Consider the following 121,313-nt stretch of genomic DNA (forward strand, 5'->3'; position numbering starts at 1 on the left):
TCCATTGTCTTCCAACACAGATGGATGCCAGCACAGTTTAGAGATGCAGAACTAGATAATTCCAACATTTCCCAAACTTAGGTGCCCAGCTGTTTCTGGACTACAACTATCAGGACCAGTGATCGGGGTGATGGGAATTGTAGTCCAAAAAGCAGCCAGAAACCCAACTGATTTACACACACACAAAAAGTTTCAATAAAGTTTGTAATTCAAAACCAAAAAAGAACTACAGCACCCACAATTCTTTGCGGGAAAGAACGCGCATCGAACCTCTGCTCCGCCGCGCCCCTTGCCAGGAACAAGAGAGCGAGAAAACGCCGCCGGCGTTCTAAGTCTCCTCTTATTGGCCCAGCCGCGGCATCGGGCCGGCCACTGAGAGGCGAGCTCCGGCGCGTGCGCACTGTCGCCGGCTTCTCCCTGGCTTTCGGGGGAATCGAAATCGAACCTCAACACAGCTCCGCTCTCATTGGCCCGCCCCTTTGCTCCGCCCCTTTCACCGGCGTTTTTTGTCGCGGGAAGCCAATCGGCTTGCGCCTTAGTGCGAAGTGAGTGCGGGGTCGGAGGTCGCGCTTTGCCGGGCGACTGTGGTGTCATGGCGGCCGCCAGCGCAGTCTGCCTTTCGTGGCTGAGGCGGAGGGCGAGCGCTTGCCGGGGTAGCGGCGCCATGGGGTCCTGGCTGAGGGGTCCGGGCTGCCTCCGCCTGGCGCGGCTGGCTCGGGCTCGAGGCCTGTGGAGCTCTGCTGGAGGCCCCAAAGCGGTGTCTGTGGACGTGGGGGGCAGGTAAGGGGTAGAGAGGCAGCGGTGACTGGTTCCCCTGCACATAAAAAGCGGTGTGTGATCCTCTTCCTTTCCTCCAGGGCTTGAAACCTACCAGGTTTCAGCCTTGGAATCCGTTCCCAAAGCCTCGCCTGACTCCTGGGGGTGTTTGATGTTGCCTCTGGCCACGTGCAGAGTGTCTTTGCCCTCACCGCCTTGCATAGTGAAGAATCACAGAATAGCAGGGTTGGAAGAGGCCTCCTTTGAAGATAGGATAGGTTGTAACAGTCTGCCTGCAGTTGGGAATTTATTTATTTTTGTGATCGTTTTTATTAATTTTCCATTCTTCCAGTTTTGTATCATAACAAATAATTCACTACTTCAAGAGTTTCCCTTCCTCCCTCGGACTTCCCTCAACCTCCTTCTCTGGTTTATTTTAACATAGTATTATTTCCTGCATATTTTCATTCCATTTGTTTTTAGCATTTGCTCTTATGTTGTTGTTTAGTTGTTTAGTCGTTTAGTCGTGTCCGACTCTTCGTGACTCCATGGACCAGAGCACGCCAGGCACTCCTGTCTTCCACTGCCTCCCGCAGTTTGGTCAAACTCATGCTGGTAGCTTCGAGAACACTATCCAACCATCTCATCCTCTGTCGTCCCATTCTCCTTGTGCCCTCCATCTTTCCCAGCATCAGGGTCTTTTCCAGGGAGTCTTCTCTTCTCATGAGGTGGCCAAAGTATTGGAGCCTCAGCTTCAGGATCTGTCCTTCCAGTGAGCACTCAGGGCTGATTTCCTTCAGAATGGAGAGGTTTGATCTTCTTGCAGTCCATGGGACTCTCAAGAGTCTCCTCCAGAACCATAATTCAAAAGTATCAATTCTTCGGCGATCAGCCTTCTTGATGGTCCAGCTCTCACTTCCATACATCACTACTGGGAAAACCATAGCTTTAACTATACAGACCTTTGTTGGCAAGAGGGTGACCTAGTCCAAACGAATCTCAACGTGCAGTCAGTTCCCCCCCCCCCCCATCCAATTTGAAACCATACCGGACACCACTTAGCTTTGCAAACGTGCTTGTGGTTTTCTTACTGCTGCACCACACCACTATACTTTTCCATTTCTTTTCCAGAGAAGGAGCAGCCTTGAGTTTGATGCAGTTTAACGTTTGTCCGCATAGCTCTTTTGCCACGTTTCATGTTATCCGCTCCCAGTGATCACTTTCGATGTGGGGAGGGGAAAGATGAAATTTTTAAAAAAGCAAGGTGGAAGCAGGAACATGTTCCCACGTTGCTGTCACTTCTGAGCAGGTGCGGTAAAAATCATCAGTCCTGACTTAAAACGTATAAATAGGCATCCAAACAAGGTTGATGATAAGACGTGTTCAAAGGTCGAAAGCGCTTTTCTTAATTGTTAACGTGAGCTGGTAATGTTTATTTCATTTTTGTTGTTACATGTTCAAGATATATGTATATAAATATGAGCAAAACTTGTGCAGACTCTTCCCTCACAGCTGACCAGCTTCAGTTTTATAGTAAAATGAAAGTTTCTCTAAACATGTGTGGGGTACCTTTTTCCATACCTGCTAACTATAGCATTGTGAAATGCCTACAGGCATTTGCAGGATCTGTTTGCCTGTCAGCTGAATAATGCAGCCCCTTGCCACACAGATTTCAGAGAAATATGAATTTTCACATAATGAAGCTTTTCTTTAATTTCCTTTCTTCAGAAAATTAGAAATCTCTTCTGGAAAATTAGCCCGATTCGCTGATGGATGTGCTGTAGTACAGGTAGAAAATTATTCAGTAACCATATACCATTGAAATATGTTTCAGTTGTTTGATACATTTTGCCCATCTTTCCAGAAATATAACAAATATAAAAAGAGATTGATATCTCATTACTCTGTACTGAAGAAATGTGCCTAATATCTTTCTCCCCCGCTTAAAAAAAAAATTAAGCTAGGTGATACATCAGTGATGGTGACAGCGGTCAGTAAAACGAAGCCTTCTCCATCTCAATTCATGCCTTTGGTGGTGAGTAGCACTGAAGTATTTAACATAATGCATAAAGTTATACTAGTTTGTTATAATGCAAATATCTTGCAAAGAACCAAGTTAAAACATTTCTAGACAAAAGTCTATAAAATTATTTCATTGTTCTGGGTGAATCAGATAAACTGGATTGGTATCTTGTGATTTTCTAAAGTGTCCTGTGCTTAATAAAATAAAAGGGAACAATAATATTGTCACTTCTGTAAGGTTGACTATCGACAAAAAGCTGCTGCAGCAGGAAGAATTCCTACCAATTATCTGAGAAGAGAACTGAGCTCTACTGATAAAGAAATTCTTACAAGCAGAGTAATAGGTATGCACTATAAGTCTGAGCTGTGTTCTATTATAACTATTCCAGTAATTTCTTGGAAATTTGAAAAGGGGGACTTTGTTTTTAAAGGCTTTCCCCATGATGCAGTAGTTCCTTAATATATTTAGGGGAAATTGTGCCTTAAGTGCTACTTACCTTGGGATGACATAAACCTGATCCTAAACATTCTAACCTGGATGCAAATCTCATTGATTTCAGTGGACTGGCTTCCAAGGTAATTGAGCCTTGCATGCATTTCTTCCATGGAAACCAATGATACTGATTTCTTGCCTGGATACGATCTTCATGTTTGCCTGGATCCCAGGAGATGGTCTTTGGAAGGCAGTCCTGCTTTGCATCAGGGGATTGTCTTAACTGGTTTTATGTCCCTATCCACTGCAATATGAATAGCTTGTGAAAACAATTAGACATAGAGAGAGAGAGAGAGAGGACCTTAAATATTTAATACTGTTTTACAGATCGGTCCATTAGACCACTCTTTCCAGCAGGCTACTATTATGATACACAGGTAAGTTACTTTGATCACTTTTTACTTCTAGCCTAGTTCCTAGTGTGGTGTTAGTGCGATACCAATATTAAATAGCTGCTTTGTACAGTGGTGCCTCGCAAGACGAAAAGAATCCGTTCCGTGAGTCTCTTCGTCTTGCGGTTTTTTCATCTTGCGAAGCAACCCTATTAGCGGATTAGCGCTATTAGCGGCAAAGTGGCTAAGCGGCTATTAGCGGCTTACCGGCTTAGAAAACGGGCGGGGGGGAGCGAAAAAAATCGCAAGACTCGCAAGACGTTTTCGTCTTGCGAAGCAAGCCCATAGGGAAATTCGTCTTGCGAAGCGCCTCGAAAAACGGAAAACCCTTTCGTATAGCGGGTTTTTCATCTTGCAAGGCATTCGTCTTGTGGGGCACCACTGTATGTTTCTACTAAAGAAATGTGGGAAATATCACTCTGGGTTGGACCCAGCGTTCTTTCATTCATGAGATCCTCCTGCTGGAGGAAGAGAGGAAGGCAATCTTTGCCAATTCCTCTGGCCCCGTGGAAAACTCCGTAACTCTCAAGCAGTGGGGGAGGGGTGTTAGGGACTGCATGAGGTAGGAAATGTCACTCGCCTTACCTTGCTTCCTCCAACAGAAGACTTTGCTGGGTCTCATTGTTTTCCATGAATGGAAGGAGCCCTTCTGTACGTGGAAGGGATGCTGTGGATCCAGTTAGCCTCCCTGTGAGAGGCGGCAGTGTTGAAATAGTCAGTTGTGTTCTCTTTCTACAGTATATTAGAAAATAATTAATGAGAAACATAGGGGACCCAAAAGGTATTTATTAAATGAAATATCTTAAAACTTTGGCTCTGGAAAAATCCCTCTCCTAAATTTTTAAACAAGGCAAAAATGAATAACATCACTATTGGACAACATAACATTAACAATCCAAAAAGCAAGCAGCAATAATAATAAATAATCAGTAGGGCATTAAGGGAAATCAATCCCACAGTACATTGGGTAAACCTGACAGATAAGAACCTCTGTTTTTTAAATGAACAGTTTTTCATGGGGGAATTAAAAGAACATAAAGATGGTCTTCCTGACACATCTTTGTTGGGAGGGCAAATCCAAAACAGGAACCCCAATGTCATTCAGAGTGTGTGTGGAAGCACACATGTAAGGCGATAGTCCTTACCTAAATGTTACTGATGGCCTTTATATTTGTAGAGAAATTCATTTATTCAACTTCCATAGGTGCACAGTCTATAACGGGTAATACCCAGCTAGGTTGTACTCTATGAGTAGACCACATTTAAGTATTTTAACTCCATTGATTTAATTTGTTCTGCTCTGAATATGACTAACTTTGATTGTCACCCAACACCTTGAATAATATTAGCCTTCTTTGCATGCTGCTTCGATATAGGGTGTTACCATGTCTGTTTGGAGTGTGGCTGAGCTTCCCTGCCCCTGAGGTTTTGTCTCCTTCCTTAAGCAGCTGTACTTTGCCTTGAGCTTTCTGAAAAGAAATCTAAACGTGCAACTTCTGGGCAACCGCGTGCCCAGTTGCGGGTAGAAGCTTACCTGTTGGACTTTGTTGTTGTTTAGTCGTTTAGTCGTGTCTGACTCTTCGTGACCCCATGGACCAGAGCATGTCAGGCACTTCTGTCTTCCACTGCCTCCCACAGTTTGGTGAAACTCATGCTAGTAGCTTTGAGAAGACTGTCCAACCATCTCGTCCTCTGTCATCCCCTTCTCCTTGTGCCCTCCCTCTTTCCCAACATCAGGGTCTTTTCCAGGGAGTCTTCTCTTCTCACGAGGGGGCCAAAGTATTGGAGCCTCAGCTTCAGGATCTGTCCTTCCAGTGAGCACTCAGGGCTGATTTCCTTAAGAATGGATAGGTTTGATCTTCTTGCAGTCCATGGGACTCTCAAGAGTCTCCTCCAGCACCATAATTCAAAAGCATCAGTTCTTCGATGGTCAGCCTTCTTGATGGTCCAGCTCTCACTTCCATACATCACTACTGGGAAAACCATAGCTTTAACTATACGGACCTGGTGCCTCCATATACATGAACAGGGCTTCTACATGAAATCATGCATCAACTTTTCTTTTGATTTCCCCAGATCCTTTGTAATCTTTTGGCTGTAGATGGTGTCAACGATCCTGCGGTGCTGGCCATCAATGGAGGTAAATGTTGTTTTTTGTAAACAAGAATAGTTAGTCTTAGCAAAACGGTGTAAAGAGTTTTCAAGTAATGCATCTCAATTACTTTTAGCTTCCGCAGCCCTTGCTTTGTCGGATATTCCATGGAACGGTCCCATTGGTGAGTAAAGATACATTAACTTAAATTTAGCATCTGTTTGAAAACGCATGGCACAAGTTTATGAGAAATGAAAGCAAACCTCACCAGTTTGAAGCTGTAAAGTTTTTTTTTTTTAGTTTTTTTTTAAAAAGCTTTAAAAATCCAGGCACCATGAAGGCTAGAAATCTTTAGAGGCTAGATTACATTGTGTCCCCCGTCCCTCACCTAGGATAGATATTAAGTAGTCATTGATACATTTGAAGTCATTGATACATTGAATGTATCAGAGCATATACTGTACAATCATGCCTCATGTTGCGTCCGCTTTAGGTTGCGTTTTTTTGGACTGCCGAAACCTGGAAGTACCGGAATGGGTTACTTCCGGGTTTCGGCAGTCGTGCATGCGCCGAAGTGCTAAATCGCACTTTGCGCATGCGCAGAAGCGCCGAATCGCAACCCGCGCGTGTGCAGACACAGGTTGCAAATGTGATCCCGCACGGATCACGTTCACAACCCGAGCGTCCACTGTATAGAAGAATGGGGAAATAAAACTTGTAATGAATCATAAGAGCCAGTTCCTAGGGGCCAAGGTCCCTTCACACACAGACACACTCAGTAAAATATTTGAGGGGGCCAGCCGCCGCCCCCCCCCCTCCCGGTTGATGAGCATTGCCATTCAAATGGTGTGCTTGTATGTGTCTTGTGATCGATTATGTAGGGTGGGCTTACCTCCCCCCCCCCCATATTATCAAAGTTTGCACCCAGTAATGAATATTTGAAACTTCTGTTGCGTTTGCAAAGTAAAGGAAGGATTGGACCCTGATTAAAAATAAGACACGAGGCTTTGACCAGCAAGGCTCTCGGAGAAAAGTGCATAAACCCCTCACCAGGCCATTTTATTAGCAAAAGAATCTTTTACACAGTGCTCGTAAGAACCAATCATATTTCCTCTGAGCATATCAAACCCCACGTGGGGGAAAAGTTACACTACAACACTAATTAGCATGCATATATATTGGGGTAAATATGCTGAGAACTACAAAGGGGTAGTAAATAACTTGAGAACTACAAAGGGGCGGTAAATAAGTTGAGAACTACGAAAGGGTGCATCTGGCAACCCCAAGGTAATAAACAAGCAATACATATGATAAGAAGGATGGCCAGGAGGACAACAATCACTATCACCTTCATGTGAGATCTGTTTCATGGCCCTAAGACTAACATTTTAAGATTATATATAAGAAAACTACATCAAAGTAACTTGCCCTCTTATCTATATGGCACAGTTTGCCTGCCTGGCGAAGCAACTGCTGTGTACTGCTGTGTACGTGACGTGAGGAGAGAGAAATGGGCAGTAGAGTCAAAAGGGCCAGAGATGCAGAGGTGTGGATTGATCAAAAATCATATCAAAATAGTTTAAACCCAGACAACACAATGCTTTCATTGCTGACACAGATGGCTTACTCTAGATCTGTTATAATTCCTCATAGCAATCCCACCTGATCACTACATCTCTGGATATTTGCACTCCTACAACTTCTCAAGAGATGTTCTTCCTCTGAGCTGGTTTATTAACGTTATACAGTGGTGCCTCGCAAGACGAAAATAATCCGTTCCGCGAGTCTCTTCGTCTAGCGGTTTTTTCGTCTTGCGAAGCATCCCTATTAGCGGATTAGCGCTATTAGCGGCTCTTAGCGGCTTAGAAAAAGGGGGGGGAGGGGAAAGACTCGCAAGACGTTTTCGTCTTGCGAAGCAAGCCCATAGGGAAATTAGTTTTGCGAAGCGCCTCGAAAAATGGAAAACCCTTTCGTCTAGCGTGTTTTTCGTCTTGCGAGGCATTCGTCTTGCGGGGCACCACTGTATCTAGATTAGTCTTGCTTCAGTCTTGTAAGAGCATCCTTGTAGCTGCAAGATTGGCCAGTTCCAAAGTAGTCAGTCTTTATTGCTGCATAAAAAGGTAAAGGTAAAGGTACCCCTGCCCGTACGGGCCAGTCTTGACAGACTCTGGGGTTGTGCGCCCATCTCACTTAAGAGGCCAAGGGCCAGCGCTGTCCGGAGACACTTCCGGGTCACGTGGCCAGCGTGACATCGCTGCTCTGGCGAGCCAGAGCCGCACACGGAAACGCCGTTTACCTTCCCGCTGGTAAGCGGTCCCTATTCATCTACTTGCACCCGGAGGTGCTTTCGAACTGCTAGGTTGGCAGGCGCTGGGACCGAGCAGCGGGAGCGCACCCCGCCGCAGGGATTCGAACCGCCGACCTTTTGATCGGCAAGCCCTAGGCGCTGAGGCTTTAACCCACAGCGCCACCTGCGTCCCTCTATTGCTGCATAGCTATTGGCAATTATAGCTTCATTTAAAAACAAGTAACAGACAGACATTAGCTACAAATAATATAAACCTGATTCACTTGTACAGCAAAACGTCCTTTCATATAAATAGACAGATCACATATGAGCAGGGTCCCTTAAGGACTTGAATAGGACTTGAATACCTCCCATAATCCTGTCTTTCCTTTTTTCTCCAGTCACTCTGGACTCAGATCCAGTTCAGTACTTACTAAGGAGCATAATAAAGTGTAATATTGTGGTCAGATTTTTCAGGGCCCACTTCATTCTGTCTTGCACACCTCTCATGGCTATCTGATTGGTTCCTTTGGGCTCTTGTCCTTTTGGGGTTTTTTGGCAGATCTGGCCCGCAGTGAATTAACATTCAGTCTGTGCAACCTGTGCAGTGATTTGCTCCTGTCCTTCAGCACAGTGGAGTTCTGCTTCTTCTTTCTTAATATAATTTTTTATTAGTTTTTTTTTAACATTTCATTTTCAACAGTAATTAAACATACTTTGACATCTTATTCAATTTTTTGACTTCCATCAATCCTGTCTGAAAATTTTCCAATCTAATCTCTCAGTATGCATTTCTTATCTTCCCTATTACATTTCAAACTCATAACCAATATCTCTATCTTTTTCTACTTTGTAACACTTCGTATATTTCTCCTTACAAAACTTCTTGTAGTCCTTCTAGCGTAATTTGTTGATTACAGTTGCTCTTCAATTAATTCATATACTTCTTCCAATCTTCTGTAAATCTCTGGTCCCGCAGGTTTCGAATCCTTCCTGTCATTTTGTCCAATTCTGCATAGTCCATTAATTTTGTCTGCCCAGTGGAGTTCTGCTTCGTCTTTACTTGAACAGCTGTCCAACCTCTCCTTGCTGTATCAAAAATTGCTTTAGGAACTCATTGCAGTTAGCTGTGCAGCAAGGGAGGTTGCCCCCTGGGAACTAGTTCCTCAGTTCACCATGAGCTATGTACTACGTAGAGCAGAGTTTGCCTTCTGTCAAAGCACAGATAGGCCAAGTTGTATTGTACTTGTTTGAACAGGGCTAAATCCTCATCAGTTGTGTCCAGTACAGGCAAACTAAGGGTAGGCAGCTCTCTTAGCAGTGCAGCTGCTGAAATACTTGTGTGTCACAGCAAAATCGCTTGAATTAATCAATCGTCAAGCCCTAAGCAGTTCTCCCAAACCGCATTAGCTTTTCCGTGTTAAAAGCACATCTGAAAAGTAACCTCACAAGCTAGTGTTGCCTTAGTTGCAAAAAGCTAACTGACGGAATATCTTAATTTATGGAGTATCTTCTCAGGTGCTGTGAGGGTAGGACTGATTGACGGCGAAGTTGTTGTGAATCCCACACGGAAAGAAATGTCTTCTAGCACGTTGGATTTAGTGGTCTCTGGAGCCCCTCGTAGCCAAATTGGTAAGTGATTCAAATGGATTATTTACTAGTAAAATGGTCAGAGTATAGTATGAAGCCATTTTATGCTATTTTAAAGCCAAGCAGGTGTCAGCCTTGTGATTATTGTTATTACTGGTATCCCATTTATTTATATTCCACCTTTTTCCCTAAAAGGGACTTAAGGCAGCTTACAGCTAAAAAAATTAAGGACTGGTTTTTTCCCGCCTGTAATTAGATGTTAGTAAGGACAGGAAAAAAATCAGTACAGTGGTACCTCGAGTTACAAATGCCTCAGGTTACAAACTCCGCTAGCCTGGAAGAGTTACCTCGAGTTGAGAACTTTGCCCCAGGATGAGAACGGAAATTGTGTGCCGGCGGTGCAGCGGCAGCAAGAGGCCCCATTAGCGAAAGCACGCCTCTAGTTCAGAGCAGTTTCAGGTTAAGAATGGACCTCCGGAATGAGTTAAGTTCGTAACTAGAGGTACCACTGTACTTAAAAATAACAAAACATTAATAGAATATCACAGCACCAGCCCTTTCCTTAAGAACAGTCGGTTCCCAAAAGGCTGCTGGAACGAGAAAGTCTTCACCTGCCATCAGAAGGACAACAAGGAGGGAGCCAGCCTAACCTCTCTAGGAAGGGAGGTCCAAAGTCTGGGAGCAGCCATCGAGAAGGCCCTCTCCTGCATCTTTGCCAAACCTGCCTGTGAGAGTGGCAGCACCGAGAGAAGGCTTAGATGGAAGGCTCATTTGAAAACCAGTGTGCGCCACTCTCCAAGGGCTGGTTCACATACGCATATTCATCACTCGATGACTAGCATGTGTGTGTGAGTCAGCAACCACAGATCAAAACACTGCAGTTAGACTTCATGTATCACTTTAGATAACTTCAGGTGCAATAATTCCTGGTTCTTGCATTGAACATTGAGGGACTGAGAGATGTGTTGAAGGACTTTGCTGTGTATGAACCAGTTCTAAACTTAAGTGGTTTCCTGATTCCTCGGTTTTGAGGTCATTCACTAAATTTATTAATGGGACTGAAACTTTGTAGGTAAGATGTCTTTCTTTGAATCAATGGTGCAACCACACTTGGAAAACCGTGTGCATTTCTGGTTGCCTCACCTCAAAAAGGACATTGTAGCGTTGGAAAAAGGTAACAAAAATGATCAACGGAATGGAGTAACTCCCCTATGACGAAAGGTTACAAGATTTGAGGCTTCTTAGTTCAGAAAAAGGATGAGTAAGAGGAAGCATGATAGAAGTATAAATTTACACATGGTATGGAGAAAATGAATAGAGAAATGTTTTTCTCCCTCACAGAGCTAGAACTTGGCAACACCTAATGAAGCTGAGTGTTGGAAGACAAAAGAAAATACTTCTTCACACAGCACATGGTTAAACTATAACGTTTGCTCCTGGGAGAAGCAGTGTTTAGGGCTTGACAATATCTGGTTTTCAACATCGTGATATATCACCAGCAAAGCATCGTGATATACTGATATATCATGATGGTTGAAATAAGGATGGAAGTATGTAGAGGCTTCACGTTTTTCCCTGCATCGTGATTTTTGCCAGTGATTCGCTGCCCTCTGCAGGAGTCGGGAGAGCTGAGCTGGCAGAATTAACAGGGAATGCTGGAATCGAGAGAAGCATTGCCTGGCTTCAAAGTTTCCCCCACATTGTGGGTTTTTCACACAGCACATACACACACGATTCAAGATGCATTGCGAGATCAAGAATTATGAAACCGGATTTGGTATCACAATATGGACGTCAAACCGGTTTTGGACAATATATTAATATATTGCCCAGCCCTAGCAGTGATTGCTACCAACCTGGATGACATTATTATTATTATTATTATTATTATTATTATTATTATTATTTATGCCCCACCCTCCCCAGCCAGAGCCTGGCTCAGGGCAGCTAACACCAATAAACCACAGCAAAAACATTATGGGGGGGGGGAGAAAAAAACCCAATTTAAAATACAGGCTAAAATTTAAAATACAGCCTCATTTTAAAAGTAGCCAATAAATCAAGACCATAAGGGGAGGGAAACATAAGGGTCAGTGAGTCCAAACCAAAGGCCAGGCGGAACAGCTCTGTCTTGCAGGCCCTGCAGAAAGATGTCAAGTCCCACAGGGCCCTTGTCTCTTGGGACAGAGCGTTCCACCAGATCGGGGCTAGTACTGAAAAGGCCCTGGCCCTAGTTGAGACCAATCTAACCACCTTGCGACCTGGGACCTCCAAAATGTTGTCATTTGTGGACCTTAAGGTCCTCCGCAGGGCATACCAGGATTAGACATGGAAGATAAGGTTACAATGGCTATGATCTGTCTCCACTGTGGTTGCCAGTTGCTGGAAAGCTCAGGAGGGGAGACTGCTGTTGGGCTGAGTTCCTGCTTTCAGGTTGGCCCCTGTGAGAACAGGACGCTGGACTAGATGGGCCACTGGTCTGATCCAACAGGCTGTTGCATTCAAACGACTGTATGTGATGTCTCATGGCTTACTGGTTCTACTTCGTCAGGATCAATGTCATAATGAAATGACCTGCGTTTTGAGAGTGCAGGTTAAGTTGTTAGCTTCTGTTTTCAAAATCCACACTGGCCATTTGGGTTTCTCTGTGATATTGGTTGATAGTATAAGTCAAAGAAGACAGCTGTGACTGACTTTCCCATCTCTGAATTTGAATAAATAGTGATGTTGGAAGCTGCTGCCGAGAACGTATTGCAGCAGGACTTTTGCCATGCTATCAAAGTGGGCGTGAAGCACACCCAGCAAATAATTCAAGGCATACAACAGCTGGCAAAGGAACAGGGCGTTGCCAAGAGAACCGTGCAAAAGCTATTCACTGCTCCTGAGCAGATCGTGGAATGTGCAAAGCAGTAAGTACACAAAAGGTTTTCTGGGCTACGTGGGCTGCAACTGCAGATATAGTAGCTGAATTTAGGGTTTCCTTATTTTAAAAATCTAAAATACAGCTACGTAAATTTTCATCCACCTTCAAAACACAACAAAAGCTGCTATGATATGGAAAGAAAAGGATATATTAAAACTGTTCCACTCATATGCTAAATAAGAGCCCAGCTCTTGATCACTTTCTCTTCCGTTTGGTACCCTTTACTTAATTATATTTGTGTTAGTAATTGCCTTTCTTTATTGACCCTCCTTTGTATGTAGGAGCCTGAATTGTGCTGGTAAAAATAGGCTTGCTTAATCCTTGGTGAATGTGAAATTCCCTGAAATTCTGAAGCTGTGGAAGAAAAAACAGTTTGGTGGGGGATATGGAGGGATATGCAATATTTCATTTTTAGGACTGCCCCTCCTCTGCAAGGACCCAGAGATGGACAACCTGTGACCCTCTGGGTGATGCTTTTTTCCAACCCCATCATTCCTGATCACTGGGCTTGTAGGCTACCCGTCTCTGCTTTTGGGAACGTAACAGGCAGAGCAGAGCAAGGGATCTGAACAGAACGTTAAAACCTTTTCACTGTGTCCTTCCCACCATCCTTGTCCTTAGCTAGCACTGCTGATGAAACAGTGTCTCACAAAATACTGCTCAGAGACGACAGTGGTGCTTTTCATCTTGGGAAATTTTCAGTTTTGTAGCTGGCAGAATCTTTTGACCCATTTGGCCCCTGTCCGCCCAGCTGCTGATGTTGCCTTTTGTCTCTGGAGAAGAAAACGGGACAGAGCTGGCCACCAGGATAACAAAGCACACAAATTTCCTTTTTTTAAAAAAAGTGTTCTCCCAGCCACCCCCCAACTCTCACTGGGGCTTAAAGTGGGTTGTATTAAAAAATATCAGCATTAAGGGAAAGCAGCTTCTTAGTTCACCGTCTCTGTAAAGGCAGTTGGACTGTCTTTTATGAATTATGAATAATTCTTAACCCATGGTTTATTTTAATTAAAGAAGAAGCCCTTTTTTTCTTTTTAAGGGAAAAAAATTATTTGTGTCAAGCTGCGTACAGTCATACTTCGGGTTGAGCGTTTTTGGATTTCGCTCTGCGGCGACCCAGAAGTAACGGAACGCATTACTTCCGGGTTTCGCCGCTCGCGCATGTGCAGACGCTCAAAATGACATCATGCGCAGATGCGGCAAATCGCAGCACGTGCAAACGCAGGTTGCGTTCGCTTCAGGATGCGAACGGGGCTCCGGAACGGATCCTGTTCGCATGCTAAGGTACCGCTGTATTTCACTTGGCACATGTGGTCCAATAACTGAAGAGAGCAAGAGGGATGTTTTCATATGCGTGCAGTCTGGAGCAGTGAGGTTCTCCCTGTGAACTGTAGGAAACCTGCTACTGAATCAGCTTGAACTTCCACCATCTTCTTCACAACCACCCTGAGCAATATTTTGGGAATCTGCCTTGAACAGAGAGGCTGCGAAGTGCTGGAGTCTGTCCAACATCTTTGCATTAAAGTGAGGATTGAAGATAAATTGAGTAATGAATCGGAACACCCAAATACATGGCAGGGGTTGAAGAGGCATAAGGAGTAGAAACAAAAATCTGACCTACACTGAATGAGGCTTTTTCTTCTTTAAAGCAATTGTACTTTTTAGACGTATAAAGTGAAACATAGTCTCAGCCATGAGACACCTTATAGCCTGGCTTCCTCAACCTTGGCCCTCCAGATGTTTTGAGACTACAGTTCCCATCATCCCTGACCCCTGGTCCTGCTAGCTAGGGGTCATGGGGAGTTGTAGGCCAAAAACATCTGGAGGGCTGAGGTTGAGGAAGCCTGCCTTATAGCAGTCTTATCTTATGTTTTCTGGCGGGGTGTTCTTTCTTCTGTTGCTTCATGACAAATAGGCTTTATTTCATACCTGTCTGCAACAGCATTCAATCGTTCTTTCCACTGCAGATTGGAAAGCTAGTGCCCCAGTAAAAAGAATAAGCTGGAAATTCTCCTTGTAAATTTCACCTGTGCTGTAGAAAACCAGGTGCTGGCTTTAGACAAGTAATTCCCTCTCGGCCTCAACCTTCCCATCTTCAGTATGGGCACAACACCTTTTGCCGAAATAATTACAGCACTGTTGCAATTTGGCTGCAGTTCCATTGTGTTCCGAGTGCCTAAGGCGACATGTTGGTAGCCTTCAGGGTCGCATCGCATGCTGACTTTGTGTATTGCGTTAGGACTGTGTATTGTTCTAGATCTAATTGCCACCCAGTCCTTGTGAGTGTTGTTGCTTATGCAGCCAAAACAGCAACAGCCATGTGTGAGAGGGGGAGGGACTGAGGTTTGCAGAAGTACAATAAAATATTTAGGGTGGAAAGAGACACCCCCCAAAAAAACAGCCTAATGACAGCTAAACACCTTCATTGAGTGATTGACTGTTGGAATGGGGAGGGGATTTTACTGCCGCTTCTACCCTCTGAAGAGGTGCCAGCCTTTGACTTCCATTGTTCTATAAAATACCTTATGCCCTGACAGCATTACAGTGGTACCTCGGGTTACATACGCTTCAGGTTACAGACTCTGCTAACCCAGAAATAGTGCTTCAGGTTAAGAACTTTGCTTCAGGATAAGAACAGAAATCGCGCTCCAGCAGTGCGGCGGCAGCAGGAGGCCCCATTAGCTAAAGTGGTGCTTCAGGTTAAGAACAGTTTCAGGTTCCAGCAGATGTCAAAGCGATAAACAACTACCTGACATTCAGAAGACATCTTAAGGCAGCCCTGTTCAGGGAAGTTTTTAACGTGTGATTTTACTGTATTTTTGGTTTTTATGGAAGCCGCCCAGAGTGGCTGGGAAGGCCCAGCCAGATGGGCGGGATATAAATAATAAATTATTATTATTATTATTATTATTATTATTATTATTATTATTAAGGTCGGACCTCTGGAACGAATTAAGTACTTAACCTGAGGTACCACTGTATTTAAATAAAATGCGGTGTTGCAGTGGTCTGGTGCCCACTGTTCTGCTCTAGTTTTCTCTGTAGTGGTTCATAAGATGAAGCAGAAAGGGTAAACTTCCTCACTATTTAACTGATGGAAATGGCAAGGCTTCTCTTTGCTTGAGAGACCCCTAACATGTGGGACTCAGGTGGGCAAAATGTGTTGCAGTTATGCTTCTTTTCATCTTCTTGGCACAGCTGTTTGATTTTTGTGGTCTGCTTCAAGGCAGATTGGGATCCTTCTGGAGACAGAATAAATGAGGTACCAGAGAAGAACTGTCACCCGGGCCTTGGCCTGTCTGGCTAGGATTTATGTGTAGCACCTGTTACTTTCTCTGCTTGTCCTGTGTTGCTGCTTTAAATGTCATGGGGATCAACTAGGTTGGCATTCAGATACAGTGGTACCTCAGGTTAAGCTCTTACTTAGTTCTGGAGGTCCGTTCTTAACCTGAAACTGTACTTAACCTGAGGTACCACTTTAGCTAATGGGGCCTCCCGCTGCTGCCGCACAATTTCTGTTCGCATCCTGAAGCAAAGTTCTTAACCCGAGGTACTATTTCTGGGTTAGCAGAGTCTGTAACCTGAAGCGTATGTAACCTGAAGCACCACTGTATGATTTGGCTATAATTTTTCGTCTTTCTCTTTTCTCCCCCACCTTCCCATGCTTGAAGCCTTGCATCTGGAAAGATCACGGCTGTGTTTTCCGACTTCACGCATGATAAAGTGAGTACTTAAATGCATTTTGGTAAATTGCGCCTGAACCACTTCTCGGGTTTTCGTTGTTTGGCTTCAGCCGGTTTAAAGAGATGCACACACAACTCCTGTCTAGGTATTCTGCTCTGAATTTGTTCCTCTTGTTAGATGAAATGTAAACGACAATGCAAAGCACCCTTCTGCCCACTCGCTTACTGTAGCCTCAATCGGCCTGCTCCCTTCTGCACCACAGCGCTCTCCCATCCCGATCTAAAGAACAAGAAGTGTATCTCCAGAAGCCTTCTGCTGCTTTATTCCTCCCTAAGTTTGAGGGCCAGCATAAAATGGTAACCGCCTGCATACGGTGGGAATTAAAAGTGTTCCCCATCGGTGGTGCTGAAGCACGTGAACGTAAGCGGGTACTCGCTTGGTGTCAAATAAGGATCAGGCAGACTCAGCAGTGGAGAATAAGAAGGTGAAGTTTATTTCCAGGCAATAAGGACCCAGTTTGGAATCTCTTCCAAAAGGAACTGGGACCCCGATTGACAGAAATCCAGAGGTCTTTATACCTGAGCAGATCACAGCAAATCATAAATCATGAAACAACCATGAGACAGTCACGATATTGCCAGCGAAAATTAGCCAATCAGCAAGCTTCTTGCCATGCTACCAGCTCCTGGTCAAGCACTGGGTTCTAGTTCTGCTTTCCGATGCTTGCAGTGACGTTCTGCCTAACCTCTCCCCTAGTTATGACAGGACAGGGGGTTTGGAGATTTTGTGGTTTTGCTCTTCCTGTTCTGTGGATTAATTTAGCCTGTATCTGAGGGGATTTTGTACCACTGTCTCTGATTCACGTCTTCCCCTTGTCCAGGGTACACGGATGTTTGTAGGGGAAAGGTCAGCTCCTAATTTTGCTGTTTCAAGCAGTATGCAGTTAGCTAAGGCACAGCTTCCCTTTGATTCAAAATGGATTATAAAATACCGTAAGCCTTGATTATGTGTGAGCCTTGATTATGTGTTGATTATATGAATATATTGATTTCTGATAACTGATTATATGAATAGCATAGGGGTAGCCCTTCTTCCTTGCCTCAGTGCCAGCATGGAGAAATTGCAAGCATTGGGAGAATGCACTGGGTAAAAGCTTTTTCAGGTTCCCAGCTAGACCATACATAAGCAGAGTTTGGATGGTCATTGTCATGTATGATTGAGTTGAGGTTCCTGCATTACCTGGAGTTGGGCCAGGTAACCCTCAGGGTCCCTTCCAGTGTTACAATTCTATGATTACATCTACTGAGTGGCGTGACTCTCTAGGGAAGTGTGTTTCTATGGCCTCTGCGTGCTGATGTACATTAGCTCCCAAGCGTAGGATGTGCAAGAGATTCTATAGCTCATCTTAATAAAATTCAGAATGTGTCAATGGATATCTTACATCCTAGATCTCAAGAGATGAAGCAATTAACAAAATCAGACTTGAAACAGAAGAGCAGCTGAAAGGTCAGACACACTCATAATTGACTATACTATGTTCTAAAATGTTTTACTTTGCTAGAGTTTGTCTTAACAGTTCTGCATTCGGCAGTTTTTCATGGACTTGGGGATACAGATATTTGCAGTAGCCTGGTTCTTACTCAATGGTGAACCTGTGTTGGGGCTGTACCACTTCTGATTGTGTGTGTGTGTGTGTGTGTGTGTGTGTCTCACATGATCTAATCCTTCTTACCTCATTTCTTAACATTCTCTGCAAATTGAAAATCAGATTGACATCCAGTGGGGTGGGGGGCTGGATTGTATTTTTAATGAGGAGCAATCTGTCATATGTACCCCTGCTTTGCAATCCGAAGAGATAAATGTGTCTGGGCTGAATTGCACCCATGAGAACTAAGCCTATGCTATAGTCCTCCCTGTTGTGGGTGTTGAAGATGAAGATGCTGTAGACAGAAGCATGTACCCCCACCCCAAACCAGACTTCTATTCTGACCTCCAAAGGCACAGAGAATACTCTTGGCTAGTGTTGGGCTGCGTACTGTGTACCTGCTTAATGAAAAGAGACAGAAACCAGCCAGACACTGTAATCCAAACCCCCTTTGTGCCAAGGGGTGTGTGTGTGTATTATGCGGACCTGTCCCTGCCCATGGGCTCATGCCAGCTTCACTCCACTGGTGCAGAGCTAACCATTCTGCCCACCTAACATGCAGGTGGACAGTGGTGTCACCAGCAGGATCCCTGTAGGTGAGGGGCGGCATTTCAGGAGAGGGGCTGAGCCCCACTACTGTCTCATGACAGCACTGAGGATAATCCGTGTGTCGGCTCCAGACTGGTGCAGCTCTTTGTCTTCATCTTATGGCCCAGCCATTCTCTTAGGTGCTTTGAGCATCAAACCTGCCAACGCCAGCGTGGTGTAGTGGTTAAGAGTGGTAGACTTGTAATCAGGTGAACCGGGTTCGATTCCCCACTCCTCCACATGCAGCTGCTGGGTGACCTTGGGCCAGTCACACTTCTCTGAAGTCTCTCGGCCTCACTCACCTCACAGAGTGTTTGTTGTGGGGGAGGAAGGGAAAGGAGATTGTGAGCCGCTTTGAGACTCCTTAGGGTAGTGATAAAGCGGGATATCAAATACAAACTCTTCTTCTTAACTGAAAATTTAAAGCAAGTTGTGACGCCTACTGTTACAAATTCCTTTTACTTCTGTTCTAGTCATATAGTTGGGGGAAATAAGCATTGTGTTTTAGGTTTCGTTTCAATTTTCTTCTTTCTCTCTAGAAAAGTTCCCGGAAGCGGAGTGTTACGAAATCATGGAATCTTTTAACATTGTCTTGAAGGAAGTTTTCAGAAATCTTGTTCTGAATGAATACAGGAGGTAAACATGGTGTTTTCGCATCGCTGTGTTTAAAACAGGTTCTTCTGCGGAATAAGGACACAGAAAGGCCGAAAGCAGCAGCATCTTTGCACCAGTTTGCAGTGGCCTTGCGTCCCAAGCAGCTTCCACATGGTTCCTTTAAGGAATGGATGCTCACACACATAGAACTATCAGTATGCTCCTACTTTGTGGTACACAGCCTTGTTTTCTGCAATTCTGGTTCTAAACGCAGCATAAGGGGTCTCTATAGTGTAGTGTATTTTAAAATGGGGTTTCAGAGTTTTTAGGGGTTTTGAATTTTTATGTAGTTTTGTAGTAGTTTTATGTAGTTTTTCAATTTCATTGTTCTGCATGGGACAATGACAATAAAGATATTGTATATCATCGCTTTAAGCCCATAAAGGTAAAGGTAAAGGTACCCCTGCCCGTACGGGCCAGTCTTGACAGACTCTGGGGTTGTGCGCCCATCTCACTTAAGAGGCCAGGGGCCAGCGCTGTCCAGAGACACTTCCGGGTCACGTGGCCAGCGTGACATCGCTGCTCTGGCGAGCCAGAGCCGCACACGGAAACGCCGTTTACCTTCCCGCCGGTAAGTGGTCCCTATTTATCTACTTGCACCCGGAGGTGCTTTCGAACTGCTAGGTTGGCAGGCGCTGGGACCGAGCAGCGGGAGCGCACCCCGCCACAGGGATTCGAACCGCCGACCTTTCGATCGGCAAGTCCTAGGCGCTGAGGCTTTAACCCACAGCGCCACCTGCGTCCCTTTAAGCCCATAGTTAAGCTTAACTATGGTTTAAAGGTGAGCACACAACATGCTGGGAGCACAAGGCTAAAAATTGCAGGTCTAGGTAGGCAATTCCAGGAGCTAAGGCTCAGTGCTAAGCCCCCATACTTGCCCACTGAATTTAATATATCTGACTTCAGAGTAGGCCTGGTTAAGAATGTGCTGCAAACGAACCAAAAGTAAGAGTAAGCCAGGAACAAAGCTTAGTTACAGCTTGTGGTTTGTTTGGAGGGAGACAAGCTACAAGCCCAAGTTTGGATGTAACGCTAGGCCTTGTCACGGTTTCATTCCCAGCAATGCAGTAGGAGCAGGGGAGGAACAAATCGCCTGTGGTTTTAGTGCTGTGCACCAGTCTGCTTTACATTGTGGTTTAAATCGAAAGGCCTTAAATCATGGTTTTGTTTGAGTATGTTTAAAAGCAGTGTGTGATCGAGGCCAAAACCTGCTCTCTTTGGGGCCTTATTTGACTGTGGCTTCAAATGTGTGCACATCAGGTTGGACTAGAGGCAAGGTGGGTAGCCACAATCATCCTTTTCCCCCAGTTATATCCATAATAACACTTGCACTGGACTCCAAATATTCATGAATGTAGGCCAAATCTAGAGCCGAGGTGGGAGGAACCTATGGAAACTGTCCTCTCTGCTGCTTTATTCCCGTAGATGTGATGGTCGAGACTTGACTTCACTTAGAAACATCACTTGCGAGGTGGACATGTTCAAAACCCTTCATGGATCAGCATTATTTCAGAGAGGCCAAACCCAGGTATTCACTGATCTTCCTTTACCCCCCCCCCTTTTTCCCGTTTTTTATTTTACTCAAAAATAAAAATACTGTGGTTCAGTGGTTGTGGCTCAGCAACTAAAATGAAATTTACAAAATGGACTTAGATGGTGGTGTGGATAAGCTCCTCAAGACCATCCTGAAATAAACTTGATTCTTTATTTGAATAAGTGCAAAATCATTCCTAACTTTCTCCGAGCGTACTTATAAAATTAGAGTACACGTATGTTCTGCATCACTATTAAAAACCGCACTGTGTGGGGGATGTGTGAGTCAGTGAATGAAAAGGTTCCCCGTGGGCGAATTGCTTAAAATAACAGCATCTATGAATCAGACCTGCTGCTCTGCTTAAATTGAAGGCTGATAAATTCTTATATATATATATATATATGAGAGAATCTAAGTTTGGCCTCATTGAAGGGCAGTATTTCAATATGAGTAGGAAAATGAGAGTACCCCTAATCAATTTTTTAGAAAAAAGCGCTGCACGCATGCATATATATATATATATATATATACACACACACACACACACACACACACACACACACTCTGCCCCTCAATGAGACCAAACTTAGATTCACAAAATGTTTAGGGCTATGCGTCCCCCAAGAAAACAGCACTGTATATGTGAGAGGTGTGTAGTGTGTGTGTGTGTGTGTGTGTGTGTGTGATAGTCCTCCCCCCCCCCCCGCGTGTCAAAAAGATAATCTGTTCAGAAGAACTGTGTGTATATTTTACTGCAAGTTCTTCTAACAAATATCAATTTAAAAGTTGTCGCACCTCTGAACTGCATTAGTGACTTGCCCAGCTGTAATCAGTATCCGGTGGGAGGGCTAGAGTAGCAAATGTGCCCTCTAGATTGGTTCATAATTAGCAGAACTTGTAACCAAGAAGGCTGAAACTTGAAGTTGTTCTCTGTAAATCCAAAACAGCGCAGTGCAAACCGTGCATGTCAATTATTCCCCTTCTGATATCATTGTGAGTTTGTGCCCAGAGCAATACTTACCTTATCTGGGTTTTTATGTGTCTTGCTTTTGAATCATTGCACTTCCTTATTTGTTGAGAATTTAATTCCTCTCCCCTAAACCACAGTATTTTCAGTAGACCTTTGTTTTCTAGGTCCTCTGCACAGTTACATTTGACTCACTGGAATCGAGTGTAAAATCTGACGTTATCACAACAGCTTTAAGGTATATATACCACCATCCCTTCTCCTTTCAAACCCCAACTTGACTTTGGCGTGTTAATTGCAGCATGTGACTCTTTAGGACCTTGTGTTCATAATCTTCAAGTAAATCAGGAGGGGCCATAGCTCAGTGGTTAGAGCTTCATGCTTTGCATGAAGGAGATCCCTGGTTCAATCCTGGCATCTCCATTTAAAAAGGATCAGGTGGCAGACAGTGTTGAAGACCTCTCCCTGCCTGAGAGCTTGGGGCAGACTGCTGCCAGAGTCAATAAACTGGACTGTACAGTGGTGCCCCGCAAGACGAAAAACTCGCTAGACGAAAGGGTTTTCCGTTTTTCGAGGTGCTTCGCAAGATGAATTTCCCTATGGGCTTGCTTTGCAAGACGAAAACGTCTTGCGGATTTGCTTCCTTTTTCTTAAAGCCGTTAATACCCGGGGAATCCGCGCTCCGCAAGACGAAAAAACCGCAAGACGAAGCAACTTGCGGAACGAATTAATTTCGTCTTGCGAGGCACCACTGTATGGGCAAATCTGATGGGAGGTAATGCAGCTTCATATGAAATCACCTTTTCTTTGAAGGCAATCTCTCTAAGCGTTATTGAAAATGGGTATATACAGCCCCTTCAGCGAAATCAAGACTGGCCACATGCAAAAAAGAATATCAAAATAACGTAGCTAAGTTGTAATCCTGATAATAATAATAATAATAATTTATTATTTATATCCCGCCCATCTGGCTGGGCCTTCCCAGCCACTCTGGGCGGCTTCCATAAAAACCAAAAATACAGTAAAATCACACGTTAAAAACTTCCCTGAACAGGGCTGCCTTAAGATGTCTTCTGAATGTCAGGTAGTTGTTTATCGCTTTGACATCTGCTGGAAGGGCGTTCCACAGGGTGGGCGCCACTACCGAGAAGGCCCTCTGCCTGGTTCCCTGTAGCTTTGCTTCTCGCAATGAGGGAACCGCCAGAAGGCCCTCGGCGCTGGACCTCAGCGTCCGGGCAGAATGATGGGGGTGGAGACGCTCCTTCAGGTATACTGGACCGAGGCCGTTTAGGGCTTTAAAGGTCAGCACCAACACTTTGAATTGTGCTTGGAAACATACTGGGAGCCAATGTAGACAGTACAGTGCAAAAGTAGTTATTAAAAGCTTTCCTAAGAAGAAAGTTGCTGTGTTTTTGCTTTTTTTTTTGTTTCTGTAGGGACAAAAATTTTATTGGATCAGGCAACTCGAATGTGAGTTGGTTATTTCATAGGGGATAGTTCTAAATGGTTAAGGACAAATGCTAATCAGTGGAGCAGATGTATTGAGAAATGGCAGGATATATTAAAACACGGACTTTGCTTTAACAATAAGCAGGAATCTAACAAAGGCTGCCTCATCTGTTATTTACAGTGGTAGCTCGGGTTAAGTACTTAATTTGTTCCGGAGGTCTGTTCTTAACCTGAAACTGTTCTTAACCTGAAGCACCACTTTAGCTAATGGGGCCTCCTGCTGCCGCCGCGCTGCTGGAGCACGGTTTCTGTTCTCATCCTGAAGCAAAGTTCTTAACCTGAAGCACTATTTCTGGGTTAGCGGAGTCTGTAACCTGAAGCGTATGTAACCCGAGGTACCACTGTATTCAGTATCAGAAAAACACTTCTAGCATGGTTTTGCTCATATAGACGGCAACCATCTTAGCCGTGTCCAACTGACACGTGATCAAAGACAGAACAGGATCGGAACACCCTCGAGAAATGGTCGCTGCCTGTATGCAAACGATTACTCAGATAAAAATTATTTAAACTGTTGTTGGTCTGCTGCTCACCCAACTTTGCATTGAAGCATAAGCCGGGCTCAGATGCACTTTGTTTTAACGATAGAGTAGCTTACTGTACCCTAATATTGTTCTCTGAGCTCTGGTAGAGGCAGGCACGGCCTTCCTGGGAAAAGAATTTCCCCTAGTATTTAAGGTATTACAGAAACCTACCCTCGTTTGTACCCATCCCCTTCCGGAGAGGGACAAATTACTTGCAGCTCATTTCGTTCTTTGTAACACTTGTTTCTGTTTTTAGTGGAATAAAGGAGAAGAACTTCATGCTCCACTATGAGGTATGAGAACTCACTTCAGCTTCATAAAAAGCCTTGCGAGTTGAACGTTTTGGCTCCTGAATGCTGCAAACCCGGAAGTGAATGTTCCGGTTTGTGAATGTTCCTTGGAACCTGAACATCTGACGTGGCTTCCGATTGGCTGCAGGAGCTTCCTGCAGCCAATTGGAAGCTGTGCCTTGGTTTCCGAATGTTTTGGAAGTCAAATGGACTCCAGTAACGGATTCCGTTCAACTTCTGAGGTAACAATATAATAACAGTAGCAGTGGGATCAGTCTGATCCAGGAATACAGAGCCAGATATGTGATTGCTGAAAATGCTCTGCATCCATAGCTGCTTGCACAAAGGAACCTGATATACTGGAATTTTCGATTTCCCACCCTCTCTTATTAAGAGGACAATTTGTAAATCATCCCTTAGGTTATCCAGATTATATTGACAGCGAAACTTTTGAGTACTGAAGCTACAGAGATTATTGTGAAAGATGGCTGAACTTAAGCATTAAGACCTTTCTGCAGTTTTAAGACATGTTGGAGAGTTTCAATTAGGTTTTGAAAGTAACCTCTTTCATACTTAGAAGATCCTGAAAAGTGTCTAAACCTTAAAGTTAGGCACTAATTCAAACTTCCATTTGTACAGCATAGTATAGCAACTGTAAGTAAAACTACTTTAACTGATAAAATGTCTGGAGGTATCACTTCAAATTATAGTGCAAGTATTCACTCTGATCTACTTAAGATTGTTGCTTTCATTAAAAGGTAAAGGTACCCTTGCCCATACGGGCCAGTCGTGTCTGACTCTAGGGTTGTGCGCCCATCTCACTTAAGAGGCCGGGGGCCAGCGCTGTCCAAAGACACTTCCGGGTCACGTGGCCAGCGTGACGAAGCTCCTCTAGCGAGCCAGCACCAGCGCAGCACACGGAAACACCGTTTACCTTCCCGCTATAAAGCAGTACCTATTTATCTACTTGCACTTAGGGGTGCTTTCGAACTGCTAGGTGGGCAGGAGCTGGGACCGAAAGACGGGAGCTCACCCCGCCGCGGGGATTCAAACCGCCGACCATACGATCGGCAAGTCCTAGGCACTGAGGTTTTACCCACAGCGCCACCCGCATCCCTGTTGCTTTCATTAGGAGTGCCTAACTCCGCATAGGATAAGCCAGATAGTTTATTTTTTAAAGGTCATATTGTTTTCGTGACAACTGTGAAAGTGTACAACTTAAAATATGTGGCTGAAGATTATTCCAAAGGGCAGCATATTAATAACTCTGCAAATGACTCATTGCATGAGCATATTTTTATCCTTTTGGGTGAATTCCATGGATGTTTGCCTTGAAATGAATGCTGACAATCAGAAAAGCATTATACTGACTTTCTCCCCCTCTTGATATATTAAAATTTTGCAGTTTCCTCCATACGCAACTAACGAGATTGGCAAAATTACTGGCATGAATAGAAGAGAGCTTGGCCATGGTGAGTAAGAACAGAAGAAGCTGAATATTTAGACTGAAACTGAATTACTCCTTGTAATTCACAACATAATTTTTTACTTGTAGGTGCACTTGCAGAGAAGGCTTTGAAGCCTGTGATTCCCAGTGAATTCCCTTTCACAATAAGGGTTACTTCAGAAGTACTGGAGTCAAATGGTATTTGATTTTTATTATTTAACTATTGCTCAGAGTGTGTGGGTGGAATTCAACTTAGCGCTAAGCAGATCGTTCCATCGCGCAAGCAGAAATGCTTGTGCTGATATAACTATCTCCACTAGCCCCACACCTATGATTTGAAATCTGGCAGGGCCCTTATCAGAAGGCTAATGGGAAGGGCAAAGGATGAGGTCCAACCCTGTTACTTTTTGAGATTTCCCCCCTTTTTAGAAGGCGCAAGGGGTCATGAATTGGCTAATGGGCTTTGGCCTAATATTTGTGGATTTCATTAGGGAAACCCCTACTCTTTCCCCCAAGGACGCGGGTGGCGCTGTGGGTTAAACCACAGAGCCTAGGACTTGCCGATCAGAAGGTCAGCGGTTCGAATCCCCGCGATGGGGTGAGCTCCCGTTGCTCAGTCCCTGCTCCTGCCAACCTAGCATTTCGAAAGCACATCAAAGTGCAAGGAGATTAAATAGGGACCGCTCCGGCAGGAAAGTAAACGGCATTTCCATGCGCTGCTCTGGTTTGCCAGAAGCGGCTTAGTCATGCTGGCCACATGACCCGGAAGCTGTACGTGGGCTCCCTCGGCCAATAAAGCGAGATGAGTGCCGCAACCCCAGAGTCGGTCATGACTGGACCTGATGGTCAGGGGTGCCTTTACCTTTACCTTACTCTTTCCCCCATAATTTGAGCACATGTCTTTAGACTATTTACTGTTGCAGATGTTAGCTGAAATTTCTGAACCGCAACAAAGCAGTGCAAAAACCGAGTGCTTCTTGTATCTGGAAAGAAAACCCCCTATCCCAGGGAGAAATATAAATCATATGGTGGCAAACGGTTCTCCATTTCTTTTGTGTTGCTAAGAAACTTATTTATATGCAGATCATTTATTTTAGTGGCTACTCAAAAATGGTTGATAGCATAACCTTGTGGTTTTTGTTTCCAGGATCATCGTCAATGGCTTCTGCTTGTGGTGGGAGTTTGGCACTGATGGATGCAGGTATTCCACAAAGAAGAATTCATATTTTGGGACATGTTTATGCATAGGTCAATGGAAGTGGCACCAAAACTCTGAAATGCTATATTCTCTTTTATTGTTAGGAGTCCCAATATCGTCTCCTGTCGCAGGTGTTGCTGTTGGTTTGGTTTCCAGGGCTAATTCTGAAAAAAATGGAGACATTGAGGATTATCGCTTGCTAACAGACATTCTGGTAAGAGTTCCTAATTGAGTCTGTTTCTCAGTATTCAAAAGATCTGGACTCTAGCTTAAAACTCAGATCTGTGACATGTGTAAATTATAGGTAATTGTGCACAAATTGGCAATAACACGTGGCTTGGAGGCTTGGCTATGAATCTGGAAGTCCTCATTTTGAACCTCTCCTCTGTTATGAATTCAGACAAACTACTATCTCTTCTCCTTAATCCCTTCCATCTGCAATATGAGATAATAATACAGGATTGCTTTACAGGATTACAGGATTCCCTATATCAGGCATCAGCAATCTCAACCCTCCAGATGTTTTGGGACTACAATTCCCATCATCCGTGACCACGGGTCCTGTTAGCTAGGAATGATGGGAGTTGTAGTCCCAAAACATCTGGAGGGCCAAGTTTGGGGGTGCCTGCTTTGGATAGTACAAAATGATTATAAAAGTTCCCTTCGTTTACTATTAGTTCACGTTGGAGAATGCATAGCGTTTACATGCAGAACAGCCACCTTAACACTTCATTAGTAGCCACAGTGCTAAAATGGGGAATAATTTGACGACCTATTGTAACCACAGTACCTGATTTGACATTAATGTTTTTATCACATTGACTGCCAGATGTTCAAAATCTGCTGTCCGTGCAAAAATCTTCCACATCTGCAACAGAACTCACATTCATCACAGCATCGCATTAGATCAGTAGTTTTCAACCAGTGTGCTGTGGCACCCTGGGGTGCCTTGAATTATGGTCAGGGGTGCCATGGGCAACACTGGCCTCTGTCCTTCCCTCCCTCCTCTGATGCCCTCTCACGTCTCTGCCTCCAAAAGGCTTGCACAGCTGTTTGTTGCAGGAACCCTGGATACAAGCTCCCCAGGCGATTGGTGCCTCTGTGGCTGGACAGGGGTGCTGGTTGCCAGGAGCTGAGGCAGCTCAGAGGCCAGTGGTGGATGCAGTGGCTGCCCAGAGGACTCCCAAGGAGAGTGGGGACGAGAGGAGGCTGAGGGAACACTCCACAAGGGAGCGTGTTTGAAAAAGGGTGAGAGGCTGCCAGCTCGGCAGGCAAGGGGGTGACACAACTGGGTTCCTGAGCCCCACAGGGCTGCGGCAGAACGAATGTAGTTGGTCAAGGGACCCATGGACCCAAAAAGGTTGAAGACCTCTGCATTAGATGTATACATGAATTGGTATACAGTAATTGTGTTTGCTTACCTGAAATCTGGGAGAAAGGCGATGACAAACCTAGACAGCATCCTAAAAAGCAGAGACATCACCTTGCCAACAAAGGTCCATATAGTTAAAGCCATGGTTTTCCCAGTATTGATGTATGGAAGTGAGAGCTGGACCATAAAGAAGGCTTATCGCTGAAGAATTGATGCTTTTGAATTATGGTGCTGGAGGAGACTCTTGAGAGTCCCATGGACTGCAAGAAGATCAAACGTATCCATTCTGAAGGAAATCAGCCCTGAGTGCTCACTGGAAGGACAGATCGTGAAGCTGAGGCTCCAATACTTTGGCCACCACATGAGAAGAGAAGACTCCCTGGAAAAGACCCTGATGTTGGGAAAGATGGAGGGCACAAGGAGAAGGGGACGACAGAGGACGAGATGGTTGGACAGTGTTCTTGAAGCTACAAACATGAGTCTGACCAAACTGCGGGAAACAGTAGAAGACAGGAGTGCCGGGCGTGCTCTGGTCCAGGGGGTCACGAAGAGTCGGACACGACTAAACAACAACACCTGAAATCTTGGAAATCATAGTTCTTTTGATGGAGCTAGTGTTCTCTTATAGAATTCTTACCACTTCCATTGGCTTAAAATAAGCTTAAGCTTGTAGTGTAGTTGTATTCAAACTCTTATACAAAATACCCCTACTTTGCTATGTGACTTTTTCCAAGGAAACCATGAAACTGTAATTAGGAGACTTCCGCTAAAGGTTCCTCAGACATGCACCCACTGTGAAAATACGTTGCAAGTATAGGTTTTGTGGTTGCAGCCGAAATGTAGGAATTGTTTTAACCTATAGTGGTAGAATTTGAATCTATTATGTTCAGGGCTGGAATGTCGGTTTTTTCAGTCTGTGAGTAGAAACTCTGTGGTCTTGGAAAGACATTTGAAATATATTTATTTTCTGCAGGGAATAGAGGATTATAATGGTGATATGGACTTCAAAATGGCTGGAACGAATAAAGGAATCACTGCCTTACAGGTATCCTCCTCCAATCTTCTTAATTTGAAATAAACCTCTGTTCCAGAAAAAAATGAAGCTGTTGATAGTGATTTTAACTTTTTCACTTGTGTATCATTAGGCTGATATCAAACTACCAGGGATACCCCTAAAAATTGTGATGGAAGCGATTCAGCAAGCCACAGGTGAGTGTAGAGCACATGGCGTTTGATTTTCACTGCTGTTTTGATAATTTCCCATGAAACGGACAATCAGCCCTATTAGAACAGTACAGTGGTACCTCAGGTTACAAACTTAATTCGTTCCGGAGGTCCGTTGTTAACCCAAAACTGTTCTTAACCTGAGGCGCGCTTTCGCTAATGGGGCCTCCCGCTGCAGCACTATTTCTGTTCTCATCCTGCAGCAAAGTTCTCAACCCGAAGCAACTACTTCCGGGTTAGCGGAGCTCGTAACCTGAAGCGTTTGTAACCTGAGGTACCACTGTAAATCCTTATCAGTGCCCACCTTAATATCTCTGACTTGACCATTGTATTTAGGTGGTGCTCTTTGAGGTTAAGCCTTCTAAATAAAAGCCTCTTGAAAGCTTCTGTATCGACATGCATTCTGTCCCTACATAATGGGCAGAACCTCAGGTCCACAAACATGCTTTTGCCTGATTTGAAAGTCCTTGGACGTCAGGTACATCTTGCTTGCCTGGGTGAAGGATAAGCACATACCTACTGCACAGAGGTAACAGTCACATTCGTTGCTCTGTCTGCTTTTGCCTCTGGATGGCACGCGGTCTAAGGAGCTGCCCATTATGCCATTTGCTGTGTCGCTATGTAGTATCCTCGCTATGTACGGCCTCGGTCCAGTATATCTGAAGGAGCGTCTCCTCCCCCATCGTTCTGCCCGGACACTGAGGTCCAGCTCCGAGGGCCTTCTGGCGGTTCCCTCACTGCGAGAGGCCAAGTTACAGGGAACCAGGCAGAGGGCCTTCTCGGTAGTGGCGCCCGCCCTGTGGAATGCCCTCCCATCAGATATCAAAGCGATAAACAACTACCTGACATTCAGAAGACATCTGAAGGCAGCCCTGTTCAGGGAAGTTTTTAATGTGTGACATTTTAGTGTACTTTTCATCTTTGTTGGAAGCCGCCCAGAGTGGCTGGGGAATCCCAGCCAGATGGGCAGGGTACAAATAATAAATTATTATTATTATTATTATTATTATTATTATTATTATTATTATCCCATGGACAGTCCTTATTTTTTGTGTTCCCTACAATTCGTAGCCTTACTGGTAGTGCTGTCATCCTCTGTGTTGCCATGGTGTTTCTCAAACCTTGAGCACCCAGCTATTGTTGGACTACAACTCCCATCGTCCCTAGCTAGCAGGACCAGTGGTCCAAGCGTGAGAAGCACTGCATAGTATGTGAGAAGGGCTTCTGTGATGGCCCTTCTCCTCCGAGGTGACCTCCCCTCTGAGTGTACCATGAACCATTACTGTAATGCAGACTTCCTCAAACTCGGCCCTCCAGATGTTTTGAGACTACAATACCCATCATCCCTGACAACTGGTCTTGCTAGGTAGGGATCATGGGAGTTGTAGGCCAAAAACATCCAGAGGGCTGAGTTTGAGGGAACCTGTTTGTAATGCTTTTCAGCAATTCATCAAGATGGGCCTCTTCACCTAGGTCTATGGTTGTGTGGACGTATTGCCACCTTTGCTTTGATACTGGTCATTTTTGTGTTTTTCTTCAGCGATTTTCATATTTTTGCAACCTGCCCTAGGCCCATTTGGTGAAGTACACATTGCACTATGAGCACAAATAATAAATGAACAAATCACTATTCTGGTTTTGGCCCTGATTTCGCCTTTTGAGGATGCCTGGTTAAAATTGTTGGTGTAACACGCAATCATTGTTAGACATAGCAAGTTCAGTGGTGTGATAAGAATAATTCTGATGTGTGATTTTTTTAAAAAAAATCATTTCATTGGTAAAATGTATGGCTTCTTATGTGCCAGGTAAATTGGTTGTCTCTTTTTCCAGTGTTTAAAAGTTAGGAGTCTGGTTCATGATATGCGGGGGAAATTATTTCATATTAAAGGGACTCAGCATATTTGAGAGGTTATTAACCTAATATGCATTATTCAGAATGCTTCTATATGAAATAATATGTGGCATTAATGGTTATTGAACCAAAGACTTGAAGACAAAAGATATGCACTGGGCATATATTTGTTTGGAGCCAAGGTACACAATCTAAAAAATAAGAATATGATAATACTGAGATCCTCATCCTTCATGTTAAGTTTTGTAAAAGAGCTTTTAGCTAATGGGTCACTTCATTTTAAACTGGGGTGGGGAATCTGCGGCCCTCCAGATGGTTCTGGACTTTGTCCATTGTCCCTCACCATGCCCATGCTGTCTGGGGCTGATGAGAGCTAGAGTCCAAGAATATGTGGAGGGCCACATGTAACTATCCCTGTTCTAAGCAAAATGACTGATTAGTTTTTTAATGTGCAAGCTGCGAGACCTCAGTTTGGTGTCCTAATGAAGAGTTAGGTAAAGGGACCCCTGACCATTAGGTCCAGTCGTGACCAACTCTGGGGTTGCGGCGCTCATCTCGCTTTATTGGCCAAGGGAGCCGGCGTACAGCTTCCGGGTCATGTGGCCAGCAGAACTAAGCCGCTTCTGGTGAACCAGAGCAGCGCACGGAAGCGCCGTTTACCTTCCCGCTGGAGCGCTGCCTATTTATCTACTTGCACTTTGACGTGCTTTCAAACTGCTAGGCTGGCAGGAGAATGAAGAGTTATCTTGCATCTAATAAACAAAACCTACCATTGACTGTTAGACAGTGAGCCCAGCTTTAATATTTTCCTTTTCATGTTATCGTTCTCATTTCTTAAAGGAATGCATCTGAAGGCAGCCCTGTTTAGGGAAGTTTTTAATGTCTGGTGTTTTATTGTATTTTTAATATTCTGTTAGAAGGCACCCAGAGTGGCTGAGGAAACTCAGCCAGATGGGTGGGGTATAAATAATATTATTATTTTATTATTATTCAGCAGAATAGCCTTAAAAAAATAACCAAGAATGTCTTTAAGTTGCAGCCACCATGACTAATTAGCATATAAAGGAGCCTTTCTAAACTTTGGGTTCTGAGATGTACAACTCCCATCTTCCATAGTCAGCAGGGGCAGCAGTCAGGACTGATGGGAGTGGTAGACCAACAACATCTGGGAATCCAAATTTGAGAAAGGCTGGCATAAAGGTTTAGATAGTTGATTTACCAATTAGAAATAATTAAAAGTTGCAAACTTAACTCCATATGGGGCAGCTTTCGCTAGCCTGTTGCCTCCAGAGGTTCTGGATTGCTTTGATACTCTTTGGCTTACAGCTTAGCCATATTTCTTCCCAGTCAAACTGTTGTTTATAGGCTGTGAACTCTGCCCACCCAGTGTGATTTCTGTTTCTGAAGAAGAAAGCTGGCTGGCTCTCATTTTTCTCAGGAAAGCAATTTTGATTTCTTTGCATCTGCTAGCTTGCTTGCAGAAAAGCCATGCGTTAGAGAAAGCGTTCCATGTGACATAAGCAAATGTGACCAATTCCAAGCAAGGCGTTCATTGAAATAAATTTGAGGGTGGGGGGGCGGTTTCTAACCTAAGTAACATATGGTGGCCCATTATTTAGATGAACTTGTGATTGCACTGGGTGATGTGTTTTTGTATTCCAAGAATCCGCTTCAGAAGTCACACACGCACGGTCAACACGATACAGTGGTACCTCGGGTTAAGTACTTAATTCGTTCCGGAGGTCCATTCTTAACCTGAAGCACCACTTTAGCTAATGGGGCCTCCAGCTGCCACTGCGCCACCAGAGCACGATTTCTGTTCTCATCCTGAAGCAAAGTTCTTAACCCGAGGTACTATTTCTGGGTTAGCGGAGTCTGTAACCTGAAGCGTATGTAACCCGAGGTACCACTGTACCAGCAAAAGCTTACTCCAATGGAATAAGGATTCATTATTGCACAGTGATTTAAGTGCTCTGTAGTGTAATGTACTTCACCTGGGGGAGGGAGATGTAGGGCTTTTTAAAACGCGCTGGAAATAATGCATAGAGATGGACAGAAGATCTGCCCTAAGTGCCTTTATGAAGCATAAAACTGGAAACAATTCTGCTCTTTTATTGAACAATGCATCTCCCCAAAAGTGCCTCAAACCCTCGCTGTGCTGCTGTGTGCAAAAGTTTTGCTTGATTAGTCATGTTAGAAGCGTTAGGGAAGAAAGGAAGGTTTCCTTGCAACAAAATAGAGGTTTTTTAAAAAATGAAAGCATTTAACATGTGTGTTCTATATTTAAACTAGAAGGGGTTTTTGTGTGTGTTTTTCTCCCTTAGTGGCAAAGAGAGAAATATTGCAAATTATGAACAAAACGATTGCAAAACCTAGAGCAAGCAGAAAAGAGAACGGACCACTTGTAGGTAATAGCATTTGTAATTAACTGTACATGTTCTGAGAGGTGGGTTGGGGAGTGCAGTTGAACGACCAAAGTTCTCGCAGGTGTGCAAACCATGCTTTATAAGAACAGTGGTTGGTGGTCAAGGATACAGCCCATAGTTGTCAGCCTATGCATGCATTACTTTATAGATTAGAACCTTTCTTTCAAGTTAATTCCTAATTCAGTATAGGCTTAAAGGTAAAGGGGACCCCTGACCATTAGGTCCAGTCACGGACAACTCTGGGGTTGTGGCGCTCATCTCGCTTTATTGGCCGAGGGAGCCGGCGTACAGCTTCGGGTCATGTGGCCAGCATGACTAAGCCGCTTCTGGCGAACAACAGCAGCGCAAGGAAACACCGGTTACCTTCCCGCCGGAGCGGTACCTATTTATCCACTTGCACTTTGACGTGCTTTTGAACTGCTAGGTTGGCAGGAGCAGGGACCGAGCAACGGGAGCGCACCCCATCATGGGGATTCGAACCGCCAACCTTCTGATTGGCAAGTCCTAGGCTCTGTGGTTTAACCCACAGCGCCACCCGCGTCCCGCTCAGTATAGGCTTGGGTTTCTTAAATATCTATTTCACTTCCCACTACAAAAGTCCTGAAAGGAGCTACAACGAAAGGAGAAATTCCATAACAAAAGTCACATAAGCATGTTAAAAATTTGTTCAGGATACAGTACTATTAAAGGCTTCATTCCTATCATAACCACACCAAAAACTGGACAAAACTTCCAATCATGTAATTCCATTTGAAACAACTTTTGCTGGGATTAAATTTCATTGTTTTTAGGGGGGGGGGAATCTGCCTTGATTTTTTATAGTTGATAAGTATGGCACTTCTTCCTTGTGTGTTTTGTTATGCCACTTCTAAAATAGGCTAAATAATGCTGGTTTGTAAACATCAACTTGGCTGGTTATATCTGGCAAGTAAGAATCACCTCCAGGTGATCAGACAGGGAGTCAACATTTGTAAATTTGGGGTAAATTTTGTTTATACTTCATTTCAGACTGCTAGTATGGCAAAGCCCCCGCCCCTCCCATTTTTTGTGAACTAATGAATTTTAACTTACAAGGCTACCATAAAGCGATGGCATCTTTTGAGCTGAAAAGTTATGTCTTTAAGATAATAGTTTAGGTCCTGAATTCCCTCCTATTCATGCAAGGGCTTTTGATCTAACAGAGGATCCTGCTGGCAGAAAGAAAAAAGGTAGCTTTTCCTGATTCCTCCTGAATTCTCATATACACTCCAATTTTTTTGTGGGGCAGAAGGAAGTTGCATGGGAAATCAGAGGAGGTCAGTTCCCCTCATCTAATGGTAGGAGTGTCCCATGGATGGAACTTTTATTCCCATTGGAGAAAATGAGTTCCAGAACGATGCCACGATATTTTAAGTCTCTAAAAATATTAACGTTTACGTACAGCCAGGAAAAAAAGGTAGCGTGGGTGTGGAAAGACCTTGATCCTAGTATTGCAACAAATTTCTCACTTAAACTCTTTGCATTTCAGAAAATGTTCAGGTGCCATTATCAAAAAGGGCAAGATTTGTTGGCCCTGGAGGTTATAATTTAAAAAAACTTCAAGCTGAAACTGGTGAGTCTTCGTTGCTTTTTGATGTGTACTTTTGCCAGTTTATTAAATTATCCTGTCCTCCTTCCCCAAAGACTAAAAGCAGGGATACAAATAAAGTTTTTCATTTTCTGGTGGCCGTGTGCTTTCTCTTAGTGCAAATGGAATGTAGATGAGAATCGTAGAATTGTAGAGTTGGAAGGGACCACGAGGGTCTTCTAATCCAACCCCCTGTGATGGCAGGAATCTCAGCTAAAGCATCCCTGACAGATGACCATCCAGCCTTTGCTTAAATCCCCCAAAGAAGGAGAGTCCACAATCTCTCAAGGGAGTCCGTTCTGCTGTCAAAAAGCTCTTGTTGTTGTTGTTGTTTAGTCGTGTCCGACTCTTCGTGACCCCATGGACCAGAACACACCAGGCACTCCTGTCTTCCACTGCCTCCCACAGTTTGGTCAGACTCATGTAGCTTCAAGAACACTGTCCAACCATCTCTTCCTCTGTCGTCCCCTTCTCCTTGTGCCCTCCATCTTTCCCAACATCAGGGTCTTTTCCAGGGAGTCTTCTCTTCTCATGAGGTGGCCAAAGTATTGGAGCCTCAGCTTCACGATCTGTCCTTCCAGTGAGCACTCAGGGCTGATTTCCTTCAGAATGGATAGGTTTGACCTCTTGCAGTCCATGGGACTCTCAAGAGTCTCCTCCAGCACCATAATTCAAAAGCATCAATTCTTCGGCGATCAGCCTTCTTTATGGTCCAGCTCTCACTTCCATACATCACTACTGGGAAAACCATAGCTTTAACTATACGGACTTTTGTTGGCAAGGTGATGTCTCTGCTTTTTAAGATGCTGTCTAGGTTTGCCATCGCCTTTCTCCCAAGGAGCAGGCATCTTTTAATTTCGTGACTGCTCTTACCAATATTAAAATTTGTATTACTGCTTAGCTAGAATCACCTTTCTTGAAACTTGAAGCCATTGGTTTAGGTCCTACCCTCCGGTGCAGGAGAAAACAAGCTTGCTCCATCTTCAACGTGACAGCCCTTTAGGTGGCTTTCGTATCTCCTCTCAGTCTCCTCTTTCCAGGCTAAACATACCTGTAGACCAGGGGTCAGCAATTTTTTTCAGCAGGGGGCCGGTCCACTGTCCCTCAGACCTTGGGGGGGGGGACAGACTATATTTTGAAAAAGAAAAATAAAGAACAAATTCCTATGCCCCACAAATAACTCAGAGATGCATTTTGAATAAAAGGACACATTCTGCTCATGTAAAAACATGCTGATTCCTGGACCATCCGCGGGCTGGATTTAGAAGGCAATTGGGCCGGATCCGGCCCCCGGGCCTTAGTTTGCCTACCCATGCTGTAGACTCTTTCCCTGTCTCATGAAAACTTTCCTTACTTTGCACTTCCTGCCGTTAACCTTAACAACAGCCAATACCTTCCAGAGTTTCCTTAAGCTAGTTGGCTTCAGTTTCCTGCAGGAGATCTGGATGGCATTGGCATCCTTCAGTAAAGTGAACAACGTGGAGAAGAATTCATTCATGGCAGAGATGAGCAAGAAGGTGCGTTGGGACCTACTGGCAGATCTCTTTGCAGTAGATTAGCACGGAGATTTCTGTCACTCAGCAGCAGCAAGATTACTTTCCCACTGACATGTAGGCAGTGAGCAAGAGTGGAAATTTCTGTCCATAAGGATTGTGAGTTCAGCTCCGTTGTGGAACGGAGAACAAATTCCTAGGCTCAGAATCTGCTCACCTGTCTCAGGAATCTGCAGAGTAGATCCAGCAAGTCTGAAATCTGCCTTCGCCTTCCTCTTGATCCTACGTTGACGATTTGGGTGTTACATTTTCGCCCCTTGATTCCTACACATCTATAGCACCTGTGTGTTGAGTCACTTAACAATTCCTGTACAAAACCACCCAAGCTTTTTTTCTTTGTTTTACAGCAGTGTTGATTTTATGCACATTTTTATCCTGCAGGGGTAACCGTTAGCCAAATAGACGAAGAGACCTTTTCTATATTTGCTCCAACGCCGTCTGCTATGCATGAAGCACGAGAATTTATTACTGAAATCTGCAAAGATGATGTAAGTGCATATTTTAAGGACTTTGATATATTGTTCATGTATCAAGATCCGTCTCTTAATATAGGTACGGCTGCTTTTCCTGTTGCCTTAAGCCAATTAGATAGGGTGTGCTAAAACATATATCTAAGATATGATGGCCAGTGTGCATAGTTATTAGAAATGGCTTGTTGGTGCCCAGTACGAACTTTGCATTTTTCATCGAGCAGCAGGTCCTGTGCTGAATCACACACACATCCTTTAAATTCCAGATTCCTTGGTTTTGCCGAACTAGTTATTCATCTCTTTCTGGTTTGTTTCTTGTAGCAGGACTATCAGTTGGAATTCGGAGCTATTTATACAGCCACAATAACAGAACTGAGGTAAGAGAAACTAATCAGGTTATAATGACTAATGATAGTAGGCTAGTCATTGCCTCTTAGTCCAGCCTACCTCACAGGGTTGTTTTGAGGATTAAACATAGAGGAAGGAGAACAATGTACATTACCTTGAGCTTGTGTTTTTTATATAAGCAACTATTCAGTTGCTTAGCTTGAGTATATTTTATACATGCCTACAAACATCAAGAACACAAATCTGAAAATGGTGGTGAATACTAATATTTTTCTTCATTTGAAGGATTACCATATTTTCTTGTGTATAAGACACCTCCTATTTTGGGGGACTCCAAATTAAGAAAACACCCCTCAGCACTACCCATGTATAAGACGAGACCCAATTTTAAACCTAATTTTTGGGTAAAAAAACCTAGTCTTATACACGGAAAAATACGGTATGTTTTAAGATAGGACAGTTTAAAGTTAAATACAAGTGCAGTGATTTGTAAACGTCTCGATGCAGCTTCTGTTTAGTTTGATACCTCCCTCATCTCATAACTGACCTGATTCTGCACCCTATCCAGCCGTTTAATTATATTTTTATAATTAAATATAATTCCAGTGAATCTGGAATTGCACAACGGCTGTTACCCATATATAAAAGCAGTTGTGTGCAACAGACATGAGGGAGTGCATTGTTCCACGACTCCCTCCCAGACCCTTAAATCAGTATACAGATGACACCCAGCTCCACCTCTCATTTAAATCAGAACCAGTGAAGGTGGTGAATGTCCTGTGTGAGTGTCTGGAGACGGTTGGAGGATGGATAGCAGCTAACAGATTGAGGTTGAATCCTGACAAGACAGAAGTACTGTTTTGGGGGGACAGGGGCAGGCAGGTGTGGGGGACTCCCTGGTCCTGAATGGGGTAACTGAAGGACCAGGTGCGCAGTCTGGGAGTCATTTTGGACTCACAGCTGTCCATGGAAGCGCAGGTTAAGTCTTTGTCCAGTGCAGCTGTCTACCAGCTCCATCTGGTATGCAGGCTGGGACCCTACCTGCCTGCAGACTGTCTCGCCAGAGTGGTGCATGCTCTAGTTATCTCCTGCTTGGACTATTGCAATGCGCTCTATGTGGGGCTACCTTTGAAGGTGACCCGGAAACTGCAATTAATCCAGAATGCGGCAGCTAGACTGGTGACTGGGAGTGGCCGCCGGGACCATATAACACCAGTCTTGAGAGATCTGCATTGGCTCCCAGTGTGTTTCCAAGCACAATTCAAAGTGTTGGTGCTGACCTTTAATACCCCTAAACAGCCTCGGTCCTGTATACCTGAAGGAGCGTCTCCACCTCCATCATTCTGCCCGGACACTTGAGATCCAGTGCCAAGGGCCTTCTTGTGGTTCCCTCAATGAGAGAAGCCAAGTTACAGGGAACCAGACAAAGGGCCTTCTCGGTAGTGGCACCCGCCCTGTGGAACACCCTCCCATCAGATGCGAAGGAAATAAGCAGCTATCTTATCTTTAAAAGACATCTGAAGGCAGCCCTGTTTAGGGAAGTTTTTAATATTTAATGCTGTATTGTTTTAATACTTCATTGGGAGCCGCCCAGAGTGGCTGGGGAAACTCAGCCATATGCGGAGTATAAATAATAATAATTATTATTATTAAATGTGATTTAATGCTGACCCCCTACCCACATTCTCACCAGCCTTATTGCATAAGAATGGATATTAAAATATCCACAAAACTATTGAGATAAGGACTGCAAAGCATTTTTTGTACACTTCAGAAAATGTTAGAGAATAAGTAAAGAAAACAAGCCTGCAAAAAATAAGGCGGTTCTTTTATCCTGCCAATAATAGAGGAATGTGTGGAACAGGCTTAGCTTCATCTAAGTAAGGATATATTGTGCAACACAAGCCCTCTCATCACATTCTGTTGATGTAAAGCAAGTTCTACTCTTCTTTTTTTAATGCAGAGATATTGGGGTGATGGTAAAATTGTACCCAAACATGACTCCCGTTCTACTTCACAACTCTCAGCTGGATCAAAGAAAGGTATTTATTTTTTCCTTCAGTAGTGGTTGAGTTGTGCTTTGGTGCTTTTGCTATTCCCTGTGCCATTACTGTGGAGATGTGGTGCTCAGGAAGCTATGCTAGTAGGTCCAGAAGTCTGCCTTTTGGCCATATTTATCAGAAGAGTCATTTGAGGCAGGAGCAACCTAACTAGTAAGTGTACAGCCAATATCTAGCCATGACCACCTGATGATGCAGTGGAACTTTTCAGTTCTTTTCTTTCCACCACCATCCCAGACCACCACCCCCCTGCCCCAAATCTGCTCCAAATGGTCCTCTAGAGTGCGTGGGGGACTGCAGAGGGGAGGAGATGATGGAGAAGCCCAATTGTGTGAATGGACACCTCCATGTGCTATCTTCCATCTCACCCATTATCTTTAAGGTTTGGCCCCATTGATCTGTGCTATTACTGTCACATGAATGGGTCATTCTGACCATGGTGGCCACTTCGAGAATTTTGCAGTTACAGTGGTACCTCGGGTTACATACGCTTCAGGTTACAGATGCTTCAGGTTACAGACTCCGCCATCCCAGAAATAGTACCTCGGGTTAAGAACTTTGCTTCAGGATGAGAACAAAAAATCATTCTCCGGCGGCGCAGCAGCAGCCAGATGCCCCATTAGCTAAAGTGGTGCTTCAGGTTAAGAACGGACCTCCGGAACTAATTAAGTACATAACCAGAGGTACTACTGTACATGTTAACACCAAGCAAATGGAAGATGGAAAGGTAAAAGAATAATAATTCATGCCCCAGGAGAGTAGGATTTTCTGGCAAATAATTGGATAAAAATAATGATATTGACTCTCTGTTCTAGATTAAACATCCTAGTGCTCTTGGATTAGAAGTTGGCCAAGAAATCCAGGTAAACTTTAAACCAATATATGAACACCCTCTAGGTGTTTTTCAATTGTCTAAGAAGGTTAATGTGTATGTAAACTCAATGGACACCATCCGTAAACTGTTCCTTTTGCGCAACTAGCATTTCATTAGGTTGTACTTAATAGATCGCTGCTATGCTATATGATTTCTGCTGTAAATGTACTGTCCTTATAATGCACGTGTGGGGGCAAAGTGGGGTTGCTTGGGATGAGAATGCGTGCCTGTTCAGGTGTCCACAAATCCTCTTACCAGGGGTAAATTCTCCTGGCTCTCTGGCATGTAAAGCACTGAAGCACAGATTCCCCTCCCCAGAGCTCCCATTCGCACTCTGCTTCAGATAAGGTGAGAAAACAGCAGGGATCTCTTCCCAGAAGTGGGACAAATGTTCTTGTTCTCCATACATTAGTGCAAATTAGAGAAGACCCCTCCCTTCCTTTCTCCTAACTCTTCTGTGCTTGCCAGAGGATTCAGAGGAGGGAAGTGGGTCACTGGTAACTATAAATAGTAGCTGGCTAGTAAACTGACTCAATATTGGGGGGAATCCTGTGGCGAGTTTTCTCTTTTCATTTTTCATACCCCTCTGGCTTGTCAGTAGGTTTGTCCTTCTGCATTTCCACTTGGGACAGGGTCTGCCTGAGTGGAAGGCCTGTTTCTGAGATGCACCATTTCCAACTGCGAGAGGGCCTTGTTCTTATTAAATGATCCTCTGCACATAGAAAACTGGTCTGTTGGGGGAGAATCAAAGAATTCTAGAGTTGGAAGGGCACCATGAGGATTATCTGGTCCAACCCCCTAAGCTAGAACTGTTGTCTGTGCACAGTGTGTTTGTATGTAGGAACATCCTGTTAGGTGAAGCCCCACTTGAAAGCAGGACTATGGGAGAAGGGGGGTTGATAGGTATATATTCTTGTCTCATACAATCCCACAGGTCCATGTACATACCGTATGTACAAGACAACTTTTTATCCCTGGAAAATCACCCCAAAAGTCAGAGGTCGTCTTATACGCCGGGTATACGTGTTGGGAAAGGATGCGGGTGGCGCTGTGGGTTAAACCACAAAGCCTAGGACTTGCCAATCAGAAGGTCGGCGGTTCGAATCCCTGCGATGGGGTGAGCTCCCGTTGCTCGGTCCCTGCTCCTGCCAACCTAGCAGTTCAAAAGCACGTCAAAGTGCAAGTAGATAAATAGGTACCGCTCTGGCGGGGAGGTAAACGACTTTTCTGTGCACTGTTCTGGTTTGCCAGAAGCGGCTTAGTCATGCTGGCCACATGACCCGGAAGCTGTACGCTGGCTCCCTCGGCCAATAAAGCAAGATGAGCGCCACAACCCCAGAGTCGTCCGTGACTGGACCTAATGGTCAGGGGTCTCTTTACCTTTACCTTATACACGTTGGGAAGGAGGAGAGGGAGCCAGTGAGCAGAGGCGCCCCTTCTGCTGTCACTCCTCCTCCCTCCCACAGAAGGGGACACAGAAAGTCCTTCCGAGCACGACACTTACTCACCAGCCCTCCAAACACATCGCCTCGGGCTGCTGCTGCTGAGGCAGCGGAGGGGTGTGCGCTCTGCTCCTGGCAGCGCTCAAACTCTGTAACTCTGAAACTCTAAAATTGAGCAGCAAAAGTTGGGGGTTGTCTTATACTCCCAGTCACCTAATACACCGGAATCTACGGTACTTCGCAAAGGCTCGGTTTGGACATCATGCTAAACCAAAGTGTGGCATAGTGTGAATGGGCAAAGGTGTAGGCTCTTGGATTGGAGATTCTAGCTGCTTAGCTCCTCCTGGTTGTTTTTCTGCAAGCCATGGTTTGGCTTAATGTGTTGTCTGAACCCAGGCTGTTTCCACACAAACCAAAGGTTGTAACCAAGGTTCATAATGTGGTTCAAAGTTCAGGGTGAACGAGGCCAAAGTCAACACTCTCCATGGTCCAAAACAGAAATTAAAAAAAATGGGACCAGGCCACAAGGCCTTTATTCACTTGCGATGGTACACCCACAAAAGTCTTCCTGCACAAGTTATTCCCTGTTTTCTGAAATTGCTTAGTGTAGTAGTAGGGAATCCTCAAATGTTATTAGTAGAAAAGAAAGGGAAGCTTTTTCACTATTGAGGGTTTCAGTCATACCCAAGATGTCCCATTTCTAAAATCACTTGAGTACCTCTTATGGGTTATTATTAATACTGTCTGCCTATATTGTAAAAGCAAATAGTTAAAAATAGGGTTTTAAAAAAACAATTAAGGTGTTTTAACTTTTATACTGAAGTGTCAAATCCCCTTACAGACTATCAATCCCATTTCTTCCCAATGAACAGGTGAAATATTTTGGGCGTGATCCTACTGACGGCAGAATGAGGCTTTCGAGGAAAGTGCTTCAGTCTCCAGCTACAACAGTGGTTAAAACACTCGGTGACAAGAGCAATATAGTCGTGGGAGGTGCCATTCCAGAGCCTGCTAGTTCAACATCGTAGCAACTTTTATTCAGAAGTGTAGAAATCTTTCTGGACTTATCAATGCTGTGACCCTCTGACAAGAGACTAAATTGTTGTGAAATGACAGGTTCTTATCATGCAGGTTTGTATACCACACAGAGAAATATTTTAAATTTTGTATAAAGATCAGTGGATATCAGTTCATTTTCTGTCGTTTGATTCTTTTTCTTTTCCCCTCGTAGACTTTTTTCCTTTTGAAAAACATGCCCATAGCAACACCTCTATAAATTATGTAAAACTTCAAACAACACTTCCAAGTAGCTGGACTGTTTCCAGACAATAAGAAAAGAAAACTGCCTATTACTTAACACCTTTTGTTGCTCAAGAGGTGTGTTGAAGATACATATGTATGTGCACACACTCAGCTGTCTTCTGTATATTGTTCAGCTTGCAAGAATGTCTTTAAAAAAGCCAAACAGCTCATTCTCTTGCATAACAGAAAATGACCTCCGTGATCTATTTTAACTCTGCGGTAGGCTTTGCTTTGAAACCCTTTCAATACAATTTTATGTGCATCTTTCCCATTAGAAACTAGTGACGATGGGACTGACTGCTATAAAATGGAGCAAACTGCGCGAAACAACTTTGCAGGCGAACATTTTAGCAAATGCGTATTTATAACTGAACAAGAGCAGTCTGGCAAATTTAGTGCGACTTTGAAAAATGGCAGGCTGATCCCATTATGAACATTTTTTAAAAGACATTTTCAGGAGAGCTCATCAAAGACAGTGTGGCATTTTTGTCTTTTGGTCATGCTGAATGTGTAACATTCATATATTTCACACTGGAATCAGGTCCTCAAACTACCAGTTGAAAGATACAGGTGGTTAGGCAGGAACAACCTTTGGGATGTGTAAAGACTAGTGGAGAGAGGATGGCCTGTGGGCTGCCAATGTCTGTTCAGGAAAAACAAGAGGAAAACTGAAATGGATGCCTTAAAATGCAAATCTGATACATTTATTGAAGCTCTGGAAGCATTGCTGCAAATCTCTTGTGGTATTATATTAGAAAAAGTGAGCCTGCCGTTGTGTACAATAGCACAAGGGGGAAAGTAGGCAGAACATCCTTCTCCTCTTGGCCTCAGAATAAAAAAGACACACTAATTGTACGTACAGGGATGCACATTGTTAAATGTGACAGTCTACCTTCCTGGGGGGAGATGTAAGTGTGAAGAACAACATAGGGTGAGCAAAACAAAACTCTCTTTAACCAGAAAGAAACCTTGCAATATGTATGGATTTACCATGCTATTTTCATAAAATGCTAAGCTCCCAAGTGTGTTGTACTTTGAAATTATTGTTGCATATTGGGAGCTGCACTTCCCAGTAGAAGCGATAACCTAAATGTCAAAATGAACCAACAGCTAGAAGAAATATTGGGTGCTCTCCAGTGTTAAAACCATACTGAGAGTGCAGCTGTTGGCATCCGTCTGTCTTGAGAGACAATGGAGTGTGCCTCTGGGGGTGAAATAAAGCTATTGCATTAACAGCAGTGTTGTGACCTCCCTGGGGCACAAGGCTGCCCGGATGACAAGACCCCCTCTCAGCCTCATGGATAATAGTTCAAAGGAAAGGAGAGCAATCAATTTGGCACCAGCTTGGCTGCAGGAGCTGCTGGAAGGAGGTGTACAAGGCGCCTTCCAACTGTTTCAGATCTCCACTCCGGATTTGTGTAGGGTTTAGTCCTCAGCCTTTTTTTCTCCTGAGGATATCCTGCAAGGCAGCGGAGGTTTAGGATCTGAGTTTTCCTTCTCCTAGGTGGGCTGCCTTCCCAGGTTGGTGAGCCCCATCTACCCCTCACTCCCCACTACGGCAAGCGTGCGGAAACTGCCTTCTTGACCATTGGACCCACTCTTGGTCTCATCCACTCAATCCACAAGAGCATGTCTTCACATGCTGTTGTTGTTGTTCAGTCGTTTAGTCGTGTCCGACTCTTCGTGACCCCATGGACCAGAGCACGCCAGGCACTCCTGTCTTCCACTGCCTCCCGCAGTTTGGTCAAACTCATGCTGGTAGCTTCGAGAACACTGTCCAACCATCTCGTCCTCTGTCGTCCCCTTCTCCTTGTGCCCTCCATCTTTCCCAACATCAGGGTCTTTTCCAGGGAGTCTTCTCTCCTCATGAGGTGGCCAAAGTATTGGAGCCTCAGCTACACGATTTGTCCTTCCAGTGAGCACTCAGGGCTGATTTCCTTCAGAATGGAGAGGTTTGATCTTCTTGCAGTCCATGGGACTCTCAAGAGTCTCCTCCAACACCCTAATTCAAAAGCATTAATTCTTCAGCGATCAGCCTTCTTTATGGTCCAGCTCTCACTTCCATACATCACTACTGGGAAAACCATAGCTTTAACTATACTGACCTTTGTTGGCAAGGTGATGTCTCTGCTTTTTAAGATGCTGTCTAGGTGAGCCCCTATCTCACTGAGGTTTTGAGACACATCAACTACTCTCCCCTGGTTTAGCCGGCTAGTCAAAACCATTCCCAGGGTGTGGCCTCTTGTCACATGCTGACTGCTTCTAGGAGCCACAAGTGAGAGCTGAATGCAGAGTGGGGACCAAAGGTGGACGTTTTTCCTATCAAATACATCCAGGCACAGACTGAGAACAAATTCTAGAGGGAATCACTGTGAAGCACCTTTTGTTTGCTGCTGCCAGAGAAGTCTATTTAGCCTCTTCAACAGCCCAGTGTTGACTGTTAAGAAGAGCCTGGCTTGATCAGACCAAAGCCTCATCAAATCCTGTACTCAGGAGCCATGGGGAAGCCTGCAAGCAGCAGCAGTGGGGCCCAGAGCAAAGGTGTGTGATGGGAGGGTGCCCCAAAGAGTAGGTGCCATCAAACTAAATGGTGCCATTCCTACGTCACATGGAACGGGCCTCTTGATGAGATTTGTAATGGTATTGTGACCAAACCTGAGCTCTTGCGATAGAGAAGGGGCTAAAAATATGTTTAATGATGAATAAAACAAATATGGATGGAATATTGCTTTTCTGCTATTTGATCAAGGCTGTTATTCACCCCCTCTGTGTTTGTGTGTACACTAGGAAGTAAATCCCACTGTGTTCTGTGGGACTTACTCGGAGTGCAGCCTGTACGAGTTTATTGTGCCATCAAGACTATGATTCCCTAGCGCTATAAACCCTTGACTGCCCTGAGAAGCACCTCTTGGTTGTTGCATCTGTGCATTACGTTTAGCTGGCAAGGTCATGCAGAGGGTATTCTCAGCAGCCAGAGGCTTGCCCCAATGAGTTTGTCTTTCATAAGTGTTGTACGACAACTCTCCCTGTTGCAGCTTGTTCTTGAAGCCTAAGGTTAAGGTGATCTCACATTTTATTTGCATAATTAGATATGCAAATATGTGTCACAACAAGCCCCGAGTCTAAACAACAGTGACTGGTTTGTTGGTCTCTGCATAACCATTAGCCGCTCCAGTTTTAACCATTGAGACACGTCCTTCGTCCTGGAACTTAGTTGTAAGCACCTTGGGGAACAATAAAGGTGCTGAGGTGGAATTAACTTCTGAATTGTTTAGTATATAATTAGTCTAACACCCGGCATAGTATGAAGAGTTATGGACTATCCTTTAATGAAGGTGACATCATTTTGTGCATTAATCGTTCCAGGGGAAAAGGAAAAAAACTCCAATACTGCTATCCAAGTAGTGTTTTCTTATTTACAGTGTTCTTAGTGGTCTGTAACTTCACAGTTTTAGGCTTTTGTAAAATAGATATTGTGAGGACTGGGTTAGAGTTCCCACAACTGTTAATGTTTTGTTTGAAGTTCAGTAGTAATTGTAGTTTCAATGAGAGAAAGTGGGACTGACTTTTGTGAAATTATTCTCAATTGATTTGGAAATATTGTTATAACTCTGAGTCTCTAGCCAACTCAGTAATTTTAACTTACAGAGTTTTTTGGGGGGAATAAGTGTTCTGTTACGGTCAAGACTGCTCCAATCACAGAAGCGAACTAGGCCACCGCTTGGTGTGCAAAACATATTGGAGAGTCTTCAGCTTATATACTCTTTGGAAAAGGCACACAGGAGCTCAGCAGTTCTTACACAGATTGAAATCTCCTGCATTCCATCATTTATTGAGCTTCATTTTCAGCCCAGGATTTAGACCCAGTCTTAAAGGGAAATAAGCAACTAGCATGAATTAGAAAATAGTACCCTAATCGATTATACTGCTTAGCATATCATAAAACACAACTGTATACAGCAGATCGGAATAGCTTTATGAATAAAAGCGAGAAAAGGAAGGTTCCATAAGTGTTACAAGGTTATGGATTGTACAGTTAGATGATGTCTTTTCCAAATGTTTAATTCATCCAAAAAATAAAAAAGAGGTCCCAGGGCAGGTATTAGTCACTGCCAGGGGGCTGGAGTTTGTAGGTGCCAGTCATGTAAAGCCTGAATAACTAGAACTCATGTCCTCACAGGGACACAATAGATATTGACAACAGCCAGATGTTTGTTATTTTAAAGAGATTGTTCATGTTTTTGTGAATGTTGTATCAGAACAGAGGTATCGTGAGCTTCATGGCTGAGTGGGGGGGGGGGAGGATTTGAACCCTTGGCCTCCCAGGTTGTAGCCTGACACTCTAACCCAAGGATCTTCAATCTTTTCAGACCCAGTTTTAACCCAAACATGCATTTGGGGAATCTACTTCCCCATCATTTATCGTACGTTTGCATGGTGGTAGTGCTCCTGTTGCAGCCCATCTTGGATCAGGCTGTGACCCGCCCATCAAAGGCCATGCTCTAACCACTACACCGTATTAGCCAGACCCTTTTCCTGCCGCACCCCCCCCCCCCAATACTGGAGCCCCTTGGTATGTCCAACTCCCCATGCAAACTCCTCACCCTCACTATGTAACCAGCACCACAAATGTCAAATGGATAAATGCCTTTATGGCTTTGCAGTTCCAGTCTACGCACTATGTCGTAGTTGTTGATGTTGTTGTTGTTGTTGTATGTGTGTCCCCATTATGCCATAGTTCTCTGGAACTAGTGCTGGTGTCCTAGGCAAGGCTAGCGACTTACAACCCCCAAACCTGACCGCTAACTTCGAATTTCAAAAGCGGGTGTCTTGTAGGAAAACGAAAAGCGAAAAACTTGAAACCGCTGAATTTAACTTAAATTGCAATAAGTAGTAATGCAGCAACCCTTGATTACCTTCCTCAAATGCAAAATAAAATGTTTTGGCGCACAACCTTGCGAAATGTGATGTTAAAATTTAAGTCTTGCTTTGTGTGCCTTTTCCTTTGCAAATTTTGTCACCAATTCCTTCAGGTCAAAAGCGCTGGTGCTTGGGCATGTTCAATTGATATAGTTGAAAAGCCAGCTACTCTCTTTTGCAACGTTGTTGCGTTTAGGGAGGTTTTTTTTTTATAATCTTGAGCTTTGAGAAAACGGCACATGAAGTGAGTGTTTGCCCATTTGGAGGCAATAGACCTGAAGCCTTACGCACTACTTACTGGTTTGCGCAATTTAGGAAGATTTAACAACAGCCGCGTTCAGAGATTTAAACATTCCAGTTGATAGATTGATTGAGCATCTGATTTAACTTTTTATTAGGGGACAGCGTCCCCCACACCTCTGGAAAAAGTGGCCTGTTTTGGCCTTTGGAGCAGCAATTTTAAGGAGAAAAGTTTGTGGGGGGTTTAAAGTTAAATTATTCAGGGGAGCAAACACATCTGACAGAATGCCTGGTTTTAATTTAAAATTATTTTTTTTTACCTTGTGGTGTATTTTATTGTTTAATGTATTTGCTGTTATTGGTTTTGGCTAAAAAAATAAATGATATTCATATATCTGTGATAACTGAGGGAAGTGCTTTCACCTCGGAGGCGATACCCGCCCATGCCTGCATCCCTTCTTTAATACATTTCATTTTTTTTTTTCCCCAAATACATTTTTATTGAGGTTATACACATAACAAACATACAAACAGATACAAAAGAAAAAATTATAACAAAAAAAAAAACACAAAAAAAGCGTCAGGATATACAAGCCAACTTTTTCCTCTCTCTAACTATACAAAGATAGATTAATCTGGCTGTTTCACAAAACAGTAAACGATTTAAAAAAAAAAAAAAAACACACGCAAAAACCACCTCCTGGACTTCCTTCCATCCTTTTGGTAAGTATCAAATATCTGCTTCCATTACGTATTTGATTTTTAATCTATAGGCCTAAATTCACACGCTGGTAGTATTGTTCTGACCCCGCCAATCACATTAAGCATTTATTCCAATATAGTTCCAGTATTTACTCCAATTATTCAGAGATTTCTGTTCATCGTGGTCTCTTAATTTACCTGTTAATTTATCAAGCTCAGCATAATTTATCATTTTAATTTGCCAATCATTTATATTGGGGATAGTTTCCACTTTCCAATATTGTGCCAATAAAATTCTCGCTGCTGTGGTGGCATAGAGGAATATCGTTCTATCTTCTTTCTTAATATCTTTACCCGTCATTCCCAGCAAAAAGGCTTCGGGTCTTTTGGGAAAAGTGTATTTAAATATTCTTTTAAGCTCATTGTAAACCGATTCCCAAAAGCCTTTCACCTTTTTGCATGTCCACCATAGATGATATAGGTCACCCTCCACCTCCCCACATTTCCAGCATTTCTTATCTTTTAGTCTATACATTTTGGCCAACTTCACAGGGGTGTGGTACCACCTATATAGCATCTTCCAAACATTTTCTCTCAGAGACATACATGCTGTAAACTTTATATTACAATTCCACACTTCCAGCCACCTTTCAAAATCGATATTATAACCAAAGTCAATTGCCCATTTAATCATTGCCTCCTTCACCTCCTCGTCCTTTGTATACCACTCTAAAAGTATGTCATAGATTCTAGATAGGGTTTTGTTTTTGCCTTCTATTACTTCTACATTGAATTTTGATTTTTTGTCATCAAAACCCAACTTCTTCTTGTCCTCTTTTAGCAAGTCATTCACCTGGTGGTATTGCAACCACCCAGTGAATAAATTTTTTATCTCTTCATAAGGTCTAAGTCTTGGCCCTTGGTCTGTTTTTCTTAACATTTCCTCATAGGTGGCGTTTTTTTCCTCCATGTTTGTTTTCTTCACCGTTAAAGCCTCAATTGGTGAGATCCACCATGGGGTCTTTCTTTCAAGGAGATTTTTATTCCTTTCCCATGATTGGTATAAAGGTCCTCTAAAAATATGATTTAGAAAGCTCTTGTGGACCTTCACTTTCCCATACCAAAGGTACGAATGCCATCCGTACCAATTATTAAAGCCTTCTAAATCCAGTAGATCTCTATTCTCCAGTTTTATCCAATCTTTTAACCAAAGTATACAGGCCGCTTCGTAGTATAGACTTAGATCCGGGAGAGAAAAGCCCCCTCTTTCTTTTTTATCTATCAAAATTTTCATTTTTATCCGTGGCCTTTTCCCCTGCCAGATATACTTTGCCAAGACTCTCTGCCACTCTTTACATTGTTTTAGGTCTTTAAGTATGGGGATGGTCTGGAATAGAAATAGCATTCTAGGCAGAATATTCATTTTGACAACAGCTATCCTCCCCAAAAAGGAGAGTTTCATCCTCCCCCAAAATTCCATGTCTTTCTTTATACTCCTCCAGGTGACATCATAGTTATCCTTATATAAATTTATGTTCTTAGCTGTGACCCATATCCCAAGATACTTCACTTTCTTAACTACTGCAATTTCCGTCCTTCTCTCTAAATCTATTATTTCTTCCTTTGTTAAATTTTTAACCAACATTTTGGTTTTATTTTTATTTATCTTAAGTCCTGCCACGGCTCCAAATTCGTCAATCTTTAGTAAAGCTTCTTTTACACTCTTTTTTGGGTCTTCTAAAGTTAGTACGATGTCATCTGCGAAGGCCTTGATTTTATATTCCCTCTTTCCTACCTGCACTCCTTTTATTTCTGTTGCCCCCCTCAGTCTCTCATTCAGTATTTCTAGTACCGTTATAAACAGTAAAGGGGACAGGGGGCAACCCTGTCTAGTTCCTTTATATATACCAAAATATTCTGTTGTGGTGTTGTTTATTACCAATTTTGCCTTCTGTTCCTTGTATATTGCTTCTATCCCTCTTCTAAATTTCTCTCCCATTCCCATCGTTTCCAGACTTTTCTTCAAGAACTCCCATGAGATGTTATCAAACGCCTTTTCAGCGTCTATAAATACCAAGGCCGCTTGTCTGTCTATACTCATATCCAAATATTCAATAATGTCTATCAGATTCCTTACATTTTCCCTTAATTGCCTCCCTGGAAGGAAACCCGTTTGATCTTTATGTATTTTGTTGTTCAAAACCTTTTTTAGTCTTTCTGCCATTATATCTGTGAATAGTTTATAATCATTATTTAATAATGAAATTGGCCTATAGTTTTTCACTTCCAGAGTATCTACATCTTTTTTAGGAATCAAAGTAATATATGCTTCCTTCCAGGTGTTCGGGATCCTTCCTTCCTTTAATATATTATTCATCACTTCTCCTAGCACTGGGGATATTTGGTTACTTAATGTTTTATAATATTTGGCTGAAAGGCCATCTGGCCCTGGGACTTTCCCACTTTTCATCCTTTTAATAGCCTTTTTTATCTCTTCTTGAGTAATTGTCTGGTCTAATATCTCATTTTCTTCTTTTGAAATTCGTTTTAGGTGATGCACTTGTAAAAAGTGGTCTATTTCTTGCTTTGTTTCCTTTCCTCTTTTATATAAATCCTTGTAATATTTTTGAAATATCTTTCTTATCTCTTTTGGCTCTTCCACAATCCTTTCTCCTTCCCTTATCCTACTAATCGTATTTTGTTTTCTTCTTTCTCTTATTTGCCACGCCAGGTATTTTCCTATCTTATTTGCTGACTCAAACGTTCTCTGATTCATCATTTTAATTTTCCATTCTACCTCTTGGTCGATTATTGTAGAAAATTTAGCTTGTAATATCTTTATATTCTGTTTTGCGATCTCCTCATTGGGATTGATAGTCAACTTTCTTTCATTTTCCATAATCTGTGTTAGGATCTGTTCCTTCTTTGTCTCTTTTTCTTTTCTTACTTGACTATTTTTCTGTATTAAGAAGCCCCTCATAACTGCCTTTCCTGCGTCCCACACAGTCTCTATAGCAATTTCCCCATTTAAATTCCATTTAAAATAGTCTTCTATTGTCTCTATTGCCTTATTTACAATCTTCTGATCATTAAATAAAAATTCATTCATCCTCCATCTAACCATTCGGATATCTCTACCTTTTAGCTCAATGGAGACCGCATTATGATCAGATATAGTTCTTGGAAGAATTTCCGATTTAGTTAGATTTTGAGTTAGTTCCTTCGAAATCCAAATGCTGTCTATTCTCCCCCAACTCTGATTTGGGTTTGAGAAGAAAGTATATTGTTTTGTAGTGGGGTTTTTAAGTCTCCACGCATCAATCAGTCCCAGATTTTTTACCATATCAAAGAAGGATCTCGGTAATTTACCTTCCTTCTTCTCCTGTTTTTTTGTTGACTTATCTAGGTTTGGGGACACCACCCCGTTAAAGTCACCCATCAATATCATTTTTTGGTCCATCCATTCCATCAATTTGTCTCCTAATTCCAAATAAAAGGCTGATTTTTTATCATTTGGGGCATATATTCCCACAACAATTATTTTTTCTCCCTGAAACACCATTTGAACAATGACTACTCTCCCTTGGTCATCTTTGTATAATAATTGTGGATCATATTTTTCCTTTATGTATATTACCACCCCTCTTTTCTTCACTCTATCTGATGTCACAAAATCTATTCCCAATCTCTTATTGCTTAGTAATCTCTTATGCTTATTTATTATGTGCGTCTCTTGGAGACATATTAAGTCACAGTTCTTTTTCAGTAATATGTGAGTAATCTGATTCCTTTTATTTTTATTGTTCAATCCATTCACATTCCAGTTTAGTATTTTTAATGCCATCTGTTATATACTATTTAATTAACTTATTAAACCTATGTACAATTTAGTGTTCTTTGTCTCCTTCCTCTAGTTCTTCTCTTTCTCCTATTGAGCTCTCCTCTCTTTCTTCTTCTTCACTCCCTCCTTTTTCTTCTCCTTGCTGGTTCTCTACCTCCTCCTCCCCCATCATTTTCCCCAGGTCCTTCTCGTATCTCCTTGCAAATTTTTGAAGTTCTGAGATAGTGGACAGTTTAAACTTTTTTTCTTTGAAATAGAATGAAATACCTTCCGGAAACTCCCATCTATACAAGATCCCATTTTTCTTCAGTTGATTTGTTAATTTTTTATATGGGTCCCTCCTTCGAAGAAATCTAGAAGGAATCTCTTTGTAAATAATAATTGGGTTTTCTTCAATATATAACCTTTTGACATAGTTCTGTTTCAAAATTTCGTTTCTTATCTCCAATGAGTTAAACATGGCTATTACATCTCCTGGCAATTTTTTCCCTCTGGCCTTGGCCGATTTTGTTCTTATTCGAAATATGTTTACCAAGCAATGGTTTATCTCTTCTTCTTTTCTATCTAGCCATATTGCCAGCTCTTTCACCACTTTAACTCTAATATTCTCATTTAAATCCTCTGGTATTCCTCTAAGTTTTAGGTTAGATTGATTTTGACGCATCTGCGTCATAGCCATGTTGTCCAACAACTCTTCCTGTGTTGCTCCTATTTCTTTAACTTCTAATCTAATCCTGTCCATCTCTTTCCTACTGTCTTTCGTGTCCTTTTGAACCCTTTTCACTGAATCCTCCAAAACCTTAGCTTTTACAGAGAGATCCTTAACTTTCCCTTTCAGTTCCCCTACCACTTCCTCCAATTTTTTGTCTAGAGTGTCTTGTACCTCCATCAATTTTCTCTCAATATACTGTTCATTATTTTTAAATTCTTTTCTTATTTCGGCCATCAAGCTGTCATAATCTCTAATATCTCTTGCCTCCTTCCCCTCTTCTTGTTTTGAAGGCCTCCTTTCCGCTGGTGTTGCCACCCCCTTCTTAGAACCGTTCGGCATTTGTATATTTAAGTTTAGTTCTTCCTAGTATACTGTATAATGTAATATACTATGTGGGTAAGATATAGAGGTAACAAGGTTAACAAGGTTAACGTCTCTCAGATATTGCAACAAGAGTCCAAAATTGACTAAATTGGTACAGCACAAAAATTAACCCTTAATTAAGATCAGATATTAATAATACAGTTTTAACTGTACCTAAATTCAGACACGTATTTAAATCCTCAGAGTCTTATAATTAAATGTAGTAAACACCTGAACCTCCAGAAACACTTCCAGATTCAGGGGGTTCTCAAACTCATAAGCAAGGTCCTGCGAAAACGTATTCTTTAACTTTGCATCCCGGGGTGTATGTCTCTTTAAATCCCGAAGAATCAAGAGAATCACAGCTGTCTCTGAAGCTCAAAAACGTATCCGGTTGGGGATGAAGAAGGCGGGTCCCCTTTAACTCACTCAATATGGCAGTCCTTTCACAGTCTCACCATCTTTAAGCAAACTTTAAACAAACTTTAAACACAGTCTCACAGTCCCTGTCTTTAAACACAGAGCGCTGCTAAGGCACCTATATTCCACACTCCGTTTAAGTCCCAATTCTCCCCAATCCTGAGGTTTAAAAGCAAAAGTCCTCCACCGAAACCCGTGCTGGTTAAAGCGCTCTCTGTCCCGATGAAACAGAAAAGTCTTTTTCCCCTCTCCCTAGTCGATATAGTAGTTCAACTGTTACCTTGCCTCTGACACTTTATACTTTGTGTCTGAGGTCTTTCCACCACACACTCACTGGCAGCTTGTTTCCTCTTTTCCTCTTTTGTTTCCTCTCTACCAGCGTCTTGCTATACTTTCTTTTCACCTTACTGCCAGGAATGGGCTCCTCCTCCTTTTCACCAATTATTTCTTCTCCGCTGGGTTCTTATCAAAACGTTCCTTTAATCTTATCTAAGTAATTTCCAGTATTTCTTTATCCCCACTGCTTTTTCCACAGTGATTTATAGCTACTTCCCAGCTTCTCCACTGTTGTTGGAGGTCCGCCGCTTTCCCTCGGAGTTTGAGGCTTCACAGCATGGAGTCTGTTGCCTCCCCTTTACACTGCAGCTCCAGCCTTGTTAAACGCCGGCAACACAGGCGAGCACAGGCAGCGTCGCAGGGTACCTTGTCCTGCAGGATTCCCTCCTGTGGTTTCAGGGTTCACGTAGCCTTCGCGACCCCTCTAAATCTCCATGCTGTTTGAGACTCCCCCAGAGGAGTTATCTCACACTCCTTTTCAGCGGCCGCGGCGTCCCGGAAGTCTCTTTAATCCCTTCTTTAATACATTTCAAATAACATTTAAATGGGAAAATGGTACGAAAAAGAAGGCAGGCGCAAGAACCTTCAAAGCTTTTAGAAAACGCAGCCCACTTTCGTCTCATTTGCAACAAAGAACATGCGTGAACCCGTGGCATGACTCCTTTTCAAACCAGCAGCTATGAAATCAATGTATTATTTTGTTATTATTTATCTTTGTTAAATGTGTATGCCACCCTTCGTCCGCACATCTCAGGGTGCCTCATAAAAACACAAGATAAGAAACACCTGGATGCAGTTGGAATGGTGGTTGTGTGTGGGGAACCTTAACTGATTGTTTCAGGTAGGTAGCCTTGTTAGTCTGACACAGCAGAAATTAAAAAAATTAAAAATTGTCCAGTAGCACCATAGAGACCAACTAAGTTTGTTCTGGGTATAAGCTTCCCTGTGCATGCACACTTCTTCAGATTGTTTGTTCCTGTGTTCAAATATTGGTGCATGTGTTACTTATTTAATTATAATTAACTAAATTTAATTATAATTTAATTTAAATTCCTGGGAAGGGCTGTGGACGTGTTTTTGTTTTTTTTAATCTGCGCGGGCCTCAGACTCTCGCCACATGCGTCTCTCTGCACGTTTCTTGCCATGAGTCTATGTGCCGACAACTGCCAGAGAGGTCGAGAGAGGCGAAGGAACGCCGCCTTCCCGCGCTCAGCAGGAGCAGGCGCAACCGCGCAGGCGCAACCCCCTCCCCTCCCCATCACATCAACAACTCCTCCTCCTCCTCAGCCCTTCCCTTCCAAACTACGCGAGCTCGAAGGCGTGCGCCCGCTCGCGTTCGCTTTCCTTCGCTTCTCGGCCGCCGTAGCCCCTGCTAGTGGAGCCCGTGCAGGCCTTCCGCCCCGCTCCTCCCCCCTCCCTCCCCGGCTCTGAGAGGAAGAGAAAGGCAGGGACGGGACAGGAGTCGGATTACAAGATGGCGGCCGCGCCGCGGTGGTAGTCGCTGCTGCTGCTGCTGCTGCTCGCCTGGTGACGCTGAGGGGGGGGGGGGACTCGGAGGCGGAGGCAGAGGCGGCAGGCCCGGGCGCCATGAGAAGCGGCGAGTTAAAGGGCTCCTGAGCGGCGGTGCCCTCTTCTTCTCCTTCCCCTCCCTTCCCTCTGCCGCCCCTTCCTCAGCCCCTCGCAGTCCGGCCGGGCCGGGCCGCGCACCATGTCGGACACCCGGCGGCGGGTGAAGGTCTACACGCTCAACGAAGAGCGGCAATGGGACGACAGGGGCACCGGGCACGTCTCGTCCACCTACGTGGAGCGGCTCAAGGGGATGTCGCTGCTGGTGCGGGCCGAGTCGGACGGTGAGGAGGGGCAGGGATAATAATGGGGCGAGGCGGAGGCTGGGCTGGCTGGGACAATGGAGAGCGGCAGGAGGGGGGAGGCGGCGAGGTGGTCCTCAGGCCCCGAGAGGGCCCCCCTCCTGGTTTCCCATCGGGACCCTGAGGAGCTTCCCCCCCCCCCCCCACTTCGTCCTAAGGCTGATAGCTTAGGGGGCAGATGGCTCCCTGCAAGGGTGCTTCGGAGCACCTCTTGTCTCTCACAACACAATCCTCCTTCCCTCTCACTTTGAAGTCTCGGGAGCAAGTTATTCGTGTTTTTGTTCTCTCTTCCCCACCCCACAAAATATTAAGGGGGGAAAAAATAAAGGCTGACAGGCGCTGCTGATTACCTGCCTGCAACAGTATCAATAGTTGCAATAATGGCAGGCGGGTTGGGCTAGATGACCCTTGGGGTCCCTTTGCCAACTCCACAGATCTGTGATTCTAGCCACTCTCTTCCCTCAGTTCTTGTCTCTTGCCCTCCTTGAAAGATCACAGTTCTCTTCTTTTCTCTCCCCCCTCTCTTTAGTACCCTCCCCATAAGGTTGCAGAAGTCATTAGTAATCCCATCCCCCCCCCTAGGTTAAACATTAGTTGTTTTCTGTCATAAGAAGAAAGGGGCTGAAAGGTTAAGGGGGGGAGGGGAGGCAGCTTCCCTACTTAGTCACCTTCGTTCAGGTGATTCTTACTAGTAGATGACCAGGCCATGGCTGTTTACAGGCCTGCAGTGGTATCAGAGTTACTCTTCCAAATACCACTAGTCTTTCCACTTCCATCTTCCTGTCCAGACGTGAAATTCCTTGCAGTTCTTGAAAGCTTGGCTCAAAAGCTTATCCCAATGAGATGGCCCATTCAAAGGCACTTCATACTTGATAACGAAATTTATTACGTTGAACAGTCTTCTTCAGGTCCTTGTTCATCTGACAGTTTTACAGGGGGAAAAACCCTAAACACTTCCTTAGGTGAAACTAGTGCCTACGATGGGGAAGGAGACCCCTCTTTTTTCTCTCGATTCCTGCCTCTTTTAAGGCTACCGGGCCCATTACTCTGACAGATGCCTAAATAATATGGAACATAGTTTCAAAAGGTTTTTTGTGTGCTAATACTTCAACTTTTAGAGTAGCTCAGTTACTAGTTAGTAGCTATGAATTCGACATGTTTATTTCGAAGTGTATTGAGAACTGGGTTATAAGTATCCAAAGCAATACCTTAACATTGCCCCTTAGGATGGAATCTTTATAAGCCTCCCATTGAAATATACCGTATTTTTTGCACCATAACACTCACTTTTTTCCTCCTAAAAAGTAAGGGGAAATGTCTGTGCATGTTATGGAGGGAATGCCTACGGGTGGCATGCCTATGGATTTTCCTCCTCTAAAAACTACATGCGTGTTATGGTCGGGTGCGTGTTATAGAGCGAAAAATACGGGGTGTGTGTGTGTATATATATATATATATATATGTATATGTATATGTATATGTATATGTATATGTTTTGGTGTGAAGGCCTCTTTTAAAAAAGTTTCCTTGTTGCAATATATTTGTAGCAAAGATTTAAACTCTTGTTGTAATAGGTTCTTTTTCTTTAAAGATCAGGAAAGCTGTTTTTAGAAAATGTATTGGCAACGTTGCTAACGAACAGGTGTTAATGTGCTAAATAAACCTTGTGAGGGCTGGAAAAGATTACTCGAGCGGTTGCCACGATACATGACTGCTTAGACACACACATAATACAAAGTTTAGGGTTAAAGAGTTTAGTGTTATGAATATACCGCAACAGAATATCTTCTTCTTCTTTGGCGATCACTCCTAGTCGAGTAAGATTGAACAGAATATATGTCAGCCACCTCAAGAAGATAAGAATACATTATTTCATGAGTAAGAAAAATTATATGGTGTAGTTGTATTTGCTTTTAGTTGCCTCTCAAGGTATTAGAATGGACTTGCAGATGTGTATTTTGATTTTGTGTTTATCTCTGCTGTCTTTCATCATTGCTTGTATGAAACTGTTAGACTGGAGGGTGGTGCTCTGAAACATAGATTTCTGATTTCTATAAAACTCATTTTACTTCACATAGGTTCCTAACTGTAATTCTTCTTTTTTCAGGTTCGCTTTTGTTGGAATCGAAGATAAATCCAAACACTGCATATCAAAAACAGCAGGCATGTACTAGCTTTTTCCTATAAGTATCTACTGTGTTGCCATTGTACAGAAATCTCTTGTTTGCACAGAGTTGGCACACTACTTAATTGCGAGTGCATTCTATGACAGAAAGGAAGGAACCTGGGGGGACGGGACTTTAAAAGCTAGATTACATGTTTCTTTGACCATTCTAGTGTTGGAATGATTAAGGAGTACTTAGTCTGTTATAAGTACTGCACCATTTCCCCCATATTGCAAATTAAGTTTAGTATATTAATTTGGGGGGCAGGAGGGGATATCCCAGATACGTTTACTCTTTTGAATTTAATTCCTTGCAAAGGCTTACTGATTAAAGTTACAGCCATACAACAGTTTTGGATAATCTTCCCCATCTTCATAAAACTATGATTGCATCCTGTCTTATTATTTTGGTTAGCTACCTGACTTTACACAAGAGTTTTCCAACTGAGATGTATTAGGAACTTCAAGTTTAATGCAAAGCAAGAATGAAGCACTGAAGCCATCGCATGAGACGAAGGCAAAGTGCTCAGTTTTGATACTTGTCCCCAGCTTCACAGCCCATGTTTCATGACGCCAAGAAATATTGTCTGAACTCAGCCATAAAACTGATTCCTAATTCTATTATTATTATTATTATTATTATTATTATTAATAATAATATTATCTACTATGTATGTGTGTATATATATATATAGAGAGAGAGTGTGTGTGTGTGTGTGTGTGTGTGTGTAATCCCATAGTAGACTTCCCTTTGGTTTACAGAGTAACCTACACATGGTGACTAAGAGCCTTATTCCGTCAGTAACTTTCTAGAGAACAAAGAGTTCATGGATAAAAAGTGTATTTTGAATTAGTATGATGTTAAAACAAAAAAAACCCTTTCACAATGACTCGTCTGTAAGAATGTCACAAAGAATATGAGTGATAAATATTTTTGAGAATGTGGCCTGACGTGATAGGCAGATGTTCCAAATCTCATTTAGGGCACTGCTACCATGGCTGGATCTGTCCCTCAATAAATAAGGTTAGGGGAAAGGTTCAAACTGGCTGGTGCAGAATTTCAGAAAATATAACACTTTCTTTGGATCTTCAGGAAGCTACAAGAGGTTCAGCACGGAGTGTTGAGATATGAAATATGAGGATTTTGGAAAGGAACTGTGTAGGAAAAATTTTATACGCCCAGCAGTGAGGCTTGTGTCACTGAAGACAATTGTAGGTTTCAGATTTATAGTTGGATCCACAGAAGGTGACCTGACTTCTGTCCCTTTGGAAAATTTCACTTGACTTCATTAGAACTCTGCTGGCACAGGAACCGTTTTGCATGGAATAGAATGAAGGCTCAGGGCTGAAATAAGTAAATCTTGTCTATAAATAGGTTTAGCAAGGCTTGAACACAAATTCAAAAATACACAGGTTGCAGCCACTTGTTATCCTTTTCAATCATTCTATGTATATATAGAAACTCTTGCGTACATTTTAGTTCCAAGAACAAGAAGAATTTAGTAGTAAACATATAGTTTATTTTTACTGTAGTAAAGAGCCTCTCCTTTTTCACTCTGTCCTAGCTCTAATGCCAGCATATATGAAGCTGTTTTATGCAATGCAGTTGCAATATTAGTGTTGTATCCAAGTTGCCTCCGAAGATTTTTAACTAGTAGAAACAGGTCTGATGCAAGAGACAGGAAGCAAGTTTAATACCCACCCCACCAAAATAAGCATTTGGGAAATACTGGTGGTATTTTGTTGTTCTGTGTATTTTGGGAAAGGGTCCAAAATCCCAAATATGAGATTTGATGCATCATCATAGATGATTATATAAACGTCTTCATAGAAGCATAGCTGGGTTGCCAGTTCAAGCATTAACAGAAATTACTTTAATATTGGCTGTGGGTTTGCATTTCAAAAATGCCTGAAATAATAAAAGCCACAATATTGTTAACTAAGTTTCATTTGTCTTTTGTTTTGATTAAATTACATTGGTTGAGGGACCCTCCACAGCAGATTTTGGGGGCCTCTAGGGGGCTAGAGGAGAGAATTAAAACAAGAAGTCCCGTTGCACAAATGATTTTTATTTGTACAAGTGGGCAGACTTCATTCTCAAAAATGTGGTTCAAAGTTGGTACTCGTTTCTTTAAGGTTGTTTAATAGCAGTCTTTTAATGTATGCTAGGCGTGCTTTTGTACACTTTAAAAGTTATTAAAATTAAACAACAACAACAATCTTTATTACGGTCCAGAGACCCAACAAATCGTTACAAAGCAATACACAATTCATACAGACTACCTCCAGGTTAAACAAGCCTACCTCCAGTTTAACATTTTCCACTAATTTTAAAATGTTTTTTAGGAAAGGGGTTTTTCTTCATAGCTTTCCTAACCTATCCTGATCCTGTGAACAAAAGATGACAAGATAATAATTAACTTGCAAATCTCTCCATAAAAATAGAAATCTATCTTTTTATGACTTTGAATTAATGCTGCTTCAGTGAGAGGGTGGTTTTAAGATTCTGTCCCTTTACAGTATGGCTTTCTGATCCTAAATACATCAGCTGTATGTGTTGAAAATAAGAGTTGTGTCTCAGGAAATAGTTAAGTGGTATATCATGCAAGCTTTTCAACTCCTGTTGTATCCTCATGAACATGATAAACAATGGTCTCTGCCTGCTTCTCTGAGAGAGCAAAATCAAGAGAGGTGAGGTGACTTCCCATTTTCTCTGATCAACTAGATATTCATTGCTAGTGTTGTGTGTCATGTCTTAATGCTGAAGGCTTCACAGTATAATATAATTTTCTATAAACAAAGAAATGCAAAATTCTATCTGGATCATCACGAATACTCATAATGTCAGAGAATCCCCCCCCCCCCAATTTCAGGACATTGCAGTTCCCTACCTCTTGCTGTTCTCTTTCTAAAAGAAAAAGAATATATTACTGTGACAATTAAGATAAATCATTATACTTCCTGGGTGAATTTTATTAGGTTCTGTGCATGCCTTTGATAGGAACATAGGAAGCTGCCTTATACTGAGTCAGGCCATTGGTCTGTCTGGCTTGGTATTGTCTACAATGATTGGCAGTGGCTTTCCAGGGTTTCAGGCAGGGAGTGTCTCAGCTGTATCTGGTGATGCTAGGGATTGAATCATAGATGTTCTTAAATACATAGCTAGCCTCTTGGCCTTTTATGCAGACACGCGTAACCAGAGAGCATTCAACTGCATTCACTGTAGATCACTGGTGATTTATATGGTAAATTATATTGTAAAAATAATGTCGTCTGTATAATATATGATCAGTTGTAAATATTACTGTTTCTTTAAACTGGAGGGTTAATATTTCTAATTAAAAGCTGGGATAGGAAATTGTGAAAGGGCATATGAAGAGCAGTTCTAAAAAGGTAGCATTTTTTAAATAAAAAACCCCAGTATCCTGTTTCACCAAGTTGTTTTGTTGGATATATCAACCTAATTGTATGCCACTGTTGTACTTGTATGGAATCAAATAATCAGTATAGTCTTTCGTTTTGAAATAGGATACTTTGATTGTTTGGTCAGAAGCAGAGAATTATGATTTAGCCCTGAGTTTTCAAGAAAAAGCTGGCTGTGATGAAATCTGGGAGAAAATTTGCCAGGTAAGGTTAATCTTTTTAAAACTTACCACATTTTTATTCCAATCATATTATTTACAAATCCCACTTTGAACATGTTATGTTATTATTGCTTACATGTAACACAGTCATAGAATTTCATAGTACAGTGTTAGAACTTCATGGCATCAGGGCACAGGCTTATTTTACAGTTTCACCTGCTTGCTCATTTCATGGGTGTTTTTCAATTGCCCCTTTTTATAGTAATATTTTAGGCTTCCTTGGCATTTTACATGGCAGCAAATGTGCCTGCAGTGCTACAAGTTCATGCTTCGGAGAAACAGTAATTCTAAGCTCCATGACATGTACATGTGTGTGAAATAACATGTAACTGAAAACATGGTGCTGTGTGTCTACATGTTCTGTAAAATGCTTTATATGAATCTGTATAGGACTATAATGTGTAAGTTTCATCCAATTCTTAGGACTGAGCTTTAAACCAACTACTTGGGCTGCCTTGTCTCCTAGCAGAGTACTCCTGTGCCTGGAATTACAGCCACCATAGACTGCATGTGACTCTCCTGTGTGACATCTACTGGGTTGGGATGTGAATAGAACTGTTGATCCTTTGCCAATGAGTCATGTTCAGAACAGTTGCTCATATGCACAGCTCTGGTGGGCCACAAGAAAGTTCTTTCCCCTTTTCGCACTATCAGCATCAGTCGCAGGAACAGAGCCTGAGTTTGCGCAGCCCAAGAGCCACATTTCATTCCTGGTCAGTTTGCAGAAGCCTATTAATGTTATGTGATTTGACCAAATTATTTATTTCCTCTTCTCTGCCTCCGACAGTCACCAGTATGTTTCAGAATGAGTCAGCAATTGTTCATGTTTCCATTTTTAGGTTCAAGGTAAGGACCCTTCAGTGGAAGTCACACAGGATCTCATTGATGAATCTGAAGAAGAGCGCTTTGAGGAAATGCCAGAAACAAGTCATTTGATTGATCTCCCTACTTGTGAACTTAACAAACTCGAAGAGATTGCAGACCTAGTTACCTCAGTTCTCTCATCGCCCATCCGTAGAGAAAAACTAGCTTTGGCTTTGGAAAATGAAGGCTACATTAAAAAATTATTGCAGCTTTTCCAGCTTTGTGAAAACCTAGAAAATACTGAAGGCTTACATCATTTGTATGAAATTATCCGAGGAATTTTGTTCCTCAATAAAGCAACTCTTTTTGAGGTGATGTTTTCAGACGAGTGCATTATGGATGTTGTGGGATGCCTTGAGTATGACCCTGCATTAGCTCAGCCAAAAAGGCACAGAGAATTCTTGACCAAAACAGCAAAGTTTAAAGAGGTCATACCCATAACAGACTCTGAACTTAGGCAAAAGATTCATCAGACTTACAGGGTACAGTACATCCAGGACATCATCTTGCCAACACCATCAGTTTTTGAAGAAAATTTTCTTTCTACTCTCACATCTTTCATTTTCTTTAACAAAGTCGAGATTGTCAGTATGCTGCAGGTAAGTGAAACTAGACGTTTGGAAGGCTTGCATTTTAGAGATTTGACATACAAATGTGAGGTTAACCGTAGCATGCCTTTAATTCAGTCCTGTTTGTGGTACATTCTTTTAAACCTAATTTAGTAGTTCTGGTGCTTCCTCCTCACCCCCCTTGGCTAGCTTTGTTCTTTGCTGTAATGTCTCAGTTGTGTATTTCACAGTCTTCTTCATAAGCACAGTGTATTCCTTCTAAAGCAGATACATTACGTTCAGCTCATTCTGTTATGTGAGAGGTAGGTGCCTTTCAGCAGTGGCCTTATTCGTGGCAGATGGTTAACAGTTTTTTCCTGCTTATAAGCAGCTGTGTTGTGTGTTGTATTAAAAGCGAAATGCAGTATAAATAGCAACTCTCACAAATGCTATCATTAGCCTTCTTACACTTACAAACTGTAATATTCGAATTGTAACATTATTTGATTAAAGTTTTATACAGGCTGCATGAGAAAGGCACAGCTTTTTAATTCTGTAAATGTTTTAGCTCTCTATAAAATTATGCAACAATCATAAGGTTCTGAAGCTAAATCGAAAACAAACTCGATAATTTCTCTTGGCTGGCTTATGATTACTGTTTTTTGTTTCTGTGAATCCTCTAACAAAATATTTTAAAAATACGCAGGAAACAAATTAAGAATCTCCTGAGCATAACCTTGTTCATCCCAAGAAACTTTTTAAAAAGAGCTAAACCAAGGGTTTGACTGTAGGGGACGTAGGAAGCTGTCTTATGTCCACCTAGCACAGTGTTGTCTATTGTGATTGGAAGAAACTCCAGCATTTCACATAGAGATATTTGTATCACCACCTACCTTAATTGAAGATACTAAGGACTGAGCCCAGGACCTGCTGCATGAAAATAATGGGCTTTCCCATTGATCTGTTCTGTAGTCTCTTCCCCATGAATAAAAAAGCAATCCTCCTTCTAGTTAACATTTTTTGTTGTTGGCATAATCTTATTTAGAATTTGCTGTTATAATTCTCCTAGATTTAGGAAATCTTTTTGCATAATAGCTTAAAAATAGAGTTAAATGGTCTGACAAACGGGGAATGTCTGACAAATCCTCTGTTTAACCCCCTAGCTGCCAGAACTATTGTTTGAGAGCTCCGAGTTCATTTTTAGGTACTCCTAATTTTGTAGTACAAATAATGTATTGAAGAAAACATTTCACATGCCAGCATTTAAGAATATAGAACCTTGTCTTCCTACATAGTCTTAGTTTGCAGTTTTTATATGTCAGATTGTGGGAGCCAAATGAAAACGAGTGAATTCCAGCTCTTTGGAGGCTGTAAACCTTGTCATTTTGCTCTTAAGCCCTTAAGTGGCAGCATATGGTAGTTCACAGACTTTTGGAAGATACGGCCAGAACAAATGTAGATTTAAATAATCTGATGTGGTTCTTAAAATAATGTGTTAGTTGCAATGTTTTATTGGCTGCCATACCACCTGCAGTGTGTCATCCATAGGCAATTGCTTGGGTTCAATTCATCTTCAAGTTCACCCTGTCCAGTGAAAAGACAGAAGTTGACTAAATCTTCGCTAAATGATTACTTGGGTCATTGTCATTTTTTGTTGATAGCAAGGTGGTTGAACTCATGCCCACTGTTGGGCATAACCTAACAGCAACGCAAGCCTAGAGTGCAACAAGATATACTGTACCCTGATAAATCTTTTAAACCTTTGATTATAAGACGTTGAGGAAAGCTTTCAGTTTTTCAGATGATAAAATGTTAGGGAACACTTTAAAAAAGCTGTGGAATGGAGTGGAAATGCCCTTTTTAAAGACAATACTCCAGTCACTCAAAAAGTGTGGTTTAAAGAGTTTATGCAAGGCGGTTCAGCATTAGAGGGGTAGTTCATATATTACAGATATAAACAATAGTCAGATCAAGATGTATTTCTGCACCTAGATAGTGTTACTGTCTTCATGAGATAGTGAAGTGCTGCATGCCTCCTCCTAAAAACATTTGACCTAGTTTAGAGACACTGATTGGGATTCAGCTAATGAGCCCCTGCAGCAGATGCCCCATGCAAGGACTTGCACAGTGGATCTTCCTCTTCCCCTTCCCCTGCACATCTCCCATACCACCCAGTTGGCTCTGGGGCAGTTGGGAGAACCTCTGGAACAGTGCACAGGGGGAGAAGAGGGGGATTTGTTCTGTCTGGCAAGCTGCAAGGTACTCCAAAAACAGCTGGATACCAAAGTTTGGGAAACCCTGCTCAAGACTCTGAGCTATAGTCAACTAAAAAAATTGCACAAGCAAAATAAATTCTGCTTCTGCAGTGGGACTCCCCCCCCCCCACCCATGCACAACCTGCACTGACCCCCAGATCTGCTTCAGGGGGTTGAGGGAACTCCCGCAATAGATTTAGGGGCTTGGGGTATGGAAGAGAGGGGCAGCATTCTGTTGTGCAAGAAGAAATTATTGGGCTGGCAAAATATTTGCCTTAGCACTACATTGAATATAACACACTATTGCTTGTAATGGAAGTCCATGTAGATTGGCCCTTGCTCGGTTTTACAACTGTAGAAGTTCTTCTTTGATGGAGGCCAGACATAATGGATGGGGATTTTAATGGGTGGGATTTTTCTAAGATTTTAAATAGATTTACGTTGTTCTTGATGCTTCAAGCTTGATTTTAAATATTCTGTAACTTGAGTACTTTGATATTGAGTATTGACCTAAATTGCTAATACGTCATAAACAATACAACTTCTTGGTATTTCCCCCTTTCTGCCTCCCTCTTGTCTTCCAAAAGCAGAACACATGGAGGAGATATTTTCAATACTTGCCAACAACTGTGTTTTGGAAACAGTTTCTTTTATTTTGGTCCTTGGCTGCTGCTGCTGTGGCAACATGAAATTGGTGTACTTTTTGAGGTTTCTTGCTGCCTGCATATCTCTAAGCATTCCAAATGAATAGATGTTGGACGACTCTTCTGATTGGTAGTGTTATGAGCAGTAGTAGGTAGAAGCGACCTGTATAATAAGCATGAGTAGCATCTTAATTACTTGATAACTGAGGTCCAAAGAGCTACTTCAGAAGACAGCCCAAGGTTTTATGCATGCCCATGGGATTATTTTTAACTTCCTTGTTTGAATAGGAATATTTCAACCATGGCATATATATGTAACCATGCCATGTTGCAAACACCTTGAAAGCTGCTTCAGTGATTTATCTTACGCCGTGATTGTAAAACAGGCACACACACCGGTATGTGTAGTTTGTGTGACTTTTTGGATCTTCACTTATGCCCGTTAGCCATTTTGGAGGTTGTCCTCATAACCTCAAAGCTTCCCCCTACTTTCTGGGGGCAAGCAAATACAGACTCAGGTCATGTCCTGAGTAGGGAGATGTTTTGCTTGCCATAGACAGTACTGCAATCCTTATTAACTAGTGTTTTTTATATTTCCTTTCAGGGTCCTTATAAAGACTTTGCAAATAGAAACACTTAAGCTGTAACTTGCAGAGAAATGACTAGTTAATATTTGAGACTGTCCAGTACAGTTCCTTTTTCTCCAGTAATGCCCCTGCAGCCATGCATTACACAAATGAAGAAATAACTATATGCCTAATTAATTGCTGACATACTTCTACCTTTTTTTACCTAAAGTAAAAGTGATATTCAGTACTTCGTAAGCTTTGATCATTGGACTCGTGTGTATCCAAATATCCAAGAGAAGGAGACAATTTGATGTAGGGATATGTCCCCATATATGTCATGAGCATGACAGTTTGTGACACAGTCATTAACCTTTGGTTGAGGAGGGTTGCATAAGAAGCAGCTCACTAACTTACGGGTCCTGATTTTTTGTGTGCATTATGACAGTTTCATATAATGATGCGTTTCTAAGAGTTGGACTATCTCTAAAAATAGCATACAAACTCCAGTGTCAGAGAAGACTTTAATGAGATGGTGGGCCATTTTGGGAATAGGACAGTAGGAAGCAAAAAATGGCTATGACCTATTTATGTGTTACCCACCCACCTCCAGTTCTAAAAGTGTGTAACATCTGTGTTTTGGCTTAGCAAAGTTACATTGACTTATGTGCAGTTGAACCATTTCCAGATGGGTGGAAACTTGTAAACACTAATATATCTGTCTTGTTACTGTGTCTTCCCAGATTATTAGGAGAGAATTGGGGGGGGGGAGGCATTAATCTGTACTGTGTTTTTTTTAATGACATGTTTTTAGCTGCTTAATTTAAAGGCTTGGATTGTCCCTGCCTTGCACTGTGCCTGCCTCTTCCTTCTCCTAGTTCACTAAATCTTTTATATAATCTTTTCACAGTCAAGCTCAACACATGCAGCACTTAATGCTAGAAAACTATCAAGAGGGTTATAATAATATGACTCACTGTTTTTGTTTTTGTTTTACATTTTTTAGGTCAGATACACCAATTGAGAATGAGTCTAGCATCATCACTGTTGAGTCTGCAACTGCAAGGCTTAAGAAATTGTAAAAACTCAGTCCTAAATTTCTTGTTGGAACAAAAACACTGGCTTGATTGTTCTGTTGAAGTCACAAGTGCTTGACTTCTAAAACTCTTTAAATTTGGTGTGGAGCAGCAAATTAGCAGTGCCAGTTTGATACCTCAGACAATCCACAGGGCAGATATAAATGTGTAGGGCTCCTGGTGCACTTTTTTGCACCTCAGTTGGAGGTTATACAGATTGTATTGAAGCCTCGTACATTCAGATCATACACCTAGTTATAGGGGTGGGCAATAATGTGGGTGTAATTGGTCTTTTTGGCTTTACTTCCCTCCATTGTTTCCCAAAGAAGCTTGGAGGGAGGAAAGAGACCTGAGTGAGAGGAGGAATCCTTTTCCCCCTGAAGAAGCTGGATGGAGAAGGAGATGCAGAGGTTTATCAGGGATGGGAAAAGTCTGCTTTCATTCATTCATCAATTTCTTCTTACTAACTATAGGCATCTGCATTTTGAATTCATTGTATGGATACTTAAAAGAATCTTAAGCTAGGTTCCTATACTGATTGGGCACGAGTTGACCATTATGACTGATAGACTTGTCTTTGGTAAATTGAAACAATGCTGTTCATACATGTTCATACATAATACTGCTTACTGCAGTGGGACTCTCTGGAGGGAAAAAGTGACTTGTAAATCTGTGGAATCTGCCTTCCTAGCTGTGAAAGCATAGGCAGTATAGCACAGGTGGACGCATTAGTTTAGTGGTACATGAAAGAAGAGAGTAACTTGCAACAGTACAAAACCTGATTTTGCATTGCAGCTATAAAATAGAGAACTTTGTGTCATAACTATGTAAAAATTGCTGTATTGTACAGGAAGATGAAAAGTTTTTGTCTGAAGTTTTTGCACAATTAACTGACGAAGCTACAGATGATGACAAAAGGCGTGAACTGGTAAGTCCAGTTTGGATGCTTTTACCTTGGGAAATAGTGTGCTAACGCTGCTGCCTCTTTTGCTTGAAATATGTGTTCTTTGTGTTGAGTTAAAACTCAGATTCTGTTAATATCTGAAACTGTATAAATGTTTACTTATTGGCTGTGTACTGGCACTTTCTGTATTGAAATGTTTCTTTCACCTCCTGCAGGTTAACTTCTTCAAGGAGTTTTGTGCATTTTCGCAGACATTGCAGCCCCAGAACAGAGACACGTTTTTCAAAACGTTGGCAAAGTTAGGAATTCTTCCTGCTCTTGAAATAGTAATGGTGAGTTGAATGGTAAAGTACGGGCAAGCTTTGAGGTGTCTCATTCGTTTGTCTTTACATTTTTGCGCTATTGCACTCTTTCAAATTGTTCATAGGTTGGCTGATTCTAATACTAGTCTCTGATGTATGTAGAGCCTTTGAGAAAGATACAGTTCATAGATATTTAAATGATTACTGAATTATTTAAATATACAGTGATCACTGAAGTGACAAATATGTGTGTATAAAAAACAGAGCACTAAGATTCAGTGGCCATGTTTAGGTATCCAACAGACAGAGGGAAAAGGGTTTTTTCAAATTTGTATCCTTTAAATCACCTTGGGTTGCACTTCAACCAACAGAAGGGCTCTTCCATTTGTGGACGATCCAGCAGAGGGCCTCGCAGAGGTGGTTTTTACAGTTTCCCCTTATAAACCCTGGTGACACCTGCTATGCTGTTCCAGAGAGTTCTCCAACCCTCTGGAGCAATTTCTCTGGAGGCTGCAGGGGGAAGGAAGATTCCAGAAAAATCACACACACCCCTTTTTCTGGTGGGAGTGTCCTTTGAGCAAAGATCCACTCACAGGAACTCTGGATCAGCACATCATCTTCACAAATAGCCACTAATCCTGCATATAGTTTAACTACCTGAATTTCAAGGCAACAAAGTTGGACTCCTTTTTTTGGGGGGGGGGGGCGAAATGTCCAAATCTACACCCTTAGATTCACAGCCATAGACTCTTGAGGATGATAAAGAAAGCTTTTGTACCCCATGGCTTGTAGAAATAGAATTACTATCCTCTTGTATATTTGAAGTCAGAGTTTTACTGTATTGTAATAGCTTTGTATAGCATTACGAACTCCATAATACCTCTTTTTCACTGTTAATATGATTTTCATTTCAGGGCATGGACGATCTGCAAGTTAGATCTGCTGCTACAGACATATTTTCTTACCTGGTAGAATTCAGTCCATCCATGGTGCGGGAATTTGTAATGCAGGAAGCCCAGCAGAGTGACGATGTAAGAAAGATGCAGTATGCTTATATGATACGGCTGGCAATGGCCAGTCCTACCACTATGTTCCTTTTATTAAGTAAAAAATGTAGTGTTCTTCAATATTTCACACACACACACACCCAGTCTAAGATCACAGACTTGTATAGTCATACCTCGTGTTGCATCCGCTTCATGTTGCGTCTTTTCGCATTACGTCCCGCGGCAACCCTGAAGTACCGGAATGGGTTACTTCCGGGTTTTGCTGCTCGCGCATGCACAGAAGCACTAAATTGTGCTTTGCGCATGTGCAGAAGCAGCAAATCACACTGCGTAGATCCAGCACTTCAAGTTGCGGGCATTTCACGTTACGGACGGGCCTCCGGAACGGATCCCGTCCGTAACACAAGGTACCACTGTATTCTGAACTATAATTTGGGCTGACATGAGAGCTTCCTGACCTGTTACACCTGACATGTTTGATTCATTTAGCAAACACAGGTTCGCTCTGAAAGAGTGTTCTCCAACAAGGGTTGCATCAGTCCTTGGGCCACTGGGTTCCAATTTACTACTCCACTGTTGGTTGCTCATGGCAAGGCAGTGTTACTCCTTGTCATCTTTTGTCTCATAGGTGTCCCAGATTTATTTATTTTTTAATTACACACCCAGAGTTTGTATCTGGGGGTGGATACTCTGCTTTGGAGTTTGAACGTTTCTCTCTCTCTAAATTGTGAGCAACCACAAAACTCAAATAATAGCACTGGTCAACAACAAATTTGTTGTCTGCGTTTTTTCAGTTGATTTAGGATGAATCTGATGCGCTGAATCCAAAAATCACATTGTTTTTCTCAATCAGGACAGGTTTTTGAGCTATGGCCACATGTCGCTTTTTTACGTTTTTGTTCACATGTACGCTTGTGTGGAGCATTTTAGAACAAGTTGGTGGGGGTAAAATGCCATGTTGAATAATTGTTTTGATTGGAAATTATTATTTTAATGACAAGAAGTATTCAGGTCCGATAGTTCTGGGTGATTATGTCGAAAAGGGATCAGTTTGAAGTCATAAAACCTCGAAATCTTCCATAAATTGGTGTGGCAAAGCATAAAGTTGGGGGATCAAAACTAAGTTAATGGGGCAGCTGCCCCACGAAGTATCCTGATCTTCGATCAGCACGTCGTCCTGTAGCTCATTGTGATGAAATTCCAGTGCCTATCTTCGGAGAACTTCCTGACATTAGTGATGAAGATGCCTCCAGTGTTGAAGGATATGAAGAAGAAGAAGTGGTTCTTGAAGATGATGCTCCACATCCATTTTCCCAAAAGGAGTTGAATGATCTAGTTCGCGACCTCAGCTTGTCAAAGGACTCTGCCGAACTGTTGGCATCCAGACTGAAGGAGAAAAACCTCCTCTCTGACAGCGCTCGCATCAGCTTCTTCCGCAACAGGCATCAAGAGTACCTCCGTTTTTTCTCGGATGAGAAGGACTTGGTGTACTGTGCAGATATTGCGCAGCTTCTGCTCAAGCTTGGAGTGCCACAGTACAAACCCAAAGATTGGAGACTGTTCACTGACAGCAGCAAGCGATCCCTGAAATGTGTTCTGCTACACAACGGCAACCAGTTTGCCTCTATACCCCTGGCTCACTCGAGTACACTGAAGGAGAACTATGAAGCGGTGAAGTATGTGCTGAAGAAAATTGGTTATGATCAGCATAAGTGGTTTATTTGTGTTGACCTGAAGATGGTGAACTTTTTGTTGGGACAATAGTCTGGCTTCACCAAGTACCCATGTTTTCTGTGCATGTGGGATAGTAGGGACCTTGCTCAGCATTACACAAAGAAGCACTGGCCTGTGTGGGAGGAATTGGTGCCTTGCAAAAAAAGGAACGTCATCAACAACCCTCTGGTGGACAGCGACAGAATACTCTTCCCACCGCTGCACATTAAGCTCGGCTTAATCAAGCAGTTCACCAAGGCTCTGGACAAGGATGGTGACTGCTTCACTTACTTGTGCCAGGCTTTTCCAGGATTGACCATGGAGAAGTTGAAAGCTGGCATCTTTGACGATCCTCAGATCCATCAGTTCATCAGAGATCCAGAGTTTGGAAACTCAATGAACGAAGTGGAACTGAAAGCGTGGAAGGCATTTGTTCTGGTAGTGAATACCGTATTTTTCGCCCCATAGGACGCACTTTTTCCCCTCCAAAAATGAAGGGGAAATGTGTGTGCGTCCTATGGGGCGAATGCAGGCTTACGCTGAAGCCTGGAGAGCGAGAGGCATCGGTGCGCACCAACCCCTCTCGCTCTCCAGGCTTCAGGAAGCTATCCGCAAGCCTTGCAAGCCCGCGGGAGTTGCCACGGGCTCACAAGGCTTGCGGGCAGCAGCCTGCAGCCGCGGCGAGTGTCCACAAGCCTTGCGCGCCCGGCGGGTGGTACTGCCGAGCGCGCGAGGCTTGGGACAGCAGCCTGCCGCCCGAAGCACGGGGAGCCCTCCGGAGGGTGCCCCGTGCTTCGGGCAGATGTGCGCAAGGCTTGGGGCGGCAGCCGCGGCTGGGGGGGGAGAATAATTTTTTTTTTATTCATTTCCCCCCCCAAAAAACGCAGGCTCCGGGGACAGCTGGGAGGCGCAGCACGTCTTCCCGCTGTCCCCGGACCTGGTCTGAAGGTGGGCGGCTGGGAGAAGAGCGCTTCTCCCCGCTCCCGGCCCCACAAGTGCCTGGGGGGAAAATATTTTTTCCCCCCTTTATTTCCCCCCAAAAAACCTTGGTGCGTCCTATGGGGCGAAAAATACGGTAACTTTCTTGGCAACAATAAGGCCAGAAAGTACACAGAACTTGTCAACAACATGCTGACTGCTTTCAGAAACCTGGGCTGCAACATGAGCGTCAAGATGCACTACCTATTTTCACATATGGACCGGTTTCCTGAGAACCTGGGTTCAATGAGTGATGAGCAGGGGGAGAGATTCCATCAGGACATGAAAGAGATGGAGACCAGGTGTCAGGGTTGCTGGGACGCAGTCCTGATGGCTGACTACTGTTGGACTCTGAAGAGAGACCTCCCTGCCGCTGAGCATTCCAGGAGTTCCAAGAAACGGAAGTTCAAGCCCTGAAGTTTGAAAAATGGTGAAGCAACATGCAATTTACGTGTACTTACCTTTATCAATGCCCACCATTCAGTTTACAGTAAACCTGACCCAATGGAGAGAAACGGATGCCATTTCCTGATTCAGCAGTGCAAAAATACCCTAAATCAGTTGTAGAAATCTAGACAATATTCAAAAAGTAAAAAATTGTTGCCCAGTGTAATCAGAAGTAGTAATTTGGCTGCAAATCTCATAAGAGAGGCAGCGGCTAGAGAAGGTGGGTCCTGGTACTCTTACACTTAACTTTTATAAAGCTCTCTTATGGAAGCTCTAGAAGAGTCACCAGGTAGTTTGAAGGCTTTTGGTGTATCAGAATCTAGGCAGGTCATATTGGGCCTCCATAATTAGGTTTCTTTCCCATCTCCTCCCTGTCTTCTTGTACACGTGCTGCTGGAAGAAACCACATGTAAGCAAACGTGTGTGAATTGTTGGGCAAAAATAGTGTGGCAGTCCCTGAAGGCAATAGATATCTGAGGTAGCAAATGGCCACTAGGCAATTAACCCTGCCTATTAACTTAAATTTGCAAAGGGTTCATTGTGAAAATCTGTTGTCTTTAACACACAGTCTCCAAAAACACTGCATAGCAGAAACATATCAAACGGTTAAAATGTTCAATAGGCTACATAGCAATAAAAATGACTTCATATGGGTGAAAAAATACCTAAGAACCACCATATTATAATTTTTATTTTATTACAATTTATTACCCTTTCTTCAATTTAAGGCTCCAGGACAGGCTACAACAATCAGAACGCAATGTTAATATTGAAATGCAATATTACATAATATTATGTTTAAAACAACTAAAAATTACAAAAAGTAAGGTGGAGCTTAAAAATATACATCACAAGTGAACTCTCCATGAGTTCCTTTTTTTAATGAAGAGGAAATAAACATCCTCATCAATAAAGGTGGGAAATTACACAAAGCTCAGTAATTGGTACCCTGAGAGATGGTAGCCAAAATCAAAAACTGTCATAGATTCCTATTATTACCCTTCCCCCGCAAAAGGAAAAAAATACTATTTCCCTTTGTTAAATTTCTGAAAGTGTGTCTAATTTGTCTCTGTTTGTTTCAGGACATTCTCCTCATAAACGTAGTCATTGAGCAAATGATCTGTGACACTGACCCCGAGCTTGGGGGCGCTGTTCAGTTAATGGGGCTCTTGCGTACTCTAATTGATCCTGAGAACATGTTGGCCACAGCTAATGTAAGAAAATGGAAAGGGGTAAAGAAACTTTACTGTCTAAGAAACACGTTGACTAAAATCTACTTGTCTTTCGGCACACTTTGTAACTATTTGCAAAAATGTGCGTTAGCTTTGCATTTCTGGAAAATATACTTGGAAGCATGTTTTTTCTTTAAAATATATGTACGTATATGTTTCCACCACAAAACTGGAATGGTAATTTTACTTCATCTCAGATGCCGTCCCCACAGCATGATGTCAGAACGTTTTATTTTAGACCATGTGCGTGACTTTTCATATGCGTGGAGATTCCAGTACTTGTACACCGTTTTGTGTTCAGTTCAAACTTTGTCCACTCTTGGGTTGAATGATGTCATGTCTGCTGCCCAGGGGATTGAAAGGCATCAACACCATATATGGACTGGGTGACCTTTGAGCTCCCCATGGCAGGTGGGGCATGGTTAATACCATTGCCTGCAAACTAAGGTCTTACATAATTTGGGCTGGTTGCAAGTGTTTATATAGTAGAAAAATTATTTCAGTCTGGTGCAATGGGAAGAGTTGGGGATTTTAATTTAGAAGGACCAAGTTCACGCTCTCAATCTGAAGGTTACTAGCTAGGTAAGCTGCCATGGTGGCTTTGAGGTAAAACACAAAATGTGTTGCGATTTTCTTTTCCATTGTGACTGCACAATGGAATGATAGAAATAAAGCCAGTGCTCCGTAGCTGTGTGAATGTTTATGCTAGTGCGTGCGTGCCGTATCGTCGTTTAAAGCATCTCAGTCCTGCCTTTCATTATATGAGTCTCAAGGTATCTTACAGCATATCTTAAAACTGCTGCTTATAAAACAATTTAAAGAGGAAGTAAAACACAGAGTTTAATTTCACAACAGCCGCAGCCTCCAGAGCCATTTAAAGTCATCAAGCCACTAAAACTCAGGAATGTTAAACATATGGGAATGTGTCTTTTTTTAAAAGGGGGGGGGATTATCTGGTGCTTGAAAAGCAACAGTTTGGATTCTATGTTAATTGGTGAAGAAAGGCAGTTGCATAACTTAGGTACCAGGGCAGAGAAGGGCCCTGCTCCACCTCATTAGGGTGAGGCCACCCTAATTTTACAGATTTTTTTAATTTATTGTATTCATACAATTTATATACCGCTTGATTGCCACCCCCCCCCCAAAGCTATTTAAAACATTCAAATAATAATAGTGGGAATGTGATGGCTTGCATCTCTTCTGGGTAGAAGATACCTTGAAGGCGCTGAATTCAGCATCATTGATTTCTCTTTGTTTGGTTGTTTGTTACTTGTCAGCTGCATGACTTTACATGCTGTTAGCATATTTGCTAATCTAGTTAGTATTTTCTGTTTCAGAAAACCGAGAAAAGTGAGTTTCTCAATTTTTTCTACAACCATTGTATGCATGTCCTCACGGCTCCACTTCTGGCAAACACATCAGAGGACAAAAGCGACAAAGGTAAGATCAGATGTTTTGATTGTCTTTTCTGCCTTCTTCTATCCACGTTTTCGTATTTCAGACTCATGCAGCTGTTTGCAGGACAAACTGTGTTTTTGTTGGGTGGATTAATTTACTCAAACCGAGACTTACATACTTTTATGCCCTGGTTGTATTGAGCTGTCCGAGGTTTGCAGAAGGCTGGTGGAAGTAGAGTGTGCCTGCTTCACATGGATTAGTGTTGCATGCGTGAGCCTGCATGCTGCCATTCTCCTCTAGCACAGTTACAAGAAGGAGATTGGACCTTTAGCTTCCTCTTTGCACTAACCACATTTCCTCATTATGGGCAAACCTAAACCAACTGTTGGGGAAGAAAGCCAGCTTCAAACTGAGGTCTAGGTCTTTGGCTTGCTTTCCTAAGCCAGCCTTCCCCAACCTTGTGCCCTTCAGATGTGTCAACTACCATCAGCATGGCCGTAGTCCAAAGCAACTTGAGGACACAGGGTTGGGGGAGGCTGTTCCTAAACATAGTTAGCCCTAGTCACAGTTCTCCATTCAGGTGAAATAAATACAGTGGTACCTTGGTTTACGAACTTAATCCGTACTGGAAGTCCGTTCTTAAACCAAAGCATTGTTCAACCAAGGCGTGCTTTCCCATAGCAGCGGGAGACTCAGTTTACAAATGGAACATGTTCTGCTTCCAAGGCAAAGTTCACAAATCAAAACATCTACTTCCAGGTTTGCAGCATTCTTAATCCAAGTCGTTCATAAACTAAGCTGTTCTGAAACCAAGGTACCACTGTAGTTGGAAACTAAAGCTAACACTTCTAGTGTCTTCAAGGCTGTGCCAGAGGAGCAAGCAAATCTCACCCAGGCTTGTACCCCTTTTGCTAAGCTGGTTTAGCATTAACATCTGAATGCTGTGTTTGTGGTTAGTCCAAATGTATTTGTATCTTGGTTCTCAAATGCCTTGTGACTCGAATGTTTTGGCTCCCGAATGCCACAAACCCGGAAGTGAGTGTTCTGGTTTGCAAACATATTTTGGAAGCCAGATGTCCTCCGCAGCTTCCGAATGAGTGCAGGAAGCTCCCGCAGCAATCGGAAGCCGCGCCTTGGTTTTCAAACGTTTTCTGAAGTCGAACGGACTTCGAGAACAGATTCCGTTCAAGAACCAAGGTATGTCTGTACTGTTGTAAAATTCCAGATTTTTATGGGTTCTTGTTTTCACTGACTGCTGAGTACTGGAAATTCTGGTCTTCAGGGGCTTCAGTTCTAGAAACCACCTTCTGTCGTTGGGTTTTAGCTGCTGATATTGACTGCATTTTGTAAATTTTTAGACAAAAAGGTCTTGCATTATGATGTACAGTGCTTCATTTTTGAGTTACGGTGGTACCTCGTGTTAAGTACTTAATTCATTCCGGAGGTCCGTTCTTAACCTGAAACTGTTCTTAACCTGAAGCACCACTTTAGCTAATGGGGTCTCCCGCTGCCGCTGCGCCACCAGAGCACGATTTCTGTTCTCATCCTGAAGCAAAGTTCTTAACCTGAGGCACTATTTCTGGGTTAGCAGAGTCTGTAACCTGAAGCATCTATAACCTGAAGCATATGTAACCCAAGGTACCACTGTACTCTAAAATAATTTCAGAAACCAAGGGATCTCTTGAGAAACTGTCTCCTCGTTTTTGCCTAGCACACTGACTCAGGTGTAGCTTCCTCCTTCTCTCAAGCCCATGAGGAAGAGAAGCTTCCAGTTTTAAAGCAAGCACCGTTTCCCTTGGTATCCAAACATGAGGAGTTGTGATCTGAGAGCAAGATAGACTTGTTCTTACTTGCTGTAGTTTAAACAAATCTTTGTTTCCAGCATTGGGATGTCAAAGGGAACCGTGTTTAGTTTAAAACTGGAAGCTTCTCTTCATAGGCTCGGAAGGTGAAGAGAGGAAACACACAAACCCAAGGCTCATGCAGGCTTGGCCACACAGTGGGAAACCAGTTTCCTGTTGTGTGTGAACCAGGCTGCTGATTTTTTCAGGCACAGTGGTTTCTTACAAAAATAAACCCATATCTTTAAAAGTCACTTAAGCAGTTCTGAGATTCAAAGGTTGCTGCAATGAAAGCAGAGTAGAATGGGATTGGTAACTTGTTTTTGTAGCTTTTTTGCAAACCTCTCCATGCTGACTTGCATGTCTGCTATCTTTTACCACCAACTTTTAGTGGCTAACGCAGTACTATTCGCAGATGGAGTACATGTGTGCAACTCCAGTGGTGTTACAAACAAAATTAGGTGGGTTCTGGTGCCTGACAACCCCCTCCAAAAATAGTTTGGGTGGGCTTCTTGTGCTGCACAGGCGAGTCAGAAGTTGTCTGACCTTGAAATAAAATGTATTTTCTGTTTGCCACAGCCATTAAGCAGGCAACTTAACAGTGCTAAATCTTTTCACTTCTTTTAGATATGGTAGTTGGAAGCAACAAGAGTAATACAATTTGCCCAGGTAGGTGGATGCATTTGTGATTTTTTTTTTCTTAAACCCCACCACCACCACCATCCTAATTTGAAATGAGGTGTACATATGGATGGATCCTTTCCTAGGAATCTTAGATTGACAACATTTTCTTCCTCCTGGGGGAGTGGGGCATGCTAGAGACATCACCCTAAAAAATGGGGAAATCATGTTCCCAATTGACAGCAAGAAGGCTGCATTTCAGCCATCACTTCCACTGGTCTGCTAAAGCATGAAGGATCTGGAATGAGCCATGTGCTTGTGTGGTTCTCTCATGCCTCTGGCAGAATAGCAAGCATCTTGTTTTGTCAAACTGCAGTGCGGTGTGGATAGAGAGAGGTTTTTCTATTTCTCTCATAATACTAGAACTAAAGTGCTTTAATGAAGCTGAGAGATACAGGACACACAAAAGGAAGTACCTATTCACACAGCAGCAAATAACTCAACTGTGGAGTTTACTACCACAAACTGTAGCGATGGCTGGTGATTTGGATGTCTTAAAATGGGATTAGCAAGTAGCCACGGTGGCTGTATTATCTTCAGTATTAGAGGTAGCATGCTTTGGAATTTCAGCAGCTGGGGATCATGAGCGGGTGCTGTTGTATGTTTCACACAGGCATCTGGTTGGCCATTGTGAAAACAGGATACTGGACTAGATGAGACTTTGATCTGATCCAACAAGGCTATTCTTTTATACGTTTATGTCTGAACTGGGAAACCAGGATTGCAAGTGTGTCCTTGGCTCCTTCCAATCCTCCACGATGTGGAGGGTTGAAGAATGTGACATACAAATGCGTTGCATGAATGGTTGTGTGAAATCATCCACTTTGTGAATACAGCCACTCTGCGCACAGGCTTTTCACAAATCTCTAAGCTTTTGGTGTGCCGTGGCCACAGGCAAGACCAGCTACCAAGGGATTTTAGAGAACTTTCAGAAACACTCCTGGACATTTAAGGACAGGGGTCAGCAAACTTTTTCAGCAGGGGACCGGTCTACTGTCCCTCAGACCTTGTGGGGGGCCAGACTATATTTTGGAGGGAAAGGGGAGGAGAATGAATTCCTATGCCCCCAAATAACCGTCCGCGGGCCAGATTGAGAAGGCGATTGGGCCGGATCTGGCCCCTGGGCCTTAGTTTGCCTACCCATGTTTAAGGAGGTACATGCATCTTCTGTAGCAACAGCTGACTGATTTGATACAGTTACTGAGGATTTTTTCGCAAGTTTGTTTGTTTGATTGTTTGTTTGTTATTACATTTTTATTAACTTTAGTAAACCTGAGCCTCCTTAAGTAATCAGAGAGGCTGGGTACAAAAGATTTTAAATAAAAACAATGCTAGACCTAGGATCCCAGCTTGTGCTTAGAGAACTCTGCTCCATGGCAAAGCTTTTTGATCTCAAGCTTGCTTGACATTAATGTCTGGCTTGGGGAAAGTCTTACTCCTAGGCGAACACTATTTTTGTCGTGACTTTGGCATTTGCAGGATTCATTGTATCTAACTGGGGTTTGTTCCTTTGGCAGACAACTACCAAACAGCACAGCTGCTTGCCTTAATTTTGGAGCTGCTCACCTTTTGTGTGGAACACCACACATATCACATCAAGAACTATATTATGAACAAGGATTTGCTCAGAAGAGTGTTGGTCTTGATGAATTCAAAACACACCTTTTTGGCACTGTGTAAGTAGCAGGTCAATTTTCCTTTTCTAAGCTGGCTCCTAGACCAGCTTTCCTCCAGTTGTTGGACTCTTAGATTCCCATCAGCTCCAGTCAGCATGGTCAGCGTTGATGGGCGTTGTAGTCCAATATCATCTGGAGAACACCAGGTTTGGGAAGGCTGTCCTAGACATCATAGTTTGCTGCTGGTCAGTAAACTGGACTACTCCTTTCAGCTGATGTAAGCAGATGCTGGTAGTGTGAGAACCAGAAAGGACCCTTTAAAAATGTTTTTTAACATTGCAGGTGCTCTTCGTTTCATGAGGAGGATAATCGGCCTAAAGGATGAGTTTTATAACCGTTATATCACCAAAGGAAACCTGTTTGAGCCAGTCATAAACGCTCTTTTGGATAATGGAACTAGGTACAATCTGCTGAATTCAGCAGTCATTGAACTTTTTGAATTCATCAGAGTGGTAAGTTGTGCTTTCAATTCCAAGAAACCTTTCAGGCATGTGTGAGCTTTAGATCTTGCTACTGAACGCTGGAAATAACTTTTTTATGTGTTGTGGGCATCCATCTGTCTTGGGAGACTGTGGAGGAGTGAGCTTTTGGAGGTGAGGTCAAACTGTTGGCAGCTTGCAGTGCATGCTGTGGCTGTAGAGGCTGACACAGCATCTGGGACAGATGACGGCCGCTGGTTGTACTGCTACAGATGGACCATGGTTTTTCTTCGCTCTGCGTTCTTCCCAGCGGTCATTCCTCCTTTGGTCACTGCTATGGATACATGACCAGATGGTCTGTCTCCAGGTGCTGTGGTCTTCTGCAAGGGATTCCCACACCAGAAAGTTGATGTCACCAGCCTTCATGTCATGTTTGCAGACATAGAATCATAGAGTTGGAAGAGACCACAAGGGCCATCGAGTCCAACCCCCTGCCAAGCAGGAAACACCATCAGAGCACTCCTGACATATGGTTGTCAAGCCTCTGCTTAAAGACCTCCAAAGAAGGAGACTCCACCACACTCCTTGGCAGCAAATTCCACTGTCAAACAGCTCTTACTGTCAGGAAGTTCTTCCTAATGTTTAGGTGGAATCTTCTTTCTTGTAGTTTGGAACCATTGCTCCGTGTCCGCTTCTCTGGAGCAGCAGAAAACAACCTTTCTGTAACATCTTGTAACATAGAGTTGATCTGCCAATGGGCCTGGTGCCTGAAGTCAGCTCCCTGTAGACCAGGACCTTGGGGATCCTGCCATCTTCACGGATGTGTTAAGTGTAAAACAAAACACACACACACACACACACACACACACACACACACACCCTGAGTCACAGCAGTATAGGGGAATGGACCATTACTACTAGAGTATCCCATGAAAAGGACTGAATCTTGAGTCCATTCCCTATTCTCTCTCCCTCCACTGCTGGCCTTTCCCAACGATGCCTCTTGAGCAGCTGTGTCCAGCCTTTCCTGTTCCAGAGGGTTTTCCTGGTTTGGCCACGTGTGTCTTGCAACTCACTACAGGGCGATGCAACACTCTGCATGGGGAGCATGGCAAGTGGTTTTGTTAAACCCTGCATGCGAGCCACAGACTTGTTCTCATATTTTGTTCAGACTCCTTAAAAGTGTCTTGGCAGGCCTGCATAAATGCCTTGGAGAAGCCACCCCCAGCCTGACACCTTCCAGATGTTTTGGTCTCGCAGCTTCCATCACCCCTGACCATTGGCCATGCTGGCTGGTGTTAGTGTAATCCAAAACTTTGGAAGGGCACTAAGTTGGGGAAGGCTGTCCTAGAGCTTTACTGGCTGTGCTATTCAGAACAAGAGTATGGGGCACTCTTCTGCTAGAAAAACTGCGTTAGCTGCAGAGAAACACTTGTGTGTGCCGTTGCTCAAAACGTTTTGACTTCTACACCTACCACCAGCTGCCAAAAGAGAGGAGCAGCTGAACAGGGTAGTTGACTCAAAATTCCCATAAAGGAAGCCAGGTTTCTAGTGCGCTCTATGACTAGAACGCTCTCCTTCCTTCCCGGCTGTGCATCTTGATCTCCACAGTGATTTTCCAGGAATTCATATACAAAACACATCATAGAACACTTCACCCATTTAAATGCAAAAGGAAGTTAATCAGGCTTGTAAAGCTAGTTTCATTTAGTGATTTTGAGACAGTGATTTTTTTTCCAGAGTATGTTAGTAATTTCAAGCTAAAAGGTGGTGTTCAACTGCGGTTTGCATAGATCAGACCCACTGAAATTAAAGCTCCTGAGTTCTACTCTGGGTAAAACGTAGTTGAGTCTTGCTGTTTCTGAGTGTCAGCAATGATCATAATGTTCACACTTCATTTTTTCCCCCAGCCTGTTATACAACATCACACGCAGGAAAAAGGGCAGCTTGAGGCAGTAGGGTGGTTAATTCAAAATCATTCTTCACACCCACAGAGATCCAAATAGAACTGATTTGAAAAATCTGTGTTAGAAATAGTATGGCTTCTGCCCCTACAGGCGTTGCAGCCGTGACTGGTGTGCCACGGTTGTGTCAATAGGCGGCAGAGAGGAACAGGCTATGTCTACGCTCAGTGTTCTGCAACCTGTGAGCACTCAGAATGATTAATAGCCTGACAGGTGTAGTAATGAAAATAAAGGAAATAGTATTGCTTATTTGAATTTAAATCTCAGTCTTCTCTCATAGGTGTATTGACTTTTAAAAAGTCTTTTAACCCATTACTTGCTTCTCTTCAAATTTCTGGGAAATTGAGGGAGCTGTCGGTCTTACAGAAAGCCCTGAGGCTGCTTCTTTTTTCTTCAGCCTATAAGGGATATCCCCAGGGTCTATAAAACACACAGTACAGCTTTCAAGCTTGGAAGAGCACCACTTATACTAAGAGTTCTGCCACAATCTTATCCCTGTTTGGCAGGAAGCAAACTGGCTGTCACATGGAGATGAATACAGTAGCCCCTTTAGTTTGATTCCATTTTTGTAAGTGCTGCACCAAAGGCTTGTGTGAATTAGTAGAGGAAAATAATTTGGAAGGGGGCAGGTGTTTTGACTCTTAACTCTTACCCACCCCCATTTCAGAATTGTATTTGTGTATACAGCCATAGTTTTCGTGGCTACAGAGTTCTCTGCATATCTTTGCCTTTTAGCTCAGGTAGCACACAAGCATATGAGTGAATCGTCTGGAATTCCTCCTTGTGTACTTTGTCAGAGGGTATTACTTCAGTAAAAAATTCCTGAGGAGACAGGCTGCTCGATCACGAAACCCAAGTTTCAAGCTTAAATCACTTTTACCCTTTTGCAGTGAAGGGAAAAGTTAGCATTTAACTGCAGTGATGGGCTGAGATTGATATCTGTTTTCTTATCCAGCTTGGTAACGCTAGCTTTTGTTTTGTGTTAACGCAGGAAGATATCAAATCACTTACTGCACATATAGTTGAAAACTTTTATAAGGCACTTGAATCCATTGAATATGTTCAGACGTTTAAAGGACTGAAGACAAAATATGAGCAAGAGAAAGACAGACAGAGCCAGAAACTGAACAGGTATCCCTCTTGATCCTAAACGTCAAACTGAAAGCACCTTTGATTGGCCTTTCTAGAAGGTTTCATGAACTGTTCCTGCACTGCTTGTCCTGTTAATGATACTGTCACATGTGCCGACCTTTCTTACAAAGAATGCACAGTATATAACAATAGAGTGTTTTACTTGGTCAGGTCTTTTTGTATTTAGTACATTTCTCTCTCAGCTTTACAACTCCAAGACTTATGGATCTCAGCATTTTGTTTCTTGGTTTGCTTTGAAAAGCATGCTGCTTAATTTCAAAACAAAGGTGAGGAGAGAAGAATTAGGTCACAGGTATCTGGAAGGAAATTTTATGTTGCTTGGATCTCTGAGACTCTGACTTGGAAAGGCATCCTGAAAGCTGAAGGGCAGCAAATAGATTGTTTTAATGCATTAATACAATATATCCAGGGGTGAGGGGGAATCTCCCCCTTTAGGGAAGTTCTCATGCTGGGATTTTGTCATGGTGAGAGGAACAGAGATTAGTTGAGCCAACAAGTAGGCTGGTGCAGAGCAGCCCGTAATTCCTGAAGGTGTTAGAAGACCCTGAAAGACTAGTTGGCTGCTGTGGAAGTTCAGGTGGCCCACAATCCTATAAAAGGCTGCCCTAAGCTCCTTAGAAGGTACGCGGGTGGCGCTGTGGGTTAAACCACAGAGCCTAGGACTTGCTGATCAGAAGGTCGGCAGTTCGAATCCCCGTGACGGGGTGAGCTCCCGTTGCTCGGTCCCTGCTCCTGCCAACCTAGCAGTTCAAAAGCACGTCAAAGTGCAAGTAGATAAATAGGTACCGCTCTGGCAGGAAGGTAAATGGTGTTTCCGTGCGCTGCTCTGGTTCTCCAGAAGCAGCTTAGTCATGCTGGCCACATGACCCGGAAGCTGTATGCCAGCTCCCTCGGCCAATAAAGCGAGATGAGCGCCGCAACCCCAGAGTCGGCCACCTTTACCTTTATCTTTAAGCTCCTTAGAGGAAGACCGGGATGCTGGCATTAACTAACTACTCTCAGGGTGGTTTTCTGCTAACTTCTCCATACTGTACCAACCAAGCATGGTCTAGCTTTGTCATCTTATATAGGGGACCCCCCTGTTCCGCGCGTGTCAGATTTTGAGTGTTTTTGTGTGTGTATTTTACAGTGTCCCATCTATACTGCGTAGCAACAGGTTCCGTAGAGATGCTAGGACCTTGGAGGATGATGAGGAAATGTGGTTCAATGAAGATGAAGAGGAGGAGGGTGAAGCAGTTGTACCCCCTGTAGAAAAATCGAAGTCAGAGGACGATTTTCCAGATAGTTATGAGAAATTCATGGAAACAAAAAAAGGTATCCCCCCATTTTTGCCATGCTTCCCCCAGTTGGAAGTACCATTTGAAGTAGTAGTTCAGTTGAGCTGCTGTATGCATCTCGGCTTATATAGGTCATTTATCTTAATGACAATGCTAAACAATTTTTTTCCCCAATAGCAAAAGAGAGTGAAGACAAAGAGAATCTCCCCAAAAGAACTTCAGCAGGTGGTTTCAAATTCACATTTTCCCACTCCGCCAGTGCAACTAATGGAGCAAATAGTACAAACAGTAAATCTGTAGCAGCTCAGACGTCGCCAGCAAGTTCAAATGGTTCTTCTTCTAAGAATGCCAATTTGACTGCAGCGGTCACAGCCACAAAGGTGAGCCAGCTGGTATCATGGATGATGGTGAGAAAGCCCCTTCAAATGTATAAACCTGTTCTTAAACCCCAGACCTTCCTCACTGTACTTACCTGCGAGGTAAAGCTGATGGGACATAGTGGGCTTCCCCAGTGTTGTCTTTTACAACACAGCATTGTTTTGGTCTGCAGTTCACTACAGCTTGACCCTGGCAGGAGTATAAATGTGACAAAACTTTGCTGATTAGGATGGGCATTTTGTTGAGAGCCGACATTGGGATTCATGCGCCTGTGGCTCTTTAGTGTGGGGGTGGTACTTTTAACACTGCTTTTGAATGTTAGTCAGTTGAAATGTCTGGTAGTCAGCCAGGGTAATACATTTAAAATACAGTATTAATCCAGTGACAGAATTATCCATGTCATGTTAAGGAACTCCAGTGGCATTTTTAGGGCTCAGATTGTTCCATAGAGGCCACAGAAATTCTGGCTTGTGTCAAAAATATATGAAAATCTGCTGGAAACCACAGGAAGGGAGAGTGTGCTTGCAGAAGCGAGATGCTGTGGAAAATGGGATGCGGGACTAGATGGTCCCACAGGGCTCTTCATATGCACTTAAATGGATCATTTCCACTAGTTTGAATGTCTTGACCAGGGACTGCATCTCATAATGCTGTTTTGCAGGTTACGTGGGACATTTGAGCAGCCAGCCCAATGGCTTTTGTTTGCAGGGCTTAATGCTCATTTGAACTCTTCCTACTTAAGGCATGCTTCGAGCACAGCAGATCTGAATTGCAAGAGGCATCAGTTTATCCTTTTGCCGTTTAATAATGGTTTCTGATTATTACTCATGACAATTGGGGTATGCATCTGCGGTCAGGCTCCATAACACATGAAAACAGCCAAAGGTCCACGTAGCTTAGCCTCTTGTTTACCACAGTAGTCAGTCAGATGCTGCCAAAAAGCCAAATGCAGCAGTAGCCCTTCCTTGATGTTTGCCCAAACCATCTGGTTGTGAGAGTCATCACCTCAGCATGGAGATGCCATGTAACTATCATGGTTAATAGCCATTGATAAGGTCTCATCTTGCAGCATATTCCATAAGATAGAAACATACCATTGTTGTCTTTAAGGACTTTCCCCATATCTGCATGCAGAAGTAATACAGTGGTGCCCCGCAAGACGAACGCCTCGCAAGACGGAAAACCCGCTAGACGAAAGGGTTTTCTGTTTTGGAGGTGCTTCGCAAAACGAATTTCCTGTGGGCTTGCTTCGCAAGACGAAAATGTCTTGCGAGTTCCTGCGGGGGTTTTTTCCTCCCCCCCCCCTTTCTAAGCCGCTAAGCCGCTTATCAGCTGATCCGCTAAGCCGCTAATAGTGCTAAGCCGCTAATGGGCTTGCTTTGCAAGACGAAAAAACCGCAAGACGAAGAGACTCGCGGAACGGATTCTTTTCGTCTTGCGAGGCACCACTGTACCTAATCCTCTCTCTCTGAAATTATGGCAGATATATACATGGGGTATACATGTCTTCATATATGAAATGCAATCTTTGCTCTTGTCGGAGCCAGTGGCTACATCAGGCAACCCCAAGTGATGCTGGCAGCTAGTGGGGGAGTCATTCTGCAACAAGATTGTTCTCAAGAATTCTTTTCAATCTGAGCCTTTTCTTTGCCTTCAACAGGGAAGTTTAGTCGGCCTTGTGGATTATCCAGATGATGAGGAAGAAGATGAAGAGGAGGAAACATCCCCAAGGAAAAGACCTCGTCTTGGCTCTTAAGAATACCGAAACAAACTCTAATTGAGGGTGCTCAAATGCTGTGACTGAACTAAATAGTCTGACAGAAAGCTTTCTCCCTGGAAAATACACGAGAATGCAAGGAGTAGCAAAAGAAACTCGACTAGAAGGGTTTAGTTCTGAGAACACCAGGCTTCCAAAGAACCTAACCTCTTTCTAGTCAGTGAGTCTGCCATTCGGGCTGTTAAAAATTAAACTGAAATGGTGGGTTACTAATCAGCGCCTGGATGGCAGGTTGCCAGCAAAAAGAACATCTCGGGCTCTGTGAGGGGATGGGACAAGTAACTTTTTTGATATTGCAGGGTTTCCCCAAGCTAGAAGAAAATTGTAAGGCTTCAGTTGCAAACCTAGTAACATGACTTTGTAATGGTGCTGTCCATTGTGGGTTTTTTTAAGCAGTTGCCTCTTTTAAACGATTCTCTTTCCATAAAAAAAAAAAGAATTCAAAAGTTGGGGACCACTACTTGCACAGTCAGCCAAAACACAGAGGGTATCACCACCCTGCTATGTAGTGCATGTTGAGTGGCAAATTGATTTCTTCCCCCTCCCCCACCTCTAGTTTTTGGGAGGAAAAAGAAGCTTGGTTCAAAATTGAAGATGACTACAAGAAGCTGTTCAGGAAGGCTGGTACCCAAGGCTCATCAGCTTACAGTAAAATATATAGAAAACATCAATAAGCCCTAGTGCTTGGAAGCAGCATCTGAGTTGCAACTACCAGTAGCATCTTACGGGAAGCCAGGTCAAATGGAGTCGCTCCCTGCTAGCTTCAGCATTTTTTCCCCTTGAGAAATCTGCATTTCACATTTGCAAGAGTAAAAGAGAGAGAGTACTGTGAAATGCCAGAAGGTTTGGGGGCATAGTCATTTTTAACCAAGAATGATTGGAAGGTGGAGTCAACGCGCAGCACCTTGAACCTGGGAGTGGGGGGGATAGTACAAAGGCTGCTTCTTAACACATTCCATGTATTTAAGCAAATTTCAAAAAAGAAAAGAAAAAGTACATTAGGTAAATTGATTGAGGCAACCATTTTGAGACCTTTTTTATTTTGAGAGCAAGTGAACTGTAAATATTTTAATGTTAGTTTGGCCATATATGATCTGAGATCATGCAGAAGAAAGAATTCCCCAAACTACAAATTGCATTAAGAGTGATAATGAACTTATGAAACCAGCAGCAATTCACCATATAGATCACTCTTGCAATGTGTTAGGGTCCATTTCTCCTGGAACAGTTACTGACACAGTTTCCCTGTTTTGGAGATTTTGTAGTTAATTTTAATTCTAGCTATTGTTTGCAAAAGATGGGCTGACTGTGTAGATATGAAGTATAGTTTTTCCATGAAACAGAAGTTTATTTTGTATTGAAAAAGAAAACCACTGTACTTGTTTTACACCATTTGTATACATGTGGTGATATTAATGCTGAACTGTAAAATTCAGGAATTAAAATGTGACCCTGTAATTCCATAATTATTGGTTTTGTTTGGTTTGTTGTAAATGGTAAGTTAATTCAGATTTTGAAATGTGGCCATTTTAAAGGATTTTAATGAGATAGTTATTTGTACAAATTAATCATTATATGCCACCAAACCAAATCTAGTGGGGAAAAATGAATGTTCCCAGATTTGATTTGGTGTGTTGCAATGACTGACAGTTAATATGGCCTGAAGGACATATCTCTGCCATCTGGGGGCTCCAGGCAACTAAAAATAGGGGCTTCCTTCTCACTTCAGCTGAAGACTCCTTTGTTTGAAGGGAAGTGGGTGGCAAAACATTTGGGCTGGTTCAGCAGTGTTACTATGTAGGCTTGATATGCTCACTTTGTATTCCTGGCAAGTCTCTCTCTTCTTCTCCCCCTGCCCCCAAACCCGCTAACAATTTTCTTCTTAAGCTCTATATGATGTGGGGACATCTGGCCTGTCTCCAAGCTTTTATTGAAAAAGGACCCAACGCATTTGGTCTCTCATCTTCCATCCATTTTCAAAGACTGTTGAGAGCTTTAAGAACACATGCAGGCCCTGCCCTACGAGTCACTTCTATAGCAACAATCAGTGTTTTTTTAATAGTTTAATGACATGGAGAGTTAGGAGCGTTCGAATATTGGCTGACAAATACTGTGCAAGATGAAGCTCCTCCCTTTCAAGTTACACAATCTGCCTCAGGTGCTTTCTTCCCCCCTTCCACCTCCCTTCCCGCTTGTTATGGTGGGTTTCTTTTTGCCACAGGACAGCCCACATTTCAAATGCCTGGGGCCCTTCAACTGATTTTTTTCAAAGAAAAAGATTACATCTGCCAACATGTCTCAGTTAAATACTATTTTAATAAAAAGTTACATGAAATGTGGATGAGCTGTGTTTCTAACTGTGTTGGAAATTTGTAGACGGTAGCCTTCTGGTGCCGGAAGCGCTGGGAGAGTGATTGTTCTGAATAAAGCACAAATAATATTGAATGGGTTCACTTAAAATATATGAAAATATATTAGCTTATTCTGTTTCTTCAGCCTGCTTCAAACATTACACAGCAAATGTACAATGTGCCTACTTCTGCCCTGTAATTTGCAAGGTTGCCAAACTTCCGTCTCACAAGGCAATCTTGTGAGAAGGAAGGAACACTTGGAGCTCTATACAGTTGATTTTAAACTTCATGTTGATTTTAAGCTTGACACTTCTACATTCATCTGTATATAAAATCAAAACAAGTTTAAACATTTTAATGTCAGTCTTACCAATGTACTTTTGACAAAAGAACCGACAAATATTAAACCAAGCAAAGGAGTTACAGTGTTCACATTCAGCAATACGTATTGGAATCGTAAGAATCTAAACTGCTGGATGCTTAATACTTTGGAATGACCAAGCCTACCTTTTTTTAAAAAAAGGAAAATAAATCATTACTTTTATCTAAGTCTATTTTTAAAAAAACAAGAAAAAAGTTAATGTTTAATATAGAAAATCAAATTAATGCATACAATGTTTGTGAGCAAAGAATTCAGTTCATGGTTAAATATACTAAACAGTCATTCTTGTCCCCAACTCCTAGAAGCCGCTTCTCTGAACTATCGTTTATTAATAACTTCTTCTTTAAGTTTTGCTGCAAGGATTCTTTTCTTTAACAGCCTTTGCTCCTCTTCTTCTGTCATTCCCTAAAAATAAAAATGTGAAATTTTAAACTGCAATATCCTTTGCTAAGTTACACAGTACTATGCATTTCTATATAGACATACTTCCAATTTAATGTAACTTCGTCTCGGTTAAAGTGTGCATAAGATTTTAGCCCATCAAGTATGGAAGAATAATTTTGTATAACACATTGTAGGTTCAGCAGTTTGTAAGGCAAACATGTTACAGAGCTCTTTTCAGTGTGACATTTAAGAGAGAAAAACCTGTTTCACACTGGTAAGGAACAGATGCAGCAAGTGTACTTGCTTTAACTGTGCAAGTGCACTCCTGACCAACGCAGAGACCTGAACATCCATGCTGGGGGCTTATCTAGGAGCACACCCAAACTGTGACCCTGTATCTTCTGAATAGCTACTCCCTGTTCTGCCTTCTGACTGACCAAGAGCACGTCTCTCTTGCCTAGATTAAGTTTCAATGTGTTCACCTTCATCCAGCCTCTTACTGAGGACAGACATGGGCTTAGATCCTTGGATGTTGGTGGAAAGAAATGCCTGGGTGTCATCAGCATACTGTTGACACATAACCCCAGAACGCCCAACAACCTCTCCCAACGTTTTCAAGTAAACGTTAAACAGCATGTGGGACAGAAGAGAACCCTGAGGGACCCCCAAGGCACCAAACAGGAGTCCCCTTCAACCACATTCTGGATTCGGCTCTCCAAAAAGGAGCAAGAGTCCATGTAAAACAGTGTCTCCAAGTCCCATTCCAGCAAGGCAGCTCAGACGGATGCCATAGCCAACGGTATCAAAAGCCGCTGAGAGGTCCAGCAGAACCAACAGGGACACCTGCCATATGTGGGATAGTACTGCCCTAGCTAATACAGTGGTGCCCCGCAAGACGAATGCCTCGCTAGACGAGTTTTCCATTTTGGAGGTGCTTCGCAAAACGAATTTCCTATGGGCTTGCTTCGCAAGACGAAAATGTCTTGCGAGTTCCTGCGGGTTTTTTTCCCTTTTCCCCCCTTTTTCTAAGCCGCTTATCTGCTTATCCGATAAGCCGCTAAAAGCCGCTAATAGCGCTAATCCGCTAAGCTGTCAATGGGCTTGCTTCGCAAGATGAAAAAACCGCTAGACGAAGAGAGTCGCGGAACAGATTCTTTTCGTCTTGCGAGGCACCACGTCATCAGGATTGCTGCAAGAATGTGAAGCAGTCTGAACGCGTGAATGTTCTCTCACTTCCCAGAGTTTACAATGCAGTCCTGAGCATGTCTACTCTAAAGTAAGTCTCACTGAGTTTGATAGGGCTTACTCTAAAGTAACTGCATAGAGGAGTGTAGCATAGTTAATGACACTTTTATAGGCAAATTAAAAGTTCATGCTATTACATGTGTGCATGTGTTGGATTATTCACACACAGGTGTGAATCAGCTCACTGACCTTAGAGTGTACACTCTAGATCTAGTGGCACATTAAATAGAAGCAAGTGGTCCAGCTCTTTTATCCTTTTCGTGCATCAACTCTGTACTATGCAAGTATTACTGTAAGGATGTTTAGCATGTCTGTTTACCATCGTTGCTTTCTTAGCTCCCATTTCAACTCTGTTAGGAATTGTGGAAACAGGCTTGTGGTTGCATATCCTTAACTAGATGAGGAACTAAGCACAGACCTACTTTGAATACTGAGCAGTTGTGCTAGGATGCAGCCCTGCTCTCTGCCTACCCCACTACTGAACAGTGCTATTCAAAGCATCAGTTTGGAACTGCACATAGCCCTGCATTTCTCCAATGCAGACTGGCTGGTTAGAACATTCTCTCCTCTTTTACCTCTTTAGAAGGTAACAGCTCTTCTTTCTGCTCTGTACTTTGTGGTGGTGGTGGCGGCGGTGGCATATTAGTTTTGGACTCCTTCTTCAAAGCCATCAATGCATCTCGTTTCTGCTTTAGATAGTCTTCACGCTCCCTGAGCTCTTGTGCTCCAAGTTCTGATAGTTTCTGGTAAGTAGAATTTAAAAGGCAGACTTATTGCATAGTTTCTGTAATGTATTTTTATCCAATTAGAGATTTGTGAATGAAAGAATGCAAGCTTTGTTTTTTAAAGAGTGTTAGATTAATTGTTAAAACATATATAGTCCCAACAAAATGGAAAAACAAAAGATATGAAGGACAAGCATGTTTGTTTACAATGTACCGTATTTTTCACTCTATAAGACACACTTTTTCCCTCCTAAAAAGTAAGGGGAAGTGTGTTTGCGTCTTATGGAGCGAATGCAGGCTGCGCAGCTATCCCAGAAGCCAGAACAGCGAGAGGGATTGCTGCGCAGCAATCCCTCTTGCTGTTCTGGCTTTTGGGATAGCCATGCAAAGCCTCTTCAGGGCAGGGGGAGCGTTCCTCCTGCTGCCCTGAAGAGGCTTTGCATTGCTTTCGCTGAAGCCAGAACAGCAAGAGGGATCACTGCGCATCAATCCCTCTTGCTGTTCTGGCTTCTGGGATTCAGAGTATTTTTTTTTTCTTGTTTTCCTCCTCCAAAAACTAGGTGCGTCTTATGGTCTGGTGCATTTTATAGAGTGAAAAATACGGTATTTATTACAAGTAATAATTTGATGCTACCCCGCTTCAAAAAAAGGATTCCACCAGGGGCCTTGAACTTTAATTGCTGCTGTCTTTTGGTAGCCTTTAAGCAAGTAGAAAGGGAGGTCTGGAGCAAGCCACAGGCAGAAAGAGAATATCAAGCACTCTGGATTGATTTCGTCTAAGCTAGAGAAGAATTGATGCAGGTGGAGCTGTGGGTTAAACCACAGGGCCTAGGGCTTGCCGATCAGAAGGTCAGCAGTTCAAATCCCTGTGACGGGCTGAGCTCCCGTTGCTCGGTCCCTGCTGCTGCCAACCTAGCAGTTCAAAAGCACAAAGTGCAAGTAGATAAATAGGTACCGCACCGGTGGGAAGGTAAACGGTGTTTCCGTGCGCTACTCTGGGGTTCACCAGAAGCAGCTTAGTCATGCTGGCCACATGACCCAGAAGCTGTACGCCAGCTCCCTTGGCCAATAAAGCGAGATGAGCGCCGCAACCCCAGAGTCGTCCACAACTGGACCTAATGGTAAGGGGTCCCTTTACCTTAGAGAAGAATTGAGGGAGCAGGTACCATTCGTTTTCTAATGTGGAACATTGCTAAGAACTATGGTAGCATCACTAGTGACATGCAAGCCACAATATTTTTTGCAGTGAGTGTACACGTTCACCGGTTTTGCACATTATGCAGAGCAGACTAAGGCTTGCTACCAGGTGTACAGTCAATTGGGAGTCACAGTTGGTCCTTGCTGCCTGATAAGTATACCTGATGAGTAAGCATGCTTGACACACTTACACTTTACATGTGTAATGTACACCTAAAAAGAAAAAGTACTTTCTTTTCTAAATTCTCCAAGGCATATAAAGGCTCACCTGGAGGGGATTTCATAATGAGCTTCTTTCAAATTAATACAAGAGGGAAAATGTATATACCAAAGTTGTTCCCTAATCTAGTCTGATACATCGGCAGACCTATCTTTAGTCAGAATATACTACTAAAGATAATATATGTGAAAGGAGCAGGGAGACTGCAGGATATATTACATTTTCAAGACCTTCTGCAAAGATGCCATAAACACAGGAATGCATGGCTGTTGGACTCAGATTTCCAGAAGTGACATTCTCTTTTAATAAAAAAGATATAAAACTGACATATGAACAACAGATGCCTTCTTAATTCAACTCAGCTGAACTGTTTAACTATGTCTGCCCTATCCTGCCACGTGACCAACAACAGACCACATCGCCAACACTCTTCTTACTCTCTTAAAAAGAGAATGAACAATGAAATTTAAATTCAATCTCTGAGCACATTTATTCTAAATCTAGTTACAACTACATATTTTTTGCCTACAAACTTTAAGGTCAGTTTGTAGCATGTGCCCTTTTAAAAGTGTTGGGGGAGACAGTGTCTCATTAACATTTATGCTGACACATACCTTGTTGTGTATGGAATTGTGTTTCATAATAAATCAAATTTCCTTAGAATGTCTGAATACTGCTGAAGTGTGCTGAAAGTCAAATATCTATATCTAAAAAACTAAAATCCTCCTCCTCCATAGAAGTCTATAGTTATCCATCCTACTCATTCCTTGTGATTGTGCTATTCATTTTTGCTTTGTACACAGAGTTCCTTTTCCTTCTCGTATTCTACTGACTTCCTGGTATCTGGCTTCTCCCATTAGCACATTTAAACTCCTGACAAAACTCAACATTTCATTCTGACATTCTAACTGATTTTGCATATTGATTCCACTCTCCTTACCTTCTATCTTCCTAAGATTTTAACTCTGGAAAGATATTTTTCTTGTTTTCATTTTATATACGGCACCTAGTTCTTGTGATGTTCAGTAAATGATATTCCAATGGTTCAAGCCAGCATTCCTCAACAGGGTGCCCCCCAGATGATTTAAACTACAACTCCCATCATGCCTGAACACTAGGCACCAAGGTGGGGAACCCTGGATCACACTTTCTAAATATTTATACACAACTATACCATACAAAAAGTAATCCAAAATGACATACTAGCTACTAAATAATATTAGTTATCTTAAATGAAGTGAGCATTCAGCTTACACGTCCTTCAGTCCCCACTTGCTTTGCTACACATTCAGAGCCATTCCCTATGGTTTTCTTCCGACTCTCTTCCTTCAGTTTGGCAGAGGGCAGTTCCCGGGTAGGTAAGTGTTTGTGTTTTGCCTCTCGACCTAAATTTACATTGAAAGGAACTAATCCATCATACATTCATCATACTAATACAAATCAAAGGTAAGGGATCTTTGTACCTTGATGGATTTTAACCAAAGAGCAAGAATTTTAAAAACAATCCTTCATTTCCTAAAGGCTTTCCAAATACTAATATTTTATGGATTGTATTCCAACTAAGTCCACTACATTAAATGAGGCTACTCTAATTTAACCATTTCCATTAATTTCACTAGATCTTCTGAGCAGAAAGAACACACAAAATAAACACTGTGAAGTGCTTTACCCATCAAAAACAAAATACCAGGTTTTATTCAGTGTTCACTGCGTTTTTCATCTCCTTCAGTTCTGAATGTTTGAGGTCTGTTCTCTGGTTTATTACATCAAGTGGGACTGAGCCTTAACAGGAAAGCAGGAGCAAGGTCTTCTGTTGAGACTTTGACATTTCCTGTCTGAGCTGCAGGGAGAGCTGCATGGCCTGCTTGAAGACCTCCTGACATCCATGAAGCAATACCATTTACAGTAAGAATAACTGTTTCTTCTCCCCATCCCAATTTCCTCTGGAGCATGTCAGGTGCTATTGCTCTTGGGATGAACTGACAGCTGGCTTTTGCTCATGCTTAGAGTCTGAACAATTGCTATACCAGGTTTCCAAAGAGCCTCTGCTTTTCATTTTCCAAACATACAACACAAAGTTCAACTGAAGCATCAAAATTCTTCCCTCCCAGCATTCCCATTTAAATGTCAATTCCCATTTATTTATAATATTTTATGACCACCCAATCCAAAGTCCTGAGTGGTTCACACCAAGTTATGCTGTATATTTTTTCATCTCTGTATTTTAGATACCTGCAGATAATCATACCTGATGAATGTTTTGTAGTATGGTCAGCAGGCTCTTTAGTTCCTGCACTTTCACTCAGATGTCCTGGAGATTTGTGTGCACCATCAGATGATCTCTGTTTCTCATGTGACTATATATTTAAGGTTGGGAGAGAGATAATAGAACAGCATCAAGTAATGCACTCAAGACACTAAAAACAAGTACAGCCAAAGCCGCATATAGCTTTTCGCAGTCTTAGAGCTCCTAAAACATGGTTTTTGACAAATGCTACTTATTTAACAAAATTATGCTCTCACAAATTAATTAGGCAAGTGAGCTTGATCTCAATTAAAACATGGGAAGTTGTGTGTGTTCTGCTATGGATATACTTTAACCCAACTTTAAAAACATCCTTATGATCTTCTCTACTCACATATGGGAAATTTAAGCTCCCCGCTTCAGTCTCCCCAATCACACATATCCAAAAGACCTCTCAGAGAGTGAGGGGCCCTCTAGAAGCCACCACATAAGGCACTATTGCTGCTGTTAAGACAAAATAACTGCCGCTTCCTCTGTGCTTAAGAAGTGATTTTGGGGAGGGGGCGCTCGTATTCATGCATAGGTATTGCTGGCATATAAGCACCAGGAACATGCTAAAAAACATGAATGGAGAAAACAGTAACACTCTATTAGTTGCTGTTGCAACCTCTAAAGCGCATTCAAAGTGAGGCACATACAAGACAGGCATTAATTCTATTCCAGATAAACACCCTTGAATGAGACACTAACTTTCCCAACCAATAGGACAAGGCTGTTCTCATGGCTCTTAATAGACATCCTGACAAATTGATCTCAGAATGCTGCGTGTCTTCCATATGGAATCTCTCTCCCCGCCCAGATGTTGTCTACCTTCATTAGGGCCTGGAGATGATTAGTTAATATTTTCTTCCACTGCAGCACCATCTATCACCTACTTTGTGATTCATTAAAAATAATCTTTACTTCAGAATATTTTCTCACACCATCATCAGTCAGCTTCCTGAACGATTTGCTCAGTAGCGTGATAAAGGGACACTCATCATATCCATGTCATCAAGTTCACAAAAGAAAAAAGGGAAAGGAAATGAGAGTTGCAAAGAAAGCATATGTAACAGGGATATGCTGGTAATTTTATTAAGCCACCAAAGCCTGATGAGAAGCACATGTATTTGATGGAAGGCTGGATTTATAGAGCTGTAATTAAATAATAACATCACTACATTCACAGAGTAGATTAATTCAATTGAACTTCAGCATACCTCATTAGTTCTTTTCCTTTCTTGCTCCAGATCATATTCTTCCTTTGACTTTCTGCAAAACAGAATGAGGGAACACACAATTCAACAGTTCAGTTATTTATCTGCTCACTCACAATGCAAGAACAACGAGCAGCCTCTCCTGACAGTCAAAATGTGCCCAATTTTGGGGATCCCTCCTTTTCCCCTCAACCACTTGGGCCCCAGCCCATGAAATTCAGGAGGTTCTCCCAACTCTCAGAATAGGCACTTGGGAGGCACAATTTGTTAGAGAAACAAAACAAAAAGGGTCTTTTTACCTGAGTACCTCCCTTAATATTTTCATTTCCTCTTCTTCAATTTCAGTATATGCATCAGACCCATCCGTCAAACAATCAGGTAGCACACCTGTTTAAAAAAGAAACAAAGAAAGAGGAGTCAAGGAGGATGACATCCTGTTTTCCACAGATGAAGTACAAGCTGTTATCTGATTGTCAAAATGTGCACAGAAACTTGAACTTTTAGAAGTGATCATTTTTAGGTGATTTCCACCAGAATTATCTCCATATGTGTAAAATAAAAAAGACATTTGTTACAGAAACCTTGGAAGATTATTAAAGAAAGAGAGAGATTGGAAACTCAAGCATCTGTAGCAACATCTTGAACTCTGTTTGAATCCCACATAACAAACCTAACAGACAATTTTACAGTTGGATTAAAAGAAATATGAAACAGATCACAGAAAAAGGCATTTTAATTAATAGATATTGCTTCATACAAATTCAGTCAAGTAAGAGAACTATCCATCATTTAAGTCCTTCCCTGCCCCTCTTTTTCAAATGACTGAAAGCCCAGCTTCAAAAATGGAGGAGGAAGGGAATTATGTACAGTAGATGCTTTTCAACTATCCCAAGCTGTCCTGTGGGATAACCAAGGTACAAATAACTTGGAAAAAGCAGAGTATGTAATTCAGCTCCCCTCTCATTTTGGGCTGCTCATTTGAGCATTGACTGCAGCAACAGGAAGGAGGAGAACAAGAAAAACCCAGAAAGAGCTCACCTTCCGCCCAGTCTAGCCTATCTTCTTCCTCTGTTTATCTTCCTGCCTTCACACTTTCCCTTCTCTGCTCCTCATTGCCTTTTCAAAATATTTTTTCTTTCCGCCCTCTTAGCCTTCAGTATTTTGCCCCTTTAATGCTATTCTTTCAACTCCCTCGCTCTTGTGTCTCATGCGGCTTTTGACCACTTGCCCATGCCTCATTGAGCCCACTGAAGCCCCCTGCCTCAGAAAAACCTGAAGCCACCCCTGGTCTCAGCAAATGAAGAGATGAAATGGGAAGACAAGTTTCTCATTGGCCGCTACTCACCATTTCTTTCCTGAATTATTCTTATGGCTTGCAGTTGCATTTCAATATTTTTCTGGACCATCATCTCTTTAAACAACCTGAAATCTTCAGCTGCCAATACTGGCTGCAAGATGGCCTGCGTGAAAAAAGATGTTTTATAATAATTTAATAATAATAATAATAATAATAATAATAATAATAATAATTTATTATTTATACCCCACTCATTTGTTTAAATCTTACAGTACAAACAAATTTGCAATATGATCAATTTTTTTAAACGGGCTCAAGTCCCACATTACTGCAATGGTCTAAATTTAGGGAGGAAAGTTCTGAAAAAGTTATTGTACCACCACCTACATGGCTTTATAGCTTTCCTCCTATACCACCTTAAAGGTAAAGGTACCCCTGACCATTAGGTCCAGTCGTGACCGACTCTGGGGTTGCGGCGCTCATCTCGCTTTATTGGCCGAGGGAGCCGGCGTACAGCTTCCGGGTCATGTGGCCAGCATGACTAAGCCGCTTCTGGCGAACCAGAGCAGCACACGGAAATGCCGTTTACCTTCCCGCCGGAGCGGTACCTATTTATCTACTTGCACTTTGACATGCTTTCGAACTGCTAGGTTGGCAGGAGCAGGGACTGAACAACGGGAGCTCACCCCGTCGCAGGGATTTGAACCGCCAACCTTCTGATCGGCAAGTCCTAGGCTCAGTGGTTTAACCCACAGCGCCACCTGTGTCCCTTACGTAGGAGTAAACCCCACAGAATCGATGAAAGTTACTTCTGATAAGATATTAAAAGAGGACTGCATTGTCCTTTACCCAAGTAGTCCTACAAATCAAGACTGTATATTATTGGAATACGGGAAATCATCTAGTCTCTCTCATGGGAAGGTATGCAAATACCTGTTCCCAGGAGGTTACAATAATGAACATTTATATCAGAACTAGGGAATCTCTGGCCCTCCAGGCCTCTCTATTCAGCCTCCCTCCAACTGGCAGCCTGTGGCACAGCCATAGCTTGCTCTTACTGCATCAATACTTGCTGTATGTGCTCATATGTGCCTGCAGAAACACTTAAGTGTTTGCAACTGTCCTGGATAGTAAGAAGTATTTTTAATTAGTATATTGTTTAATTGTGCTGCATGTTAATATCAATATAATGTGCAACACTGAGTAATGAGCGCATCCTGAGTCAGCAGGTAGTGCAACTACAAAACCAGAAACTGGCAATAACACGCCAGCACCCCTTGCACCTGATCCTATGTGCTTTTTCACCACTGCCATGGAACCAAACCACAGGTAACTTGCTAAGACACCTTCATCATTAGTATTCCACTAGTTCACTTTTTTCTCAGCTTCTGGATGGAAGTTGAGTGACAAGGGCTGCAGTCTTAAACATATTGTTAAACATGAGTTCTGTTACCTTCAATGTTCATTCTTTTTAGCCTGTTGACTTTTAATTTGTGAAGTTTTATATATGCAAAGCATGCATTCTGTTAAACTGAAACTGTGTGTGTTTGACACAGGAGGGTTTTTTTAAAAAAACAAATGAAAATATATACAAAGGGAACACAATCACCTATCTCCAGGATTGTTTTTTAACTTTGCTAAAAGAAAATTTACCTGTGAGGTACGAGTCTTGGCAAGAGGAGACATACAAGCTTCCTGGAATTTGTCTTCATTGATTCCAACTTCTTTAAGGTAACTGTCTAACAGCTTTTCAACCTGCAAAAAATGGATGGCGGAAAAGATTATTCCACAATTCTCTATAGCCTTGAACCTTACCCCCTTCCTTTAAACTGGGATATAAATATTTATTTATTTATTTGTAATAAATGTAAGTCATTGTACATAAGTTAGTTTACTTGGTTTGCTGCTGCCAAGTTTCCCTATTTCTCTTAATTTATATAGCAGCATATATGTGCATGATGTTTTACAAAATACAGGAGTACATTCCTGGAATTTGAGATTTGCAATCAATAAAGGGAAAACAACACTGGAACAGGAGAGAAAGGAAAGTGGAAGGAATTAGGGAAATAATATGTGATGATTTCAGTTGCACTTGCTTAGGCTTAGCTACAATACAGAATAGGAACTATGGGGGTTGTGCCCAAAGGTTTAATGAAAAAGTGGGTTTTGAGGAGGAATCTGAATGGAGATATGGAAATGCAGAGGTGCTCTAGGGGGCAGTTCAAGGCCTAGGGATCAATAATGCAGAAATAATGGAGGCCTTTGGAGAATACCCAGACAGTTAAGGGGTGGTGGTGCTGTATAAGCCATCATAGGCAGTATGTATTGGGATGTAAGTGGAGAGAAGGAGGACAAGGCCAAAAAAGTACTCAGGTGGATAGTTATCACTGTGCATTACTAAGACACTATGGATGCTTCCAGATGAGGACTTAATATCACAAACAGGCTGTTCATATCATGGTTTATGTCTGCGTGATTGGCTTACTAGTTTTCCCACATTCCATTTCTTCAGTTACAGACATTAGTTGCTCTTAGCCATTTGCCACCCACTAGTGAGCCTGGCAGAATGTTCTCTTGTGCTGTCTTTTTCTTGTTGCTCCCCTCTGTCACTCCTGTCCAGCCCTCCACTACTTTTTTCCAGTTTAGGTACATATGCAAGTACAACTGCTGCTAATATTCTTGCTGTGATGGGAACACAACAAATATAAATAATTCTAAGTGGTCTGAAACAGCAGGACTTTGATGTGCCAGGTTATGCCATAATTCAAGACAAAGTACAACAGGAGCTCACTCCTAACATCTTATTTTCAGGCTCAATCACAGGAGCAATGAGCCATAGTTTTATTCTTTAGAAAGAAAAGAATGGCTATAGAAATGATTGACTGAATGGGATGAAAGCAGGAAAAAAGATGCAGCCAATTGCTTTTGATTGCAGTCATACAACCACAGCAATATCAAGTTCTGACTATAAAGGCTCAGCACAAAATAAAAGGATACAGTTTCTTCAATCTAGAGCATCTGCAACAAACTAGGGCAATGATAACTAAGCACAATGCAAAGACTGAAAGCTGGCAGAACAGTAGCTCTTTTACATTAAACCATTACTCAGCTAATTTTCAAAAAATGTAATACTCATAGGAATAGTGGTGCACAAACCATTCCTGTTTCAATAGCACATTTTTCTTATAAAGTGAAAATGAAACAACCACTACTCACCAGAGCTTTATATTCCTGATGAATCTCAGTGTAAGACAGCTTGCTTTCTTCTTCTTCATCAAAAACTAAGGAGACAAGTTTTACTTTTTTTAAAATGTGAATTCTCAAAAAAAAAAAAAAAGTTTCCAAAATAATCTGCAACTAGAAACCTTTTCAAATGACATTCCTAGTATAGTGAAATTTATCTAAATAAAAAGGTAAGACCACCTATAACATTAGATGGCCAATCCAACAGGCAATTGTGTCTCACTTCCAGATTTATTCCATCCTCCATGACACACCCCCCCCTCTGCTTTCTTCTCTTCTACTGGCATATAACACCTCTGCCCACTCAGCCCCTCACATACTTTTTTTGCCTTATTCTTACTTACACCTATGAGTGGTATGTATTAACCACAAGATTCCCTTTGGGCCCAAGTTCAGCATTTCTAAACACATTCCAACTCAGTCCAAGGTGCTTCATGGGCTGCCAATTCACCTCAGGGTCCACCTAAGCCTTCCACATCCCCCACCTTTCCATTTGCGACTGGGAATTTTTTTTAAGGCCATAACCCCCCCCCCAACAGACCTGGATGGAACTTGCAGGCATTCTCACCCCCTCCACAGTGAGGAAAGCCTGCCAAAAACCAAAGAGTTTTGTGCTGGACACCTTTGAAAGTTTGATATCTGTAACTTTTTTCTATTGCTGTGGAACTGAAATGTGTGGGCAAGGTTGCTCAAATCTGAGGGCACAAATCAGATTTCCCATGAATAGCTGCAGTGGTTTTCCTGCAAGGGCAACCAGCACAGTTTTAGTGTAAGTAACAAAAGGAAATGGGACGCAGGTGGCGCTGTGGGTTAAAGCCTCAGCGCCTAGGGCTTGCTGATCGAAAGGTCGGCGGTTCGAATCCCTGCGGCGGGGTGCGCTCCCGCTGCTCGGTCCCAGCGCCTGCCAACCTAGCAGTTCGAAAGCACCTCCGGGTGCAAGTAGATAAATAGGGACCGCTTACCAGCGGGAAGGTAAACGGCGTTTCCGTGTGCGGCTCTGGCTCGCCAGAGCAGCGATGTCACACTGGCCACGTGACCCGGAAGTGTCTCCAGACAGCGCTGGCCCCTGGCCTCTTAAGTGAGATGGGCGCACAACCCCAGAGTCTGTCAAGACTGGCCCATACGGGCAGGGGTACCTTTACCTTTACCTTTTTAACAAAAGGAAATGCATAATCTCCCCTGGTGTTTTTGTGTCCAGATGTTCTGCAAACTGAGAGTAAGAAACATTTGAGCTAGGTTTCTTTAAAATTAATTTTCAGGTGGGAAGAACTAGAAGAGATTTGATTTCCAAGTACCATTATTCCTTCTGATTACAAGTGTGACCTGTCAGTCAAAGCAGAGCTTTCCCTCTTCCCACTCTGATATTTGATCTCCCTCTTCCAACCCACCCTGGCATTATGGCAAGCTTAGAGACATTACTGTCACTTTCAGCAAATGCTTGTCTACAACATTTTTTGAATGTCTGGATTGCTTATGCACCACACAGCATTTCAGGGCACCCCACTTCAAATGATGCTACCTTGTACAGATCCTACTTTGTTTCTGACAAGCCAAAAATCCCTCCACAGTAACAACTTTGCCTTGGGATTCAGTTGAATATGAACACCCCCTACTCCTAACCCCTCTACTTCCAGCAAATCCTATCTATTCTGAGCATCCTTAACAATGAAATCCATAAGTCTACCCTTCTTTTCAGTAATCCAGGTAGGATCTTGATGCACAATTTGGAAAATCCCAAATCATAAATTTCACTCAAAATTTACACAAACAAACTAGAACACTGTTTCAAGCAGCAGGCCTAGGCAACAATATATTTCAGTTTAACAACACCTGATGTAAGATATCTGTCTGTATGGACAATAGAGTAATACAGTAATAATATAATAGTCTACAAAAAAAATCCAGAAGTGCTCTGATGAAAATTCAGCTAACTTCTCTGACACTCAGAATAAGCAAATCATTCCAAAAACAAAGTGGTTGTTAACGGAGGCCTAACAAAGTTTCAGTTTCATCTTGCCTGCAGGAAAGACATACAGTTATACCTTGGAAGTCGAACGGAATCCGTTCTGGAAGTCCATTTGACTTCCAAAACGTTCAAAAACCAAATCGTGGCATCTGATTGGCTGCAGGAAACTCCTGCAGCCAATCAGAAGCCGTGGAAGCCCCATTGGACATTCGGGTTCCAAAAGAACATTCGCAAACCGGGAGCCAAAACATCCAAGTTCCAGGGCGTTTGGGATCCAAGGTACGATTGTACTTCAAATGGAATAACTAAGAAGTATTTTGAGGCAGTTCAAAATGTTTCCAGCTAACAAAAAAACCCCAAAAGAAGTAAATGCTTCCTTCTGTTCCCCACTGATCTTTAGTGAGCCATCTGCTAAACAGTTAATAATAATAATGATAATAATAATAATAATAATAATAATTTTTATTTATACCCCGCCCTCTCCAGCCAAGGCCGGGCTCAGAGCGGCTTACAAGCAATAATAAAAACAAGTTAAATGATTACAACTTAAAAACAAAATTAAAAATACAACATTAAAATATTGAAACATTAAAATATTAAAATGTAGCCTCATCACAGGAGGAGAAGGAAAAGAAAAAAGAAAGAGAGGGAGGGAATCAAATTGGCTCCAAGCCAAAGGCCAGGCGGAACAACTCTGCCTTACAGGCCCTGCGGAAAAAAATCAGATCCTGCAGGGCCCTGGTCTCATGAGGCAGAGCGTTCCACCAGACCGGAGCCAGAGTTGAAAAGGCCCTGGCTCTGGTTGAAGCCAATCTAACTTCCTTAAGGCCCGAGACCACTAGGGTGTTGCTATTTATGGACCTTGAGGCTCTCTGTGGGGCATACCGGGAGAGGCGGTCCCATAGGTACGAGTGTCCTAGGCCGTGAAGGGCTTTAAAGGTCAAAAGCAGCACCTTAAATCTGATCCTGTACTCCACCGGGAGCCAGTGCAGCTTGAAAAGCACTGAGTGAATATGCTCCCATGGCAGAGACCCCGTGAGGAGCCTCGCTGCAGCATTTTGCACCCGCTGGAGTTTCTGGGACAGCTTCAAGGGCAGCCCCGCGTAGAGCGAATTACAGTAGTCAAGCCTGGAGATGATCGTCGCATGGATCACTGTGGCCAGTTGTGAGGTTATAGAGCTCCCCTTTCCCCCTAAGAATCCAACAACAAAAATAAGATGACTAACTAGCAATTTCTTTAAACTACTACAATATCTTTGCTTTAATATATGCTTTAAAGCATATTGTTGTTGCACTTGCAAACCTCATTCATTTCAGAAGGGTGTCCACTAACTGCATGCTATATATTTGGAATCAGCTGCTCCCTATTGAACTTAGACAAGGCTGAAAACTTACTTTAAGAGGGCTTTCTCTGAAGTTTGATGCGGCTATTTTACACTGTATACACAATTTGTATATTTTGATGTATTTAAGATCTGCTTTTAAATTGCTGTGTATATTTTTACTGCTAATATATTATGTTTTCTGGCATACACAGCTTCAGAAACATTTCTTGGGAAGCAATTTAAACATTATAAAATAACTAAATTATCTATCAAATTGCATCTCATTGTATGTAGGTGAGTGACCCCAATACAGGCTCAAGCTTAAACAATGTAGCTGCAGTATTTTTTTAATGGGGAAACCTTTCTGAAACTAAGAGCCAGCAACTCACAGTTTAACAAGTAAAGGATGAACAATCTTAAAAGCCTTTATTTTACAAAATAAATCAGCCCAATCCTGCTGTAGCCACGGATGCTTAAAAATGCCATGAACAGCTTCAGAACATGAATGGAAATGACAGAGATAAATTTTTGACTGCATACGGAGAGGACCTTCAAAAGGGAATTGAATTACCCTCGGGGCCTGGAGCACCAGCAGTACCTGCACCCTCGGAACCTGAAGATCCAGTGAACAAGACACCACCCCCAGGAAAATAATCAGACTAATTCAGGATGTCTCTGCAACTCTTGAGTTGGAATATAAATGGCTGTAACATCCCGGAAAAAAGGAGGAAAATTTTTCACATATTAAAAAAGGAACAATTGGATATCATTTGCCTACAAGAAACACATGTGACTAGGCTCCACAGAAAAGTGTTAATAAACAAAAGACTTGGCCAGGAATTTATATCTTCGGACAGAGTAAAGAAGAGAGGCGTGGTGATATATGCAAAAGAGAGCCTGTCACCCAAATTCTTATTTAAAGATGAACATGGAAGAATTTTAGCAATTGAGATACAACATCAAGGAGAGAAGATTTTGTTATTAGGAATTTATGCACCAAATGAAGGGAAATCGGAATTTTACAAGAAGTTGCATGAGACAATGCTGGATTATCTGGACTATGACAACATCATTATGATGGGAGATATGAATGGGGTCGTATCAACTAACATGGATAAGTCACAAAGCCAAAATGTTACAAAGGACGGCAGACTACCAAAGACTTTTTTTGAAATGACATACAATATGGACTTAATTGACATTTGGAGAACGAAGAACCCCTTGGGAAGAGAGGGAACATTTTTCTCTGAAGCCCAGCTGACCTGGACAAGAATCAACCAAATATGGATAACTAGAGGTCTGGCACCCAAGGTCAGAAAGGTGGAAATCTGCCCAAAGACCTGCTCCGACCATAATGCAACGAAGATGGACATGACACTACTACCAACCGGCTCCTTTAGATGGAAGATGAATGACAATTTGTTTGGAGATCAGGAGATTGTTGAGAAGGCCCAAAAAGCCTTGGACTATTTTGAGATAAACATGAACACTACGGTGGAAAAAAGAACTATCTGGGACGCAAGTAAGGCTGTAATGAGGGGGTTCTTGATACAACAGAATGCTGTAAAGAAAAGGAGACAAAATGAGAGGAAAGATAAGATATTGGAGAAAATCAAAGAATTGGAGAAGAAGTTAAGATCAAATCCGAAGTCACAGCCGACCCTGAGAGAAATCAAACTTCATCAAGCACAATATTCTAAATTGATAAACCAGGAAATAGAGTGGAAGATTAAATTAATGAAACAAAAAACTTTTGAATCGGCAAATAAATGTGGGAAACTGCTAGCTTGGCAGTTGAAGAGGAGACAAAAACTAAATACAGTTACAAATTTAGAAATTGAAGGAAGAAATATTCAGAACCCTGTGGAGATCAGAAAGTGCTTCCAGAGATATTTCAAAAGATTATATACTCAAGGGCCGCAAGATGAGGTTGAGATTAAACAATTTTTGGAAAAAAATGGACTAACAAAATTGTCACAAGAAAATAGATCAATCCTGAATTGCAAAATAACACGACAAGAGATTGAACAAGCCATTCAGAACATGCAATTGGGCAAATCCCCAGGGCCAGATGGGCTGACCTCCAAGTACTACAAGACATTAAAAGACTATCTGATACAACCACTGATGGAGGTCAGCAATGAAATTATGGAGGGGAAGAAGGCGCCGGAATCGTGGAAAGAAGCTTTTATCACATTGATACCAAAATCGGAAGCTGAAAAGACACAACTTAAGAACTATCGTCCCATCTCCCTTTTAAATGTGGATTACAAAATATTTGCAGACGTTTTGGCAAGTAGACTCAAAAAAGTATTAAATGAAGTAATTCATAAAGACCAGGCAGGCTTTCTCCCAGGTAGACACCTGTTTGCTAACACAAGGAAATCATTGACATTTTGGAACTTTTGCAAACAGACATAAATACAAAAGCAGTGTTAATTTTTATAGATGCGGAGAAGGCCTTTGACAATATCTCTTGGAAATTTATGAAGGGAAATTTAAAAGAAATGGGAGTAGGACGGGGTTTTGAGAATGGGATTGATGCAATATATTCAGAACAAAAAGCTAAATTGATAGTTAACAATGTGGTTACAGAAGAGTTTAAAATTGAAAAAGGAACACGACAAGGCTGCCCCATTTCCCCTCTGCTATTTATTTCGGTTCTGGAGGTGCTCTTGAATATGATCAGAGGGGACCGGTTGGTGGAAGGGATTCAGGTCGGAGCGAAACAATACAAACTTAAAGCTTTTGCAGATGACCTAGTTTTGACCCTGCAGGAGCCAGAATCTAGTACGAAAAGAGTGTTACAATTGATTCAAGACTTTGGTCGGGTGGCGGGATTTAAATTAAACAAACAGAAAACTAAGGTGCTGGGGAAAAAATTGACAGATACAGAGTCAGAACGGTTTCAGAGAGAGACAGAACTAACTGTGGTTAAAAAAGTAAAGTACCTAGGGGTAAACATAACAGCAAAAAATCTGAGTCTTTTTAAGGATAACTATGAAAAATGTTGGTCTGAAATTAAAAGAGACTTAGACAGTTCGACAAAATTGAAACTTTCTTTGTTAGGCCGAATTGCTGCTATTAAGATGAATGTATTGCCAAAAATGTTGTTTTTGTTTCAAACACTACAGATTGTGGACAAGACGGAGTGCTTCCAGAAGTGGCAGAGAGACATCTCTAAGTTTGTCTGGCAGGGCAAAAAGCCCAGAATTAAGTTTAAGATATTAACTGGTGCGAAAGAAAGAGGGGGCTTTGCCCTGCCAGACCTAAAGTTGTACTATGAGGCCGCAGCTTTCTGCTGGCTAAAAGACTGGCTACTTCTCAAGGACACTGACGTTCTGGATCTGGAAGGTTTTAACAATGCTTTTGGTTGGCATGCATACTTATGGTATGACAAGGTTAAGATCAATAAGGCCTTTAAGAATCATATTGTCAGAAAAGCAGTGTTTAATGTCTGGACAAAATATAAAGACTTAGTGGAAAATAAAACTCCAAGGTGGCTTTCACCGCTGGAAGCTAAGGCCCGAAAAAGACCCAATATGGAGGCCAAATGGCCAAAATATTGGGAAATACTAGAAAAAGATGGAGACAATTGGAAATTGCAGAGTTTGGACAAAATGAAGGATAAAGTGCGAGACTGGTTACACTACGCTCAGATTAAAGAAGTCTTTAAAAATGACAAAAAGTTAGGGTTCCAGGTGGAGAAATCGAAGTTGGAAACAGAACTGTTAGAGCCTAAGACTAACGTACTTTCAAGAATGTATAACTTGCTGTTAAAATGGAATACACAAGATGAAATGGTTAAATCGGCTATGATAAAGTGGGCACAGGACATTGGGCACAACATTATGTTTGAGGACTGGGAAAGGTTGTGGACCATTGGGTTGAACTTCACTGCATGTAATGCTTTGAAGGAAAATGTAATGAAAATGATATATAGATGGTACATGACCCCAGTTAAACTTGCCAAAATATACCATTTGTCTGATAATAAATGTTGGAAATGTAAAGAAAATGAAGGAACATTCTTTCACTTCTGGTGGACTTGCCCTAGAGTGAAGGCTTTCTGGGAAATGATATATAATGAGCTGAAAAAGGTATTTAAGTATACCTTCACTAAGAAACCAGAGGCCTTCCTTTTGGGTATTGTCGGCCAGAAGGTGTTAAGGAAGGACCGAACATTTTTTATGTATGCAACAACAGCAGCAAGGATACTTATCGCTAAGCACTGGAAAACCCAAGATCTACCCACACTGGAAGAGTGGCAGATGCAGCTGATAGACTATATGGAACTAGCCGAGATGACCGGCAGAATCTGAGACCTGGGAGAAGAGAAAGTTGAAGAAGACTGGAAGAAATTTAAGATTTATTTTAAAAAGCATTGTAATTTGGTTGAATGTTAAGAAGGATGCTAGATCATAAATAATTGAGCACCACTAAACTAGACTAAGGGACGCAGGTGGCGCTGTGGGTTAAAGCCTCAGCGCCTAGGACTTGCCGATCGAAAGGTCGGCGGTTCGAATCCCTGCGGCGGGGTGCGCTCCCGCTGCTCGGTCCCAGCGCCTGCCAACCTAGCAGTTCGAAAGCACCTCCGGGTGCAAGTAGATAAATAGGGAACGCTTACCAGCGGGAAGGTAAACGGCGTTTCCGTGTGCGGCTCTGGCTCGCCAGAGCAGCGATGTCACGCTGGCCACGTGACCCGGAAGTGTCTCCGGACAGCGCTGGCCCCTGGCCTCTTAAGTGAGATGGGCGCACAACCCCAGAGTCTGTCAAGACTGGCCCGTACAGGCAGGGGTACCTTTACCTTTACCTAAACTAGATGGAATTAGGATGACAAGTGAAATTGAGGAAAAAATATAAACCTTTGGGAGAATTATTAGATTATATTTTAAATGAATGGGATACAAGAATGTAAACAAGATGATAAATTGCGGGTAAGAATTGACAATGATGCAAGTGGGAGCGGGAGACGTGAGGGAGTCCAATGAAGCTAAGAAAATATGTTATGATATATGTTTCATTGTTTTTTATTTCTGCAATTATGTTTAAAAATTTTAATAAATATATATATATATATATATATAGGAAATGCCTACTCTACTGAAAGCAAGAAATGCCAGATATACATGCACATTCCAAACTCATGTTCTGTTAATACCCATACTCCTTGACTCCTTGATCCAGCAAAGCAATAAACACATGGACAACCTGTTTACATATGCAGATATCTTAAACTGGATTTGTCCAAGTCTGTTTAAATTTGCTCTCCAAAGAAAATACTTCAGGAAACCTTTAAAGGGCTGCATAAACACTTCTTTTAAATAAAAATAATAAAATCCTGGATTCCAAACATTCCCTTTCTTGCCCACTTCACAAAATTCACATCCTCTAGTCTAGCTAGTATCTGCCTCCAGCTTTTCTAGGAATGTTCCAACAAGAATAGAGCCAACAACAGTAAGCTATCTCCCACCAAAAGAATTAGGAGTCATAAAAAGTATCTGCCTCAGCAAAATGCAATAGTGACTCAGTGAAAAAGCTGTTAGAAACTGTAAGGTACATGGACAGAGAAGCTCAAAATGAAAAGGTTCTGGGAGATTTGACAGCTCTGTAATTCTGATGTCATATAACCACTTTCATAGCAACTTCACTGAATTCTGTGTGATTCTCTACTTAAGGGATTTTAGGACCTCCTACACATACACCAGAAATCTACAAAATAACCAATATGTGCACAGTCCAGTCCAAAATAAAGGCGCACCCCCTTTTTTTACATCCCAACAGAAACGTCACTTGGGGTTTTTTGTTCCAACGGGTTTGACAGGTGCACTTAATTTTGCTTTTGGAGGGGGTACAGCCGCAAGCGTGCTACAACGATGGGAATTTTATTTTTACGTCTCAGCATATAGCCAATGGCCATCCCAATGAAGTATGAGCACGAATCACCCAACTACAAAGCGAAAGACTGTTACCTGCATCAGGCCAGGACAAAATCTACAATGTCCAGAATTTAAAAGAAACATCCCTCTTCTGGTCAGCATCCCTAGAGGGTTTTGCACTTGCACTACCCGGAAAGGATTTCACTTTTACGTGCTTTGAAGGGATTTCGTTTCTTCTTCTTTTTCCCTTTTATACGAATAAAGGTTTTATTGATCCCCCCTTTTTTTTAGACAAGTAGAAAGAACAAAGAAAGAGGAGAGCGAACAGTCTCATCACGAAGGGATTTCGTTTCTAAGCGCCCTTGCGAACTGAATCAGCCCCAAATAAAAAATAATAACGACGATCATTCCCGCAGCCTCCCCTAAGTGCCACTGGGCCTCTTTACATACATTTCTGAGGGGACGGGGGGGGGGGGACACAAAAACAGGTTTTTTTAAAGAAGACTGCAGGGAGATTCCCCTCAGGGGAGTGGGGGAGAAAGGTTGTGAGGGAAGGATACGCTTATTCTTATTTCCTTATATCCCGCCTTTCCTCCCATATATTAATGGGAGGTGGTTCTCTACCCGCCCGCCCTCAGAGCCGCCCGGTCGCTTCTCACCCTCGCACTTGTGCTCCACGAACTCCAGGATGGGGATGGACCAGGCGGGGCTGCGGAGGAAGCCGGCGATGCTGTCTACCACCCACTCCACCTCCGCCTCCGCCTCCCCCTCGGCCGCCATCTCATCTCCCCTCCCCTCTCTCCCTCACAGGCTCCCTCACGAACCACGGGTGCGCGCCCGCGCGCGCGGCCGGGAAAAGAAGGCGAAGGGGAAAAGGCGGGCTGGAGGGAGAAAGAAAGAAAGAAAGAACCGCAAGGGCCTCACGCAAGGCGGCGGTTGGGCGGGGGGGGGCGTTCGGTTCCGGTCACTATGGCAACCGCCGTCACGGAACGGGCAGCGGGGAAGGAAGCGCGAGCGCACGTATTGTTACGCACGCACGCGCGCCTGCGGCCGCGCTACCCTGCCCTCCTAAGGAGCGACCCAGTCACGCGCTCTCGTGCTCGCTCGCTTTCTGCGGCCGCGTCGCGACGCGACGGCGCATGCGCATGCGCGTCCGAAGTGGGGCTTCGTGTTCCCGTTATGTGTAAGTCGGAAAACGTCAGTGTCCAACCGCCCGCGGCGGGGCGCGCGAGGTTCGCGAGCTCGCGGCAAACATTGGGGAGGGGGGAAGCCTGCCTCTATTGCTTCGTGTATATATATATATATATATGTGTTGCTGATATATAAAGGAAATTAGGAAATAAAGCCCTAAGCGGGACCTTCCCATCCTCGCAACGACTTTGTTGTTGTTGTTTAGTCGTTTAGTCGTGTCCGACTCTTTGTGACCCCCTGGACCAGAGCACGCCAGGCACTCCTGTCCTCCACTGCCCCCCGCAGCTTGGTCAGACTCATGCTGGTAACCTCGAAAACACTGTCCAACCATCTTGTCCTCTGTCGTCCCCTTCTCCTTGTGCCCTCCATCTTTCCCAACATCAGGGTCCTCTCCAGGGAGTCTTCTCTTCATATGAGGTGGCCAAAGTATTGGAGCCTTAGCTTCAGGATCTGTCCTTCCAGTGAGCACTCAGGGCTGATTTCCTTCAGAATGGAGAGGTTTGATCTTCTTGCAGTCCATGGGACTCTCAAGAGTCTCCTCCAGCACCAGAATTCAAAAGCATCAATTCTTCGGCGCGCAACGACTTTACGCGGCAAATATTGGTTTGTGGAACCCATTAGCACACACAAAAACCACACCCCTCAAGTTATGGGAATACAGTACATCAGTCAGGGCATGGACGAATTAGGGAAATCTGGCTTCTGCTGAGGCCCCTTCTCGTCCTCTCTCAATTGCGGGGATGGAGGGGGGTTATAGCAAAAGGTGCACCATAGAAAAAAGGTGTCTTGCGTGGCACCTGGAAGACTCATAATAATAATAATAATAATAATAATAATAATAATTTTTTATATATACCCCGCCTTCCCCAGCCAAGGCCGGGCTCAGAGCGGCTTAAAGGTAAAGGTAAAGGTACCCCTGCCCGTACGGGCCAGTCTTGACAGACTCTGGGATTGTGCGCCCATCTCACTTAAGAGGCCAGGGGCCAGCGCTGTCCGGAGACACTTCCGGGTCACGTGGCCAGCGTGACATCGCTGCTCTGGCGAGCCAGAGCCGCACACGGAAACGCCGTTTACCTTCCCACTGGTAAGCGGTCCCTATTTATCTACTTGCACCCGGAGGTGCTTTCGAACTGCTAGGTTGGCAGGCGCTGGGACCGAGCAGCGGGAGCGCACCCCGCCACAGGGATTCGAACCGCCGACCTTTCGATCGGCAAGCCCTAGGCTTTAACCCACAGCGCCACCTGTGTCCCAAAGAGCAGCTTACAAGCAATAATTAAGAGCGGCTTACAAGCAATAATAAAAACAAGATGAATGATTACAAACTTAAAAACAAAAATAAAATACAACATTAAAATATTAAAATGTAGCCTCATCGCAGGAGGAGAAGGAAAAGAAAAAAAAAAGGGGCATGCACTTAGGTTGTCTAAAGGGTACCCGGGTTATCCTTGGAGGGATGATGATAATGCTCTCTGCCTTTTCCTCTCGAGGTGTCATACAGATAAAAATAAGGACATCTAAAAACATAGGAAAAAATAGCATTAAAAAAACATGTTTGTTTTTTAAATTGACAATATTCAAATATAACATGACAGACACAATACGTTTGTGGGTAACTCACTCTGCATTTTCCTGAGGGGAGCTCTACAAAAAAAGCTTTATGCCACAATGAACCTGATAGACTTTTGAAACGCCACACAACTCTGCTTAATATATAACAGAAAGGCAGGTAAGACACCTGTGAAGGAAATATTCATGGGCTGGAGCAACAACAAAAAATGTTTTTATAAAATGCCACGAGCACCGGTAGGGCCATTATCCATATGAAGGAGAGTTTTTCCTCTTTTTCCCATCCATTTCCCCTTTTCCTCCAGTGGGCTTTTGCCCCCTCTTATCAGTATTAATGGCCACAAAGGGCCTATCCAAGTTAATGTGTTTTGTCTATTTAGGACGAACTCAGCAAGAATGATGCTGTCATATTTCCACAGCTTATACACACAGCTATCAATTGTTGTTTTGGTGAGTGAGGATGCAGTTGGAGCTAATTTGGTTTTTAATACGTTTTTGTCTTTTTCCGTTGCTGGAATACTTTGTTGGCCTCTATACGTTGAATTAAAAAAAAATAAGAAAAAGAGCTTTTACTTTCACCATGGAGGGAGGCAAGGCATTTGAGGTACCAAACTGCTTCAAGATAAATTGAATTAATTCAGGAGGCAGTCGTATACATATACATATACATATACATATACATATACATATATATATATATATATATATATATATATATATAGATGGTGCCAGGTGAGCCTCGCTGGAGAAGCATTCCAGAAATGGGGAGCCAGCACAGAGAAGGACTGTTCTCATGTGCTCAAACTTCTTTTGGAAGGGGCACACAAAGAATTGTCTTTTTGTCATCACATCAAGGACATGTTAATTCTGATAGGCATTTAATTTAACCCATTAATTTATGTTGTCTTTATTGGGATACCGAAGCCTTGGAGTGTAGAGTTTTTGAGGACAATCTCCCAGTGGCTGCAAATGCCTTTCGAAGGCACAACCATACCTGCTCAACTGGTGTACACAGGAATATGTTAGAATCTATTTACATATGTATTACATTTCTAATCACCAGAGACATATGCAGTTTTCTATAGGTTATGGTTATTATCTAGATTTCTATTGCTATAAGAGCAGGAAGCCTCAGGGCACTTGCTCTTTGCAGCACTTGCTCATGTGAGACTTTAGAAACTTATATTACTGCGGCCTATTTTTAATTAGTCTGTTTTGCTTTGGTTTCCCATCTTCCCATCTAGCTCTTTGTTCTCAGCTTTGCTGAGAACTACTTCTGGCACCTTTTTTAAAAAATCTATTTTTCCTACTATGGTAGAGCAACCAAGTTAATCCAGCAAGTTCTTTGATCCTTGAAGAACAGATGTGCACAGATCTGTGTCCTGTAGTAAGAGGGGAAATGAAGCATTGTACTAGAAAGATATTACTATAATACTTTGAATGAGAAATATGAAATATTTATATTAAGCTTTTTAAAATACATTGTCTATATATTATTGTGAACAAGGAGATTGGATAAGAATAAAGCTACATGAGATTTTAGGAGGTGAATATAAAGTATGTCAGTTTTACATGAAATCACAAGATGAGAATAGTATAATATAAATTGCAATTGCTACAAGCATCAAAAGGATGAATAGTGGCAAGAAATCATCAGTCAGGAAGGCTTCCAAGCAGCTTAAACAAGTTCCACGACTGAGATATAAACATTAAAATAAAGAATACTTAATGAAAATAAAATGAAGGATCATTGACAGGGAAATCCATATAATTACTAACAGTACAGAGAAGCAAGACAGCTAATAATAGGGTGTTAAGTCTCAGTGGAATGGAACAATTCCAAGATACAGTCAAGAATCAGAATATGCAAACTAATTACTATAGTCATTAAAAGAGGTGGCAAGGTGGTTAGTATATGCTGTTGTATGAAAACTCAAGACAAAACCATTGACTCATCATATTCTCCTGTACACTTTACCAAGCACAATTGCCAGGTTTCTGGTACTCCATTTTTGTTTTGCTTACTTAGCAAAAAATATTTCAGATAAACAGTCTTTCCATCCATTTAAAGTGTGTCTTATGTTAAAGGAAAAAACTAAGCATACAAATTAATATGGAGGCTATGGAACAAGCAGTCGGAAGGAAAGCCATTCAAATAGATTTTGGCAATAATGAATAATACAAGTGTTTAGATGTTACTCAACACCACAGATTTTGAGCACAATCCCAGATGCGGCCTCCCTGCCATGTTGGAAGTGATGTATAGACTCTGGTACAACAATCAATTCGATGATTTCCAAAAGTCCTCTTCATGAAAAAGAAAGCACACGGGGTGTGGGGATGCTCATTTGAACTACATTAGCAGAACATCTTGAGTAATGCAGCACAGTTTCTTCAAATGTCTTAGGTACGGTTATCAAAGGAGATGTCTTGGCTATTGTACGTATTCTGGGACATTATGTTTAGAGGAGATAAAAAGACATTAACAAAGGACTATAATCTATTATCAGGACCAAGGCTGAAAAGAAACCAGATAATAGGAATTAACAGGAGGTACCATAACAAGGTACCATAACAAAATCTGATTTAGAAAGTCCTGCCATAAAAAGGGAAGAACAATGGAGATTTTCCCTTATGACTAATGCTACAACATGAATCAGTAGCTTTAAGTTGCACTAATGAGGTCTGAGCTGCCACGACGGACCAGGAACAAGACCTTGAGGTCATAGTAGATAGCATGATGTAAATTTTGACCTGGTATGTGGCCGCTGTGAAAAAGATAAATTCAATGTTAGGGTTCATTGCGAAAGGGATTGAAAATAAAACTGTCAGTGTTTTATTGCAGTGTCAAGGGGATCCCCAGTTCTGGTTCCAGGAGATCCTGTCTGCTCCTCAAATCCTTGATCTGTGGAGTGGAGTGTCTGCTTTATCCTCTGATGACTAGGTGTCTGGCACCAACTTACAGCTACGCATGATGCTGCTGTACCATAGGAGCCAACTCTTAGGAGCTGAGATCCCTTTGTCCCCTCGTAAAATATTTGAGGGGGCTGAGCTCTCCAAAGTTGATGGGCATTGTCCTTCACGTGGTGTGCATGTGACATGCCTTATGATCAATTATGCAGGGAGGGGCTCAATCCCCCCCCCCATTTTTTTATTCAAGATGGCACCCCTGTATTGCTATGCAGCAAAATTTACCAGCTGAAAAAATATTGTTACAAAGGTTATGCGCCACCCCCTATCTCTGCCGAGTGGTAGCAAGATTCCATGGAGGTTCCAGACGGTCCCTTAGACCTGGTTTTCATTGGGAATCAAGACACAGAGGAAACTGTTGTGTTGTTAAGAAATATGGTTTATTAGCACATATTTGGAGGAGACTCTTGAGAGTCCCGTGGACTGCAAGAAGATCAAACCTCTCCATTCTTAAGGAAATCAGCCCTGAGTGTTCAATGGAAGGACAGATCGTGAAGCTGAGGCTCCAATACTTTGGCCACCTCATGAGAAGAGAAGACTCCCTAGAAAAGACCCTGATGCTGGGAAAGATGGAGGGCACAAGGAGAAGGGGACGACAGAGGACGAGATGGTTGGACAGTGTTCTCGAAGCTATGAACATGAGTTTGACCAAACTGCAGGAAGCAGTGGAAGACAGGAGTGCCTGGCGTGCTCTGGTCCAAGGGGTCATGAAGAGTCGGACACGACTAAACGACTAAACAACAATAACAATCTGGATGCAGATGGAGAGAGTGTAGCGTTTACAACATTCACATGTCACGAGGGGCTTGCCCTTTGCACAGCTCAGCATTGCATTCAGAGGCTTCCCTCTGCCTCAGATTGTCTCCAGCCAGCTCTCAGGGCATCTGCCTTTCCACATCCCTGCATCGAGTTCTCCCCACTTCCTGCTTCTCCTTCCCAGAAAACCCCTGGCCAAGCAACTCTTCCCCTTCTGTCTGCTATTTGAAGCCTAGTTCTAAGAGTTAACAATTTTCCTGTAACCTACATTATTGACACAGACCCAAGGATTTCTCTGTGATGGGCCATCAACATCTTCTGTCATGATAAACGGCTTCTATCTTAGGTGAAGCACCAGCCTGTATTTTTCCACTGGCCTGGCATCTTTCCTTCAATACTCCAAATATTATCCAAAAGCTGCACCTTTTATTAATTTCTAACATTTGCTAATGCTGGCAGTTATGGGTACATTTTCACCCCCAAACTCTGTTGCCCCAGATCTGTAACAATATTGTATATAGCAACCCCATCAGCAGTCAATGTCAGCTGTGGGAAAGAAATGCCACTCCCTGTAGTGAAGAAAGAAGCAGACAAGTCCACAGCTGGATTATTCTGAATTATCCCCAGGGATTTTCAACAATGTTGAGGGCTAGCTCTGAGTATTAAGAGATTCCTCCTCATTGCATTCTATTTTTAACTTAAAATTCCAGCAACAGAGCAGCACATCTTGCAGGTATTAGAGAAGTCTTACAGTACTTCAGTATACTGATGATCTGACTGGAGCTCAAAAATAATCTTCCCAATGCCTTCTTTCAGCTCCCAGTCATTTTAAACATGTGATATATTCTGCAAAGATAGTTTAAGTTGGTCATGAGTAAGTTTTTTCCCTTTCCAGTTGTGAGAATTTTAATAGTTTTTCTGATAGATAAAACAGACTAGACTGTAGCAGCCTACCCATAAATATCTACATCGTCCTTAGGTCACCCCCATAAGACATGTTTATGTGGTTGCCACCTAGTGGCCCAAAAGCAAAATTGTTTCTTTTGAAGAATTGGAACTGAGCATGCTCTAGGCATGTGCTTTTAGGAGTAGTTTCAAGATGGATGCTGGACTGAGAACTGAATTAAGAGAAACCAAGAAATAAAACGAGTTTCTTTTTCCCTCTTACTGGTGTAGCCTACCTTACATGCCACCCCAGTCTCGACAAGCAATTAGAGAGTCCAAGAATACCAGGCATGCTTAACTTTTGGGACAATGAGGCACAGTGGAGACTGGGTGGTCTTTATGATATATGGTTTATTTACACATATGTACAACCTGAGCCTAGGATGGAGGGTTGCACAGCATTACTCCTCAAGAGGGTCCTTTGCTCAAAGGCACAGCAGACAAATCAGGCATATTCTCTGTGTCTCTTTGCTGTAGCCTGTCCCAGTCAGCCTACATAGTGCTCCAATCCCACTTCCTCTAGCTTGCCACTTTTTTCCTGTTCTCTTACGCCATCGACTCTGAAATCCTAAACCCCTTTGGTCTCTGCCCACCAACACACAGCTGGAGGAAGGGCTGCCTGCCCTTGTTTGGTACTTCTTCGCTGTCTTGACGGCTTCCCTGATGGGTTAACGATGGTCCATCATAAGCCTCAGGATCCCTTCCAGCTCTACAATTCTATGATTTTATTATCTTTCAGTGTGCCGGCACCTACACTTTGGAACTCCCTGCCTATTAACAATAGGCAGGCGCCTTCACTGTTCTTTTTCTGCTGCCTGCTAAAAACATTTTTGTTCAATGAAGCCTATCTGGACATGTTTTACTCACTGTTTAGCTTCTGATTTTTATTATTATTATTTCAGGATAAAAGAAAAATGTCCATATTTACACTCCAATACGTAATTTTGTCTCTTGTTTTGTCGACTTCCCATTCCATTTTCCATGGTGATTTTGTTTTCTCACCTTACTAGCTTCTAATTTTAATTACATTTTGCATTTTTAACTTTGTCTTTTATTTACAATTTTTTTTTATTTTTGTAAACTGCTTAGAGGTTCTGTTTAGATTTATATATGTGTTCTGTTAAATACATAAAATAAACATTGCAGATCAGGGACCTGAGGCTGAGACAGTGGCCACATGTGCATGTCACACTAAACATGCAGCCATCCTAATTAAACCTATCCAAGTAGATCTAGGTTGTGTTGGCATGCTGTAATGTGAGGGAGAGGTCCCTGCTGCCCTTAAAGAGGCAGTGGTACAGCTATTCCCAAATAAGCCCATTCTGCATCCAGTGGTTTAAGGACAGCTAACAACCGATCACAAATACTGTACAATATCTTGAGCGTGAAGATGCCCGAGAGGGTGGCAGCAAGGCAACTGCAAACACTCTTAGAAGATATCAATTCCATTTTGGGTTCGTGACTAGTTTTAGGAATGATTTGGTTGAGGAGATGCTACATGAAATCATGTTTGCTGCCAAAAATAGCCCTCTTTTTAATTCTTTGTCCTTTCGCTTCAGCATATGTGGAGAGAATGTAACATGACATCCTCACGTTGAGCATTGCTATGTCCCATCTGCTCCAGAACAGTCAACAATACAGAATGAGGTGAGATAAATGACAAGGTGGTGGCATGTCACATATTTTTTCCCTATGTAGGTGTTACAGTGAGAAGCCTGGGAACTAAATTTGCAGGGGCTGTTTTCAGCAGCAAATACACATTTAAGGTAACTTCCATTCTGAGCCTAAAGGAAAAGGCCACACACATCTCCCTCTTCACAAGCATGTAATCATGTGCTAATAAATTTTGTTGAACCCATTAACTGCTGCTTCAGGATGTAAATCTACTGTACTTGATTAAAAAGAAGTAAAAACAAGTGAGTCCCCTTCACTGCACCACTATTTAGAAATTGCCAGCTTCCATTCAGAATTAAACTACATGGAGACATCCAGTCTAATCATGCTCAGATGAAGAAGTGAACTCATTTGCCCTCTTTTAGAGAACTCTTTGTAAGTTTTATAATGTTGGACAGAAAAACCAGTGGCGTGTGAAATGGCCGAGAATAGATTTACAATAGAGGAGTCTAAAAATAAATTCACAACATTAAAAGAAAAATAAATTATTCCTCGGCTATCCTTGTGTTCCTCATCATTACCATTGTCTCAAATAGTTTCCACAGATCATTATAAAAAAGGTTAGGAAAGGTTTTGGAAATGCCATGCAAAATCATAACCTTCCTTTAAAAGAAAGTGTGCAACAAAAGCAAGCCATAAAAAAGCCACAGAATGACAAGATGGAAAAAACAGTTACACCACACAGGAAGGAGTCCACGGAGAAACCGGGCAGCTAAAATGATAGGGGCAGAGACGTAAACTGACAAAGCAGACATAAATTAAATACTGAAAATCTACAAGCGAGGGAGAATGTACTGTTATCTCTGAATAGGTTGCAAAAGAAGGGGAAAATTCAGCAACGGTAAGTATCTTGGGCGCTGCTGAGTTCTGATGCAAAAGAAGAAAATAAGGGAATGCAAAACCAATAAATGTCATGGTCTGAAGAAACCAAGGAATTAAAATGCGGCATTCTTGAATTTAACATTGCTCTAGTCTTAATACAGCAAGAGGAAAGGAGGCTGAACAAAAATAGCTGAATGCAAACATTTGCACAGTGATTAGAGTGGATTACATGTTTTATCTG

General features: G+C 42.6%; 3 protein-coding genes across 6 annotated transcripts; 2 read left to right on the forward strand and 1 right to left on the reverse strand.

The window, feature by feature from the left end:
- Window positions 1-569: 569 nt before the first annotated feature.
- Window positions 570-43,015, forward strand: PNPT1 (polyribonucleotide nucleotidyltransferase 1). Of its 2 annotated transcripts, none has more exons than XM_079968608.1 (28): window positions 570-780; window positions 2,485-2,545; window positions 2,717-2,791; window positions 3,017-3,122; window positions 3,599-3,648; window positions 5,740-5,803; window positions 5,892-5,939; window positions 9,561-9,674; window positions 12,355-12,541; window positions 16,227-16,278; window positions 17,688-17,745; window positions 19,012-19,108; window positions 20,552-20,654; window positions 21,795-21,865; window positions 23,917-23,953; window positions 25,356-25,422; window positions 25,506-25,595; window positions 26,545-26,598; window positions 26,700-26,809; window positions 28,941-29,012; window positions 29,113-29,176; window positions 33,368-33,451; window positions 34,977-35,060; window positions 37,010-37,116; window positions 37,420-37,475; window positions 39,410-39,488; window positions 40,322-40,369; window positions 42,695-43,015. In XM_079968608.1, exons 1-28 carry the CDS (start codon window positions 593-595, stop codon window positions 42,848-42,850), a joined length of 2,382 nt encoding a protein of 793 aa, XP_079824734.1. In that variant the 5' UTR covers window positions 570-592; the 3' UTR covers window positions 42,851-43,015. The 2 variants fall into 2 exon arrangements, with proteins under 2 accessions (XP_079824734.1, XP_079824735.1); XM_079968609.1 differs by having other exon boundaries at window positions 647-780; window positions 2,721-2,791.
- A 13,039-nt stretch (window positions 43,016-56,054) lies between these two features.
- PPP4R3B (protein phosphatase 4 regulatory subunit 3B) lies at window positions 56,055-90,295 on the forward strand. Of its 2 annotated transcripts, none has more exons than XM_079968594.1 (16): window positions 56,055-56,508; window positions 58,634-58,689; window positions 62,219-62,317; window positions 63,174-63,797; window positions 69,138-69,215; window positions 69,407-69,523; window positions 70,408-70,524; window positions 74,721-74,870; window positions 76,208-76,310; window positions 78,737-78,778; window positions 80,308-80,466; window positions 80,749-80,918; window positions 83,841-83,980; window positions 85,131-85,315; window positions 85,456-85,658; window positions 87,317-90,295. In XM_079968594.1, the coding sequence occupies exons 1-16, from the start codon at window positions 56,367-56,369 to the stop codon at window positions 87,410-87,412; spliced, it is 2,481 nt and encodes an 826-aa protein (XP_079824720.1). In that variant the 5' UTR covers window positions 56,055-56,366; the 3' UTR covers window positions 87,413-90,295. The 2 variants fall into 2 exon arrangements, with proteins under 2 accessions (XP_079824720.1, XP_079824721.1); XM_079968595.1 differs by having other exon boundaries at window positions 56,059-56,508; window positions 74,721-74,852.
- On the reverse strand, window positions 89,730-112,102 carry CFAP36 (cilia and flagella associated protein 36). 2 transcript variants are annotated; one of them, XR_013836589.1, is made up of 11 exons: window positions 111,808-112,102; window positions 101,952-102,016; window positions 100,389-100,490; window positions 98,784-98,898; window positions 97,738-97,825; window positions 97,442-97,493; window positions 96,186-96,294; window positions 95,192-95,322; window positions 92,371-92,538; window positions 90,398-90,571; window positions 89,730-89,852 (listed from the first exon to the last, which is right to left on the reverse strand). XR_013836589.1 is itself a non-coding variant. In XM_079968962.1 (10 exons), the coding sequence occupies exons 1-10, from the start codon at window positions 111,926-111,928 to the stop codon at window positions 90,485-90,487; spliced, it is 1,038 nt and encodes a 345-aa protein (XP_079825088.1). In that variant the 5' UTR covers window positions 111,929-112,102; the 3' UTR covers window positions 89,730-90,484. The 2 variants fall into 2 exon arrangements, 1 of the variants encoding a protein (XP_079825088.1); XM_079968962.1 differs by having other exon boundaries at window positions 89,730-90,571.
- Window positions 112,103-121,313: the final 9,211 nt, after the last annotated feature.

The sequence above is a fragment of the Podarcis cretensis genome (genome assembly GCF_951804945.1).
Source record: "Podarcis cretensis genome assembly, chromosome: 3".
In the NCBI taxonomy this organism is placed as follows: domain Eukaryota; kingdom Metazoa; phylum Chordata; class Lepidosauria; order Squamata; family Lacertidae; genus Podarcis; species Podarcis cretensis.

Excerpts from the sequence above, each read along its gene's own strand:
- PNPT1 (XM_079968608.1), top strand. The coding sequence starts at position 593 with ATGGCGGCCGCCAGCGCAGTCTGCCTTTCGTGGCTGAGGCGGAGGGCG. Across the intron at positions 20,655-21,794 it reads TTCAGAGAGGCCAAACCCAG|GTCCTCTGCACAGTTACATT; the intron begins GTATTCACTGAT and ends TTTGTTTTCTAG. Across the intron at positions 25,423-25,505 it reads TAGAAGAGAGCTTGGCCATG|GTGCACTTGCAGAGAAGGCT; the intron begins GTGAGTAAGAAC and ends TTTTACTTGTAG.
- PPP4R3B (XM_079968594.1), top strand. The coding sequence starts at position 56,367 with ATGTCGGACACCCGGCGGCGGGTGAAGGTCTACACGCTCAACGAAGAG. Across the intron at positions 56,509-58,633 it reads GGTGCGGGCCGAGTCGGACG|GTTCGCTTTTGTTGGAATCG; the intron begins GTGAGGAGGGGC and ends TTCTTTTTTCAG. Across the intron at positions 80,919-83,840 it reads TTTTTGAATTCATCAGAGTG|GAAGATATCAAATCACTTAC; the intron begins GTAAGTTGTGCT and ends GTGTTAACGCAG.
- CFAP36 (XM_079968962.1), bottom strand. The coding sequence starts at position 111,928 with ATGGCGGCCGAGGGGGAGGCGGAGGCGGAGGTGGAGTGGGTGGTAGAC. Across the intron at positions 98,899-100,388 it reads CCAAGACTCGTACCTCACAG|GCCATCTTGCAGCCAGTATT; the intron begins GTAAATTTTCTT and ends TTTTTCACGCAG. Across the intron at positions 92,539-95,191 it reads AAGTGGGGACTGAAGGACGT|AAACTATCAGAACTTGGAGC; the intron begins GTAAGCTGAATG and ends TCTACTTACCAG.